This window comes from Mercenaria mercenaria, chromosome 2, assembly GCF_021730395.1.
Source record: "Mercenaria mercenaria strain notata chromosome 2, MADL_Memer_1, whole genome shotgun sequence".
Classification (NCBI taxonomy): domain Eukaryota; kingdom Metazoa; phylum Mollusca; class Bivalvia; order Venerida; family Veneridae; genus Mercenaria; species Mercenaria mercenaria.
Window position 1 is genome coordinate 46,210,507 of NC_069362.1, and position 144,179 is coordinate 46,354,685.

Genomic DNA, 144,179 nt, shown 5'->3' on the forward strand with positions numbered 1-144,179 from the left:
CCAAATGATTATATTGCAATTACGTCTGTTAAATTTGTTTTTTTCCCCTTTTTAAAAAATGTGAATTTAACATCTATTTGAACATTACAAGTTTGCCAAAAAATGGTCCAAAAAAAGGTCGCATTAAAAATTTAAAAATTAAATTAAAAATCAAAAATTTTTTTGCATCAAAACTGCCCTTGTTTATTTGCAAAACCAACTTTTTTTTAAATATAAGGAAAGGGGCCGATTTTTTTGCAAAAAATGTTGATTGTTTTTTTTTCCGGGAAAAAATCCTTAAAAAGCACTGTTTTCTGGAAATACCATAAAAAAAAGAAAGTGCTCGGCGTTTAGAATTCCGTCACATAACTTTTTGTCCCGACAAAAACCGTCAAACCCAAACGCCCCCACTTTCATAAAATAAATAAATTAAAAACAAAACCAAAACACAAACAATTGCATGACAGGCTACTTGCCATACTTATCTTTCCTTAAAAACTAGGACAAACTTTTACTCAAATCAATGAAAATACAATTAAACAACGGTCACAAAACGGGACATTTGTTTATCAGTACACGATTGAAAACATTTAAAAAAAATCCATTCAGTATTAAAAATCACTCAAGTTTTTTATCGAAAGCTGAAAAAAAATCACGTTAAATTTTACAGAAAATAAAAATAAAACTTTTGTTAAAAAGGGTTTTACCACTGACTATAAATGTAAAATTGGACGGAAATCCATTGGAAATGACCATTGCATTCTGTGACTTAAATGCAAGTATCAAAAAATTTTTCAAATTTTCCAATGAAAAAGTTCTCTTTCTACTGTGGAATTTGATTTTGGGGAAAACTAAAACAATTCCCTGAAAGCAAAAACAAAGACAAGAAAAGCAAATAAAAGAAACACCTTCTATTTGACTCGATAAAATACAGTGACATAATTTTTTTTTAGTTGTCATTAAATGACAGTCTTTCCTTTGGGACTATGGCAAAATTGCAGACCAGCCTTTTTTCTTCTTTTTTTTTAAAAAATATTTTTCCTTCTATGTGTTTTGGTTTTATCTCATGTACGGGCCAATTTTTTGTCATTTTTTTTATTCTTTTACTGATTTCATGTCGAAAAGGAAATATACCCCTTTAACATATTCCCCAGAATAAAACAAAAATTGAGGTTTTTAAGGGACACATTCGAGAACAAATCAGCAATTTTAAAAGTTTTAAATGGGAATGAACCGGACCAGACATGCTCCATGAAAATTACTTTGAACTTTTGTTTTTTTAAATTCACATAAAACCCCAAAACTGTTGCCTCAGTGGTCTAAGCATAACGCCCCTCTGCAAATTTTTTTTTAAAAAAACTTACTAATTTAAAGATGAATTAAACATTACACATCCATAAATTAATTTTTTATGTGTGCAAAGTGTCCATGCAAATGCATTGTAAGTAGCTGTTCAGAATTAAAAAGTATCACGGTTTCCCAAATAATTACTTTAAAAAGTGTTTGAATCAAATTTGCTAAATACGAGAAAACAAATAAATCGTTGTAAAAAAATGCTGTTATGTTTAAAATTTTCTGGTTTTTGTCCCAAATTAGGTGTAAACTTTATAATTGACTCAAATTTATAAATTTCAAGTCCTTTAAACCCCGAGGATCCACATTGATTCCAAGAAAGATCAATTTAAATTTATTTAGTAAAAATTTTTTATCGTAGTAATCAAAAAATTCGACGTTTTAAAATTTTTCAATCAACGCCCCCACATTACATGTTCATAAAACCCATTTCTCTAAAATTTTGAAAATATACCATTCCTTATTTTCAATTGAAATGTAGTCAAAATATTTTAATAAAGGGACCAAATTCAAAGAGATAAGGCGCTCAGGAATTTTGAATCTATCAGAAATAAAGTAAATATGTAATAAATTTCCCTGGTACCAAAGTTTATTTGTCTGTTATCTTGGGGCTAATCAAAAAACTTGTAATGATCATACATTTTTGATTTAATTCTTTTGGGGCTCTCATTTTGTATTCTTCAAAAAGTTTAGGTTAAATCAAAATTTTTAAAAAAATTTCCCACTACAAAAAGGGACTTTTCAAACAGATAAAAATTTCGTGGGGTAAAATCATTGTAATTAATAGGTTTACCTTTAAAGCCACACACCAAAACAAGAGCTTCTTTTTACACCGCATCGCTTTAAAAAATTGATGGAAGTATGGGTTAAAATTTTACCAGAGATTTTTCAGAAAAAAGTAAAACTAAAATTTGCCCAAAACCCCAGATGCCCCCGCACATGAGAAATTTAAACTTAGAAAAAAAATTAAATTTCGAATCCACACAAAAAGTAGAGTGGGCAAAATACACCAAATTGGATGAAAACTGCATGTTGTACTACAAAAAAGTGTTTTGATTTTTCCCTAGGACCATAGTGTTTCCTGCGGCCCTTTTTTTAAACATGGCGCACCCCTGCCCCTTTTGAGTGTCCCATGCTCCCCTTAAAACTCCCCGTTTGCCCCATCCCTTTTATTTTTCAGGCTTGTGTATTTATTTGAGTGCCCTTTAAAAAACCACCGGGCGGGCATGTTCCTGTATTTTTCAGTCGATAGCGGCTTTGATCACAGCCGTAGTGGGTGCATAAACCCGGGGAAATTACCCTGTTTAAGAACTGACGGATTATGCAATCAGTTACTGTTTTATGATTTTAAATTTGGGGAACTGATGAAAATTTGTTGTTTTTTACATGTCGACGGTGAAGCTAAAACCAAATACCTTTTTAGGGAAAGAGATGTTGAAAACGGTAAATTAAACGAAAATTTTTTTTAAAAAGTTTGTAATCTTTTTAAATTCAGTTGATTGCGCACATTTTCCATGCGCTCTTAGGCCTTTAGAAATTTAAAATTGAGTGTTTCCATTTGCCGATCACCAACCAAAACCTAAATTGTCCAACCAAAATATTTCATATCGTTTTATCTACAAGATTATTTTTTTCCTTTACGGATCCTTTTTTAAAAAAAAATTTGAAAAAGTTTAAGCTGGTCACATTTTAAAAAATTACAAAATAACTTTTAAGTAACAACAAGGGAAGTATTCTAAAATGGGGCCTGGGTTTTTGCGCATGACATTCTGTTCATATGGTGTACTTTAGCCAACTTACATCAAATCACTCCATCTAAGAAAAAATGCTCAGGACAAAGTAATTTTTATTGACCTTTGACCTCTAAGTGTGACCTTGACCTTGACCCGGAACCGGTTGTTTGTGCTTTCACATCGTTTTCCATGCAATTTTTTGTTTTAAATTTTTTTGAAAACTGCCATGCAGGTCAAAGTTTTGGGGCCGGGCACGAAAACCACATTTAGGGGTTTTGGGGGAAAAATTGGCTATGTTCACCAAGGACTGTAAAACCCTTGACCTTTGGTAGTAAAATGGGTTTTGCGCAGCACATCGGCATAAAAAGATAGACAAAAAACGTACCTGTATTTTTCGAATGCATTAAAATTTTCGAACCATAGTTTAGTTAAATCGGTTTTTTTAAAAATTTTTTTTTTCAAAACTTTTTTCCGTTTCGTTTTCTTTGGCAATCCTTTATTAAAATAATTTATCTCGCTTTTAGCATCTTTAGACAGGGTTTTTCCCAAAACTTAAAATTTTTGGTAGCCCATTTGGCTCCAATATTTTGTCTGGTAGCCCGACTCTAAAATTTTTTTTGCAAAGACCATTTCTTTTTTTTACTAACATCGGGATTTAGCTTAAATTAAAAAATAGGGTTTCATAGCTTTAGCCATAGCAATGTGGCTAAAAAATTCAGTTCAGAGATTTTAAAAATGCTGTTTGGTCTTATTCTGTTAAAGGATGCGACCAAAGTAAATAAACAAAATCCCAAAAGTCCAATATACGCCCCCACAGCAAATTAGCAAATAGCCCTGTATTTGCAAATGGAATTTTAATTTTTTGGGTTTTTTAGTAATTTTTGTAATTCTTTTGTTTTTTTTTAAATCCCAAGTACCTTTAAAAACACCTAAAATTTTAAAGTAACAATTTTGTACCACAGAAAATGGGCTTGGCTTTTTCCCCAGGCCCAAATTTTAAAAAGAGTTACAATTTAAAATTATTTATAGTAACACTAAGGGAAATTTTTAACAAAAAAAAAATCTCCCCCCCCACCCACCAAAATTGTAAGTCCACATAAAAATCCCTTTCCAGGGAGAGATGGTCAAAAAACACCCCAAAATTTTATGTAACATGATGTTGTACTAAGAAAAATGGGCTTGATTTTTCCCTAACAAGTAAAGAAAAATGACAAATTTTAGCTAATACAGTAACAACAAGGGAAGTAAATTTTAAAGGGACCTGCCAACACTCTTTTTCAGATGTTAAAAAAAAATTTTGCCAAATAACACAAAAAACCCCCCTGCGAAATAGAAAAGCTCCGGACAAAATCATTCTTGATCTGACCCTTTGGCCCCTAATGTGACTCTGACCTTGCCAGGACGGTTCTTGCGCATTACACCCTCTCATGGGGGTGAAAATTTTGCCCAAGGTTTTATAAAAATTTCCCCAGCATGAAAATGAAATGCTCCGGATAATGTTTTTATTCTTTATCCTTGACCTCTAAGTTGACCCCTTTACCTTAAACTAGGGACCGTTCTTGGCGTGAACCCCCTCTCATGATGGGGAACTTTTGCAAATTACAATCAAAAACCCTCCATCATGAAAAGATTGCTCCGGACAAAGGCATTCTTGAAGTGCCTTTGACCCTAAGTGAACCCTTTACCTTTAAACCTAGGGCTGGGGTTTTGCGCATGACATTCCTTCCCTTGGGGAACAAAAGTGCAGAGTTACATTAAAAAACCCCCCAGCTGAAGAATATCTCCGGGGCAAAGTTTTCTTCTGTATCCTTTTGACCCCTAAAGTGACCTTGACCCTTAAACCTAGGGGGCCGGTTTTTTGCACGACACCATCTCTGATGGTGAACAAATTTTGCAAAATTAAATAAAATCCCTCCATCATGAAAATATTGCTCCGGACAAAGTCATTTTGATTTGACTTTTTACCCTGTGACCTTGACCTTTGCCTAGGGGTCTGGTTCTTGCGAATAAACACTCCCTTTTATGATGGGAACAATTATGCCAAATTTGATCAAATCCCTCCATACATGAAGAGAATGCTCCGGGCAAATCTTGGACGCCCCCCACCCGTCACCAGGGGGGTTCCCCTAAAACGTCCCCTTTTTTTAAACGGTGTTAAAAAAAATCAAAGTTTGTCAGCCAAAACAATGCACATGTTTTTAGCTTCTGTTCTCTTAAATAGCAAAATTTTCATTTCTCATTTTTTTCCTTTTTTTCGTTTTTGGGGGAATTCTTTCCCTTAAATTTTTGCAACTGACAAATTTATAAAAGGGAAAATCAAACAATTTTTTATAAAATTGCAAATTTTCCCTGGCCCGTTGAATTGCAATTTATCTCATAAACTTATTTAAAGTTTAAAAAATAATTCCCCTCTGATTCTTTAAAATCTTTTAGTGCCTAGTTTAAAAAAAAACGGGCTAAACCGAGTTAAATAACATTCCCTTTTTTGGCACTGTGTTTCTCTTTTCCGAAAAGTTTTTCCGAAATTTTCTAATTTTTTCTGACATGAATTTACCAATTTTTGCTAAAAACGTGGTGTTTTTTTCTGTTTGCAATATTTAAAAAAGAAAAGCATAAAAATGGGGTAAAAAAAACTGCCTCAAATCAAAATTTCCTACTTGACGCTGTAAATATTGAGCCCACAAAAAGAAATACACTGGCAGGGGGCGGTAAAATACGAATTTTTTAAAACCCGGTTTGCATATTGTTTTAACACTACGACCCGCTTTGGGAAGTTTTGGACCGTCTAAAATCTCGCGTGCACAAAAACCTCTTTTTGAACATTTGCCTCGGGTACGTATAAATTTTTATTGTTCCCCCATTTGAAAAGCTAATATCAGTCGGCCAGATTATCTTGTTGGGGCCAATTAAAAAATTTCCAATGAAAATTTTTAGCGCCAAGATTTCATTTTGTCACTTTGGCGCATTGGGGGACCCCAGCGGAACCCCGGTAAGAGAAGAGGGCGGGCAAAAAATCGCGAAACCTGGAATATATTGATTCAACGCTGAATACAGCTCCATTGGCGACCAACCCAAAAGGGAAACCCCGGTAAGACAGCGGGCGAGACAAAAATCGCAAAAAACACTGGAAATTTTTTCAATGTGACTACGCTCCAAAGAAAGATCCCTTTTCTTAATGGCTTAAATTTGTGTACAAAACGCTCTGCAGCTTTTAAGTACCACAAAACATCTCATAAAATCCTCATGTTAATTAAGTGGAAAAAATCCCCAGTGGGAACATACCGTGAAAAAAATATAAGTGACAACTACCACAGTCCGGGGGACATCAAACCCAAACGGGTTTTATTGATCAATTTTTGACTCCTTTTACTCAGAAGCCGTTTTTCCCTTTTATGTTTCAATTTTAATTTTACCATTGCATCCCTTTCAATACTTACTCTTGCTTAAAATTTTTTTGCCTTCTCCCCCCAGAAACGATTCTTCTTGCGGATGAAAATTTCTTCGGGGCTGAATCCATTTTGTTAATGTTATCATCACAATAAACAAAAACCAAAAGAATCCCACAAACAAATACAGTGTTTTTATAAACTGTCTTCTTGTAGTAAATTTTTTTTTATATATGACAAAGTAATACACACAAAATTTCGTTAAAAAAAGGACGAAAAAATGCACTTTTTGATCGCAAAAAACCCCAAATTTAAGGGCTACATTCCATCATATTTTTTCATTTGTGTATGTAAATATTTTTTTCTGTAGAAAATTTTTACAAATAATTCTGTTTTAAAAATTCAAAATTTAGCTGATTTTCTGTGTGTCAAATTTTTCCCTCCCGGAAAACAAAAAAGGGGAATTGATCCATCACGCAGAGATTGAGCGAGTTTCAAGCTTTGAGAGTTACGCCCCTTTTTTTAAGTAAGGGCGACCAATCAAAAGGGAACCCCCTCAACTAGCAAAAGCTCTTTCATTTGTATATTGGCTTTTTTAAAACTTTTTTTTAGGAGTCTTTTTCGTACAAAGGTCATGCCAATTTTTTTTTTCTATTCGCACTCAAAAAGGGTCTTTTAGATCTATTTATGCTTAATTAAAGCAATATTTGGGCCCAAAATTCATCTTGGCTTTTGGGCCCAAAGCAAAGAGCTATAAAAATAATTTTTTTTTTAACTTTTTTGGGCCAGTCTCCTCACATTTGGGGCTAATGACTTCAAGTATATTCCATAAGACGAGTCTTTATTGCAAACCCTCAACTTAAACTGTATCAGTAAACAGAAACAAAAAGGTTTTATCTCTATATTATCAGGAAGGTCTAAAGGCCCACAACAAGTTACATTTTGTATTCCGAACTTTTTGATAAAACTGCAGAAAATCTCTAGTTTAACACGCATTTAAAAGGGGAAGAAAAGAGCATACATAAACAAATTTTTTAGGGAAAAGTTTCAGTTTTGACTTGCATTTTCATTAAAATATGTCCTAATTTTTTTTTTTTAAATACCGAACACAAGGCAAAAATCATGTAAAAAACGACTCTTTCTCTCTGGGTAAAAACAATTCTGATTTACCATTTTCACAGGGGGAAAGTAAAGTTAAAGTAGTATTTTCCATTTAAAACAGATGCGGCCAAAAATTTTTATGACAGAACATTTGTTTTCAACAAAAAATTCAAAAAATGCATTCCCAATTTTCACTGAAAGGGCGAGTTAAAATGTAAGGCGTAAGTGTTTTTAGTAAAAGCAAATAACCCACGGCATACGCTTTGATTGGGCGACAGTAGATAAGCTAAATGCCGGTTTCCAGTCCCCTATCGTTGTTCCCAATTTACGAAATTTTATTTGATAATTTTGTGATAAACCCTTTAAAAATACCTATATTATTTTTGGGCCCCTTTTTTGTTGTTCAGAAACAAAAAAGTCAGCTGAACAGCGTTCAAGAAGAAAATTTTGTAAAAATTTTCAAGTTTTTTTTCATTTTTAAATTAACAATTTTAAATTTTTTAAAAATAGGTTTTAAAAAAAATAAATCGTCTGACAACATTTTCGATTGTTTCACCAATTGTTGAACATTTTTTTGAAAAGGCACTGCTTTTTAAAATTTGGGTTTTTTTAAAAAATGTGAATTTACACATCTAAATTTTCATTTTCGTTTCTTTGGGGTAAGAACAAGTAAAAAAATTTAATTGTATTTCAACACAAGGTTTTTTTATTAGAAAAAAAGTTGAAAAAAAGACACATAATGCAAGTTTATATGACACGAAAATTCAGTGCAAATAAAACACAATAATTTCCACTAACAGTATTTCACGTTAAAGGGTAACTCATTTTAACTTTTTTGTATTATTGTTTATAAAAAAAAAAAGAAGATCGCCCCCCTGAGTGACAATTTCTTATCATACATTTTAGAACTGTTTGTCATTTTAAAAACCCTATTGTCGATTTTCACTATGACTGCCGGGTTTATCACTATTAAAAATAATACTGAAGTAATAAAACAAAAAGATTACAAATTTTAATGATTTCACTACTAAAATAGTATCAATTATATTTACTACATTTACAGAATGTTTTTTTTTAACCCTTGCACCATTTTCAGGGCTAGGGAGCCCATTGCCCCCCCTTTCTCCCCGCCGGTTTTTAAAGCGGTCTCGAAAGTCACAGGCATTGAAAGAACTTCATAAAATATTTGCCTTTTTTTCAGTGTCCCATTGAAGCCCGCGGGGGGGCCAAAAAAAAAAAAAAAAAAAAAAAAGGGACCCTTTGTGTTTGAAAAAAAGGACCTTCTTGGGGACGCCGAGTTAGACGGGGTGGAGAGAAGACCCCGGGTTCCCAAACCCCACCTCAATCCCATGTTGGGCGCCCTTTTAAACCTTTTGGATTTTGTTTCCCGCAATCAGCTCAGGTCTCTTTTGTTTATGGGCTCAATGGGCCCTGACGGCCCCTTTTGCTTCAAAATTATTTGGTTTTTTGGGTAATACTCTTTTGGATTGCGTAGAGGAAATTTTCTTTCCCCTTTGGGTTCAAAAAAAATCCTTAACGACACCGGGGGGGCTATACACTTAAAAACGTAATGCTTTACTGTGTCTGAAAAGGGGGGATGGTCCTTTAACATAAAAACTGACTGACGACGACGACCTTGCCCACCAAATTTAAATACTATTGCCCGACTGCTGATGCAGCAATCACGACTCATCCGTTTTTCCTTTCATTTGGGGAACAAAATTTTCAATTTGAAAAAATGCAAAAAAAACTGTAAATTACAAAAAATTTTACCGTATTTAATACACTTTAACCGTGTTGTAACTTTTATTTATGTTTTTTTTTTCAAAAATCGCACAAAGTTATTTAATTAAAAATAGTTTTTGGGCTCGTAAACCAAATGTCCGGGGGTTTTTCAGTTATCAAAAGGGTAGCATGCTACAAAGTCAAAAAATCAGTACTACTTTAATACTAGGCAAGCAGGGTCCTAAGCACGTGCCCTGCGGACTCCTGAGAAAAAGGTTAGTTGAATTAACTGTTCCGGATTTTAAAATTTAAGCTGGTTGTCATCCCAAACTCTTACTCCCCTTTAAGGGTTTGCCACACGTAACCGCATTTGCATTTTAAAAAACTACTCTTTATTTACTTTGTGAGATCTTTGCTAAACCTAATAATTCAATCAACCTTTTGTTTGTTTTACCTGATCTACGAGCATATTTTAGTTGGTTACCAATGAAACTATGTTGGAGATGTCAGAATGCTAAGGTTTTTTGGGCGTTTTATAATTTATGAGGACCTATATACTCCATGGGGTTTTCAAAAAGTAAATATGAAAAGGACAGGAGCTGTATTGGTGGGAAGGTATTAATCTATTATCATAATTTCTGAAGGGTAATTGCGATTGGTGACAGATCCATTGAAGTTTTATGTATGATTGCTTGATCTCGCCTTGCCCCCAGCCTTTTTGGGGGTTAGGTTTGATAGTAGCCTTCTTGTCATTGGGATTTTCATGGTATTTGGCATTCTGGCTTTTTGATGCTCTTCTCAGTGGAGAAAATTTTTTTTTGAACAGATATGTCTTGGGAATAGGGTACTAATTTAAAGAGAATTTTCGGCTAATAAAGAAAAATAATTGCTTGATTTGAAAGTTGCTTTTGAATTTTTTTAGGCGTCCCTTTTTTTTGAGTTTAAGGGGGGTAGGGAAGAGGGGTACATTTCCTGGTTTGGTTTTGATTTAGGGGCATCAGGCTGGTTTACCTTCAAACTTCTTTTAAAGTCATTTTTGATATACCCCATTTTTTTCTTTTAGGCTGGGTATTTTTGGGCAAAGAAAATTTCGATAACTTTTATTTGATTTCTTAATTTTTTTAAAGGCACTATCACACTTTTGATTATATTCTTTCAATTTTTGGGTTTTTTGAGGGGGGTTTTTTAATGAAAAAAAATTATTTACCCGGGAAAAATTCTTTAATTGGTTGTTTAAGTAAATAAATTTCTCCCATTAAAACTTGTTGTAGATGGAATATTTTTCCTGCTTTAATATTTCCGGTAAACTTTTTAGTGACTTTAAATCCTTCTCAGTTTTTTTTCTGTATAGTGGGGTTTTTCGAGGGGTTTTGGTTTTAAAGAAAAAAATTTTTGGCAGAAAATATTTATTTTGAGGCGCTGGCCCCAAAATTGTCAGCCTACAAAAAAGGGGGGTTGTTGTGAAAAAGAAACTAGGCTTGGTTTTTCTATGGTACGTTTCCTTTCAGGGGTTTTTTTTGCATCATTTTGAATCTCAAGGGGTTTCTCTTTAGAATGCCGAATGTTTTTCAGTATGAGATAGACACATTGATCCAAGTCATTTTTGGGGGGATTCAGATTCCCACCCTGCAACATTTTTTCTTTTTTTTTCTTTAAAACAGTGGGGGGTTTTTGTTTTACCATTATTAACTGTGTGCCCACCAGGGCAAACCCTTTAAAAAAAATATTCTCACAGTTAAACGAAGTTCGTTTTTTTTACATAATGAGTCCCTACCCCAGGAAAATCCGCACCGCCTGTTTGACCGGTCTCTCGAATTTTCTCAAACTGGTTCAAAGATCCCATTGTGTGTTTTTTTTAGATTCAGTGCATATTTTGATATCGCCCCCTTTTTTAGGAAGCTAGGGTTTCTATTTATATTTCTTTTTTAAAACTTAAACTTCACTTGATGGTAGTATTTTATGGGAAATTTTAAGTTTTTTATATTTTAATTTGGGTTTTTTGATTTTTGGGATAGTTGTTATTTTTCGGTCTCGAAGTCTAGCCAGGAAAGAAACCAACCTAAGTTTGATGGGATAAGGCCTTTAAAGGTTGGGTTTTAAAGGGTATAACTTGAAAAATTTAAAACAGCAATATCTAATTTTTTTTTAAAAAGTGCTTTGACAGTCGCCCCCGCTCTTGTAGATGTACCAGACCCACTCTAAATTATTCACCTAGTCTTACTCGTGCGTGAAATTTTGGTTTATTTTACCAAGATATTTTTTTTGTTTCCTACATTTTTTTAAAAAGTTTTTGCCCGTTCTAAATTGATTAAAAAAAAATTGGGTTTATCTTTTTGCAAGAAAAATTTTTTCCTGGGTGGGGAAACCCCAAAATTTAAAAATGATCCCAAAAAAAATTTGAAATGCGCTTTTGCTCATAAAAATTTCCCCAAAATGTCAAAACCAAAAAATTAAATTTTTTATTCAAAACATGACTAAACTTATATAAAAAACTACTGCGTTCAAGGGACTGGGAATTTTACTTAAAAAAATCTCTTGATTAGATACATGTTCGGTTTCAAAGCAATTCTTGTAATCAAAAATTTTTAAAAGTATTAATTACTTTCGATATCACGACAAATTGTATGTTACATTTTATTAAAATTTTTACTTATGATTACCCTGTCCGGGGGCGATTTCCCCCCCTTTTACACATTTTTCCTTAATTTCTTTGCTGAAATCACTTGGTCCCCATCATATAAGTCTGATTTAAATGGGGGTTTTTCGTACGTTTTTGTTTAAGAATTTCTAGGTCAGAATTTATCATGGGAAATTCTAGAATAATACAAATTGTCAATATAAAAAGAGTCTTATTATCTTGTGGGGTGATTTCTACAGTGAATTTTTTTTGACTGAAATATTGTAGTGTTTCACAGGAATTTGTTTACTGAAATATTGTGCTGATTTCTAGATTTTTTAAGCATACCCGGAGTGCCCAGGGGACGGTCCTATCTCTAGAATTTTTTTTAGACTCTGACTGCCTGTTTTGGGATTGTCTGGGGGACGGGCCTCCTTTTCCCCCCCTATTACTTAAAATTTTTTTTGAAATTTAACTAACAAACTTAAAACTAATTGTTCACAGATCCATCGCATTCGCCTGATTGTTAACATTTTCTTTCCAAATGTAAATAACCGAGGAACACCAAACTTTGATAAATCACGAGAAATCGAACTGGCACAAAATAGATTAGACAAAAGTTAGGTTTTGACAAACCATTCTTTTTTAAATAATAAGTATGGGATTTATTCATTCCGCACATTTGATAACCTATACAGGAAGATCGATGCATTGAAAATTTTCATTTTCTTGTGTTTCTTAATGGTCCATTGGAAGGCCTAACTGGAATATGAAACAAATTATTCCGTGCCGATTATTTATTGTTAAATAATAACATAGATAGGTGCATATGGTTTGTCATGTCATAAAGTTTGTTTTTAAACAATTTATTTTTTTTCTGCCGAATGCCCAATATAATATATATTATATATTATATTATCAACTTTTTATTTTGATATTTATACCCCTAGACACACTTCCTTTTTAATTTAATTTATGTATAGCACAGGCAGTTTTCTTCTATATAAAAATTGAGACATTTAAAAGTTTACTTATATAATATGAATAAAGAAGGATATCAGTTCAGTGGACGTATACCTAAAAGTAATTTGTGTTCGAGTGTTAGTAGGGACGAATTGCTTGGTACGAAAGTTTTAAATAACGAATCCAAGATGAGAGCGGAAGTTCATAAGGCTACAACTTCCCGCCAAGTTTAAGGAAATTAAACAAACAAAAGGTTTCATAGCGATTTTTTGTATATTTTATTCTGAAATCCCACATATCAATGTTTCTACCTTTCTCGAATGTTTGTGTGATGATAAAGTTGTAGGTAATATTGTTGAAAACTGTCCGGAGTACAGTGGTACTCGACATCACTTTTTTTTGGACGAAATTATATTTGCATTGTTATGTTTAGCGCTAGGTCATAGTAGAACATGACTTTTATTAGGAAAAAATACTACAGGCTGCTTCTTTTTAATTCATGATCGTGCCCAGTTAGAAAGTTGAAACTGTAAAATAGACCTGTTAAAAGAACCAGAATAATTTGTGACCGAGAGGTCAGAGTTTGATAATTTCCAGTAATTTGAGCACATGTTCAAAAAACAGCGTTATAATGCATATGTAAAAAATGCACATCATCTGTAGTGATAGAGGTCGAAACCAGACATTCTGGTACGGTACTAAGCCAGGTTATTTAGTACTCTTCAGCATGTTCATACTGGAGAAGTATTCAGCAAGGAAGTGTCTCTAGAGGGGTACGGATCCGTACCTCTAGAATCTGGTTCTAGAGGTACGGATCCGTACCTCTAGACAAGCCTGTTAGGGGTTTTTTAGGGGTACCAGGCCTTTTTTCCATCATTTTGGGATTGCCACCAACACCGGTGGAATTGGGAAAAATGCGTTGTGAATTGCTTAAATTGGGAATTTTTCAAAAGATTGAATACTCTATATATAATAAAAAAAAACACTTGTATGCAGCTACTGGTTTATTTTTAATTTAGTTAGACTTGTCGTGGGTTGAAAATTTCTGCTCAGGGTGGTCACTTAAACTCTTGCCATCAATAAATGCTTTATTAGTCACCCCAGGACTGAAAGAGCAGAACAGTTCACATACTTTACAGCAGTAGCCCCCTTTATTAGCACCGTAATACAACCAGTTGTACATTAGCTCATACTTGACGGATATTTTGTTTGGTGGCCTTCTGTCAGAAGTGCTTGCAGCATCCACAGACTGAGAAATAGGAGAGTCTCCTTCAGCATCCTTAGAAATAAGAGGGGCTTTTTCAGGTGTAACAGAGAAATCAACTGAAACTTCACTTTCATTTTTAGCTCGACTATTCGAAGAATAGTCTAGCTATTCTACTCACCCTGGCGTCGGCGTCACACCTTGGTTAAGTTTTTGCATGCAAGTACATACAGCTATCATTTAAAGGCATATAGCTTTGAAACTTATTTATTCTTTTTCTAGGTCAATTACCAACCTCACTGGGTCAAGTTCCATAACTCTAACATGTATTTTGAGCAAATTATGCCCCCTTTTGGACTTAGAAAATTCTGGTTAAAGTTTTACATGCAAGTTACTATCTCCAAAACTAATGCAGGTATTGAATTGAAACTTCACATGTGTCTTCGGGGTTATAAAACTAGTTGATAGCACCAAGTCCCATAACTCTGACCTTCATTTTGGCCAAATTATGCCCCCTTTTGTACTTAGAAAATTTTGGTTAAAGTTTTGCGTGCAAGTACATACAGCTATTACTAAAAGGCATATAGATTTGAAACTTATTTTTTCTTTTTCTAGATCAATTACCTACCTCACTGGGTCAAGTCCCATAACTCTGACATGTATTTTGGCCAAATTATGCCCCCTTTTGGACTTAGAAAATTCTGGTTAAAGTTTTGCGTGCAAGTACATACAGCTATTACTAAAAGGCATATTGATTTGAAACTTATTTTTTCTTTTTCTAGATCAATTACCTACCTCATTGGCTCAAGTCCCGTAACTCTGACATGTATTTTGAGCAAATTATGCCCCCTTTTGGACTTAGAAAATCCTGGTTAAGTTTTGCGTGCAAGTACATACAGCTATTACTAAAAGGCATATTGATTTGAAACTTATTTTTTCTTTTTCTAGATCAATTACCTACCTCACTGGGTCAAGTCCCATAACTCTGATATGTATTTTGAGCAAATTATGCCCCCTTTTGGACTTAGAAAATCCTGGTTAAAGTTTTACATGCAAGTAACTATCTCCAAAACTAATGCAGATATTAAATTGAAACTTCACATGTGTCTTCGGGGTTATAAAACTAGTTGATAGAATCAAGTCCCATAACTCTGACATGTATTTTGGGCACATTATGCCCCCTTTTGGACTTAGAAAATCCTGGTTAAAGTTTTGCGTGCAAGTACATACAGCTATTACCAAAAGGCATATAGCTTTGAAACTTATTTATTCTTTTTCTAGGTCAGTTACCAACCTCACTGGGTCAAGTTCCATAACTCTTAACATGTATTTTGAGCAAATTATGCCCCCTTTTGGACTTAGAAAATTCTGGTTAAAGTTTTGCGTGCAAGTTACTATCTCCGAAACTAATGCAGATATGGAATTGAATATCTTTCTTCGGGGTTATTAAACTGGTTGATAGCATCAAGTCCCATAACTCTGATATGCATTATGGTCAAATTATGTCGCGTTTCGAACTTAAAACTCTTTCGATATTTAACATTTTGGGTAATAATTTCCTGCTTCTGTGACAATATTTCGAATAGTCGAGCTTGGCTGTCTTACGGACAGCTCTTGTTTTGGGATGGGGTTGTCTCACCTTTGGTGTTTGAGGGTGGGGTATTCTGACCTAGCTTTGCTTGCTTAAATAAAATGTCTATCTTTTTACTTACATATGCTGTTCTTTTATTTATTTTCTTTGAATAGTATTTGAAATTGTGCGAAGGCATGTTTTGACTTATGCGGTATGAATACTATGACGATTGTTTACTTGACCTTGAACCGGAACCATGTGTTTATGTACAGATAATTATATTTGGTCATAATGGTCGGTCATTGGCGTGCGGTATAGCTTTACCGGTTACCAGGGGTCACACTGGGATTTTTTTTCTCTGAGCCACTGCTTTTTCCGAAGATAAAATTATGAGGCCAACAGCGGCGAAGTGCATAGCATTGACGTTCTTGTAGGACTACATTATATGTACCAAAGTACTCATACTACTCGAGAAATTAATGTAGTTATTAGATATTTCTTAGTAACCCTTTAAAAAGCTGTTTAGAAAATCAGTTTGTGTTAATTTCTAAAATTATCATTTTTATAAACATCTGTCATTTAATAAAACATTCTGAAAATCACAGTTAAAATAAAGATGTCAAAAAAGAAAAAAAAAATGTTTAAAAAAAAACAGTGTCTTATTTTGCACATTGCCTATAAGTGGGTGGGGTTCGATGCCTTCGCATGTTTTATTCTCGAAAATTACTTCAAAATAAGAGCTCCTTTTGCAACATTTGTCACATTTTTCTTAAATGTAGATTTTTTATTGGCTTTTTATTAAGATTGCACTAAAAAATCTCGTCAGAAATGACAGAAATATCCGAAAATCACGGTCGCGAAAACGGGTGACAAATTCGGAAAACGTAAGTTAGAATTAAATATTTGATCATCATAGCTATTCAATACTTACAATTTCTGCTTGTCTAAAGCATTTTTATTTGTGTTTGCCCAAACTAACCCTCGGCAATCATAGAAAATTTGTCTAACGGCCGACTGCTCATAAAATCGTATCAAATGCACAAAATGAAGATTATAATTATCCAGTTTGTTATTCAATAATCTAATTATCGCCAATTAACTGCCTGATCAAATAAAAGAATTGTAAATTGGCTCCCTCCCTTTCAATAACGGATGTTGTGTCTACACAGATTATCGATTTTTCACACCTTTTGGTTCGTAAAACTGGCAATATTCGTAGTTTTGCAGACAGACATAGCTTCGGGCCATTTTCGCCAATTAGAAAATTTCGGAGCCACATTTAATTTTTTGTCGCAAATGGCTCAAGTGGCGATCGACAGCGTGACCCCTGGGTTACTGTACGTCGTAAGTGATTAAAATGCTTTCGAACAATTCAAATATTATCCTTGGAAAAACAATAAACAAACATCGGATGGTAGCAAAAAGATTGACACGGCGCATTACATTAAGTCGAGTGTAAGGAATGACAACTCTGCGCGGAGGATGGCGTGCTCTATGCGATAATCGGATATGATGTCAGCGAGTTAAAAATAATAACACACGGAATCCCGGATATAAAATTTATAAACAGTATCGAAAATAAATATTTAAGAGTAAAGTAGAGCTCTAGCTTCCATTTGGGAATTTCTTACGTTTCAGTTGGGAAAAAAACATACTTTTTTGGATTGGGAATGCCTCCGTTTACCGGAGGTAACTTCATAGGGAAAAAAAGGCCTGGGTACGGACCTCCGATTTTCTAGAGATTAAGGGTCATTTACATTTCAAATTTTGTTAAAAATGAAATAACTAATAACAATTCATCAGAATTCACCTTAAACTTGGATCTAAATGGTTTACAGATTACAACGCAGGGGTTCCACTAGACCCGAAAACCCAAGAGTCCCAGGACCCTTGGACTCAAATTTTGAAGGGTCCTTTTCCAAAATACAGGAGTCCTGTCCCAACACGTCCATATAATTGACTATATTTTTTATTCAGTAATACGTAAATCTTTACCTAAGAAAACAATAAACCCAAGATCATGTTACAGCATAATAAAAATGTCAGTTTCAGGTCATATAGTCTCATATTGTAAACTAATATTTATCAAAATTCATGTTATTTTGATTAGGTTTTTCTTCAATATTTCATTTTTAATAACAGAACAGTGCTATAACACTCTATAAAAATGTATCCAAAATGTACTATCCGGATACTGGTACCCTTTCAAAATGTCATCGGAAAGTACTTTTGCTCAGTTTACTTGGCAAACTTAGCTAAATCATCGATAGTTCCCCAATTAATGTTGCTGCTTATCATTAAAAACTGCATTGAAAGTCAGTTTTTTTAAGGAATTTTGGAAATATGCATATGACATCGGGTGTAATTAGACCCGTGAACGGACATTCTAAACTTATTTTTGCTTTCGAAATTCATCAAAATTTGTGAAGTTTCTTGTTGAAATTACGATATGATCACTGAACAATGGTCTAATTTATTAAAGTTAGCATGAAAAAATCTTGCAGGGCACTTTTCACATGCTCGGTAATCAGCTGCTTACGATAATTTAATAATTGGCGCCTTTTTTGACAGTACACAGGATTCGCTTTATCAATTAATTTCAACACTTCAGTTATTCTTGTTACCTATGTGCACTCGCCGTGACGTAACTTGCTGATAAAAAAATCAGCGAGGCATGTCTACAGGAGAAAGGTCGGGATTTAGCAGAGATCAAAGGCAGAAAGGCAGGAGGGCATGACCGCGAGTGTTTATTTTGAATACACGTGGAAATAGTTTTACCGAAGGAAATTAATGATAAGAGAAAGGATTATCAAAGGAAAATGCCCCCGGGTCCCGAAGGACGCACAGGCAAGTATTCTGCCGGGTCCTTTGGGCGTCTTTTGAAAATCTCCCGGGTCCGGACCCGGGGTCCCGGGTCAAATGGAACCCCTGCAACGTTCACCCGATTTGTTACATTTTCTTTCGAAACGTAAATAACCGAGGAACACCGAATAAATCATAAGGATTCGAACTGGCAGAAAAAAAGATACTAAGATTAAACAAAAAAAGTTAAATATCTAGGGAAAAAACTAGTTTTAATGATAATTAACCCTTAGGGTATTTATGTTTTCCACACATTTGGTAGCCGTTACGAGATACAAGGGACGTTTTCACAAACAGTTTCTTTTACTTTATGTCAGTTCATTGATTATTAAACAATCAGTTCCATGCCGATTACATTATATCTTGTTAAATAACAAAATAAATAGGTGCATATTATTATGCTTAATTTATTCTGCTGAATTTCAAATAGAGTTCATTTAAGGGTTACAAGCACTCACTATCTGTTATCAACAGTTTATTTTACAACAAACTTATCGGCACGTAACAGTGTATTCATTTGGAGTTCCTCGGTTATTTAGGTTTTGAAAGAGAAGGTAAACAATCGGGTGAACGCTGGTATCTGTAAACCATTTAGATCCAAGTTTTCAGTGAACACTGGTTAAGTCTTATTTTTTTATGTCATTTTCAACAAAAATTAAGATATATATAACCGTACATATCTAGAAAAAGGAGGTCCGTACCGCTAGAAAAACCCGAACAGGCTTGTCTAGAGGTACGGATCAGTACCTCTAGAATCAGATTCTAGAGGTACGGATCCGTACCCCAAGACACTTCCATTCAGCAAACACTCTACGCTGAAACGCTTGCAATCACCGTAAAGTTGAAAGCATTGCTAGAATGGAGCATTTAGATGACCCTGACACTCTGCATCTATGTTAAAACTAACAACTGACGAGATGGCGCCAGCAAAGAAAGCCGCAGAGAAAAGACTTGTTTATAGCAAAAAAAAAATCACAGTTAATATAATTATGCTGCTTTCTCCTTGATCCGAGCCTCTTAAATCTTTTAGGGGTGTGCATATATTTGTAAACCTGTTCAGTTAAATAAGTTTTGTTTGTTGTTACAAAAATATTTGCATTTAACAATGGATGTTAAGAATTACAATGTTATCATCTTCTATATGTACTTTTTTTGCATGAGACTGAAGGAGGTCAAACTCCACGTCATTTTAAAACTTTCTCATCGATTCGAGCCCTTTGTTTGTAGGTCAATCAGTGTTAATGTTTGCACAGTCTATTTCCATATTAAAAGCAAATTTTTATCAAGATTGAATTCTTGTTCACTCGTTACAACAGTCTAAATATGCTCAGGATGCTTTTAATTTCAAACTTTGGGCTCACAGTATTACTCACTGTGTAATTTCCTTTTGAAATAAGCAATTTTCGATGCAAAATATTAAAACAGGTACCGTAATTAATGTTTCAGTGGATTCATGACTATATTTTCCAAGGCATTTTAAAATAAAATGTAAATGACACATGTTTCTAATGGAAGAACATGCTACACGAGCATGAATTTTACTCAAACACAAGGGCTCGAATCAATGAGAAAGCTCGAATCGACTAGAAACAGGCATATATATATATAGAATGCACTATTACAGGCTGAATAAAAATTTAATTTTGTCTGACATTTAGTGGGGAAGAAATGTTGATTCAGAGCTTAAGCTAGTAGGGTTAGATTTCTTGGAGAAGTCCAGTGGTCGGCCCAGGAATTAATGGAGGATTTCTAATTCAATGGGGCTTTTTAATTTTAATGAAAAATATAAAAAAGTGCATAATCTGATGCATCCAAAACGCATACTCTTTCTATCTCTACAGGGTTTTGTTTTACCAGGAGGGGAAGGGGCCCAGGCCTGTGATTTGGGGAAAAATAGCTCGATATTTAGGCAAAGGGGAATAAAGATCCTGATGTAAAGTCAATTTTTGGGGAAAACTGCATGATTTAAAAGAAATTTTCTTAGGGGAAGGGGCCTATTAATGGCCCCTACAGGGCTTGAGCTAGGGAGCGACTTGAGCGAAATAGTCGCTTTGTAGCTCCCCACTTCGCTCTAATCCAACATCAAAGCGATATTCAAGTCGCCCGATTTTATTATCCACACTCCTCCAGTTATCCGCTATCGGCCTGTTGACACTTGACTGGAATACACGATGGCATAATTTAAGCTCCGCCTACTTCAGATTACGGAGAAGTGCGAAGGTGCCACTTGTTTTGTAAACTGACTGTTGATAAACAAAGCAGTAGGGATTTATATTACATAAGCTTACACATTCTTTTTGACCTTTAGAAAGTATGATTGTATCTTACCGTGTCTGGCTCGAATAATTTCCTTAAATCCACTTAATTTTACTCGTATTTTTCAAAACCCAAACTTTAGAAACATAATATTATCACTGACACTTTCTGTGACTAAAATATTAACCTAACTGAAATTTACACAAATTTTTGACACCTGCCATCAGAAACTGGGTTAAACCTGTTTGACAACTGTTTCTTTTAATGTGTACCGACACCAGCTAGCCTATCAAAGAGACACCAGCAGATCAAAGAAGACGTGTATTCAGTGTGATGTCATAGTGATGTCACCGCTGTTGACATGTATTTAATTCACATACTTGTTACTTTGAGTGCATTAGCACTGGGAGCTTGATTTATTTTTTTTTTTGCGGATATGGATTAAAAAAAATTTTAATTGTATTCATATTTAAAGGGTTTTCTTGGTTTGGACAATCATTGCAAGAGTGAAAAAAAACTTGAATTTGCAGTTTATATAATCACATTAGATTCACAAGGTTAAAAATGATAAGAAAACACAATCACTGACATTTTCAGTGAATTTGTTATTTCCTTTAAATTAATAGACTTTGTAAAAAAGACAGGGAATAATAAAAATAGTAACGTTATATTAAGCATATTTAGTTCCTTTTTAAGCTTGCATGTCATGGTGTTAAAATCTTTCCACGTTTTCCCTAAAATCCCGCCACTTCTCCCTAAAATCTCTCCACTTCTCCCTAATCTTACCTGAGGGAGAAGTGACTTCTCCCTAAAATCTTAGCCTAGCTTAAGCCCTGCCCTATTATGACGGAAAAAAGACTGCTCTAGTTTCACTTTCAGTTATAAATTTTTACATTTTAACTTACCGTACAGGGCTTTTTTTCCCTATAAATCTACCTCCGGTAAAAGGAGGTAATCCCAATGCAAAAAAGCGTTTTTTTTTCTCAAAGTTGAATTTAAAATTCCCAAATGATTATACCTTTTAGGGTTTTTGCTGTTTTAAGATAGTTTTGCTAATTTGTATGTATATTTAGGTAAATTATAATACTGTTGAACAATTACTGAAATGCAATTCATTAATATTTCACACAAAAACACATTAATGTAGATTTTGGTAATTTGCAAATTGTCCCAATTAAGACAATTTCCGAGAGCATTTTCCCAATTCCACCGGTGTTGGTTGGATTCCCAAATTGATGAAAAAAAGGCCTGGACCTACTGATCTACTTTCTAATATTTTAGCATCAGTTTGCCAGTTGAAACATGTGGTTCAATATACTCAGATGAGCAATTCAGGGTCATCATGACCCTCTTGTTAAAAAAAATCTGTGAGGTATTGTTTTTACTTAATTCAACAGTGTTGTTAAAATTTTTGTTTTGATCCACCTTTTCTCAAAAACTATTAGAGCTACATCTTTGAAACTTTGTGCACTTGTTTATCATCATTAGGGCACTAGGTAGGCCAAGAACTATAGGTAACAGGTTTGCTTTTTGTCAGAATTATGACCCTTCTTGTACTTTTTGGATAATTTTTTTAAAATATCATTGTTAAAATTTTTGTTTAGGTCACCTTTTCTCAAAAACTATAGTGGTAAGAGCTACAGCTTTTATACTTTGCACACTTAAAGTCATTAGATATCAGTAAGTATACCAAGAACCATAATTCTAACCTGCAGTTTGTCAGATTTATGGCCCTTTTTGTCCTTTAATAGAAAATCTGAACTATATCTCTTTTCCTACATATTGTCCAGCACTTGCAGACAAGCGATGGTGCTCTTGTATTACTATATAACTACCTTTTAAAATCGAATATTTTCAATAAAAATAATCTTTCACCTACCTACCTACCCAACTCTTACTGGCATGGGTCGTGGGAGGGGAAACAAAGATATCTTTAAGTCTGGTCTAAAGGGCCACATAAAAGTTTACTAAAGTCTTGCATTGCTAACAGAGAACAAAGATGACCATCCAAACACACATCTAGTTGATGAGACTGCCCTTTGTATGTGATGTACATTTTGCGGCATTCCCTAGTGATTATTGGAAGAAATGTGGCATCCATTTACTGACAGACCTGTAGGTGTAAATATGTTTCTAGATAGACACAAGCTGTTAAAAGTGCTAATTAGGTCTTGGATATCAGGTTCAGAAAATATATGATATATTGATAATATATATATGTAGCTCTTTGTTTTTTAACGAATTGATGATATTTTAAATTGTATTGTATTTTCAGAATGTTGTTAAGAGGTCAGTGACAGTTACAACATGGAAATCCTAGAGACAGAGTCTTTGACAAAGGTAACCATTTGGATATTGTTTTATGGTATTAAGATTAAATGTGTTGAGTATTAATTCCATTAATTTAATAAAAAATTAACTTTTCTACATTTTAATTCTGCTTTTGGTATAGATTGAAAAAGTATGACCTAATTTTATGAAATATCTATTTTTGAAGAATTTCATTCATATTTGTAAATGGTAGTTTGATATTAAAAATCTTGTTTTTGGAAGAGCTTTAACAAACAGTTTTACGTTATTAGATTTTCTGCATTTGTGAAATCTTATCTTATTCAATAAATTTAAAAAATCTTAAAATGACTTAAAAGGTCTTTCAGAATTCCGTGTAACTTTACAAACTTTCTAAAAATAATAAAAAAATTAAATATTGTAAGATACTAACCTTTTAAATTTTTAGGTAATAAGATTTCATGGAAAATCTATAGCAGATTGAAGTACTTGTTCAGTCTTGGGTTGTTTTTATTGCTAATTAACATGTCATATTTGCATGCAGTGTGTTTTTGGGGCTGAAATCTCGCTCCAATCCTAATGGAAAAAGTAGACTATTATCCAATTTTAAAGTAAAAATTCCCTAAAAAACACATGAAAGAAAATTTTCACAACTTTACTGGGAAATGCTTGTCTGAAAATGCATTGACATTTTTTTTTTGTCATTTATAAGATCGTTAATAGGACTATCTTAAAGTTATGACTGTTATTCATTAATTTCAGTAAACTCTAATGTGTGTTGAATGAAGAAAAAAGACCCTATTTAGATGTTTTATAACACTTGTTTTCCAGTTGTATTTACGGCCCAGTCCCATTCCCAAATCAATTTTCAAAAAACACTGGACTTTCAGTTTTTTCAGGCTATACTAAATAGTAAATGAGAGGTTTATAAAGTATGTATAGTATTACATGTATTATTTCCTAGTCTGCCAAGAAGAAGAAAGATTTCTTAGATGAGCACGCAAGGAAGAACAACCGAAAGATTTCCGATTTCTTCAAAACTCCTGAGAAGCAAGTGGAAAAGCAGAGACAGAAAAGTCTGTTACAATTCTTTGGGAAGTCTGGCCAAGAAGATGAAGGGAGGTTAGAAGACAATGTAGTGGCAATTGTAGATGATGTAATTGTCAATGGCACTGAAGTAACTACCCCAACTAACAGCGACAAAGAAAATAATGAAGTGGTTGATGATAATGGAACCAAAACTGAAAAAGGGGAAAGTAAATCAAAGTCAAAGAAGAAACAAAGAGGTTCAGAAAGTAGTAATGATGACAGTAACACTGGACTACAACTCAAACACTCTCAAAATGACAGTGATGCTGTTGAAGCAAAAAAGGATAAGAAGCGCAAAAAGAATAGAAAATCAAAGGAAAAAAGGCCAGATGACAAGCTTTCTGATTCTGTAATACTTTTATCAGATTCTAGTTCAAGCAATCTACTAAGTATAGACAGCAAAGAAGTAGAAACTGAAAGCAATGACGTGCCTGGTGTTGAATCAGTGAAAGAAATTCCAAAAATTGGTGGTAGTGGTCAGGAAGGAAAAACAAATTGTGGCCAAGGTGTAAAAGCAACAGAAGAAAACGAAGAAGTTGAGAAAATAGAAAGTGGTGAAGAATGTGAAATGGATGTTGATGATGTTGAAGCACCTTGTAAAATAGGAATGGATGACTTCACTGATAAAAAGGAGGAAACTGGGCTGAAGGATAATGAAGATAAAGTTGCTAGTAAAATATCTTCAGGTAATGCTTGTAAAGCAGGAGAAATGATACTTACCAAAATTGAAAACAGTGATAAAATATCTGAAGCAACAAATAGTATGGAAGATACAAAAGAAAAATCTGTAGAAAAACATGGCACTAGTAAGCAAGAAAAGACAAAGAAAATAAAGAAAAGTGCTGAATATAAAAAGGTGAAAAATTTGAAATCTGAATCTTCAAATGCAGTTCATAAATTTTCGAAAGAGGCTGAAGAAGAATTAGTGGAAAAGGTTGAAAATACAGTACAGAAAGAAAAACAAGGGGAACAGATGAAAAGTGAGAAAAGAAAGTCCAAGAAAGGTGCATTGAAAGGAAAAGACATGCTTAACTTATTGAAAGAGATTCAGTCTGCTGAATCTGAAGACAAAAATAAAAAGAAACATAGAAAGAAGCATAAACATAACAAGACAAAAGGAAAACAGGAAAAGGAAGTTCTTGAAATTGCGGTGTCAGAAGATAATTCTGAAAAGGCAGAAATGAATATAGTAGAGAATGAAATTGTTGAAGAGAATGACAAACATTTGCTTTCTGCTGAATGTGAACAGGATAAAAGAAGTATAGAAACATGTAATGAAAATGGTAAGAAAGCGACAAGGAGAAGTATTGTTAAGGTAGTTAAAAAAGATGTAAACGATGGAAGTCAGAAAGAGAGCAACATTAAAGAGGATGCTAAACAGTTGAAAAATGATAGCATAAAATCTAAAAGAGGCAGACCAAAGAAAAAAGTAGTAGGAGTTTCTGTACCAGGGGATTCAAATCAGTTATCTTACAAACACTTTACAGAGACTTTGGATTGTAAGAATTCACAGATGCAGGAAAAGAAGGAAGATCATGCTGAGACGAAAGAAATGTCTTACACTGAATACCTGCAGTTAATGGAAAAAGCAAATGCTGGTGACAGTGTTGACTTGTGTGAATCTGACACTGAAAACGTGTCTGAGTCTAGTGCTGAAGAGGATGCAGTTCCTGAAGAAAACGTTAATAGCTCTGGGAAACCTGATGAAGATATTCCTGAACTTGACACGATCTCAGAAAAAAGTAATATTAAAAAATTCTTTACAGTAATGACTTCAACACCAGACAGAGAAAAGGTTAACAAAAAAACTGGAAAAGTACATTCGAAAAAGACTAGAAAGGCTAAAACTTCAAAATTAACAAAACCAACTAAAGTTACAAATGAAACTGAGCAAGATAAGGAATGTGAAATAATAGAAAGTAAAAAGGAAGTGGAAGTTGAATTGGATGTGGAAACAATTGATGTTGAAAAAACGGTACCAGAGTCACAATCAGAAGTTATCAAAACTGATGTGCCAAATAACAGCTTATTTTCTATAAAGAAAACTCAGGCTACTCTAAGTTTCGGTAAATCAGGTCTTACAGTTTCAAAGCCAGTTATAAATTCAGATGAAGAAGACTCAAAGGACAAAACAAATAAAAAATGTGCAACATCTGATCAAATTGAGAAACACAGAGAATGTGAGGTAGACATGAAAAAAGCAGAAAAACCAAAACGTGGGCGAAAGTCAAGAAAAGACACTATAGACCTAGATACAACCGACAATTCAGTCTTTGCTACACCAGAAAATGTTAAGAAAAGAAAAGCAAAGAGAAAACTTGAGGAACATGAGGAAGAGGGATCAGAATCGGCAGATAGCGGAGATAGACGAAGGTCACTTAGAAAGCGGTACAAAGTCGAGGCCTTCCAGATGGATGCAGATAAGAAGACTCCCATCAAAATTAAGCTTAAAAGGTGAGCATATATAAAGTACATTTTTAGCTGGCCTATTCAAAGAATAGTCCAAGCTATTCTACTCACTCTAGTGTCTGCATCGATGTCACTCCTTTGTAGAAGTTTTGCATAAAACTAGGTGATAGCATCAAGTCCTATAACTGTGACGTGTATTTTGGCTAAATTATGCCCCAGTTTGGACTTAGAAATCCTAGTTCAAGTTTCGCGTGCAAGTTACTATCACAAAAACTAATGCAGAAACTGGATTGAAACTCCATAGATATTTTAACATTTAGAGTAACATTCCTGCTTCTGGGAAAAAAAATTGAACAGTCAAGCTTTGGCTGTCTTACGGACAGCTCTTGTTCTGATTCCGACCAAATTTCATTTTTCTGATAAAATTTTGATGGCTTTGTAACCATTGCTGTTTGCAGTTCAGTCACATTCAGTGATATTTTCAGGTTAATATTTATGAACTCTAAAGTTGTTAAATCGCCTATCTCTGTGTGTTTGCTAGAATATTTTTAGTTATTTTTCACCTCTATGATTTTGTATAGACATTTTATTTGCATAAAAAGTGTGTTATTGTTTTCCAGGTATCCAAAGAGTAGCAGCAGTGGTGAAGATATTGAAAAGTCTAGTTTAAATGTTAGAAAACTCAAGGTAACAGTTAATTTGATATATCAGTTTTAGTGTACTGAAACAACAAGATTTACTTAGAATTTAACTTAAATTTATTGAATCTTGTTGCATTAATGTTTAGACTTGTGAAAACCAAATTTACCAAAAGCAAATTTTTTTATAGTCCATTAATAGATTGATTGCAAGTTATGGCTGCAGGCTTTTCATGTTTATTTGTATCTAAGAAAATACTGGTCTCAGCATAATACGGTTTTGACAAAGTTTTAAATGAAAGCCTTCTTAATTTGTAATTGTAATTGCATACTAATTGATATCAATAATGTGCTGTCATTGCATGATAGATTTGGTTAACCATGAATAAAAAAAAAAAAGGAAAGAAAATTTGAGCTGCTCCATGAGAAAACCAACATAGTGCATTTGCAACCAGCATGGATGCAGACCAGCCTGCGCATCCACGCAGATTCGTCAGGATCCATGCTGTTCGGTTTCAAAGCCTAGTGCAATTAGAGAAACTTGGCGAACAGCATGGATCCTGAACAGACTGCGCGGATGCGCAGGCTTGTCTGGATCCATGCTGGTCGCATATGCACTATGTTGGTTTTCTCAAGGTGCAGCTCATTTGTTTCCTTGTAGCCTACAGTGAAGCAAACTACGGCCCTTGCTCTATTGGAAAAAGCTAAAAGAGGAAAGCGTAAAAAGCATAAGATGAATAAAGACAAAGAAACATTTAGCCTGAAGAAACAGAAAGAATCGAAGAAGCAGAAAAAGGACCTAAAGAAGAGAAATGAATCTAATTCGTCTGAAGATTCGGTGACTCGCAGAAGTTCTAGACTAGAAGGCAGGGTTATGGCATCCATGGAAGAGGTTTCCCTGGAAAATATTGTAATTTCCTCTTCTGAGGATGAGGGAGATGGTGTAAAGAAAGTAAAGAAAAGGGGACGTCCAAAGGGGTCAAAGAAAGTAATAGGGGAGCTTCCAAAGAAAGCTGCAGATACGGATATTGCGGATAATAAAAGTACACCAAAGAAAGATGGTGTGAAGAAGAAGATTGGTAGCCCATGTAAAAGTAGAACACCTTCGAAGAAAACAGGTACTCTAGATGGTAACAACTGATTCTGTTTTTGGTATCATGACTGTGATGTCAAAACATTTTATCATTTGGGATACATGAATAAAAAAGATGTTTATTTCCTTTTATAATTTTGGCAAAAACTGTTCATGAAATTTCCGCTTTTCATTGATAGTAAAAAAAAAGTCAGTTAAAAATGTATCAACCTTAAAGCTTAGCATTGAGACAAGATTAGCATACCCTGGTTATTACTTGGAAAATTTTGCTGTTTAAAGAGTAAACATTGATGAACTTGAACAGTTCCATAGAGTCAGTACATGATACTTTGCTTAAAGTGTGACGAAAAGTAGCAATGGGTAACATCAGTAAAGTATTTACATATGTTTGTTACCTGCTGTTGTGAAGGAGTTGGAAATTATGGAGGGACTGGTTATAGTTTGATATGTAGGAAAGTTGGTTTAGTTACAGCTGTTAATTACCACTCTAACCCACCACATAACACAGAAAATAAAATGTTAGTACCACGGCTCACCTGTACACAGCTATTACGTTGATATAATTTCTGTTTCAGGTATGAAACTTGCCCCAATGTTTTTAATGGGAAAGAATAAACCCGCTGAGCCATCACCCAAGAAACCACCTCTAGATCCAGAGCTGGTGAAACAGAGACAGCAGTTCCTTATGAGCGGGGTACCAGAAGAGTTACAAAAACAGACCGCTACCAGGATTGCTTCACAAGTAGATGCTGATTATCCTCCAATACCAAAAACCAGTCATGTTCTACAGGTAAATTGTGCATTACAGTTTAATTGCCTTCTTTTTTGACTACTTAGACTTTGATAGATGTATATTAAACAGCTTGCCATTTTGAATAATGTTTAGTTATCAGATAAATACCAAACGTATCAGACATTGAAAATTCTTAGAAAGTCGTGATTCTTGTTTTAATCTAGATAAGAATATATTCAATGATAAATTCTTAAGTGTTTTAAAGGCAGAAAGTATTGTTTGCTGAAAATTTGCTGACTGTATAGGCAGAACCACATGCCCCCAGCAAAGGTTAAACACTGGGAGTGGAAGTGTGGGATATTCTGTGACAGGGTAAAATTCCTCAGTAAATAATAATAATAAATATCTATGATGCACAATGTTGGTCTAATGTCAGAAATCTGGCTAGTGATTTTGCAAAGAGAACTAGCCGGGCTAGTTAGTTTAAATACATTTGCTTGAAATTCCAAGATTTGTCGGACCAGTATTAAATCCATCATGTGTTGGTAAATGTGAAAGCCTAAATGGGCAAATAACTGAAAGAAAACACAGGCATCACAGATTAGAATGTGATATTTTTATTCTTACAGGCTCCTGCAGATCTTGTATCATCACAGACTGGAATGATTAATGTTTGGGATTTGAGCCCTGTTGAGCTGAAACTTCGCCATGTTATTATTCCCATCTCTATCCACCCACTAGCAAGATTTACAGGAAGTCTGATAAACGGAATTGAAAATAAATCTGTTGATTTTGACAGAATGAAGGTATGTCTTTCAATATTTATCTAAAACTTAAAATATGGATTGTGATGATAAATAACATAAATTCTATCTTTAAATAGGTAAATGGCATATAGTTTTAAGATGAATTTTGCTAATATCCTTTGTACCATCTCACATTTCCTAAATTAGTGTTTTGTCAGTTTGTGAGCAACATTGATTATGGTCAAACTGTCAAAAAGACCAAATATGAACAGCCACTATTTGGATTCTGAAGACCACTGGTTCCATTTCTGATTTGAAGTACAAAATGTAGTTTAATGATATAGAGTCAAAGCTGTGCAAAGTTCCTCCTGTGAACAGAAACCTCTTAGAATGTTTCAGTATCTTAATTCAAGCAGTTTGATTGTTTAGCCGAGATATGAGCCACACCATGAGAAAACCAACAAAGTGGCTTTGCGACCAGCATGGATCCAGACCAGCCTGCGCATCCATGCAGTCTGGTCAGGATCCATGCTGTTCGCTAACAGTTTCTCTAATTACAATAGGCTTTGAAAGCGAACAGTGTGGATCCTGACCAGACTGCGTGGATGCGCAGGCTGGTCTAGATCCATGCTGGTCGCAAAGCCACTATGTTGGTTTTCTCATGGCGTGGCTCATATTTACATCAATGAATCCCTTGTTTGTTAGCTCACCTGAGCTCAGGTGAGGTTTTCTGATCGCTCGATGTCCGGCGTCCGGCGTCTATCGTCCGTCGTCTGTCAACATTTAGCTTGTGTATGTGATAGAGGCTGTACTTTTCAATTAATCTTCATGAATATTGGTCAGAATGATAACTTTGATGAAATCTAGGCCGAGTTTGAAAATGGGTCATCTCGGGTGAAAAACTAGGTCACTAGGTCAAATCAAAGAAAAACCTTGTGTATGCGATAGAGGCTGTATTTTTAGCTCACCTGTCACAAAGTGACAAGGTGAGCTTTTGTGATCGCGCGGTGTCCGTCGTCCGTCCGTGCGTCCGTAAACTTTTGCTTGTGACCACTCTAGAGGTCACATTTTACATGGGATCTTTATGAAAGTTGGTCAGAATGTTCATCTTAATGATATCTAGGTCAAGTTCGAAACTGGGTCACGTGCCATCAAAAACTAGGTCAGTAGGTCTAAAAATAGAAAAACCTTGTGACCTCTCTAGAGGCCATATATTTCACAAGATCTTCATGAAAATTGGTCAGAATGTTCACCTTGATGATATCTAGGTCAAGTTCGAAACTGGGTCACGTGGGGTCAAAAACTAGGTCAGTAGGTCTAAAAGTAGAAAAACCTTGTGACCTCTCTATAGGCCATATTTTTCATGAGATCTTCATGAATATTGGTCAGAATGTTTATCTTGATGATATCTAGGTCAAGTTCGAAACTGGGTCACGTAGGGTCAAAAACTAGGTCATTAGGTCGAAAAATAGAAAAACCTTGTGACCTCTCTAGAGGCCATATTTCTCAATGTATCTTCATGCAAATTGGTCAGAATGTTCATTTTGATGATATCTAGGTCAAGTTCGAAACTGGGTCACGTGGGGTTAAAAACTAGGTCAGTAGATCTAAAAATAGAAAAACCTTGTGACCTCTCTAGAGGCCATATTTTTCATGAGATCTTCATGAATATTGGTCAGAATGTTCACCTTGATGATATCTAGGTCAAGTTCGAAACTGGGTCATGTGGGGTCAAAAACTAGGTCAGTAGATCTAAAAATAGATAAACCTTGTGACCTCTCTAGTGGCCATATTTCTCAATGGATCTTCATGAAAATTGGTCAGAATGTTCATCTTGATGATATCTAGGTCAAGTTCGAAACTGGGTCACGTGGGGTCAAAAACTAGGTCAGTAGGTCTAAAAATAGAAAAACCTTGTGACCTCTCTAGAGGCCATATTTTTCATGAGATCTTCATGAATATTGGTCAGAATGTTTATCTTGATGATATCTAGGTCAAGTTCGAAACTGGGTCACGTAGGGTCAAAAACTAGGTCATTAGGTCGAAAAATAGAAAAACCTTGTGACCTCTCTAGAGGCCATATTTCTCAATGCATCTTCATGCAAATTGGTCAGAATGTTCATTTTGATGATATCTAGGTCAAGTTCGAAACTGGGTCACGTGGGGTTAAAAACTAGGTCAGTAGATCTAAAAATAGAAAAACCTTGTGACCTCTCTAGAGGCCATATTTTTCATGAGATCTTCATGAATATTGGTCAGAATGTTCACCTTGATGATATCTAGGTCAAGTTCGAAACTGGGTCATGTGGGGTCAAAAACTAGGTCAGTAGATCTAAAAATAGAAAAACCTTGTGACCTCTCTAGTGGCCATATTTCTCAATGGATCTTCATGAAAATTGGTCAGAATGTTCATCTTGATGATATCTAGGTCAAGTTCGAAACTGGGTCATGTGCGGTCAAAAACTAGGTCAGTAGGTCTAAAAATAGGAACACCTTGTGACCTCTCTAGAGGCGATATTTTTCAATGGATCTTCATGAAAATTGGTCAGAATGTTTACCTTGAAGATATCTAGGTCAAGTTCGAAACTGGGTCACGTGGGGTTAAAAACTAGGTCAGTAGATCTAAAAATAGAAAAACCTTGTGACCTCTCTATAGGCCATATTTTTCATGAGATCTTCATGAATATTGGTCAGAATGTTCATCTTGATGATATCTAAGTCAGATTCGAAACTGGGTCACGTGGGGTCAAAAACTAGGTCAGTAGGTCTAAAAATAGAAAAAACCTTGTGACCTCTCTAGAGGCCATATTTCTCAATGGATCTTCATGAAAATTGGTGAGAATGTTCAGCTTGATGATATCTAGGTCAGGTTCGTAACTGGGTCATGTGCAGTCAAAAACTAGGTCAGTAGGTCTAAAAATAGAAAAACCTTGTGACCTCTCTAGAGGCCATATTTTTCACGAGATCTTCATGAAAATTGGTGAGAATGTTCACCTTGATGATATCTAGGTCAAGTTTAAAAGTGGGTCACGTGCCTTCAAAAACTAGGTCATTAGGTCAAATGATAGGAAAACCTTGTGACCTCTCTAGAGGCCATATTTTTCAATGGATCTTCATGAAAATTGGTCAGAATTTTTTATCTTGATGATATCTAGGTCACATGTGCTCAAAAACTCGGTCGCTATGTCAAATAATAGAAATAACGATGTCATACTCAGTTGAACACTGGGTCATGTGGAGATAGGTGAGCGATTCAGGACCATCATGGTCCTCTTGTTCATTTAATCTTCATGAATATTGGTCAGAATGATAACTTTGATGAAATCTAGGCCGAGTTCGAAAATGGGTCATCTCGGGTCAAAAACTAGGTCACTAGGTCAAATCAAAGAAAAACCTTGTGTATGCGATAGAGGCGGTATTTTTCAATTAATCTTCATGAATATTGGTCAGAATGATAACCTTGATGAAATCTAAGCCGAGTTCAAAAATGGGTCATCTCGGGTCAAAAACTAGGTCACTAGGTCAAATCAAAGAAAAACCTTGTGTATGCGATAAAGGCTGTATTTTTCAATTCTTCTTCATGAATATTGGTCAGAATGATAACCTTGATGAAATCTAGGCCGAGTTCGAAAATGGGTCATCTAGGGTCAAAAACTAGGTCACTAGGTCAAATCAAAGAAAAACCTTGTGTATGCAATAGAGGCTGTATTTTTCAATTGATCTTCATGAATTTTGGTCAGAATGATTGCCTTGATGAAATCTAGGCCGAGTTCGAAAATTGGTCATCTCGGGTCAAAAACTAGGTCACTAGGTCAAATCAAAGAAAAACCTTGTGTATGCGATAGAGGTGGTATTTTTCAATTGATCTTCATGAATTTTGGTCAGAATGATTACCTTGATGAAATCTAGGTCGAGTTTGAAAATGGGTCATCTAGGGTCAAAAACTAGGTCACTAGGTCATATCACGTAAAAACCTTGTGTATGCGATAGAGGCTGTATTTTTCAATTGATCTTCATGAATTTTGGTCAGAATGATTACCTTGATGAAATTTAGGCCAAGTTCGAAAATGGGTCATCTGGGGTCAAAAACTTGGTCACTAGGTCAAATCAAAGAAAAACCTTGTGTATGCAATAGAGGCTGTATTTTTCAACTGATCTTCATGAAATTTAGCCAGAATGATTACCTTGATAAAATCTAGGCCGAGTTCGAAAATGGGTCATTAGGGGTCAAAAACTTGGTCACTAGGTCAAATCGAAGAAAAACATTGTGTATGCAATAGAGGATGTATTTTTCAATTGATCTTCATGAAATTTGGTCAGAGTGATTGTCTTGATGAAATCTAGGTCGATTTTGAATATGGGTTATCTGAGATCAAAAACTAGGTCACTAGGTCAAATTAAAGAAAAATCTTGTGTATGCGATAGAGACTGTTTTTTTCAATTGATTTTTATGAAATTTGGTCAGGTTGATTGCCTTAATGAAATCTAGGTCGAATTTGAATATGGGTCATCTGAGGTCAAAAACTAGGTCACTTGGTCAAATCAAAGAAAAAACTTCTGTATGTGATAGAGGCTGTATTTTTCAGTTGATCTTCATGAATTTTGGTCAGAATGATTGCCTTGATAAAATCTAGGTCGAGTTTGAACATGGGTCATCTAGGGTCAAAAACTAAGTCATATCTAAGAAAATGCTTGTTTTATCGCAAGAGACCAATTTTTTGGTCCAATCTTAATGAAAATTGGTTAGAATATTTGTTTCCATGAAATCACTAGGTCAAACATGTTTTACACTGTTATGGAGTGTTTCTTAGGTGAGCGACCTAGGGCCATCTTGGCCCTCTTGTCATTTTTATATTCTTATGCGTGTTTCAGCCAGGGTTTTTTCTAGCTAATTTGGGAACATAGCCTATACCCCCAAAATTGGGAATTTTGACGCGTAAATGTTCCAAATTGGGAAATGTTTAGTCCCACAGGATATAGTAAAGATGTGTTTAAGTACTTTCTCATACACTTGTTTCACATTGTACAACCTCTTTAAACTTACTGCCATTACAAAATTGTCCATAATTTGGTCAATGTTTGTGCAATTTTGATGAAATTTTTTTCAAAATGTAGATTGGGAATTTTTGCACTAAATTTGGGAAAAATACATACTTTTTGGCATTGGGAATATAGCCGAATAACAGCTATAAAAACGGCCGAAAAAAACCCTGTCAGCACTGCTGAAGTGTGGTTTTATTATCATACAGACTTTCAGGATTTATAGTCAAGCTGCAGTTTATTTCATTGTTCTAGAATTTCAAGCTTCATGCACCAATACCAGATGATATGATTGAGTTGTGCCAGAAAGAAATTGCTTGTTTCAACTCCACATACCCTGTTACCTCAATGTATAAAGCTTTGAAGGAAATGAAGACTGAAACTGAAAAACCTCCCCCTAAGTCAGGTAAATATCAGAAACATTAACCTGTAGTAGGAAAGATCAGTATGTGGGTTAATATCGGAATGTTGACTCAAAATAAAAAACACTTAACCCAAGGGTGTAATGTCTACTCAGTTGAAGTTAAATTTTGGAAATGTCTGTCTCAGATGAACAAATACCAGAAATCTTCATATAAGCAGGTAAATACCAGATATGTCTTAAATCAAATAAATATCAGAAACCAACTAAATCGGGTAAATATCAGAAACATTCACCTTAATCATAAGAATATCGGACACCTTAACCCGAAATCAAGTAACTGTCAGAAACCACCCAAATCATGAAAATATTTGAATTTTTTTTTTTTGAATTCTTGCAAATCGGACGACAAGAGGATTGGCAAAATAAACATGAATCGCCAGCAGGATTCATAGATTTACCAATCCTATTTTGTCGTTCATTTCACATGAATACCATAAAAAATAAATTCATTTTTGTCGAGCCCGCTTGCGGAAGCGAAGACATAGTTGTCCAAATGGCTGTTCGGTGTATGTGCGTGGGTCCGTGCGTGCAACCATGCATCCGTCCGGATTTGTTTGACCATAACTTTGACATGCATGGAGCAATTTTGTTTATATTTGGCATGAATGTTAACCTCAGTGAGACTGAGTGTCATGTGCAAACCCCAGGTTCCTATCTCAAAGGTCAAGGTCACACTTACAGGTCAAAGGTCAAATTAAAAAATATCTTTTTCCGGAGCATTTCTTCTTCATGCATGGAGGGATTTTGATGTAACTTGGCACAATTGTTCACCATCATGAAACGGAATGTCATGCGCAAGATCCGGGTCCCTAGGTCTAAGGTCAAGGTCACACTTAGAGGTCAAAGGATACAAGAATGGCAACTTTGTCCGGAGCATTTCTTCTTCATGCGTGGAGGGATTTTGATGTTACTTGGCACAAATGTTCACCTTCATGAGACGGAGTGTTTTGCGCAAGAACCAGGTCCCTAGATCTAAGGTCAAGGTCACACATAGAGGTCAAAAGTCAGATACAAGAATGACTTTGTCTGGAGCATTTCTTTTTGATGCATAGAGGGATTTTGATGTAACTTGGCACAATTGTTCATCATCATGAGACGGAGTGTCCTGCCCAAGATCCTTGAATTACTTCCCTTTGTTGTAACTATAAATAGCTTATATTCGTAACTTTTTTATTACTGGTCATAGGGAAAAATCAAGACCACTTTTCTGTAGTACAACATGCATGTTACATCCAATTTTCAGGTGTATTTTGACCTATATTGGTAAGGATTTTTGTGTGGATTTTATTTTTTTTAAGACTTTCGTCCCTTTGTTATTACTTTAAATTACTTATATTGTAACTTTTTGCAATCTCTTTTTTATTTGGCATAAATGTTTGCCTCAATGAGACAAGGAGTGTCATGTGCAACTCTCAGTCCTTTTGACAGCTGGCGGGCTCGACATGTTGCCCGTGGGCATCTAGTTTAAATGAATGTAAAGATTCTGCAAAAGTTTCTGTCTTATTATTTCATTGAAATTATTTTTATATTGCTCTTCCATATGGGTGGTTTTCAAAATAATGAAGCAAAAGTGTGACATAGGGGTTAAAAATTCAAACTTATTTCTTAGGGTGGTCATCTATTTTTTATGATAGCAAATACTTCAAATTTGAAGGAAATAACTTTGGGAAAGTGTTGAGAAATGCCAAAAAGAAAATATTTCAGCCTTTAATTCGAAAGTTCAGTGAATTTTTCGTAAGATGCGTGATAAATGTTGCAGCGTTTTATGACAAGGAAATATGTATAACAGTAATTTTTTCAACATAAATGATAAGTAATGGGTGTATGTGTATGGTTTGAAACTTTTTTAATCATATGTTTGTGGACATTGGTTTTTAAAATCACCCTTTCTGCACAAATCTGACATGAAAATAAAACTTTACCTAGAAAAGTTGTTGCTGAATGCAAAATAACTAACATGTAATTTTAAAACCTATTTTTTTCTCTCACTTTGCATGTTTATAAACCACATGCCAAATTTCAAGAATGTCCAGTTATTCTAATTTATAGAATTGTCAACTCAAAATTGAGTTATTTTACAGATGCACAGGGGACACATACTGAAGATCAGTGTAATATTCATCCATTATTAGTTTTCTATTCATAAAAAGACTAATGGTAATCAACTTTAGACAAATACTATTAAAAAATTAGTTTATTCCACAAAATAAATACAAAATTGAAAATTTTCACTACAAAAAACATTCAAAATTCAACAATGTAATGCTTTAAATGAAAAAATAAGTGACTTTATACATAACTAACACATTGAAATCTTTTAGTTTACATGCAATGCTTATTCATGGTAGAAAAATGACAAAATACCATGCATGATAAAATGGAATAGTAATATTCATACATACTTTATAATGTTACTAAAAAGGGTGCACAGGGGACAAATTGTATCAAAATATTTATTCATAGAATATGTTCATGGTAAGTAAAATTCTTTTAACTACACAATATTTACTAGTGAACATTTACATATTTAGGTAAACTTAAGAGCTTAAGAAGCAACAAAATTGATGTTTCCACTTTTAAACTAGAAAATTGGCACATTCAGAAAAAAATGCAAACAATGAATTTTAAATTGTCCAGGGCTTCTTATATAATGCTAAATTATCAAGTAATGCCTAAATTTTGCACTCACATTGCTAAGAATATAGAACTGCCACCACAAATTACAGTAATGCTATGATAATTGATATATGTCAAAAAAAGGGTGCACAGGGGACATCACTTTTGGCCCTATGAATGTTTAACAGTCAGTAATATGTGAAGTAGAACATTGCTTATGTATCTGTTGTAACTCCCTTTCAAGGAAAATAAAGTAAAATCCCATTTTATTTAAAGAATAAAAGAAATCTGACACTTAACAACTGAAAAGGTGCACAGGGGACATTTTTAGGTGTATAGACATCCATCAAGTTTCTGAAAAAGTTGATTTATTAAAGAAAAAAATCATACTATGTCTTCACAGCTGAAAGGATAAAGATCTTAGAAAAACATTAAGACTTTAGAAAAGTAATAGGGTTATGAAATTGTAGTGTTCAACATTTAAATTTAGTATTTTTTTCACTATTTTTTGTGAAGGGGGTTCCATCACAAGATGTGAAATATTGGTAACAATAAGATGTAGGTAATGAAAAGAAGTATTTTATTTAAATGTGCAGAGATTAAGTTACACAAAAAAGCCAAAGCTGTACCAATAAAGCATGGTTTTAAAAAGTAAGCCGCAGTTGAAAACTATAGTTCATGTAAAATGTCACACTTTTTTGGGTGCACAGGGGACAAAATTAGCTATATAATTTAATATAACTTTAAAACTGTTTGAGTCATTAAGCTGAAATTGCACACATTTATTGACTACATTGATTTGGATATTATTTGCCCCAAAATACATTCTAAAACTAAACTGAATTAAAGTAAGGTGAGAGAGAAGAAAAAGCTTCATTATTTTGAAAACCACCCATATTCAGAATCAATGTTGAAGACGGACATGAAGGGTATACTGGATGGTTGTACAGATATGGTGGTCATTGACGAGGGGGATGAAGATCAAGGGAAGAAAAAGAAGAAGAAAAGCCTGAAATTACAGAAGAAAGAAAAGACAGAGGAAAAGGTTGAAGAACCCAAAGTAGAAGATAAACCTAAAGTGACAGGTAAATAAAATCTTTTTATTGTGTGACTGACATCAAAATTTGATAGTTTTAAATGTAAATGATGATACCGTGAAATTACTTCATTTTGTGGGCATAAAATTTCGAGGTTTTTGCCCAAACAACAATTTCATGGGGATACTAATTAATTTGTTGACTTCAACTTTTGAAGATAGAATGAATGAAAACACAGAATCAGTGAAAATCAGTTTCTCGTGAATATTATCATTTCGCAGTAATCTGTTTATACAATAGGATGAAAATGCCTATCTAGATGTCAGGGAGTTATGTCCCAGGCAAATATATTGTTTTCCATTAACCTAGAGAATTCTGTTTCAACAGAAGATTTCCTGTCAAGTTTTTACATTATTATGCAGAGTAGTTTTAAGGTGGTAAAATAAGAATGCACTTTTAAATTGCTAGTTAAAAGAAAACTGGGGAAAATTTTTAGATGTTTCCTTTAGATATGTTAAAAGACATAGTTGTGCAGTAGATGAGGTAAGGATGAGGCAAGAAGTCAGATTTTATTAACAGTATTTTCACAAGTTTCAGTTGTAATAATTTTGATATAGCTATCAAAAATCATTTAATTTCGTGGACATAAATTTCATGGTTTTGGTCAAACAGTGATTTCATGGTAATATGAATTCTTGGATCTAAACTCAATTTAAAATGAGAGGAGGGGCCTTCATGGCTGATTGATTAAGGTGGCTGGCTTCAAATCACCTGCCCGTCATTAAGCCTCACTTAGGCGGAAGAGGAAGCCTTCCAGCTGGCTTACGGAAGGTCTGATTTTCCACCATAATACCTGAAGGGGCACTTTGGATCTTCCTATACTATGAAAGACTGGAAAGTCGCCATATGGCCTATAATTGTGTCTGTGTTACTTTAAACCCAACAAGAAACAAAACAAATTGGAATTTTACTTTTTCAATGGGATTAAATTTTGTTGATTTTCTGAATCAAGAAATCCATGAAAATTAGTCCCTCCTATAAATTATTGATTTCACAGTAATTGTCTTGTTTTACTAGGTTCGAGTCTATTGTGGACAGAGAAGTATTGTCCTGCGAAGACATCTGAAGTGTTGGGTAACTCTGGCGTAATGAAGAAGTTGAAGACATGGTTGACTGAGTGGAAACATGTACTAGACAGGGAAGCCAGAAAAGCTAGAAAATTACTCATGAAGAAAAATAGAGGGAAACAATTGCCAAGTAAAAAAGGTATGTAAAGTGCATAAAAGATGTCTAAAAAATTATTAGTATTTCCATGACATTTAGATCATAACTTAATTGTTTTATGATCAGGGTTGGCCAGTATTACCAAAGGACAGGAATTCCCATTGGTATTTACCAGTACATCCCGTCCTGAACATTATTTAAGGCATTTTAACTAAGCAGGCTTTTTTCCCTCCTTTAACAGAGGTCTGTAACAGTCGAGAGGCCGGAATTTAGTGGCTCTCCAACTTGAAATTGAGTTGTGTATTTCCCAAATTACAAATAATAATTCTTTTTGTTTTGACAAATTTAGAAGTTTCTCTGCTACAGCTGGGATTTTTTGACATTTTTTTTAGCTCATCTGATTTTTGGGAAAAAATAGATGAGTTATTGTCATCATTTGATCGGCGTTGGCGTTGCCTGGTTAAGTTTTATGTTTAGGTCAGCTTTTCTCCTAAACTATCAAAGCAATTGCTTTAAAACTTGCAACACTTGTTCACCATCAATAGCTGACTCAGTACAGCAAGAAACATAACTCCAGCTTGCTTTTTGCTGGAATTATGGCCCCTTTCAGACTTAGAAAATATCAGATTTCTTGGTTAAGTTTTGCTTTTAGGTAAACTTTTCTCCTTAACGGTCAAAGCTATTGCTTTAAAAGTTGGAGCAGTTATTCGCCATTAAAAGCTGACTCTGCACAACAAGTACCTTAACTATACATTGCTTTTTGCAAGAATTATGGCCCCTTTTGGACATTGAAAATCAGATTTCTTGGTTAAGTTTTGTGTTTAGGTCAGCTTTTCTCCTAAACTATCAAAACTATTGCTTTAAAACTTGCAGCACTTGTTCACCAGCAAAAGCCGATTTTGTACAGCAAGAAACATAACTCTATCCTGCTTTTTGCCAGAATTATGGCCCCTTTTGGACTTAGAAAATATCGTAAAATCACACGGGTAGGACAATATTTCTATTATACAGAGACAAAAAATCAGATGAGTGTCTGCACCTGCAAGGTGGTGCTCTTGTTTTGTTTTGATAAAGTTTAAAGTTGGAAGTGGCTGAATAGTGGCCTCTGTTACATAAGGATGAAAAAGTCATATTACTAAATGAGATGGAATCATTTATGTAAAATTGATATATTTTTACTCAAAATGGACAAACATGACAGAATATTTGCCAGTAAGTCAGTATTACAGTCCTGACAGTACCTTAAAAGAGCTTTGTATTCTTTGATTGTCACCTTTGAAATATTGTATTCACAGATGCTGATGATTTATGGGATGATGACAGTGATTTCGACATGGACAGTGAGGATAGTGATGATGATGATTCTCTTTGTAACACTATGCTCTTGTCAGGGCCTCATGGATGCGGGAAGACCAGCTCTGTATATGCATTGGCCCTGGAATTAGGATTTAAGGTATTTATGTAACAGCTAAATGGGTCTTTCTCCAGCAGAAAGGCTAGAAATGTTTCACAAGGAAGAAAAATACTTTGTCTATTGTTGTTCTAACAGAAGATTGGCAACAGTTTTCCAGTCTGTGTTGCATGTTTGGTGGATTTCATAAGGGCTTACCTGAACATTTTCTGACTTCAAGATGGTACTAGACTAAATAAATGTAAACTGCTTAACTCTGGCTGAATTGAAAGTATTTATAAAGGAATGGTTCATTTGTGTGGTTTCTTGAAGTCATTTGCCTGTAGAATGATGAAGAAACTTTGTTGGAAAGAAAGAAAAAAATATGATAGGAGTATTTACTCCACAGGTACATGAGGTGAATGCCTCGTCGTGTAGAAGTGGGAAACAGATTCTGTCACAGCTACAAGAAGCTACACAGTCACACCAAGTATCTAGTCAAGGGAATCATACACCTAGGAAAAATACAGGTACTTAGATAATTCTTCGATTTTTCGAAAAATCATTTCAGTAGTTTTTGCAGCTTTTATATTTATAAAATATTGGATGATGTTCAAAAATGAATTAAGTTACACTATTAAAAAATATGAAAGAATCTGTTCATACATTCTCAACCAGTGAGTCTGTCTGCAGATGACTGAGAATGCTTGCCTGAAAGTAATTAAGATACAATGTTGTTGTTTTTAGCTTGACTATTTGGAGAATAGTCTAGCTATTCTACTCACCCTGGCGTCGGCGTCACACCTTGGTTAAGTTTTTGCATGCAAGTACATACAGCTATCATTTAAAGGCATATAGCTTTGAAACTTATTTATTCTTTTTCTAGGTCAATTACCAACCTCACTGGGTCAAGTTCCATAACTCTAACATGTATTTTGAGCAAATTATGCCCCCTTTTGGACTTAGAAAATTCTTGTTAAAGTTTTACATGCAAGTTACTATCTCCAAAACTAATGTAGATACTGAATTGAAACTTCACTTGTGTCTTCGGGGTTATAAAACTAGTTGATAGCAGGAAGTCCCATAATTCTGTCCTTCATTTTGGCCAAATTATGCCCCCTTTTTGACTTAGAAAATTCTGGTTAAAGTTTTGTGTGCAAGTACATACAGCTATTACCAAAAGGCATATAGATTTGAAACTTACTTTTTCTTTTTCTAGATCAATTACCTACCTCACTGGATCAAGTCCCATAACTCTGACATGTATTTTGGCCAAATTATGCCCCCTTTTGGACTTAGAAAATTCTTGTTAAAGTTTTGCGTGCAAGTACATACAGCTATTACTAAAAGGCATATGGATTTAAAACTTATTTTTTCTTTTTCTAGATCAGTTACCTACCTCACTGAGTCAAGTCCCATAACTCTGACATGTATTTTGGGCAAATGATGCCCTCGTTTGGACTTAGAAAATTCTGGTTAAAGTTTTACATGCAAGTTACTATCTCCAAAACTAATGCAGATATTGAATTAAAACTTCACGTGTCTTCGGGGTTATAAAACTAGTTGACAGAATCAAGTCCCATAACTCTGACATGTATTTTGGGCAAATTATGCCCCCTTTTGGACTTAGAAAATCCTGGTTAAAGTTTTGCATGCAGGTACATACAGCTATTACCAAAAGGCATATAGCTTTGAAACTTATTTATTCTTCTTCTAGGTCAATAACCAACCTCACTGGGTCAAGTTCCATAACTCTTAACATGTATTTTGAGCAAATTATGCCCTCTTTTGGACTTAGAAAATTCTTGTTAAAGTTTTACATGCAAGTTACTATTTCCGAAACTAATGCAGATATGGAATTGAAACTTAACATGTTTCTTCGGGGTTATAAAACTAGTTGATAGCATCAAGTCCCATAACTCTGATGTGCATTTTGGTCAAATTATGTCCCCTTTCGAACTTAAGACTCTTGATATTTAACATTTTGGGTAATAATTTCCTGTTTCTGTGACAATATTTCGAATAGTCGAGCTTGGCTGTCTTACGGACAGCTCTTGTTTTGCATAAAATCTATAGGGAGTTTACTAGCAGTAGCATCTTTTTTGTAGATTTGGAAAAAGACAGGTCCTGGCATATAGCATTATAGAATATGATATAAATTTTAGAAGTAGTGATTTACACAGCAGGGATATAAATTAACACTCAGACCCTATTAGCCAACTGGGCTCCTTACAGGCAAATTCTAGGGGCCCAGCCTAAAAGTTAGGGGCCCAGCTATTATTAGCGGGAAAATATACTAACAGTGGTTTAGATCGACATACTTAATAATAAGTCTTGTAATTTGCTTCCTGCCAAAATACATCAATTTCTTAAATGTAATTACAGAACACTCATCCAAACTCACACTGAAAAGGAAAGTTGTAATCAACCAGTGCATGACATGTTCTAAATATAGGACATAGCCTCTCAAACATAGACGCACTTAAGTTTGAATGATTTTTGCAGCACTAGAGGATTTGGGTTGTTTATGGGCATTTTGATAGAGGCTGCACGCTTATAGACATCTGAATTCTAGTATTTTGTTACATTGTCGAGTTACAGGTCTCGCAACCAGTCACGAAATTATTACTTGTACAAAAAGTACAAACCATGTTGCGGTCGGTGTTCTGTGCAGCCGCGGTCTGTTAACAGACCATTTTTCATTAAAAGTCCTCATTGGCCTTTAGGTCTTTTAATAATCCTGATAATATTTCCTCTTGTCGCCGCGACCGGCCGTTCTAAGCTCTTTAACAACCTTCAGTAAACCTCTACTTTCTAGTGCTGTATTTCTATGGACGCAGCCATTGTTAGTGACGGAGTAAATGATCCGCGGATTCCGATTGGCCGTAGTATATATCGGTAAGTTTGATTGGTCGATTAAAGGGACGTAGTGCATATTAATAAGACAGTCTCGGAAAAACCCAGAATATTGACATTAATAGGAGAATCCAAAGCCAGTCGCCGGCTGGGCAACTATTTTGGAAAATTGACTCAACCAGCTTCAAATCTGGTCGCACTGGGCGACTGGGCGAGTGTTAATTTATATCCCTGCACAGTATTAATGAACAGGTCTATTTATAAGTAAAAAATATCTCCACAAAAGAAGATCAGTTTAGGGCAAAGGGGTAGGGATGTACAGACTGTCTACACTGTATTAGAGGTTAAGACTACAGAGTTGAGATGAATCAAGATTCTGAATTATTTTTGGTCCATTAAAAAGCTATATAGTATTGCAGTTAACTATAAATTTCAGCTCTTGGTGACAAATCGAAGCCAGAAAACAAGATGCCAACTGCATTTACAAATCTTTTCAAGAAGGCAGCAGCACCAGCAGCAGAGAGTAAACAAGAGGAAAAGCAAGCAGGAAGGAAGAGAAAAAGGAACAAATCTGATAAAGGTACCAGGGGTGTAAAATTCTTTTTCACACCACTCGCCCTGCAGGACTAGTAGCTAGTAAAATCTACTCGCCCTTAGTGGACAGTCACTCGCCCTAATAATTGACATTTTTAAAACTCTCGTAGTAAGGAATGAGTATTATGTACAACAAGCAAATTTCAAACATAACACATAGCTCGTACACTATGTTTCCTTTTTGATTATTCATTTCTGTTACTCTTAAATTTCTTTTTCACACCAGACATTTTTCTTTCACTAATTTTGTGATCTCCACCATCAAGTTGCTCTCCATAATAACTGCATCGATAGTAAAAATAATCACAGTCTAACCCCTACAGTAGTTTCCCAAAGTGTCAGGAAAGTATTAAACATCAGTTATTTTCCTTTTCTCAAGACTTATTTCCCGAAAAATAATTATTTTAAAAAGTGTCCTAAAAATATGGACACAATATTCATCATCCACAGACCCGTCTTGAAAGCGAAAAAAAAAAGAGTTGACGATCATCGGTAATTATTCTGTTGATAAACTAAGTAATTGGCCTGTTTTCACCATCAATTAACATCCACTCAAAGAGCTAAAAGTGTGTCGGCATCATGACATCTGAAGTGGAGATCAAAGCGGTATTGTTGCACGAGATTGTCATGGCAAATACGTCATATTACAGTTTTTCGCGCCATGTGACCTATTTGCCCTCAAGGAATTTACATTATCGTTTGAGAAGAATATTTTAAAAAGAAAAAAAAAAAACATGTACAAAGATTCATTTAAAACTTATTAAAAACCGTAACAACATTATTTTGTTTTATTTTAAAACCACATTTCTATTTACGTCCACGAGGTCACGTAACCTATTCCGCCGCACTAACAGAAACCTTTTCACCAAAAAAATCGCTTTACTCAATTTATTTTAATTACTGCCGCTTTTTCATTATTTAAGATTTTTTAATTCTGTTTTTTGTTCTTTCTGGCCAAAAGTCCGAATTTTATGCCCATGGTATCTATCACTTATTTTCTCTTAGAAAGAAATCAGGAATAAAGATCGCGCTGTTTGAAATTTAACAAATGATTATATGAAAATTCGACCGTTTTCATACAAATTTGCTTACATTTCCGTCGATATTTTATTGAAATCTTAGTATAATTCAAATTGTATTACTTCTCAAGCGATGTTGAAAAACTGAAGCGATAATGTTAAAAAATGAATGCACTACGCGCATTTTTTTTGTGTACTGGTCGATAAACAAAAGTAACGGAGATGTAAATTTGATATTACGATAGGTCGCACGTGCTCTCGGAATGGAAAATTACCGGCATAATTGACATTTTGATATCTTTACGATTCGCGGGTAAATTCCAGTCAATCAAAGTAGCAACTGAACTATCTCAAAGTTTGTTGACGTTTTTCAAGATGTAATTTCTGAATTTCATTAAAGCTACGACGTAAAAACCACTCGCCCGATCGGTCGAGTATACAGCGAGATCCACTCGTCCTATCCAGACTTTAACTCGCCAATGCGAGCGGGCGAGTGGAATTTTACACCCCTGGGTACCATGAGAATCATTTCAGAATTCATTTGATTCCATAGGCATCAGGTTTCATGATTTTGGCCAAAAGGGCTATTTTGTGGGGAAATGAATTTGTGGATTTTGATTTGTGGACTTGAATTCTTCTGGTCCTTTGGGATTTAATTTTGTGGATGTAATTTAATAAAAAAATCTGAAAATGAGCCCCCAATGAATATTAATGATATCACAGTATGTTAAAAAAGGTGTGTTTTCATAATGACCCTGTAAATGATACATTCTAAGTCTATATTGTAAAGGCCTCTGGTCACAGTACAATAAATCAATGAAATCTTTGATTTAACACAGTCAGATGAAATAATTTCTTGCTGGAAAACAGTACACCTGACATTGGTATTTAAAGGACATGTTGCATGTGGTTGTAAAAAACAACACATCTTGATAATGAAAACGCTGACCTGCAATAACAAACATGCCAAAGATAATTTACTGTACAGGTAGTCTATTTTATGACATAAATAATCAAGTTTCAAATGGAAATATTACTATTTACAGAAGGAAACCCCGAAAATAAGCGAGAGAAGCGAGGAAATGAAATGAAACACAAGAGCTTGCAGCTGGTGATTGAGGACAGTAACTCCCAGAGTGCTGCCAAGAGTCTGAACCTGTCTAGTACAACACTGATACTGTTTGATGAGGTAAGTAATAGCTGTGATCTTGTAATGAATGAATTGGTTTAACCTTTACACTGCTAAATTTCTATAATGGACTGGTCCATCATTTAGTTTGAGCAATACTATTTATTTTTTGAAGCTCGTTGAAACTTTGCTGACTGAATAGCCAACAGTGCAGGTCATGATCAGTCTGCACAAGAAAATGTGTCTTCGGGGTTATAAAATTAGCTGATAGCATCAAGTCCCATAACTCTGACATGCATTTTGGCCAAATTATGTCCCCATTTGAACTTAAAACTGCTGGTTAAAGTTTTGCATGCTAGTTACTATCTCAAAAACAAATTGTGGGCTTAGCGCAAAACGGTTGTAACTTATATGAAATAAAGAAAGGAGTTACAACCTTTTTGCACTAAGCCCACGAAATGCAGATATTGAATTGAAACTCTATATAGATATTTTAACATTTAGGGTAATATTCCTGCTTCTGGGACAACAACAATCTGAATAGTTGAGCATTGGCTGTTTTACGGACAGGTCTTGTTTACATTTGAAGTAAATATCTAATGGTAAAATATTTCAATGAAAGATGGGTATTATATATTTCAACAGTTTACTTTTTGTTCATATCTATTGTTTCAATTCTAGGTTGATATAGTGTTTGATGAGGACAGGGGATTTTTGTCTGCGATACAGAATTTCATGTCCAACACAAAGATTCCCATTGTCCTGACTACAGCAGATCCAGGCTTCACAGATACATTTGATGGCAGATATGAACAAATGAACTTTAAAAGACCATCTGTGGTAAATTCCTGCTAAATGTAGCTAATTGATTAAGTATACTAATTGTTGTACCAGTCTTCTCATCAGAGTTTTAAAGCGTGTCATCAGCAGCATGCTTTCCTGCTGAAAATGGTATTGGATTGTGTCTTAATTTTTGAGAAAAAAATTCAAGTTACACTTTTGTGTCCCCTCCATATCTCCTAAACCCCTTGAAGGATTTTCATGAAACTTTGGTCAAATGATCACCTCATCAAGCCGATGTGCAGAACTCATGAGTCAGTTGTATTGGCTCAAGGTCAAGGTTACAGCTCTGGGTCAAAGGTTTTAGCCTTCCATTTCATGTCTGCTCTATATCTCCTAAACCCCTTGAAGGAATTTTATAAAACTTGGGTCAAATGATCACCTCATCAAGACGATTTGCAGAACTCATGGTTCAGCATGCCGGCTCAAGGTCAAGGTCACAACTTTGGGTCAAAGGTTTGAGCCTTCCATTTTCTGTCTGCTCTGTATCTCCTAACCCCTTGAAGGATTTTCATGAAACTTGGGTTAAATGATCACCTCATCAAGACGATATGCAGAACTTAGAGTCAGCCATGTTGGCTCAAGGTCAAGGCCACAACTCTGGGTCAAAGGTTTGAGCCTTCCATTTTGTGTCCACTCTGTATCTCCTAAACCCCTTGAAGGATTCATATAAAACCTGGGTCAAATGATCACCTCTTCAAGATGATGTGCAGAACTCATGAGTCAGCCATGCTGGCTCAAGGTCAAGGTCACAACTTGGGGTCAAAGGTTTGAGCCTTTCATTTTATGTCCACTCTGTATCTCCTAAACCAACAAGCTAAGCCTTTCTTCGCATTAACCACTAAAATGTAATGGATTTTTATCAAACTTGGTGTGTAACAATACCGTAAGGTCTCCTGCTATTTTGTTAGAAATGGGGATAGGGACCAATTCAAACTTTGGTCAAATGATCACCTCATCAAGATGATGTGCAGAACTCATGAGTCAGCCATGTCAACTCAAGGTCAAGGTCACAACTCAAGGTCAAAGGTTTGAGCTCTGTATCTCCTAAACCCCTTGAAGGATTTTCATGAAACTTTGGTCAAATGATCGCCTTGTCAAGACGATCTGCAGAATACATGAGTCGGCCATGTCAGTTCAAGGTCAAGGTCACAGTTCAAGGTCAAAGGTTTACCGTTTCACTATCTATAACAGTGGCGGGGAATTTAGCTGTCTTTCAGACTGCCTTGTTTAAGCTCCCATATATTGGCAGATGATACAAACAGCAATTAAATGATTTACAATGCTGCATAAGCATTTCAGAAATTCACCTAGTACATTTATTGACATGTTTTACAACATGCTTATATAAAGTGTTGAGGAAAACGTTTTTGTACCACGTCATGTTTGAAAACTTTGACTGCATAGACAATGTAAGAGTCACATTACATTACTTAGAGATAGACTGTAAAATTTCCAATGATAGAAATACATTAAATAAAGTCTAGAAATTGATTTCTAAGTCCTTGAAATAGGCAATGAATGATTTCACAAATGTGGAATTTATGATAGTTTTGTTAATATCAATAACAGAAGTTTTAATACTTGATTTAAAGTTGCAGGGCTCTCGTTTGCTTTTTGGGACTGAGGCCAGGGTCCATGCAAGGGGGGAATTTTGCATGATTTTTCAAAAAAATTCTTTTGACGGGGAATTTCAAACGTGAAAAGAAATGCAAACAAATATATACATTCTTTTCAACTTTACTGACCCAAACCTGAATCCTGTTAATTATAAATTCTGCTGTATGAACTCTTCCAACTATAAACAACCTTATTCAGGCATCACACTTTATATTTTTTCTCTGAGCAACTGAATTTTCGGAAAAAAGATTTTAAGGCCAACAGGTCAACTGCAAAGCGCTTAGCACTGATGTTCTTGGACTAGAGGGGGGAATGTTTTAGCTCACATGTCACAAAGTGACAAGGTGAGCTATTGTGCTCGCGCAGCGTCTGTCGTCCGTAAACTTTTGCTTGCGACCACTCTAGAGGTCACATTTTTCATGGGATCCTCATGAAAGTTAGTCAGAATGTTCACCTTGATGATATCTAGGTCAAGTTCGAAACTGGGTCATGTGTCTTCAAAAACTAGGTCAGTAGGTCAAATAATAAAAAAAACCTTGTGACCTCTCTAGAGGCCATATTTTTCATGGGATCTGTATGAAAGTTGGTCTGAATGTTCATCTTAATGATATCTAGGTTAGGTTTGAAACTGGGTCAACTGCGGTCAAAATCGAGGTCAGTAGGTCTAAAAATAGAAAAACGTTGTGACCTCTCTTGAGGCCATACTTTTGAATGGATCTTCATGAAAATTGGTCAGAATGTTCAACTTGATGATATCTAGGTCAAGTTTGAAATTGGGTCACGTGCCTTCTATAACTAGGTCAGTAGGTCAAACATTAAAAATAACTTTGTGACCTTTCTATAGGCCATACTTTTGAATGGATCTTTATGAAAATTGGTCAGAATGTTCATCTTGATAATATCTAGGTCAAGTTCAAATTGGGTCACGTGCCATCAATAACTAGTTCAGTAGGTCAAATAATAAAAAAACCTTGTGACCTCTCTAGAGGCCATATTTTTCATTGGATCTGTATGAAAGTTGGTCTGAATGTTCATCTTGATGATATCTAGGTCAAGTTCGAAACTGGGTCAACTGCGGTCAAAATCTAGGTCAGTAGGTCTAAAAATAGAAAAACCTTTTGACCTCTCTAGAGGCCATATTTTTCATGAGATCTTCATGAAAATTAGTGAGAATGTTCACCTTGATGATGTCTAGGTCAGGTTTAAAACTGGGTCACGTGCCTTCAAAAACTAGGTCATTAGGTCAAATAATAGAAAAACCTTGTGACCTCTCTAGAGGCCATATTTTTTTCAATGGATCTTCATGAAAATTGGTTAGAATTTTTATCTTGATGATATCTAGGTCAGGTTCAAAACTGGGTCACATGAGCTCCAAAACTAGATCACTATGTCAAAAAATAGAAAAAACAGTGTTATACACAGTTCAAAACTGGGTCATGTGGGGACAGGTGAGCGAATCAGGACCATCATAGTCCTCTTGTTTTGAATCAGGGGTAAAAAACCATATTATTTTGAGGGGGTTGAGGGGGAATGGGGCCCATATTCGGCCCTAAATTTTATCAAACGAGAGCCTTGAGTTGTGATCCACAAAGAATGACAACTCTTGCCTTGGGCTAGTACTTCTAAGCAGATACTTCCCTTGCAATTGAGTGGAAAATGAAAATGGTTTAAGACACAATATCATACTTTTTTGCACAACAAAAACATTTATGATTTATTAATTTGTAACAGGCCGATAAAATGAAATACTAGTCAGTATTTTATAGGGCAGATAATACAGTTTTGCTTGTATCAAAATGTCACAATAGAAGCACTTTTGTAACACAGAACAGGTATGATTAGTAAAGGTGCAATTATTTTGATGTCTATTTCCGATGCCTACATTACTGAGATTTTTGTGTGTGTCAGACTTGTACATATTTAATCCTCCTTTCACATGTTATGTCTTGCTAGCTCAATTTTCATGTCTGTTGAATTGAGCAAAGTTTTCCTCAACATTGTTACTGTAAAATCATTAACATAGACCGTGAACTAATTTTTGTGGATTTTTGGGTTTTGTCAAGTTGTAGGCCATTATACAGTTTGTCTTTGAAATCCACAAATTCTTAGCCATTTTGAGCAACATTTTATGTCAACAAAATGATTTAGCACTTGATTCTTATAAATTGTTTTTCATGCTTTTTCTTCCAGGCAAGCATTACAACTCATCTACAGACCATTTCATTGGTTGAGAACATGCGAACAGATCCCATCACGTTAGCGGAACTTGCTCAGTTCTACCACTGTGACATGAGAAGGTGCCTTGTAGCTCTTCAGTACCTTTTGGAATCTGGAGGAGGACACACGATCTCCCACAAAGTTATACAAGTTGTTAAAAATTCCCAGAAAACTGCAGATGCTCTAGGGTTAGAAATGGAGAATTCGCAAAGCAGTATACAAAGTGACAGTTACTTTACTCTCAAGACAGAAAAATTGAACATTGATCAGAAAAGTGAAATGAGTAGAGACGTTGATAATAGTGACGATGATTTTGTTTCAATTAAGCCGTTAAAGAAGAGGCGACGTGTGTTGGAAGATGATAATTCTAATTCGGTAGACACTTGTTCTCAAGTCACTTTAAATAGGCAGACAGAGGTTATAGCTGTAGATGATAATGAGGAAGTGAAGAATTATCCTCCAGTTCAAAGTATAGGGTTGGAGTCTCTCATAGGTGGCAGAGATATCTCCATAGCTGATTTTCTTACTCAGGGACTGAAGGTTCGTCTCTTATTATTTCTGGAAAACTAATAATTTATAATGACTTATATAAATTTTATAACGTTTTTTGGCACCTTACACAAGTTAAAAGTCCTTGTAAATATACCACCATCTGCTTCTCTCTTTTCAGTTAGTGAGTCGAGTGTAGCTGTATCAGCTAAACTGTTTTAGTGATAAAATTAATGGTGTACAATAGAGAAGTTTTTTGGTTGCCAGTTGTTTTTTCCCACATGTCCAGTTTTCCAGAGGGATTTTTTGTCTTTTCTGCACATGCTTTAGATTGACAACTACAAATCACATGCCCTTCACTGCTGCGGTATCAAAGCACAAGGGATGTAGAAATTTTTCATGTTAAGAAGCTGACTTACAGAAGGTGAATGGTTCTGCCCAGGTGGATGACTATGCCTGAAATGATGTCTACAGAACCTTTGAAAGCGTGAAAGTCACCATATAACTTAAAATCCAATTAAACAAACAAAAATTCATTTTCCAGTTGTGGATCCTTCAGGGCTCCAGATAATTTTTTTGGCCTTCGAGTATTTACTCATTATAACTTTTGTGAATGAGTAAAATGGTAAAATCTGAAATTTACTAGGAGTAATTTTGCTCCTGAAAATTTGTAAATGTGAAGAAAAAACAGAAATTGGTTTTATAACATATTTATTGGGTGTAACACCCATGAATTTGTTCGCAGTTCAGTTTCAAATCAGCATTAAAGTTTTTGCTTTTTTTCTCTCCCTTGGCTTGCCATGGCTTGTAACACTCGCTACTGAATCCAATAGAATATTCAATATACCTTTAGATATGTTTTGGGGATCATATTTGTTGGTTTAAAGAATGTGTAGAGTGCTTGTTCACTTTTTATATTCTTAGAAAGAGACATTTGGTTGTTTACTCCACACCGGAAGTTGATATTTTAAATCGACACAGCTTTAAATTTAAAATACACTACCATCAATATTGTTTCACAGCTATTTGATTTACGCACCCAATGAGTGTATGATATAGTTTAACTTAGGTTTATAGGGTACCATTCAATGCGTGTGTACGTTCTATGTGGGAGAATTAATGCCAACCATGCTCTGTTACATAAAGCATCCAGACAATTAAGATTTTGTTTACGCTAGTAAAAAGTCATTGCGGGCATTTCTGTAACTTCTTATACATTTTTATACGCTGAAAAAATTATCAGATATGCGTATATGCATTATTTCAAAGCATAATTTATGCTAATACACATCTTATCTGGAGCCCTGGATCCTTACTTGAATATAGTCTCATTAGGCCTCCTATACAAGTGTTTTAATAAATGAGCCGTGCCATGAGAAAACCAACATAGTGGCTTTGCGATCAGCATGGATCCAGACCAGCCTGCGCATCCGCACGGTCTGGTCAGGATCCATGCTGTTCACTAACGGTTTCTCGCAATAGGCTTTGAAAGCGAACAGCATGGATCCTGACCAGACTGCGCGAATGCACAGACTAGTCTGGATCCATGCTGGTCGCAAAGCCACTATGTTGGTTTTCTCATGGCGCGGCTCAAATGATCATTTAAAGACTTGTTCATTATCTAATGTAATGATGTTCTACATTATGGGCACTCCATTTCTGAGGACAACCTACTACTGTAGATACTGTTCAGAAGGTCATGCTGTCTTTTTACTAACTTTCCAACTCTACAATTAAGACTGGTCACCTCAGTTTAACCCTTACCATGCTGGACACGATTGGTTCTGCCTTTTCGACCAGTGTAGATTGTGATTAGCTTGCACATTCTGATCATGGTTTGCACTGTTCGCCATTCAGTCAGTATCTTTTTGTTAAGCACCCCTTTTAACAGTTAATGTTACTGTCCAAATGGAAAGATGGACAAGTTCATTATTAGAAATTTAGCAGGGTAAAGGTTAAGGTCGTTTGGATTCAGGACCATAACTGTCATTAGTAGAGGAATTTTACTGTATCATTATTCTATAAATTCCATTTCAGGCCAAGTCAGCTGCCACTCTTCAGGAAATGATTTGTACATGTTGTTGTATAAAACAGACTTCAGGGATGGATCCCTTCTACAACAATCTACACATAGTGTTACCATTTACTACAAAAGTAGTGGACTCTGTGTTCAAAGTGTCTCAGGACTCTAGTAATAGTAAGTCTAAAAAGAGAAAAAGAATACGAATAGAAAGTGATTTATATGATAGTGAAGCGTCAAATGATGCAAGTAATGTTGAACATTCTGATAATAAACTGGAAGAAGAGATTGAAAATGATCGGACAGAATCGGAAAAGTTGGCGAAAGGAAGCAGAGTGGAGAATTTATGTTTAGCGAAGAGTTTGTCACATTTTACAAGATTTTATGACACAATGTCATCGTTAGATGTGCTGGAATCTAACGATAGAATGAAAATTTGTGATAAAATGCAGAGTTTTAAGGGCAGGGATGTGAAAGGTACTCTTGTTGCAGGCGTGGGGAACGAGCTTGCCAGTTTCCCGACACAGTGTGAATTAGATCTAGACTCTCATAGAATGTATAGTTCAGAGATTGAAACAAGAAGTATATGTAAAATGTACAGGGAGTGCAGTGCAGTGAAGGAAGAGGCAGAAAAGTTGAATGGTGAAAATGAGACTTTTGCAGAAAACTTCACACTACTAGTCAGCAGGCAGAATGAACATTTTACCCTAGTCGATAACAGTAGTATAAGGTAAGATTAAAGCCCACGAACAAGTCTGCATGAAATGCCTTTTTACGTACAGGATATTCAGTATTACAGTTTAACCTGCCATAGCAGCCACCTGTATTAAACAGCCACTTGCTCTAAGCAGCCAGTCAGCTAACTTCCCAGACTGACTTTGTTCTAATTTCAACTTGTTTTAAGCAGCAAAATTGTGTCATCCCCTATGGTGGCTGCTTGATGACATTAACTTTATTTAGTACTAAGGGGTGGGGGGGGGGACGGGGGAGGGAACTTTTCATAATGGAGATTTTGAAAGTGATGACCTGTTTATACATTTAAATTTTACTTTTCATACAGATGATACATTTGTAGGACATGTCTCATCGAAAACTTCCTACTTGTATAGTGATTTGTAGTTGATTATTTTAGATTTCATAAAAGTCTTGAGGAAGTTGAAAAAAATTTAAGCATGTACCTTTATTCCCTAACAGTACTCTCAATTTACAGAGAGTAGAGGCAGTTGTCAGATTCTTTTCCTATCAGCATTTTCATCCATGTTAAGATTTTTGTGTTTACTCGTTCATCAGATTTATTCTTTAGTTTCTTAGGTACAATAGTGATATGTAATTTTCAGGTTACAACAATTTGATTAAGTAATTAGTTAAAAAAGTTGATAACGGTACTCTTTTGAAAAGTCAGCTTTTTGCAGAAATTTGATAAAAATTTGTAAAGAGACACGTGTAAAATAGAAAATGTAGGAACTCCACAGGACGCCCAACATGACATAAAAATAAAATGATCGAGCCTGTTATGAAGCATGCTTCCATCCACACCCTCTAGCCCAGGTTTGAGCAGTACTCAACATTTGCACATGTTTCAAGTACTAAAATACAATAAAGTCTTGCAATTAAACCGTTTCCTTTATGTTATACAGCATTCCTGCCGAGTACAGAAGAGCATGCGACAATTCTGTGGACAATCTACCTCTGGTTTCACATTCACACCTTAGAACAGTTCACCTAGACTACCTACCAACTCTCAGGGAAATCTGTAGAACAGAGCAGTGTAGACAGGTCACAAACACTAAAAGAAGGTAACATGATTGCTTTTAGATATACATGTACATTTAAAACTTTCGAACATGCTATATTTAGGTTGTTTGATCTTACACCTTAAACTTTATGGCAGTAAGGTTACAGTTAAATTGTTTGGGAAATAGATTTTAGTTTTATGTGCTTTGTTGGCAAATAAAACACAGTTTTTAGTTAAGATGAAACGTTTTTTTGCGAACAAAGCACACAAAACTAAAATCTATTTCCATTCTAACACGTTCGAATTACACCAGGAAGGGATACTGATCAGGAATCCTTTTTTAGGCAGAATAGCCAAAATTAGGTCATTTTGCGAAATGTGTTTTAATCGACAAGACAATACATGATAAAACCTTTCTTTGCTTATATAAAAGAAAATCTTAAGAGTGTTAGAATAAACTACTTTATAGTCTACAGGGAAATCTGTAATCCAAGAAAGAAGTTAAAGTATAAGTCACTCAGAGTTGTGCAGTAATGATTGTATATGGTTGCATGCAAACTTCAGTTGTTGTGAATACTTGTGACATTATTTGAATAGTGCATTACATGTGTTATAAGCCCTTCTTATTTGTATATAAAACTAAGTTTAGTTCAGACGCATCCAGAACTTTGTCTTTTGGAAAGTGTTAAGAAACTGATGTTTTAGAATTTTCAATTTGACTGATTTATGTTCCTTTTTTCAGGTTTCATCATTATTTGGACAGTATCACTCTTCCATTAAAGGATAGAACAATGTCTACCCTAGCAACAACATTTGTTTGACATTTTCCAAGTATTGGTGTCAGAGATTATGACATTCCTGTTTAGAAAACCTCAAATTCTGAGTGTAGACCAGTCTTGGGAATGCAGGCTTGCCACTTAAGCCGAAAATCAACCAATTGGATGCTGTGGTTTTAAACAGCTCCTTCATGACAGGGCCGTAAATGGCAGCACGTTTTACATACTGTTACCGAGAATTTCTTTTTTATTCAATAGCTCATTTGTATAGATGAATTTTGTATCAAAGAGCATTTTTGTAGAAAGACAAATGTATTTTTGTTATGTTTAATGTACAGTCTTGCGACAAATGAAGTGTACACATTTATAGAACTGCATGGCAAAGTTTATATCTTATTGTCCGAAAATAATGGTGAATGTACATGTTTGTGAGTTTTACACATTTATAGATGTTTTTATTGGAGATGTTTGGATAAGAGTTAATATTTTAAGGTTAGTGTCAAACATAAAATGATAAGTTGTTATTCTGTATGGATGTCACAGTGTTGGAGGATATAAGGCTGAAATACAGATGGTCATGTCACAAATTGTTTTATACTTGACACGGTTCAATTCTTTGGAATATATTGTTTTAGTTAGTTTGCTAGAGTACGGATGTATTAATAGAGTTTTCTGTGGCGGTTTGATAAAAGACATTATGTCTGAAATCATTCATCCTCCACCTCTGATAAATGTGGGGAAGTTGACAGTTACTTGAGGAGAAAAGGTATTACTGGTACAGTATCTGGGAACACTGGCTGGGTTATGTGCCTGCCATTACATAACTGAAATACTGTTGAAAAACTGCTTTAAAACCAAAATAAGCAAACTGTTATTAGAGAATAGTGAGATAAAAATATACATATTCATTCATTGGTTAAAGTATTACATTTTCTTATCACAAAGGGGACAGTTTTTATTTATTTTCCCAGCTGAAGTGCTTTGTGAGGTAATACTGATTAAAAGAACCTTAGATTAATAGATTCAAAATAAAAATGTTGTTACAGCCTTCGGAAAAAGATGCTTATTCAATTTGAAACATGAATTTCATTATTTACCTTCATTCAGTTTAGAGCTTGAAAGGATTTCAGTAAACATACTGATAGAAATTCCTGGACATTTCCAAAAGAGAAAAGTTAACAGATATGTTTTGTAAGTACTGTAAAATCAGCAATTAACCAGAGTGAATTCTTTTCTGGTATTCATAAAAGATAAATCTCAAGAAAGTGTTTGTACTGTTTAAAATGGCACTATATTCTCACAAGTTGGCCTTATATTCTCACAAGTTGGACCTATATTCTCACAAGTTGGCCCTATATTATCCCAAGTTAGCCATATATCATAAATATTCTGCTACAGGTAACCAGTTAGAATATCTTCTGATTTTACACTCCTACTCTAAATATATTATCTGATTTTACACTGTCTCCTACTCTATTCAGAAAGCATGTTTGAATTATGGTGCAGTTAATGTTATCTTGTTTGAATATGTTTTTCTTCTGTTTACATCTAAATAGAATTAAATGCTTTAAAGCAGGTCTGTGATCATACTTTAATCCAATTAATAGGTTAAGGTCATGCACCAAGGTAAAATTTATACAGTCCTACCTTAACTGCTACATAGAGGACTTTTGAGAATATTTTGAATAGCAAGATGAATTGTCCAGCACAGTACCCCAACTAAAGGTTTCAGCAAAAGTACAAGGTCCTTTATATAAAATCCACACCATATCTCTGTGTTTTAGCTATACTTTCGAGAAATTTATAACATGAGCATATTTCTGTGGTTGAAGGTGGGGATAGATATATGTGACTTGAGGGAAACTGTTTAGGCAATAATGAGACTTTGCCGAGTAATCACAAATCAGTTACTTGATAGTCAGATTTTTCCATCTGCACCTTCAACAAGTGATAGATTCTTTTACTTGCAAGCCATATTCTTTAATTGACAGAAGAAATAAAGTAAAACATACGATTTTCCTATGATAGTGTCTGAATTTATGCATTCATTCATAAATGGCAGCATGCCAGTCATCGTACAGCCCCAGGGTGTAAGACACGTTTTTCTAGCACTGTTTTTGCCCTGGGAAAATCATGTCTGGCATTCAAGAATAATTATTATTATATGATGACATTTTGCATATACATTTGGTTTAAGCTATGTGATTGGAGTACTCCAAATAAACTTTCAGTTTCAAATTTCAGTTCAGGGGTTTTGGTCAACCATAGAAGGATGTATTTTTTTTGTACAGATTCTTTTATTTATAATGAAAATTTTAGATATTGTATTCAGTTTAATATACCCATTGAATGAATTATTTATATTTATGTATATTTTATGAATTATTATTTGCATGAGACAGAACTCGTTTTAATCAAGTAGAATCAGTTAGAAGAAATGATATTGAATGGAAACTTAAAGTAACTTGACTAAAATTGAAATGTCATCTTTCTGCAGTTTTCCATTAATTCCTTGATATTTGTACTTTTGATGAACTATAATGCAATGTTATATATCTAATATTTATTTCTTGATTTTTGTGATTGCAAGTAAAACTTTAAACATGAAAAAGTCTTTGTTATTTATGACTGATATGTTGAGCATAGGTAGCGGTGTCATGGTGGTATTGTGTTAAATATATTGAGTTGGAAACAATACTGCCTATCACTGGACAATAGCCGGAATGGCAACGGCGGTTGAGAATCAAACCCAGATTGCTAGCACATTCCATCCAGTTGTTAGATTCATTTTGCATTTATCAGGTTTCACTGGACAGAACCATCTCCAGTGCAAGACATTATAACATCCGGTAGCTATTGGTCTTCACGAAGCAGATGTAATAACTGTTCACAGTAATGTACGTTCCATCAGCACTGAAAATCAGATTAAACCAGTGAATAATTTTACTGATCTTAGAGAACTTACTATCACAGCAGCAGTCTTCTATTGATATGTTACTGCTGTAAAAACTAATTCGAATCCATGTTATGATATTTTCTGAGCAGGGATAATCCAGTCCAAAGTTCATGGACAATAAGAGTTCCGTTTTAGCCGTTGCTAGCATGCTATTTGTGTGCTTTTTAAACACTAAAGGCTAGGGAGTATATGGAGAGCTGTCCTACTTGCCCAATGCGTCTGCCTCAGCCGCCACTAAAAGATTTATGGTTAAAGTTTTGATGCACTTTTATTTTTAATTATGTCTGCTATTACCAAAAGGATTTGCTTCAACTTAAAAAGTTTTTCTTTATTAACATCCGCATTATTTGGCATTAGGACCATATCGCTTGTACTAAAGTTTCATAAGTTATACTCCCCCCAACCCCCTTTATACTTTGACTTTCAGTGTACACTTTCACTCTGTACTTGTATTATAACTACATTTATTATTACCTGGATGGTGTCACCATCAACGACGTACCTTCCCGTATCCACAAATTGGATGTGCAGCGAACTTATTGGCACACAAATATGACAAAATTTCCCGAAATTTAAATGCTCCCCCACCCAACCAACTTCATACACTGCTAGAAGCCACTTCCCGGAACTGCAACAGAAATTCCTTAAACCACCAATTTTTCCTCATAAAAACAGGATGATACTAGCGAATCCTGACATCATTTCCAAACGTTTCACTGATACTAATGTATATGTGTACAAAAAGCTACTCCGTACAGTAGAGTCTGTGTTGAGAACAATTTTCAAAGTAAAATGGAGAGTGGATGAAATGAGGAAATATAATAAATAAAATAATGACTGTTGGACGAGTTGACCTGATGCATTGTCAGTTTACCATTACTGTTTATTTTGCTGTTGTCGGGCCTTGACTTTTATCGATAAACTTGAAGCATACAATCTCGGGACATCTCGCTGTTTTCCGACTATATTCGTATAAAATGTACGTTCATTTTACTTCCGTATATTTGGTTTCAGGATTAGGTTATCTGTCAAAAATCCCTCTGCAGACACTGGACTAATGTAAAATTTTCAGATTTCTCGCTAGTCGCGTATCGCAATGAGCATTTTAAGACTAAATTGTTTTTGAAGTTCAATACCTACCATGTAATACTTATGTTTTGAAAACGAAAGTTGTAAATAAGAAAAACATGGCGGAAGGAAGGAAGTTTACTGAAAGTGTGCTCGGTGCCTCTGATGAAATTTATGATTACAACTGTTCCTCTTGCGAAGAATCTGGAGTGTATAAGGAAGCACATAAATACTGTGATAGTTGTAAGTTGTATTATTGTAAGAAATGTCTCGGTGATCACAACAAGTTTCCGGCTTTAAGAGGACACCTAATAAAAGATGTGACCTCTCAACCGAAACAGACTGTTCAAACTGGGGCACCAAGCGAATCCACGCCAGGAACCCAAACTGAGCCATGTGAGAACCATCCTGAAGAAATGATCAAGATGTATTGTGGTGAACATGATATTGTCTGCTGCACTGTATGTATAGCACTCGAGCACAGGTATTTTAACTTTCTTTTAGATTCTATTTATTATATAGTAATATTACATTTGATTGTTCCTGTTATAAATGTTTCTTTAACAGTGGTTTAAATATAAATGACATGTACTCGATAACAAGATTTGGACAAATTCATGTATAAAGAACGGCGCCACATATTGATAAGTTGATTTAAAATTATTAACAGTTTATAATATTTAGGACCTAATTTTTTTCCATTAAAACACACACACAAACGCGCGCGCGCACACACACACACACGAGAGAGAAAAAGAATTGGAACTTTTGTAATCTCAGAGAAACACTCAGGACTTTTTCTTTTTGTTAAAATCATTTACCATGTCCCTACTGTGTAACTTCTTTTGGTGCCGTACTTTCTATAAAGATGAACCGCACACATATTTTTCTGACATGATTTACGATTTTGTATTCATTTGTAAACATTAGGGAAAAAACTACTTTCGATTTTAAAATGCAGTTTGAATTATCAGAATAAGCAGTAACAAAATGTGCTTTCTATGTTTATTTAGCTGATACACATACTATGTGGTCACGTATTTTTTGATAAACGAAGATTTTAAGGTTTTACTGTATGATTAACGAAGATACAGTTTAAAAAACTATCGATATCTTGGTAGTTTGGTTTGACGTTGATCGAGTTGACTGTCTTTAATAGTTAAAGACGGATTCATCAAAAGCACTAGATCCTTAATTTTATGAACATGGAATTAGTTGTCATGTTTAATTCAGCATATCATTCTTTGGTTAATGTTTCATTTAAATAAGCATGGAAATTTATAGATTTTAAATTAGCTTACATGGTATTACCCTTACTTTCCCGTAAATGTGATGCCCCTTTTATATTGGAATTTTAAGCAGGTAATTCCAAATATATACTGTCAGTCAAACTAATAACATGTATATTATGTGTTGGACCTTTCTTATATATAGAAAAAGCGGTAAATATTGAATCAATTTTAAAATTATTTCTCTGTTTGCAATGTGAAGCGTTATCAGCATTGATTTTTTTTTACTTTTACGTTTTTATTTTTAAAACATATCTCTTTTAGGTTTGTAGCGGAATCATGTTGATACTTTTCAAACGATTTCCTTTTGTCAACTTTGTCTGTAGACGGTCGCATCTTTATTTTGTATATTTGAATCAGCGTTAACACCGTCTTTGGGTCATCATGATACTTTCTCTGATTTGCTAGTCCAAATTTCAGAGAATGGCATAGACAAGAATTTTCTATCGACTATGGTGGCATATTTCTGCCTACCACATAGCCATTTATTTATGTAGACAGTTTTCTCTAAAAATGTCACATATCCAGTTATTATCTGGCAAGTGGCAAAATTGCGTGTTATCCAGATAATTAAGTTAACAGGACAAAACTGCCTGTTAGAGCCCACTTCTGCCGTCCACATTTTCACATAAGTAAGTGGTTATTGTGAAAGTTTTCATGATATCCAGTTAATATTTGTACCCAAATTGGCGTTTAACGGTGAGCCTTTTCGTCCCCTATACGGAATTGTCACGGTATTGAAACGAGCCTGAAATGTATAGGCGAGCGGGTAGCTCAGTCGGTAGAGGATTGGAACGGTATTCCGAGGCCCCTGGTTCGAGTCCCGGTCTGGCTGCACATTTTTCTCATACTGTGACATTTGACGCCCAACGTGGGGCCGTGACGGCATAACACTGGTTAGTCTCCGACGCCTGTAATTGCTTGATTTATAAAGTACCCGCTGAAATCATGACTTGAATATTGAAACGGGGAGAAAATGTGTAGGCGGTCGGGTAGCTCAGTCGGTAGGTTACCGGAACGGTATTCCGAGGCCCCGGGTTCGAGTCTCGGTCTGGCTTTACATTTTTCTCACCCTTAGACAGAATGAATAAGTGTATATCCGCCTTATCCCCTACCACCACCCCTAACTGAATAAGTGACATTTTTACGAAAAAAATCGAGATAAGTAAGTGGATATGTGGTTGGCAGAAATATGCCACCATAAGTGCCCACTTCTGCCATTCACATATTCACATAAAAGTGGTTATTGTGTAAGTTTTCATGATATCCAGTTAATATTTTAATATTCGTACCCAAATTGGCAATTAATGGTTATACCTTTCGTCCCCTATCCGGAATTGTCACGGTATAGAATATTGAAACGGGGAGAAAATGTATAGGCGGTCGGGTAGCTCTGTCGGTAGAGCATTGGAACGGTATTCCGAGGCCCCTGGTTTGAGTCACGACCTGGCTGCACATTACGTATTCTCATCCTGTGACATTTGGTGCCCAACGTGGGGCCATGACGGCATTACACTGGTTAGTCTCCTGATTGATTTATATAGTACCTGCTGAAATTCGAGGACGAATTTCAATTTGGTGGGGAATTATTTCACGGAATAGAACTTGAATATTGAAACGGGGAGAAAACGTCTAGGCGGTCGGGTAGCTCAGTTGGTAGATTACCGGAACGATATTCCGAGGCCACGGGTTCGAGTCTCGGTCTGGCTTCACATTTTTCTCATCCTGTGAGATCCCCTACCACCACCCCTAATGGTTTGTGCCTGTAGATAGGATTTGGAATTATAAATTTGCATAACGGTTATGCCACTTTATGTATTTTCATTTATTCCGTAATGATAGGGGACGATTACGGAATATTGCCAATTATAAAGATACCTAGTTAACGTAAGTGGATATGTGGATGGCAGTAGTGAGCACTAACAAGCAGTTTTGTCCTGTTAAGATACTTAAGTGGGTAACAAGCAGTTTTGTCACTTACCACATAACTGAATAAGTGACATTTTTTTACGAAAAAATTCGAGATAAATAAGTAGATATGTGGTTGGCAGAAATATGCCACCATAATTGACAAATATATATCTTCTATACTACATACCATGACAGTTTGTACTGTATTACTTTTAGAGAGTGCAAAGACGTTCACTACATTCTAAAGCTAGCTAAAGATATCAGAACAAGTCAAGAATACAACGACTATGTGGCAGAGGTGACAAGAATCAAAACCGTGTATGAAGACACTAAACAGTCCATCCAGGATGAAATGCAAACAATTAACAATGTTAAAACTGAAATTATCAATGAAATAAAAGAGTACAAAAGAGAGTTAGTTTCAAGAATAGAAGAGCTTGAGAGTAAGTCGATTGAAACTGTGAATGAAAGGCATAAGCAACTTAAAGAAAAAATGAATGATACTGCAAGCCATGTAGATAAATTATTAAACAAGGTAACAAAACTTGTGCGAGAGATCGATAATACTAGTGAGGCACAGCTGTTTGTCCAAATGCAAAAAATGAGAGAAATGAAAAACGAAAAGGATATGACTGACAAAGACGTTAAAACGTTTGAAGGACTGAGTTTTTCATTAGACGACAGTGTTAGAAATGCTCTTGGTGGCGTCGACGGACTTGCTATCGCAAACGTGCCATTAAGAATTCTTTCGAAGAAAGAGTATAAGATTTGCTTCAATGATGACGTAAACGACACGTACTATGTGTATGATACATGTAGCTTAGATGATGACACCTGGGTTTTGACATGTGACGACAAACTGAAACGATTTACCAGGTCATTTAGTAAACTGGCTAACATATCGGTCCCAGGGAAATTGTGCGGTATATGTAAAACTTCAAGACCAAAAGAATTAGCTATTTCAATACAAAACAAGCAAACAATACAGTTTGCTCAGTACAATGCAAAAACAATGTCACTGACACAATCATTCAAAGTAGATGTTTCATGCAAAGGTATTTGCTGTAGAGATGACTACCTGTTCGTCACTTGTGGCGGAGGCGACAAGGACAAAGTCCTAGGTCATTTACGACAATATGATATGAAAGGTAATCTTATATGCACAGTTGACACTGACAATACCGGTCAACGAATCTTCACATCGCCCCGTCTTATGACTCTTGAGTCTAGTACAAATAACATATATATAGCAGACAGAGACAACGGAATCATTGTTCTTGACAGGAATGGAAAGATAAAATGCCATTTGTATGATTCTTTTCTGAAAAATGGATGCGGTATTTGTCTTACAACTAGAAATAATATTCTTGTGTCCGGTTGTGATTCTAAAAGTATACATCAATATGATGAAAATTGTAGGTATGTAGGAACAATCTTGAAACTTACGGATAAAATGCATTATCCTTCATGCTTACGGTTCGATGAATCAAAGAAACAGTTAATTGTTGGCATGAATAAACACAATGAAATGTATGTTTATGATGTTGAAAGTTAAACGAGACTGTATATAGTTAAAAAATAGTCGCTATGCCGATACGTTGGTCAGATATTTGTTTTTTGTGTGTGTTCGATATGTTGCTGTCAGAAACATGTACATTGTACATTCATATCCAATTTTATGTATGTATATAATATTAGTATTTTGTTATTTTGTACGTTTTTTTCCTATCTTTTTAAATGTTTGATGCAGATAAATCCTGTTTTGACAATTTTGGAGGGTTATGTTTTAAAATATAGTATGCAAAGTTGTAAATTTGTAATTAGGCTTTGATATTCGACCATCTTATATCAAATTGTTTTAGTTTGTCCTGTTGGTAAGTTGATTGCACCGATGATCACATTTTAATTTTTACCTACTTGTATTTAGAAATGTAAAATATGAAATCATTTTTTCATGTGTTCTTGTTGTTTAAATGACATCCAATCGTTATATCTTTGTGTCAATCTTATATGATATTTGTAAGAAGGGCAAAAACATATTTGCTAAATGATTTGTATATTATGATAGCAGATGATATTCTTTGAGTAGTTATTCTAAGGAAAAATACCGTGTTACGTTAGGTCGAAGTAAATTGTATACATCAGTTGTACAGTTGTATGACTTTCTTACTGAGAGTAAATGGTTTCAATTAGTTGTATGACTAGTATTTTTGCTGAGAGTGATTTGATTCAAACAGTTGTGTGTCTTTTGTACTGAGTGTAAACTGATTGAATCAGTTGCATGACTTTCGTACTGAGAGAAAATTGACTCAATCACTTGTATGACTTTTGTACTGAGAGAAGTTGTATGACTTTCTATTTTAGAGTACATTGATTCATGCAGTTGTATGACTTTCTTAATGGTGAAAATTGATTAAATCAGTTGTATAACTTTCTAACTAAGAGAAAGGTTATTTAATACGTTGTATGACGTTATAACTGAGAGTAAATGGATTTATTTTAGCATTCGAAAAAATAATAAAACAAAACACTAAGCGATTTATCATTATTATTCAATATTAATTTATATAGTAAACATGACATCATACGATAATATTGTAAGGGGTAACAAGTAACGCTAACTTATTTGGAGATTTATGGCCACTTCAGGTTTGGACAGGGAGTGCTGGAGTAACTGTTCAAACTCAGTCAGCCGAGAGAAGAACCAGCGGGCCTAGTAGAACAGGGAGTGCCAATCGAAGCAACTGTCCATAAAAACGAGCAATAGTATGACAGGGAATGCCGAAGCCACGGTCCGAACCTGCAGTAGTCAAAATAAGCAAATGGCAAAACCTGTTGCGAATAAGGCAAACTATTATTGTAATCCACGGACAAACACGCAACTTGACTTGAAACCAGTCAAGTCAAAATCTTGGCAAGTGCAACAATAAACTACGCAAACTAGGCAAATATGGCAGCGCAACAGTAAACAAAGCAAGCTAGGATTGCCAGATCACTTGATCACTCGGGCAAAACAGAATTGCAGGCTTACGAATAAAACTATATCTTACGACGATTAAAGTTACGCTGTGTATAATTACTATAAATACACCAGTCGTAAATGCCATTAAACCGACGGGAATGAGGCCAGGGCCTCAACATCGGTATACAATACAAGACCAAATAATGAAATAATTTTGTTTATGAGCAGTTGCGTTTTATGGCCCGCGTGTTCAACCTTCGGCCGACAGAATTTTTCTTACTTCATAGATCTATATGTTTTAACATAGTTACTAAATGAACACAACCGTTTCAAATCAGCCAAGGTTTAGAAGGTTCAACAACATAGGGTGGGTGGGATGGGAAATTTAGTTTTCAGCAGAGCAGTTTTATCTCCGGTGTTGAATCGAGAAAGAGGAATTGGCACGGATTTATTGTGCTTGTATAGATGATTTTAAACAAATTATTGGTTGCTATGCTAATTCGCGGTTGTTTTGATTTTTACGCGCATGCGCTGTTAACGTGAGGCAAAAGAACTCTCAACCATAAGAACACCTATATAAAATTATCATTATATTATGAATTGTATTGCCATCATAAAGATAATTTCAGTCAAGTAATTTATTATACAGTATACTTTGATTAAAGACATGTATGTTAATTAAACATATCTTACCTGACAAGCCTGCTTTATTCTTAATTTCGTCAGAAAAGAACAAGCATTTCCAGTCTTTTCTACACATCATACAAATATAAAACTTATTCCTTACATTTAAAGGTTTCATATTTTTTTCATTATATCTATTATTCCCACAACTTCAAATAGTTGTTATATATATTTTTCTCCGCCTTGAATGACATCTACATATTTGGGGTCGCGGCCCCATGTCACTGAAGTTGCTGTTTTAAGTGATATACCGGAGATCATTGCGTAAATATTATGCAAATGACACCTGGGTAATCAAGACCGTAACTTAATTTCGAGATTGTCCCCTAATTAGAGCGGATCATAAAAGTTACTGAAGCAAATAAGATGGCTTTGATGTGATATACATAAATGCCTTCGGTCATCAATGCCATTAAAAGAACGCACTCGGATTAATATATCACGTGGCAGAGCTGTTTTGTGAATCAAAAAAAATATATAAATAAATAAACATTTCACGTGATATCTAGTATTTTAAAATCTATAAGAATATACTTTGGAACTTTAATGGACATTTCCTTTTAAAACGATGAAAGTGTAGTTACAAAAAATCTAAATATTTTATATATTAATCAAATCTAACTACTATACACACTGAAGGAAAATACCTGATATAAATTTATATTTTTTATTTCTTATGTTTACATGCTGGATCATTTTCATATCGAAAATGTATCGCGCACAGAAGTTATTATCCGTGATTTAATAGAATAATTATGATAAACTTGAATTCCGCAAAGAATAGAACAAATAAAGAATGTAAGTGTATAACACCCCTCCCCGCTACCCGCCCCCTCTCTATTAAATCTGACCGCCGCATTCACCATTCGAACCACTTTGATAATGTCAAATAAAAAAATTGTCAAATTCGAAGAAACAATAGAAATAAAAAATAACAATTTTAAGATGATTATTATTATTTTTGAATACTGATTGAATTGATCCCCATTTGAGTATAACTTGATGCAAAACCAAAGCCTGAACTTTGTTAATTGAACATTTTATTTTCAACTTCGACTTTTAATTATATTTCAAGTAGCATGTAAGCTAATTGCACCGCGTGGTAAGTTATATGAAATTACGTTAGGAAATAAAACAAAATCTTTCTATTACTATTAAGTAATGGAAAATATCATTTTTTTCAAATTTCTTAACCTATTTTGGCGAGTTCAAAAGTGCCCGATAAATAGTCCATTAACTAATCCAAAATCATCAATGATGATGTGCATTAGTTAAAGCTGTGGGTTTGCAAAGATCAACATATATTTTCCTTTGTCTTTCGGTGGATATTTACTATAAAAACAAACTAATTATTGATCGAATAGATTAAAATACAATATCAATCTAACGTAATTTATATTGTGCAGTCATGTCTTTTTGCCCTACATAGAGTGCGCATGCGCGAAAATTGTTTCCCGTTGCCAAGGAAGTAGCTCTCTGTAAAAAGGTCTATAGTATTACCGTTAATTGTACTGGTTCCTAGCTTAATGGTACGATCCAGACCAGAAACCATGCATAACGGATGCTTCAAGGTTGTCTGGCAGAACTTGTAGCAGCTGCAGTTTGTCGTCGTGCAGTGGCAATATATTCTGCAGACCAGAAATAAGTGACATGTCAGGAAATTCAGTGTTCACTGGATTATACAGAGTGCTACATACACATGATTCAGAGTTCTTGGCATTTGCCTTTGGTTTAACAAATTTTACATCTGTCAGGTCCCTAGGTTTAATTCCATGAGTTCTTGGAGGCACCTGCCATTGTTGGGGACAAGATGTCTTGGATATTATATCAGGCACTGCCTTCATCTTGAGTGTTTTGTAGTGGGCTAACTGGTAGACAAGTGCTGCAACATGAGCACAGGACCCTTTCCCTGCACCACAACCACACAGCTGGCTTCTAAGCTCCTTGGTATTCACAAGAGTGATCTATAAAAGAAGAGTTAAGGTTAAATATAACGCAAATATATCTAGGTTTACACAAACAGTGTAAATGATAAAATGGTCAATAGCTATACATAGCTAGTGTTATCTCTATTTACGACATGCATGTTTGTTCAAGCGCCTAATTTTCAGTTTTGATACACCAACACATTTGAACCAGTAATGTCCATGAAAGAGGTTATAACGGTAAAAAGTATTATTATGCGACTCTTTTACATAAATCACCAGTTCATATTTTGTGCTATTGACCGGTCAATAGTTCAATACTAGTTATGCTGGACAATTATTTTATCGCCCTTTTAATATTTATTTCTGAAGTCTTATTTACACTACAGGCAATAGTATCTATTAAATACACAAATGACTAGCAAGGCATTCAATAAGTGCACTTGTTTCATCTTAAAAATTATATAAGAAAAGTTTTTTTTTGAAACAACATGAAGTTATCAGTGTGTTATTTTATGTATCAGTGTGTGACTGAATAGATCTACTTATTTCCCTAAATTTTCTAAAAGTGTATGTAATCTTATATGAAATTTAACTTACTTGTATTGACCATGGAGTTTCATTCTTTTTCATGGACCTGAAGCATTTACATCTCACACTACACCCTTCTGCATTAACTTTAACTGAAAATATAAAAATAGACATATCTTAATACACAAATTTCAATACAAAGAATATAACACGGAACAACAATAACCTAAACAGAAATTACTGTCTCAATAGTGTGGGTGGGGTAATGTGTTAAGTGCTACATTTCGGTAAAGATATAGGTCGTAAAACATTAAATGAAACGAAATTTAATATTAAATTCGCGCGTTGTATGCTGAAAACAATAAAATGGAAGTAATAAACGAAAGAATTTGCGTTTTTTAATGTACAAATAACACACGGAGTGTGTTCAGAACTTCAGTCGTTTCCAACCGAATACATACCTGAAATATCGTGAATGTACGATCCATGGAAAAATTTGTAGCCCTTTGAAAGGTGTTTGTTCGGTACTTTAGAATGTTTTTGAATGATTGAAACCACGTCACTCATTGAAATATTTGGTATAGCTGCTAAATTATTTGTCCAACCTGGATCCCTGAGGCCTTTGTTGACAGTCGCCATTGTTTACATTACGCGATGCGTTAAGAGCCTCGTTTTCGATTTTTTCAGAACGAGGCGTGAATAAGGAGTGAGAAGGTCAGACACTAAATAGAAAAATGGCGCGAAAAAAATGGTAGTCGCATAATGGCGGATACAAATAGTCCTCAGTTTTTTTTCTGTAGAGCTATTTTCCTTATTTTCTTTGCAACAGATCTCTGCTTGACATGTAGGTATGATTCGCATAATGGCGGATACAAATAGTCCTCAGTTTTTTTTCTGTAGAGCTATTTTCCTTATTTTCTTTGCAACAGATCTCTGCTTGACATGTAGGTATGATTCGCATAATGGCGGATACAAATAGTCCTCAGTTTTTTTTCTGTAGAGCTATTTTCCTTATTTTCTTTGCAACAGATCTCTGCTTGACATGTAGGTATGATTCGCATAATGGCGGATACAAATAGTCCTCAGTTTTTTTTCTGTAGAGCTATTTTCCTTATTTTCTTTGCAACAGATCTCTGCTTGACATGTAGGTATGATTTTCATAATGAAATAACAACATGACAGAATGTTTCATGGAAACTTAGATCATACACTACAATTTGGGGTCTCAATTTTTAGCTGATTTTGCAGTTTGTGTGTTTGACTGAAACTATTTTTCTTGCATCAAACATGACCCCCACTTTTCTTTTGATTTTTATTCAGCACTGACAATATTCTTCAAGGAAATGTAAGCTACAGACATTTAAAATGGGTCCTGGTGTGTGCTGCGACCATTAGAAATATGTCAATTTTATATAGAATAAAGAAGAACAGCTATTTAGTGTGTTGTAACCTCAATTGCTTAGTGATGACAAGCAACGGTGTTTACAGTTTTTCCTTGTAAAATAAAGTAAACTATTTGCAGGAGAATATAATTTCTATTTTTCTGCTTTCGGAAAATAATTAAAAATATGATATCATTATTATTCAATATTAGTTATATAGGAAACATTATGTCATAGGATAATATTGTAAGGGGTAACAGGTAACGCTAACTTATAACGTTAACATGAATTTGGAGGATTATGGCCACTTCACAACTTAGCAAACCTCAGTAACTGAAAGTTTGATCCAGAGCGCTTAAAGCTTTAATGTGTATAAGTAATTATGTATGTATATGAATTAATCTGGTTAATTTAGTTACGAGTACAATTTTATATGACTTTGAAGACCAACATTCTAATGACCTTTAATACTTCTTCAGCCGAACGAGTCAGTTGTTATGCGTTAAAAGCTCATGTCCCCCTCCCCTACCCCTCATGAACTATGCTCACATGACTGTTCATTTTGTTCTGATGAATTTATATTGTATAGATATAAAAAGAGTCGTAATTATTCGTATTGATCGGTCAAAATTTCAAAGTCCCATGTTACATTTGCATACATCTGTGTTTCCGCCTAATGCAGTTCTTCACGTTTGAATCTATATTTTTTCTACAATGTAGGATTTGATTAAATTATAATTTTTCAAAACTTCAAAATATACTTAGAAAATTCAGCAAATAAAAAAGATAGGGTCATGTGCTTGCTTTTTTGTTAGACTGATTTGAAAAATTCGGACCTCATGCAATTTTTCAAAATGGGAGCCTATGGGAAAACCAGAACTTTTTTTCATAACGTTTTTCGCGAGTTTTTTAACGATGTAGATTTTGGTAAAACTTTCACAGTTGTATATAAACATACGGCCTATAACATTGTGAAATAACATGTATAGGTACGTGCGCTAATTTCTGAGATATTTGACCAAGAAATAGAACCGGACATTCCACGCCAACGTTAAGACAGTATAGCTATTTTGATTGATTTAACGCGTCATATGTTTATCAAACACGCGGAACAACTCAAGGCGGGAAAATGCACACATATCGTCTACTATTACACGCAAATCTGTTCGAAAATACATACGTAACGGAAGACGGAATAAATGAAAATTTAAATTTAGAGAATGTGTCCCACGCGCGACAAAATCTGCAACAAGTACTGCTTTTGACAACATATTTGACATCTAAAAGAATTGTCATTCGTTCAAACTTTTATACACATTTTGTGCTGTTTTGAAATATGGTATCTTTTTAAGAAACCTGTTTCGTTTTTATCTGTCATTCGTAGAATTAGGCTGTCCATTCAAAATTTATGTCCCCTAAAAGAAAACAGCGTCATATTTATCTATTCCGAAAAATTGCCATTGTTTTATTTAAAAAGAGTGAGTTATATTTAAGAAATATTTAGGTAAGAACAATGCATTTTTTCTTGCGATTATTTGATATATAGATCTAAATAATCATAACACGATCTAATTTTGATAACAATTTGTACCAAATATGAATAACCGAGACAGTGTCACTATTACAGACCCACTACAACATAATGACCTACTTCTTCCTCCCACATGAACATCGTGCAAATCAATCTGATAATTTATAAATACTGGTATAACAAGTGAATGAAGTATTGCCATGAAATACAAAGTCCCCTACTGGAAGGCATCTAATTTTTTCTACTGCAGTATAACATAATGAACTGATATCTGTAAATAATGTATAAACAATATTGTACTATAAATACAATATGTTATAACAAAACACTTGGATTAAAATTTGTATATATAAAAACCTACAGTTGTTTTCATATAGCATTTTTTGGCCGATTATCAAAAAGATATTATATATTAAGTTATTTATAGGAAGACAAAGGGAAATTGATAAAAAATTCTATATAATATAAGTCCCCACAAAACCGTTTACCAGGAAGAGATAGGTCAAAATACACCTAAAAATTGGATGTGACATTCATGATGTACCACAGAATACTGTTCTCGATTTTTCCCTACGGCCTGTAATAAATAAGTTACAATATAAGCTATTTATAGTAAAACAAAGGAACATAATTCTAAAAACAAGAGTGCCTCATTGTGGTGAACATTTGTGCGAAGTTACATCAAAATCCTTCAATGCATGAAGAAGAAATGCTCCGAACAAAGTGTGACCTTTACCTTAGACCTAGGGATCTGGTTCTTGCACACAACAATCCGTTTTATGGTAGTGCACATTTATGCCAAGTTACATCAAAACCCCTCCATACATGAAGAAGAAATGTTCCAGACAAAGTCATTCTTGTATCTGACCATTAGCCTCTATGTGTGACCTTGACCTTAGACCTAGGGACCAGGTTCTTGCGCATGACACTCAGTCTCATAGTGGTGAACATTTTTGCCAAGTAATATTAAAATCCCTTTAAGGATTGTCGAGTTACAGACTGAACAGGAAAAAAGCCCTTTTGGCCTTTGACTTCAAAGTGTGACCTTGACCTTGCAGCTAAGGGCCCGGGTTTCGCGCACGACATATTTTTTCATCCAGTGGAATATTTGTGCCAAGTAATAATAAAATTCTGTTTTGCATGACAAAGTTATACACCGGACAGGAAAAATGTCCCTTTGACCTTCGTTCTCCAAGTGTGATATGACCTTTGAGCTAGGGTTCTGTGTGTTGCGCATAACATGTCGTCTCATCATGGGGAACATTTATGCCAAGTAATATTGAAATCCCCTGATGAATGAAAGAGTTCTGGACCGAACAGGAAAAACCCTGTTGACCTTTAACCTCCAAATGTGGCCTTAACCTTTGAGCTAGGGGTCCGGGTTTTGAGCATGACAGGTCGTCTTATCATGGGGAACATTTGTACCAAGTAATATTAAAAACTCTTCATGGATGGCAGAGTTATGGACCAGACAGGAAAAAAGCCCTGTTGACCTTTGACCTCCAATTGTTACCTTGACCTTTAAGTTAGGGGTCTGAATTATGCGCATGACATATCGTCTTATAATGAGAAACATTTGTGCCAAGTAATATTAAAATCTCTCCATGGATGACAGCGTTATGGACCGGACTCGAAATTGCGGACGGACGGACGGAATGATGGACGGACGGAAAAGCGCATTCCTATAGTCCCCACCGGTAGGTGACTAATAAAGTTACAGATGGACAATTCAGTCCCTCTCTGAATTACTGTGTTTAAATTCGTCTGCAATTTTATTCATACCTTTTTCATCATAGTTTTAAAACAAAATAACCACTATTCTACACCGTAGAGATAAAGTGTGGTCTTAACCGAGTATTGTGCACACTACTATATTAATTTAGTAATATAATTAGATATTAACACATCACGTATTTTGCGGTGCGTCTTTAAACCATTTTTTTTCTTTTTAAAGTCAGCGCTCAAAATAATAAGGGAAATAACACAGAACCGTAATATCAGATGTTATGCTTACTGCATGCTTTGATTCCGGCTATTAGCATTACACCAGTTGCCGTGATGGTATATATATATCCAAAACTCCTTCTTGGCTCCAGTACTTTCTGTAACCAAATGAACGTCCTCATTTGTGACCCACAAGTGGTCTTGAAAAACGGAATCCCGTTATAATTTTGAAATTTCTCGTATACAAAGAAATGACTTAGCCAAACCAAAAGTAGAATTTTACAAGCGACGAATAAACGGTCTGCCAACTACGACAGCCCAGTCAAAAATATTCAAAGTGCCGATGAGGGATTGCATAGCTTTCAGCGTTGTTTTGGTTTTGATAGTAAATCTTTTTAAAATTGACAGAGGAATTTTAAGAATTCAGTTCTATGCCTTAAATATGAAAGCCTTGGTCGGGCCTACTGTTATGTCTGTGTCTCGTGAATCTTAAACTGAGACATTTATGACTGAAAAATATCTTAATGCTACGTGGCAAGTTTTTTTCTTCTTTTTTTAATTAATTGGTCTTTCCGCGTTTAGTCTCGATTTAGCCAAAAGTTCTTAAAAACTTAGAAATCTTTCAGTCGTGCATCTTACTGAATCTCTATAAGGAAATGTCTTACGAAAGTAAAATATATCTTAGTTTTGTTTTATTCATTCTTATTTGATCACACTGCGCTACGCTGCCCCGGCCGCCTCCATTCAAACCAAACACTCGCAGGCTCAGCGAAAGTCCTGGATGTGACCCGAATCGTAATTGTATTATAAGTAAAAATCAATTCAAAGCCCGGATGTTATTTTCAGAACATGTCTGGTATTAGTGGAGGTATGATTTTTGTTTTTGTAATGTTTTAACTGTTATTTTCCGATTAAATGTGTCAAAAAGTCCAAAAGGTTAAATAAGATAAAGTAGAATGTGTCTGTAGGACACAGGGTGTGGCCCCCACTGGTACACTTGTCACAAATAAGGGGAAATAATTCAAATGTTTGCAGTCTTAATGGGGTATAGCCTCAACAAACATTTTATGAAAAGGATTCATTATTCCAGGCCATATACTTTTTGAGGTATGAGCATCACAAACAAAAAATCCACTATTTTGGCTATTTCAAGGGCCATAACTTTGTAATAAATGCAAGATTCTCAGGAAGAATGCCAAGTGTGCAAGGACACATCATGATAAAGACCCAAGCAAGATTTCATAAATTTACATCAAATACTTTTTGAACTAGGCACATAATTAGGTGAAAATGTGCATTTTCTTACTATTTCAGGGGCCATAACTTTAAAAATAGGGGGTGGAGCCAGCCAAAAAATAAGAGATGTGTAAGTTTATATCATGATAAAGACTTATGCAAGTTTTCAATCATTTATATTAAATACTTTTTAACTAGGTGCATCACAAGGTGAAAATGTGCATTTTTGACTACTTCAGGGGCCATAACTCTGAAAATAGGGGGCGGACCAAAATGAAAAATAGGAGTGCCCAAGTTCATATCATGATTAAGACTCATGCAAGGTTTCATGAATCTATATCAAATACTTTTTGAGCTAGGCGTGTCACAAGGTGAAAATGTGCATTTTTGACTATTTCAGGGACCATAACTCTAAAAAAAAGGGGCGAAGCCAGACGAAAAATAGGAGGTGCGCAAGTTCATATCATGATTAAGACTCATGCAAGGTTTCATCAATTTATATCAAATACTTTTTGAGCTAAGCGCGTCACAAGGTGAAAATGTGCATTTTTTACTACTTCAGGGGCCATAACTCTGAAAATAGGGGGCGGACCAAAATGAAAAATAGGAGGTGCCCAAGTTCATATCATGATTAAGACTCATGCAAGGTTTCATGAATCTATATCAAACACTTTTTGAGCTAGGCTTGTCACAAGTTGAAAATGTGCATTTTTGACTATTTCAGGGGCCATTTCTCTAAAAATAGGGGGCGAAGACAGACGAAAAATAGGAGGTGCGCAAGTTCATATCATGATAAAGACTCATGCAAGGTTTCATCAATTTATGTCAAATACTTTTTGAGCTAAGCGCGCCACAAGGTGAAAATGTGCATTTTTTACTATTTGACTATTTCAGGGGCCATAACTCAGAAAATAGGGGGGAGCCAGACCAAAAATAGAAGGTGCGCAAGTTCATATCATGATAAAGACTCATGCAAAGTTTCATCAATTTATATCAAATACATTTTGAGCTAGGCGCGTCACAAGGTGAAAATGTGCATTTTTACTATTTCAGGGGCCATAACTCAGAAAATAGTGGGCGGAGCCAGACGAAAAGTAAGAGGTGCTCAAGTTCATATCATGATTAAGAATCATGCAAGGTTTCATGAATCTTTATCAAATACTTTTTGAGTTAGGCGTGTCACAAGGTGAAAATGTGCATTTTTGACTATTTCAGGGACCATAAATCTGAAAATAGGGGGCGGAGCCAAACGAAAAATAGGAGGTGCGCAAGTTCATATCATGATAAAGACTCATGCAAGGTTTCATCAATTTATATCAAATACTTTTTGAGCTAGGCGCGTCACGAACCTCAGACGGACGGACGTACGTACGAACGGACAGAGGAACGGACGGACATGTGTGCGTCCAGACGGATGGAAAGACAGACAGATGGATAGACGTTCTGAAGTTCGATAGCTGCTCTCCTTTCTTCTCTTTCTAACTCGAATCGTTGTTCTTGGAGACTTAGCTCCCTCTTTTTAAGTTCCATTTCCTTCTCTTTGATATCCTTTTCAGCTTCAGTCTTCATCTTCAAAAAGTCAAGCGGCGACATTCTTGGTGCCTTTCTGGTAGTTTCGTCTGAAATGATCGTCGAGTTTTTAAAATAATAGTTACATGTTATGAAAAATGTGCATGTAATGATCTAGTATGATACTCACTATAATATACTGTCGAGATAAAGTAATGCTTCAACCTGAATACTGCGAATTCACACACTAACAATTATTTTAAAAAGTTGTAAAGATTATGATCAAGAATCAGAGAAATTGGTTCTGTCCAAATTCAGTCACATGCTTAATCGTTAATCTAACATCAACATCACGATATTTAAGGAAAACAGAAACCCGTGTACGTAGGCAAATAACAATTCGGCTGAATTTCATAAAATTTGACAAAACGTGTGCGTTGTAACAGATTTGATTTTGTTACAACAATTGATCGAAGTGTACTTGATGAATGAGTCGCCAAAAGGATCAAGAGTTGTTTATTGAAAATCTTTTTCTCAATTGCAAATAATCATTCAACCCTAATTGTTAAAGAAGTATAGAATAGAAATAAATACTTTTCATTAGACCCCCAAGAGCTCTCTTTCGGATGTTTTTCCGGTCTCCTCGTCTGTACTCTTTTGATCTTCTTTGGCATCTCGTTCCTTCTGCAGGACGGCCTCTGCTTCCCTCTGAAAATCAAAACATTCTGGCAGAAGAACAGTTTTTTTTTTCTGTTAGGTCTTCTTCCTCTCCGGATCTATTTAAAATATCGTACACAAACAATTGTACAAATCATGGTGTCATTAGTAACATGTCGACAACTATACCTTGAATAATAACATAACTTAAGCGTTCGCAGTCAGACAAGTACGCTAGCATAGGTTGACTGCCAAAATCAGACCAAGTTTAATAACATAAGTTAAGTATCGAAGTGATACCCGGTACGCTAGCATAAGTTGACTGCCAAAATCAGAGCAAGTTTGATAACATACGTTTAAAGTGTCTCAGTCAGACTAGGTACGCTAGCATAAGTTGACTGCCTAAATCAGACCAGGTTTGATAACAAAATTTAAGTGTCGCAGTCAGACAAGTACGCTAGCATAAGTTGACTGCCAAAATCAGACAAAGTTTGATAACAAAATTTAAGTGTCGCAGTCAGACCAGGTATGCTAGCATATGTTGATTGCCAAAATCAGAACAAGTTTTATAACTACAGTTAAGTGTTCAAAGTCAGACCAGTACGCTAGCATAAGTTGACTGCCAAAATCAGACCAAGTTTGATAACAAAATTTAAGTGTCGCAGTCAGACCAGGTACGCTAGCATAAGTTGACTGCCAAAGTTATACCAAGTTTTATAACTACAGTTAAGTGTTCGAAGTCAGACCAGTACGCTAGCATAAGTTGACTGCCTAAATCAGACCAAGTTTGATAACAAAATTTAAGTGTCGCAGTCAGGCCAGGTACGCTAGCATAAGTTGACTGCCAAAATCAGACCAAGTTTGATAATAAAATTTAAGTGTCGCAGTCAGACCAGGTACGCTAGCATAAGTTGACTGCCAAAATCAGACCAAGTTTGATAACAAAATTTAAGTGTCGCAGTCAGACCAAGTACGCTAGCATAAGTTGACTGCCAAAATTAGACCAAGTTTTATAACTACAGTTAAGTGTTCGAAGTCAGACCAGTACGCTAGCATAAGTTGACTGCCTAAATCAGACCAAGTTTTATAACTACAGTTAAGTGTTCAAAGTCAGACAAGTACGCTAGCATAAGTTAACTGCCAAAATCAGACCAAGTTTGATAACAAAATTTAAGTGTCGCAGTCAGACCAGGTACGCTAGCATAAGTTGACTGCCAAAATCAGAGCAAGTTTGATAACAAAATTTAAGTGTCGCAGTCAGACCAGTACGCTAGCATAAGTTGACTGCCTAAATCAGACCAAGTTTGATAACAAAATTTAAGTGTCGCAGTCAGACCAGGTACGCTAGCATAAGTTGACTGCCAAAATCAGACCAAGTTTGATAACAAAATTTAGGTGTCGCAGTCAGACCAGTACGCTAGCTTAAGCTGACTGCCTAAGTTAGACCAAGTTTTATAACAACAGTTAATTGTTCAAAGTCAGACCAGTACGCTAACATAAGTTGACTGCCTAAATCAGACCAAGTTTGATAACAAAATTTAAGTGTCGCAGTCAGACCAGTACGCTAGCATAAGTTGACTGCCTAAATTAGACCAAGTTTTATAACTACAGTTAAGTGTTCAAAGTCAGACCAGTATGCTAGCATAAGTTGACTGCCTAAATCAGACCAGGTTTGATAACAAAATTTAAGTGTCGCAGTCAGACCAGTACGCTAGCATAAGTAGACTGCCAAAATCAGACCAAGTTTGATAACAAAATTTAAGTGTCGCAGTCAGACCAGTACGCTAGCATAAGTTGACTGCCTAAATTAGACCAAGTTTTATAACTACAGTTAAGTGTTCAAAGTCAGACCAGTACGCTAGCATAAGTTGACTGCCTAAATCAGACCAAGTTTGATAACAAAATTTAAGTGTCGCAGTCAGACCAGTACGCTAGCATAAGTTGACTGCCAAAATCAGACCAAGTTTGATAACAAAATTTAAGTGTCGCAGTCAGACCAGGTATGCTAGCATAAGTTGACTGCCAAAATCAGACCAAGTTTGATAACAAAATTTAAGTGTCGCAGTCAGACCAGTACGCTAGCATAAGTTGACTGCCTAAATCAGACCAGGTTTGATAACAAAATTTAAGTGTCGCAGTCAGACCAGTACGCTAGCATAAGTTGACTGCCAAAATCAGACCAAGTTTGATAACAAAATTTAAGTGTCGCAGTCAGACCAGGTACGCTAGCATAAGTTGACTGCCAAAATCAGACCAGGTTTGATAACAAAATTTAAGTGTCGCAGTCAGACCAGGTACGCTAGCATAAGTTGACTGCCAAAATCAGACTAAGTATGATTACATAAGTTGATTGTCTGCAAACAGACCAAGTATTATAATATAAGAAAGTCATACCATGAGGGTGACATACATGTAACCAAGTGATGCCGATATGTAGGAGCATTTTCGTATTCCCCATATCATAGATATGTTATTTTGAAATATAAAAAACAATTCAACATTATATTGGTGACTTACTTTCCTATGTTTTTAGCATCTTCCCTCTTGAATTTTGAAATTAGCAGTTGTGTCCTCTCTCGGACACGACGAGCGTCCACGACAAAACTATCCTCGGTCATAGCCTTGGCTATCTCAGCCCACCTCTTGGATTGCTCGAAAGGGTTTTCACCCAGCACATGCCGAAATAACGTAATGTCCTTTTCTTCTGAGAACTGGACAGGCTTCTTTCGGTTCATTGTTTGAAATAAGAAAAATTTCTTAATTGTCGATAGGCACGTGTCAAAAATATCGGTTTCAAATGGGATTCGTTTACTATTTGTTAATTTTTTCGAATAATAATCTAACTAGAAATGTCTCCAATCGATGCCTCTGATATAAATTGCGATATTATACAGGTTTTCAACAGAATAGACGGACGAGCAGATAGACGGACATGAAACACATGATACCCGGTGTCCATTTTTTAAATCATAAATGGATGCACATAACAGTTTCAGTTTCAGTTTCAGTTTATTGGCAATCAGCAATACATTTGCCTTTGGCCATTTACAAATTTAAAAAAAAACTTATGGCAAAGACAATCATACATGAGAAAGTGAACATATATACAGAAGACAAAGAACAAAACAGAATAATTGTATTCGATCAGGAGACAAGTAGATTTTCAAGAGTATTCTTTCTTACAGTTAATGCTTCTTTAATATATTTTGCAAGACTATATATAATACATCTTTTACTACTGGATGACATTAGTGTATTAAACTTCTGCACAGTAGGCCATGAGCATCGGCCCAGGTATTTGGATCTTATGCAACTATAACGTGGACAACATAATATGAAATGGTATTCTGACTCGATGACATTTTCATTGCATAATTTACATAATCTATTATTCCTTTCTACATTAACATATCTTCCTAGCTCTATCTCTAAATTATGTGAGCATAATCGTAAACTAGTCATTTGTTTCCTTAGGTTGTCATTTGATATGACATCTAAATACTTTTCAAAACAAAATGCAGCTTTATATTTACAATAACTATCTAATTTTGAAATGGCATTAACATTAACACTCCACTCTTGGACAAATTGGTCCCTTATTCTTGTTTTTAACAAATTATAATAATTTACACTGGTATCAAAGAAGTCTGATATTCGAATATCCGAGGTGATTTATGATAGAATTCATTCTGCTAGCCCAACAAGCAGTATTAACATTATTACATAAATCATTATACATGTGGTAAATAGGTAATTCGTTATTTTTCATAATTTTTAACCAGAACTTAACAGCTCTTTCCTTACAAATAACTGATAAAGGCACGCGTCCAAGTTCGCCATATACAGCATAGGTAGGGGTTTGCCTTTTAACACCCAGTATATATTTACAAAAACGAATGTGTAATTTATCTACCTCTTTGTAATTATAAACACCCCATTCTTCGCATCCATATGTTAAAATAGGAACAATCATAGAATCAAATAAAGATAACTTTGTTCTAATATCAAGACTAACATTATCAAAAACATTTAAGAGATTATTATATGCTCTAAGGGCTTAATCATGTAGTGCTTTAACAGCATTTACCATGCTACCGGTGTAGGTGAATTTAATTCCAAGATATACAAAATTATCAACAATTTCAATTCTTTCATTATCTATATAAAAGTCAGGATAAACATTTTGTTTCCTTTTCTCAAACACACATATTTTCGTTTTACTAACATTGATTTTTAAGCCCCATTTTACAGAGTAATGATGTATAGCATCTATTTGTGACTGAAGACTATTTTGATCAGTAGTGAACAATACTATGTCATCAGCAAATAAGATCATGTACATAGACAATAGTTCAAAATCTTTTTCAGTTAATGCATCAAAATTAATATTTTCAGCAATATCATTTATAAAGAGCAAGGGAGATAAGGGCTCACAAATAATCGAATGAAAAAAATGAAAAGTTATATAATTATATGACAAATAAGCAAACTTACGAGCTTAGTCTTATCCGGCTTCCTTGACCAGGTATGTCACTATGTACTGCTAAATTGGTGTAATTATCGGATTAGTGTCTGTTTATTCGTATCTCACATTGCGCGACAAACGTCTGTATTGACCATCTATTCATCAAGGCTGAACGATTATACATGTCCTAACTACCTTCCTTACAAACAAAAGACAAACTCCGTTTGCGATTTGCGAAACGACTATATTGTGACGACATTATTACAAGAGTTAAGAAGTCATTACAAGTATCATTGCGTACAATAACATGTAAAATCTAAGTCACTGTAATAGTGAACCAAACTCATATGCATGAAACAATGACATGTGTACTTATGCATGTAATATTCACTATGCATGTAATATTCACTATGTTACAATAATTTAAGATATCAGTGACATCAAATATTTTCATACTTTAACAGTGACAAAATTTCATGTTTATAATGTTAAAATATATATGTCTGATATGCCCATCGACGAGACCTCTAGCTGCACAGGTAAAACCAGAGATAAAACTCTTTGAGTAAAAAACCCTCTGGAACCCTGTACCCGCGGCTGGCTTGGACATCTCTCCGGACAAGAAACGGCGGGATATTCTCGTTTCATGACATTTTGATACATTTATGAATACATATTGTAATAGTGTGCCTACTCTATAAAATAACAGTATTACATGTTACGGTTTCAATTACATTAAGTATTTCCTAAATAAACCTTTGCGTGATACCATAAACTGCACACTGATATAAATTGGATATTTCCGAATACTCGGACAGTTTATACTTCTATACACTACAAAAACAATCTTTATTACAATTTCACATGTATGTTAAAGCTTTCAAAAAAGTAAACTATGATACTTTGAACACTGTACGTAAACATGCAGATAAATAGTCTTAAACACTTAAATAAGTATGATACTTTGAACATTCTATGTAAGCATGCAAATACTCATTATACATAACGCTTATTTGTGCGTTTTACTCCTGTAATAGAGCATTGAATTTGAAGCCACAATGAGAGTATCGCTAGAACTGATTTAAACATGTATCTAATCCTCTTACGTATCTCACTATACGCTCTAACAAACAATACCAGTCAAACCGGTTTGTAAATCAGTGTCCGTGAGGACAACGGTACTCTGCTACACGATGTGCCGCAGAGTACAAATAGTCCTAACTACCTTCCTTACAAACAAAAGACAAACTCCGTTTGCGATTTGCGAAACGACTATAGAACAAGCAAAGTATAGATTGGTAAATATCTTCAAATTCAATGCTCTTTATGTATGAACAATTGCTAACGCTATTATAAATCGAGCTTTTTTGAAACCGCGAGCCTTTTCTCAATTGAATCCTTAACATAACCATCTTTGGCAATGTCAGACTTCCACCTCCCATGTCTCTTTAGACATCTTTCAGAGATATCAGAACTTTTAGCTGCTTCAGTGATACCACTGGCTCTGAGAGAATGCGTACCAAGATTTCTATTTGGTGCAACTAATTTTAATTTACTTACAATACATTCCTTAGCTCTAGTATAACTAAGAGGCTTGTTAACCTTTACAAGAGATACAACATTTTTCGACCTTAAAGCTGGTTTAAATAAAAATTCGTCAGGCTTATCATTCAAATTTGCGGCGTTCATATATTTCTGTAACAAGACATATGGGCACGCCGAAGTGCTGCCCTTTGAAATAACTATATCTGAACCATTACGATAAATATCAGTTTTGCTCTTCGATACATATATTGTCACGTAATCTTCATTGAAACGCACATCTTTACATTTTAAGTTCAATACCTCACTAATTCGCATAAAACCTGCGTACGTAATCATAATCATAGACAAGTCCCTTAAAATACATATATCATCACTGTCAATGAACATGGAACACAAAGAATGCAGTTCATGAGTAGATACAACGTCCTTTTTACATACTGGTTTGGAGTGTGTACGCTTGGCTGCTTCTAGTAATTGTTTCACAACAGGACTTTCTGTCGGATCCTCCATATCATTAATGTTATGTACCCATTTAATACTGTAAAAAGCTGATGTCACAACGTGATTAGATTTTCCTTCGTCCATTAAACTGGTGAAATAAAGCCCAACCGTGAAGGGATGTGCCGGTTTGGAAACGAGTTTATTTTTGTGGCAGAATTTTTCAAATTGTGTAAACGAATTGAAATATTTATTTACAGTGTTATCTGCTTTGGATTGTAGTAAGTAACTAGCCATTTTTTCTGCCATATGAGTTGAGTTCTCTATAAATCCGGCTTCATCGGCTTTCCTTTTCAGCGTGGTAACTAAGTCAACACCTAATAAAGAAATAAATACATTAGTACTGCATGATATCTTATTATACCGTATGCTATATATTATGGTACAAATTTGAATGCTACCATATCAAATGGTAAGACACTTTTTCCAAAAATGCCGTTATTGCCATTGCCTGAAATAATGCAATTTTTGCCAATAACTCGAACCTCGTGTATGTATGGTTTGAATCCTCTCTGCTCTTCAAACAACCACGGCCAATAAGGCGCACTGACCCACTTTGGTACAGTCAATGTACTAACAGCTTTTTCTTTCAGACATTTTCTTATACATGCTAATGCAAGTCTAGGTGGTGGAACTAACCAGTTCACTTCAAGTTCGGAGCCCCAGGACTGCATTAGAGCATCAACCGCTTCTGTCCCGGGTACCCACCAACGGGAATTAAATCGACTGCATTTGTTATTTAAATGTGACGCAAATCTGTCGATTGTATGAGGACCCCATTTACGATCTAATTCCTTAAATATACTCGGACATATTGACCAGTCATCTGAATCAGAGCATCTGCTTAAATAGTCACTCTCTGTGTTAAGCTCCCGTGGAATCCACTCTGGACAAAGTACAATACAATTTTGATCACAAAATTTATTCAGATCTACAGCTATTTTATGTATATTGTTTTTATTACTACCGTTTAAAAGCACTGAAGAGACATTTTTGTTGTCTGAGTATACTTTCACATAAGAACCTTTAAGCGCCTCTTCGTGTGAGCGCAGTACTCTACTTACGGCTTCGGCCTCACGCCAAGTCGAACTATGGCCCTGTTCCATTTTTGACCATGATCCGATTACTTCTGAATTTGTAAATGTGGACTTACCACTACCAGTTGAAATACCAACTACTTCCGGTTTGGTATTAAATGACTCACGTTGATGTAAATGTTTGTAATCAACCTTTTCCGAGGTTATCATAATAGAAATTTTGTCCACTTCCGGGAACGTGCATCTGTTTGGTACTATACCACTATCCACTTCCGGGGATTCTAATATCGTATTCACTTCCGGGAATACGTGATCGGCATTTACGCCTCCAAATACTCCAGAATTACTTATAATGTCCGCTTCCGGGGACAAGCTATCATCTTTGTATTCAATTTCTGAGAATACGTTACCTGCTTGTGCATCATGCTTACAGTAAACATCTGACTGGTTATCAAAACCTTGACTTTTGCGACGCCCCATGACGTCATCACCTAGTGTTGTTCAATTCTACGTACCCTCCGTAGCCTAACTGACTTGCATCTGCAAACACGTTATACATGCATATTTCTTTCTTATCAATGTTTTTACCATTTTTGTTTAAAGAACGTACGTTTTGTCTCCAGTATTGTAATTCGTCAATTGCGTTTTCTGTGATCATTACTGGAGCATTCCAGCTGGCTCTAGAATTAATACAATTAAATAAATATCTGGTTAAAAGCCGTACTTTGTTACCTATGACACTTTGTACAGAAGTGATCTGTCCTACGACACTTGCGAGATATCTAACAGGTACTAATTTATGTTTTGATATACTGACCTGATATATAAGAGATTCTATGGAAGACTCTAATCCCCGTATTCTATTTTCAGTAATGAACAATAGATTATGTTCCATATCTAACACATGACCAAGCCACGTTACCTTTTGTTTCGGTACCCATTCGCATTTCTCGTGTGCTAGTAAAAACCCAAAATCAATGAGAGTTTGTTTTGTATAATCACTGGAAGTGATTGCATTCATAAGAGAGTTATGACCGCCTATACCATCATCCAAAAACATAATGATTTTGTGTCCTTTGCATCTCAAATATGAAACAACTATTCTCAACAGTTTTGTGAATATGTGCCCAGCTGTTTTTATTCCGAATGGTAAAGAATTAAACACGTAATATTTTTTGGACCCGTTCTCAGGGAACGAAAACCCTAGATAAGTTCTGTGCTCATCAAAAATGTCAATATGATGATACGCTCCTTTTAAGTCGTATGTAAATAAAAAGGAGTTCTTTTCGAATAATTTCTCTGCTATTTTTATATCCTCAAATTTAATTTTGAATTGGTGTAAATGGGGATTTATATATCTGCAATCTAAAACTAATCTCTTTTTCCCTTTTTTATTTATAGCTACAGTGAGGGGGTTGACTACCTTTGGTGTTTTTTCTGATTTTGATATTATACCTTTATCTAATAAATCTTGAATTTCTTGCTCTACAAACGAAACATTTTCTCTCGCTGAACGATTATTTTTAAGTATTGCTCCTTCCGGAATTGTTTTAAAGGGTAATTTATATCCTTTATCAATAACATTCAATATGTAATCACTTCCAGTTGCCTCTTTCCATTTATGATACTTTTCTTTCAACCTACCTACAGGAGATAAGGTTTCAGTGGGCTCTTCCGGACCCATAAATTTAGACTGCCCGTCATTTTTCTGATCTAATGTACATAACAAATTTATACTCATCTTGTTATTGGAAGTCTTTGCTGCGCCTTCCGGCGCTCCTTTCCAATGTCCGGGCTTGCCACAATCAAAACAAAGCCCGGGACGTCTAGGTTGCGTGGGCGTGATCGATGCTTCTGTCGCCTGTGGAGCCGTGACGGTAGACGTGGGTCTCCTGTATGGCCAAGATCGGCGTGTCGAACGCTTCTTCTCTGCCTTGAACTTTCGATTGGCCCTTGATTCGGCCTGCATCATACGCTTTTCGTCATCCGAGTTGTCGGCAAGAGGATTACATTCGTACTCGTGTACGACTCTCCATCCCAATTCCGAATTGTCAGCCAGTCGTATTAACTTTTGCCGGTGTAAAACCAGGTCTTTTGCTGAAATATATAATTATATATTGTGTCACAAAGATATAATTGTTATATTCAACGCGTGTTACTTTCATAAATTTAACACACTTCCCGTTAAAAAGTCAAACATTTAATTGCTTGATTACCTGCCTGGTAGATATACACCTGTCAATCAAATTTCGTGTAATTTATCGATCGACAGTACGGTTGAACAGTAAAATGTATGACATATTTATAAAAATTAAATAACTAACCTTCTGCTATTTTCCTACTATATTCGTCCGTTTTTTCGTCAGATAACAATGACTCAGCTTCATCCAAAGCTACGCCTACTTTGCTATTGTACTTGTACTGTTCTTCGTTTGACTTTCTCTTAAATTTTGGAATTCCAGCATTTAATAAATTTGAAAATTTTTGAGCATTATTATCACTTATCTTAGTTATTATTTTCTCCATGTCCGTCAACAAAGACGATCTGTGCTCTCGTAACTTCTGCTCAACGCGTTCATCGATGTTTGCATCCATTTCTTACTGGTGAGAGTATAACGATGTCGCCACAATGAGAGTATCGCTAGAACTGATTTAAACATGTATCTAATCCTCTTACGTATCTCACTATACGCTCTAACAAACAATACCAGTCAAACCGGTTTGTAAATCAGTGTCCGTGAGGACAACGGTACTCTGCTACACGATGTGCCACAGAGTACAAATAGTATTTTCGGCCATTCCGCATAAAATGAGGTAGGCTGATAGATGAAACATTTAAATGAAATAATTATAATAATCAAGCATGCGCAAATGTAGGAATATCGGTCAGGGGGATACAAACTTTAAAAAGAGGGGGTAAGGCATTTCGGGGGGGGGGGGGGGGGGGGGGAAAGGAGGTCACACCGGGTTTTAAGAACGATTTCCTATGTAAATATAAGAAAAACAGTTTGGTAATCTGAGGGGGGCATGACCAGTCTTTATGATCATTCCCCCCTACTCCCTCCTCTGGATCCGCGCATGTTAAGAATTGAATTATCCCCTTCAGCAAACAATAAAACTTCTTGCATCATGATCTATCATCTGAAATGATCTGTAGAAGTCACTGAGAATGCAATCAATGAATTTATGCTCCACTGAATTGTAACCACGCCCCCACCCCCTGGCCCGAAATGATTGTGACCTGAATTCCTCATTCATTATTTCATATAATTTATTCAAACTTTCAGCAATGATCAATATTGATACCTTAATGTGCATAAAGGTTTTTATGTTAATTGCTCTTCAATTTCCTAGATTAGGCCTAAAAAAATCTTTGTTTCCGTTAACATGCTTAAAAAAATTAGGGTAGGTAGGTCGGAATTTTTATTTTTTTTTTGGAATTTCTTTTTATTAAGGGAGACTTTTCGGAAATTATTTTTGTGTCAAAAAATGACTAATAAGGAGGTTGTGCCTTTAGAGCATCAGTAAGTTGATTTCTAATATCACTCACCGTGTTTAAAGCATAAAAAGTGCAGTTTTGCAACTTTTTGTTAAAAAGTTTAAAAAAATATTCTCCAAGGCCATAAAAAGATTTAGGGTCGGGCCAAAAATTTAGGGTAGGTCGGGATACCGGAAACGAACAATTTTTTTACGCCTTATGGTCCTGTGTTGTCAAGCAAGTCAAGCTGAGACATGAATCACATTTGTGAAAGCTCTAGTAAAGTATTTCAATAGTCAAGGAATGCGACCAGTTGAGCTAAAAGCTGTACATGAAAGGGAAATATAGTTGTTTTTGCTCAAAACAATAACTTTCAGAATTAAGAAATACATAGTTCATATATCTACTTGTAAATCATGTAGAATGGAGTAATATTTCTTACATTAAAGCGTAATGGTATAATTAAAAACAAAACAAGTACATTATTCATCCATAAGTTACTATCAACAATTTCTGGTCTGTATAACTTCTGGCCGCAGGAAACCTTTCGACTTGTCTTTATCTAAAATGCAACAGTTACTGTCATTATTGTAAGGAATTTCCGGGGAGGATAACTAAACCCCACCACTGCGTACTATGAAAAAATCCTAGCAAAAAGTCTCTTTAAAATATTAATTTTAATGTCGAATGTTATCAAATAAACTTGACTAAATATATTAAATAACTGTGTTTGTAGAGTTACATTCACAATTAGATATCATGTATAATAATTTTCAGTCAGTTGTCCATAAGCATTTATCTGGCACTCATTAATCTTCGCCAATATTTTCGGGCGTTTACGTTATCTTACGAAAGAATCGTATCCTGAAAATAATTACATATGTAGAAAACACATTACACGATGGCGTAGTGGTGGGTCAGTATTACGCAATGTTATTGGCATTGATTTTATTCTTATATTATTTCACGCGCATGTAACATATTTTACAAATTTTAATTGTTTTCATTTGTAGATTTGAGCCGCAACATCAGAAAACAAACATGCAGTGGCTTTGCGACAAGCATGGATACAGACAGACGCGCATTCTGGTCAGGATCCATGCTATTCGCTTATGGTTTCTCTAATTGCAATAGGCTTTGAAAGCGAACAGCATGGATCCTGACCAGACTGCGCGGATATGCAAGCTGGTCTGGATCCATGCTGAAAGCCAATATGTTGGTTTTCTCATAGCGTGGCTCATTTTTACTTTCTGGAATCACTTAGAACAGGAAATATGTCTTTCTTTCTTCTTAGATACTTTAAAAGAAAAATCGACAATTTCTTCCACGGTTATCTTGGAAACAAGTGTTTTTCATTCAGGAAATGAACAAGAAATGATGATTATTAGTTTGATCAGATAAGTAGGGGAGAACGCTGTTGAATGTGCCACGGGTTGGCTGTGCCACACGTGACTTATAATATTTATTGAAGAGCTTAGACGTCATTTGCAAATATTTTTTCAAATACTCTTCTTGGAATTTCAAATTTTTAAGCACAAGCATTGTAAACAAAAGGACAACGAAACTGTGTTCGAAATACCGATTTTGACCGCTATAAGTAATTTTTGACGTATTACACATTTGTGTTCTGACAGTTCGTTATCATGTAGATATATCGACATAAGATATATTATGAAATTCAGCATTTCCCTAAGGTTAAATGCCATGTACTTTCATACTGCTATACCATACTGAAAGGTAAGGGTGTACCCCGCACATTGCACCCCGCTTACTGTCACAACCTACCCCAGACGCGGGGCAGGTTGTGACCCAGCACGCAAGCCTATATGGGGCCCATATGGGCTATATCTGGGCAAATGTACAATATGGGTCCCACATGGGACCCTTATTGTAAGTACTGGCCCATATTGGACCCATATACAATGTCTCAACGATGTGAATTACAAATGTATTCATTTTAAGTTTATAAGTGGTGTCACCAGTATAGATATTCATATTTTAAGTTTTCTTCGAATATTTTTAAAGTTTTTAGGTATCAATGTTTCCAAGAAGGGTCCCATCTGGGTCCCATATTGTAAGTATTTGCCCACATTGGACCCAAATGGGACTCATATACAATAACTCAGCGATGTGATATACCAATTCATTCATTTTATGTTTATAAGTGGTGTCACAAGCATAGAAACTCATTTTTTATGTTTTCTTCGAATCTTTCTTCGTTCTCTTTGGTCTCAAAAGAAACACTTTTCCCAGAATGGTCCCATCTGGGTCCCATATTGTGAGTATTTGCCCACATCGGACCCATATGGGACCCATGTACAATGTCTCAGTGAAGTGATACATCAACTTCTTGATTTTATGACTATAAGTGTTGTCACTAGTATAACAATCCTTTCTTCTATGTTTTCTTTGAATTCTAATACATTTCTCTGGTCTCAAAAATATGTTTCCGGGAAGGGTCCCATATGGGTCCTATCCCAGCGACATCTGTGACCAGAAAAAGACGTCTTTTTATGTTGTTTTACCTACAAAATTGAAGCCGAGATAAAAACGTCTCTGTCTGTGGGAAAGGCAAGTGTTCGTTCTTAGCTGCAATATAACATTTATACAACATATACTGTTAGGAAAAAAAACCTATGATTTTAGACATACCGGTAACGGACGGGCATAGCATTTTTATTGTATTTTCAAAATAAAATATATTTACTAGGGTTACAAAATCATGAAAATGGACTAAAACGAGTAAATGAATTATTTGCACTTTTGGAAATATTCCTAATTGTTATTAAAATTGGACTGTCAAGCTATTTTCAAAATTGTGTAATTACTTAAAGTAATAACATTCATTCATTTAAAAATATTAAGGAAAGCGATACTGGAATTCATTGGGAACATTTATAATACATGTTTGTAACCATGGTAACTAAGGGTCCGTCTCTCTCTACACATGTTATCTATTAGTCACGCCAATGGTTTACACACTATTCAGTTCATTTGATAGAGGTTTAAACTGCAATACAGAACAAGTTTATTCATTATGTACAGAAGGATGATGCAGAAGAAGTGAGTATAATACTTTAAACATTATTATAACATAATAATTATATAATTATTCGTCACTGACATATTCATAAAATACCTATTTTAACATCATTAGCTTTTTTAAATCTGCATTTCTCTTAAAAAATATCATACTTCAAAGTCAGAGAGGATATCTCAGAAAATGTTGATAATAGTTTAAATCCGTGTAAATGCTTCCATTAACTGTTTTATCAGTACTTTATTTATCAAAACTGTTTTTGCATTTTTATTTAATTTACGGGAAAATGATGAATGATTTATATAATTATAAAACACTCGAATTTGATATATTTCAGGTGATACCAGGTCCAGTGGTTTTGCCGTGATGAAATTTTGAGAAGTAAGCTATCAAAGCTATTAAGGTACTTCCGCCAACTTGAATTTAGGGTGACCTTCATTTGAGGTGTGAAAATATAGTGAACCAAAGCTTTCAAATGCAGCTGTTCCGTAGCACAAAAACAGCTCAGTTTGCAAGACCTGAACTAAAAGTAGCTGTATAAAAAGTGATACTAAAATTTGGAAATAAACAAAGCAGATATTTTACCTGTATTTTTCCAAATTTTTGGTTAGATTTATAAATCCTTTCAAAATACTTTATTAAAAATTCATGAATGGCAAAAGTTAGTTCAAAGTTTCAATTAGTGCATAGGAGAATTGTCTTACTGAATAGAACTTAACTTATTACAAAATCTGTTTTCAAATCTGACCACTTCATGTATTAAAACGAAAATACATGTGTACATATTGCTATTTTCAACATACATAAAAGTAGTGCAATGTGCGGACAATGATTTTTCTATGTATGGTGTACCAAACTGCCTAAAATTGTAAGAAAAGTCTCCGACTTAATGCGACCAAGATTTGGCATGATCAAAAATTCGTTTCAAGAAAGATTTAATTTATTACAGTGGAATTTATGTACTTACACGCTGCTTATCTCACGGAAAATTTGGAGCAAATGGAATTTTCGAAACTTCCTGCGGTAACTACCGAAATTACTGAACGTAACTTTCTCACACATACGTGATTTTATATTTATTAATTATAAAAACAATCGAAATATTTGCTTTATCACGATATATGCAAACATTTTAGACAATCTTTAAATATTGGGCCACAGTATTTCCGCATACTGGTCCGGGACAAGTTCGATGTGTATAGTGATTCCTTATTAGATGTTTCATGCATCGTAAACTAACCAGTTTTGATCTATCGACTTTTTATACACTATGAGAATTTATGCAGCATGTTTTTAAAAACGCAGTGAGAATAAATCGCAGACAAAAATGTACAGCCAAATATGTTAGGAGGTAATACAATTTGTATAGAATTGTAGATAACTACAAAACAAACAAAATGCAATCAGTTGAACTTTTCACGCGAAAACCTGATGATTAAAATCAGAAATATCTCAAAAGTTACTGTTCTTCGTTAAACAATAATATTTTTTCACACTTTCATAGATATAAACTGATAATAAATGTGTATTGAAATTCCAGCATAGAAATGGACACTGACTTTATATTACTGCGGTGTTGACAGCGGAAGTAGCGGTCCAGTACTAAGACTGTCTACGAAACCAAGGATAACGAGTACAAACATTAGGATCAGTGTTCAGTATACACCTGAAAATAATAGACTTGCTATTTGCCGAGTGCACACTTGTTTTCTATAGTCGTTAATATAAAGTTGACTTTGAAATATGCGCACACATGCATAATCTCATAAGCACTTCTTTAATGTATGAACCGCCTCGGTAGCCTAGTGGTAGAGCGTCCGCTTCGAGAGCGGGAGGTCGTGGGTTCGATCCCCGGCCGCGTCATACCAAAGACGTAAAAAATGGTACTAGTAGCTTCCTCGCTTGGCGCTCAGCATTAAGAGGATAGTGCTAGGACTGGTCAGTCTGGTGTCAGTATAATGTGACTAGGTAGGGTATCATGCCACTTGTCTACGGCGTGATATTCCAGTGAGGCAGCACTATAAAGTTGGGCATTGTGCTCACTGCTACAAGTAGACACCGTCGTTTATATGACTGAAAAATTGTTGAAAAAGACGTTAAACCCGAACACACACACACGCACGCACGCACACACACGCACACACACACAACACACACACGCACATACACACATACTCTTTAATGTATGTTCTCTGAAATTAACAAATAACTGGCTCAACTGAGACACCATACTTTAAAGTAAATTCAGTTTATTCACCACGAGGTTCAAAATGCACGGGAGTCTCGTGATAGTATAGTAGTCGCAACTTGACCGCGATGGTTGACCTTAGGCTGATTATTCATATCGATTATTTCATTGTAAAAATAAGGGGTGCTTATCTACGTCTATTTTAAGTTTATGAATGCAAAGAGATGAAGCCGTTTACATACACTCCTTTTCAATAATAGATTATACCTCCTTATGTATTATAATATAAAAGGTCAACCATCGGGGTCAAGTTGCGTCCACTATACATGCCTTTAATTTCACATGGTTGAAGTGTAAATAAATAGTTAAATTTGCTTCGTTTTATTTCTCACGGAAAAGATCGGACGGTTTTTGATATTGGAATAATTTTAGAACATATATGCATTTAAAGTTGAAAGTTGATCGTTTTCTACAGGACGTAAAACTGAAACAAGTAAGCACTTTTACTTTTTCAGCAATGTCCCTCAGGTGAACTTTGACACTGTTTACAAAGAGAAACCAGTTTTGTGTCATCATGAAATGCGTTGTTCGGCTGAAACTTATAGTTCCCGGAAAAGTTCTAAAATGGTTTATTTTGGGGATTTTTGTTTTATTTATGTATTCAACATAATGTGCAATATTTCCAGTTTTTGAAAATGATTGAAATTGAACTTTATTTTAGAAAAAGTTCCGATCTTTCAATAATATTTTGCCAGCGGATGCTTACAAATTTTAAGTGAAACGCTTTTCTTGTCCAAAGATGGTGTGTAAATCGAAAACCTGTCATTACACATTGCGTTTATTCTTTAAATGTGAAGGATCGGTAACAGAAAAGGAGATCGGGCAGTGCTAAACTAAACTAAATGGATATCTCTAACCATGAATAAGGAGACATACATATTTCAGTAAGGAAATCTGAGGTAAAAGAACAATCATATATTTAATTCCTTAAAATAAACATGGCGGCGAAATATTTTAGAAAAACTGTGCACGTGTTTTGCGCATTTGAATGTTTAACGACATTTTCTTGAAAAAGTTACGCTCGTGCGCACTATTTTGGCATTTCTTAGATTTGAAAATAAATATTTTATAGCAATTTAGGTTGCATACGATACCGTAATTTTGCACCAAAAATGTTCACTCATTTTCTTCCAAAGCACTATGGAGATAGGGTTCAGCGTAGCTTTCATGCTCGCAAGTTTACCTGCAGATATATCTTTTCAACTTTTATCATATATTTTTTGTGTCCTTGCATTTCGAAAGCTGTTTCAAGGATTCTGATTTTTCACATGAATTTCTAATTTCAATTTGCGGAAGTACCTTAAATTAGGACTCACTTATTGGATTACTTATTGGACTTACTATATTTTACTTAGATAAAGTACGATCACAGATCTATGTTCAAAATCTAAAAGCTATTTCTTTATACTTTCATGATATGATAATACCCTTTTTCTTGTTCTGTACAAATCTGTCTTCTAGATGCCTGCTTGGTTATAGCTGTATTTGTCAAACATGTAAAATGCTTACAAATATGTCATGATATTTTGCAAATAGTTATGACTTTTATGGACATGTGCTCAGACTGACATTATTTTTTCTACTTTACAGAATGCCTTTGCAAAGAATCTGTGATTAAATGACTTGGAAATGCAATAGAACAAGAGAAGAAAAAAAGCAGTCCATAGTGATCCGGAAACAACTACATGGGCAGCTACAATGTTTCATACAGTTGACAATATCAATAAATCAATAAGTCCAATACAATTCCAGAACGCCCCTAAACGGCCCATACTATATATACGATATGGGACCCAGAAAGGTCCCACATGGGTTATAAGATCTGGGACCCATAAGGGACCCACACTGGTCCCATATAGTATATCCCATATGGGACCTATGCCAAAATGGTTTGCAAAACCCATCTGGGTCCCATGTGGGTAGCCCATATAGGTCCCACATGGGAAACAATATGGGTCCCATATGGGTCCCATGTATGCTTGCGTGCTGGGGAAGTTACAGGCCATGTTCACACTAGCAGTATTCGTTTTGTCCGCACTCTACCTGAAAATACGACATTATGTTACTTGTGAAATACATTTTCAGTTTTTAATTTGTTTTAGGTTCCGACACCGAAGATTACTTTACGAAAATATATGGAATGTTCATGATTCCCAAGTAAAAACTTTAACGGGCAATTTTATACCGGACTGTTTATACAAAACAAGCATGTTTATTTTATTTTTCAAATAATTAATATACTGTTTTTACATTATGTAATTCCAAAACCGTTTATAATTGTTAAAAAGTGTAAATAAAATGAAAGAATAGATGCGAGTGAAGACATACGTAATCAGTTGCTATAAATATAATGGCCCTTATATGTGGCGTACTTCTGTAGACGCGCCGTTTTATGGGGCGTACATCGCTAATTTTGGCATAAAGCTCCCCTAAAACATGAATTTACGCCATGATATATATTTTTATTTGTAACTTGTTATACTGTTCCCGCGTTAAACAGATGAAAAATCAACAGAATGATTTTAAGAGACAGAAAATGAACCTGAAAGTGAACATCTGAGTTCGAAACCGACTTCACACGTCGGTTTACTCGAATGTTTGATGAAACTAGAGAATTACTGACCAAAATCACATTACCATGGAGAGCTGGAATGATATGCAGCTCGTACTGAACATATCGCTTCTTTGAACACGTTGAACTTCGATGAAAATGAGTAGTTTTTCTTACCGCACCACATAGGATGTTGACAAAATCAACAGGAAATGCCGGTAATGGAACGTACAATATACCATGTATGTAGCGTACTCGCCGTAAATGCAACGTATACGTTGGACACGGTGAAATATAATAGATAGAACAGGCTTGCGAACCAACCGATAGTCTTTAAGTTATTTAAGGTATAGGTCCATGTTTCGGAGAAAAAAGTTCGAACGTCTTCAAATCATAGAAAGAAAGCATTGTTTTACATGAAAATATAACAGCATATAAAACATTTATATTATTGTACAAAACCATTGTCAATTTATTCATATATTTATTGAATTCCGGAAAGGGACTACATGAAGGGGCCACACTTGTGGACAGTCCAGCGCCTTTAAAAACACCATTTTTAAAAAGCTGTTACATGTCTTCGTTTTGATGCATTTGCAACATCGTGCGAGTGTTTAAACTTTACATAACTAGGTAAAACATCGTTTTGACAATTGTTTACATCTATTTCTTTACAAATGGCATTCTTATTTAAAGGGGGAAAACTCATTTAGAATATTTTAAGTATCCAACTCCGTCGGACAGAACAGTAAAACATGTATTGGACAGATAAGTTGTGTGTCAAGATGCTATTCATTCGCTAAAAAAATCTGTTGTTTTGTGATATACGGCTAAACCTTAAGACCAACCACGACCTAATGACCTACTTTTTTCACCCACAAAAACTTCATGAAAATCATTCTTGTAATACAGGTAATATACAGTCGGTATGTTTTTATCTAATTTCTCGAATAATTTATATAAAAAGCTTGAAAGCTTGTCACTACGTTCGTACTTATCCGTACTCGAAATGTGTCCGTACTCAAAATAACTCGAATGTAAAGTTGTTATTCTTGAAATTGTGCTCCTGTTTACCAAATTGTTAAGTTATATAAAACATTATTGGTAATTCCATGTTTGTAATAACGAGAAATAAAAAGAATCGTTTAAAAACCTTCAGCATGTGCTTTTGGTAGTGTTTTTGATTTCTGGGCCCTGATTATGGATATTTATAACATGTTTACCGTTTCCAAGAACAGCAGAATGGTAATTAAAAAATGTACCGGAATCGTAAAGTCATCACATATGAAAACAATACATTTAGTCGTCGTGTAATGGTGTTTATGCAAGAATAGCGACAATACACGTTTGTTTTGTGTATTAACGTCTGCAGAAGCCTTTGGGATATGTTTGTGACCACGACTTTCGGTCTCGATCACAAACATTCCTGCGGGCTTCTGCCGACGTTATTACACAAAAAACGTGTATTATCCCTACATTCTAACATGCCTCGAATTGATTTCCAGTTAAACAAAGAAGAACATCAAGCTCTGTATATTCTGTGATAAACAACGGTTGACGCGCGAGAGCATTATGACGTCAATTATGACGTCAAATTGCCGCATGACGTCCAATACATTACTCCTCGCGTAAATGAAGCCCCGCATGATATTTATTAAAATATATCAATGAGCCTGTCAGAATGAAAACAATCAAGGACTTCTTGTGATTTATCGTCTAATTTACCACGGTTCATCATTCAGATGCTTCAGTATTTAACCACTCGGGCTAACGCCCTCGTGGTTCAATTCCTACGCATCTGAACTCTGAACCGTGGTAAATCAGACGATAAACCACTCGAAGGCCTTGATTATTCAGTCCTATGCACAAGGTACAATGTTCCTGAAAATATCCCTTTTCCAGCATTAAATCAGGATTTCATGGTACTGAGAAGATTATGATAATTCTAATTAATAAGGGCCATCCGTTAATTGGTACCACATGGTCCGTACAGTAGACTATAAGACATCAGTTTGTTATTGCTGACCAGTCACATATCTAATTTCATATCTATATAGCATATTGCCATGCAGTTTTGATACTGGAGAAATAGTATACCTGTGGGACATGTTAGAAAATTATTTACATTATATGATAAGTTCAAAGAGTTTGAATAATATGTAACGAAGAAAAAGTATAATAATGATTGATATTTTTGCAATAAAATCAAATGCCACATATTTTCGCGACCCGATTTTTTCACTCGAACACTGACACACTCTATTTTAAGAAAATGCAGTTGTTATTGTGGTGAAAACTTACTGAGTGCAAACAAAAGTTTAAACATGACAAATAAGAAGTAATTCTTTTTTTGCAAAGTCTGTATAGAATCAGCAACTTAGAAAAAATCCCGAAAAATGAATTCTCTAAATTTCACTAGAGGATACTTTAAATTTGTATTTCATTTGAATGCCTATTATAAACCTTGAAAATAAAGTTTTAAAGTAATATAATTGAATGTTAAAAACTCACATTTACTTGATACTTTTTTCCCAATTTTGAAAATTCACCGCGTAAATAATTTCTAATTTGACCAAGGGCCTTTTCCCCAAAAATCCCTAGAAAAAGCCCTGGCTATGCCGTCGAATTATTCCACAGGCGTATAACCTTTTCGTCAAGTTTAAAGATATTAAAAATGGTTCTGTTAAATATCATTTCATAAATAACACTTATTTATACATTTCATTTGATATTAAGATGATTAGGCATTTTCTTATTTCATAACAAATACTGAATTGTGTCTTGGACATTCTGAGGAAGGTGAAAAGCAAATGTGCAACAGATAAATTATTCTTTTACTTTGTGGCTCAAATAACTTGTACAATATTAATTATAAATTATACAGAATATTTCCTTGTTTCATTGTAAGATTGAACTAAATAAAGTGTATGCTCTGTTCTGTTCAGCCAGATGCAATATTTTAAAATTATATAATATAACCAGTGAATGCTATTTTGATCATACAATTATGGGTAAAAGTTATAATATAAAGTTTTACTGTAAAAATACCTGATATATTCACAGTAAGAACTGAAAACATACAAATTAACATAGATGTGGCAGTTAATTAAAAACAGTAGGGTAAACAGTCTCACAACTTTCCACAGTCTACCCAGTGGGAGATCATTGATCTGCAAGTGTTTTATTGCCTGTTAATTATTAATCCCTTATTATCAGTTATTATGCACATTAGTTACACTTGCTATTTTTTAGCAAGGCAGTGTACCTTGTAAGGGGTATATTTGTTAATTAAACATTAAATCTTCCATAGCGTTATTGGTAACGACAGCGGAAAACTTCTTTATTGCCGCGGTGGTCATCTTTTTTCTTGATATTTCATTTTTAAATAGTTTAGAAACGAAAATTCATATTCAAATGTTCATAATATGACCAAACTTCAATTTGAAAAAAAAAGATCGTTTTTATCCAAAATCTGGAGGTCACACTTACTCCGAGTTGGACAAGGTCAAGGGAAACAATTCATAAGACAACAAGGTCTCTTAATGTAAAAGTTATTGATCTTTATACATATATATTTTTTTTATTCTACGTGAATGTACTTAACTCTTTTGCATTACCCCATATTATGTGTATGTTTATTTGGTTGCTTTAAGTGTCAGATTAAGAGCACAGTGTGCAACATTTTCACGAGTTGGCATAACCACGAGTGAAAATGTAAGATTTGTGTTACTGAGTGAAAGATATTTTGATCTTTTCTTGCGGGACAGGCAACTTTCTAACTTTCTTTTTCTTTGTTTTGACTAAATTTACATATTTTATAGTTATTTTATAATTTCATACCTTTGAAAAGTACTTTTGATATTTTTCACTGTAAAAAAAATAATCAAATATATTTTCACCCTAATATTTCAATAGTTCGCTGAAATAATATTATAATACGCTATGTATCAACGCCTGTATGTCCGTCCGCATACTTACGTCTGTCTGTATTCCTGTCGATCATGTAAATACAGGGTGTTTCATAATAGCTGTCCCTATTCTAAAACGCTGTAATTTCTGCCAACATCAGTATATAAATAAGCTGAAGACATATTCACATAGGAGACAAAACAAACTTTCATTTAATAAATAATTTTAATGCAATACCTTTGAAAGTGTCAATACTACTGGGAGTCTGTCTTATAAGAGATGTTCCACATGACGTCCATTTTGAGCAATTACGACGTCAATCTTTGTTTGAAATTATTGATTACGTTTATGCATGTTTCTCGGCCAATGGAGCGGGTCTATCTCTTGGATGCACGCTTCAGTTCATTGGCATTGGCTGAAAGTAGGTTTATATACCCTTTATTTCAAATAACCCCACAAAAAGAAGTCAAGGGGCTCAAATCAGGCGAGTGAGGAGGCCATTCTTGGTCAGTCCTGAGTAAAATGAAATTTCATCCAAATGTTCTTGCTAGCCATTCTATCACGTCCCCAGCCATGTGTGGAGTAGCCTCATCTTGCTGAACATTCTGTAGACACTGGTAGGACTAGCAGAGTTTGTTTTGTCACCTAATATTCTCCACACTGACTTTTGAGAGGTTTCACTAATGGCAGTTTTCACCTCTTCGATATTTTCTGTTGTTCTGGCCGTTCTTGGACGCCCAAGATTTCTATGCCTTCTGTCTTTAATTGATGCAGATTATTTAAAACGTTTAACAGTTCTCTGAATCTGCTTTTTGCAGAGCTGTCCGAGGCTAGGGTGATTCTTTTTCATTGTTTCCACTACCGTTTTCAATGATTTAGTTAACTTTCATAATACAGTTTTATAACATCTCTACACCGTTCTGTTGTAGGAGACATCTTGAAAACAAGTCCGCAGGAAATGACGTCATCGATGACGTCATGACGTCAACGTTTTCCAATATTTTACGTTGATAAAAAATGATGATTTATACACTTCGAACTGATGGTCTGAAATTTTTTTATACAGAGAAAATTGATGATTCTACAGCAATTTCTTTCGGGGACAGATATTATGAAACACCCTGTATTTATGTTTTTCAGCTATAATATAAATATTGTTTTTTTGTTTGTTTGTTTGTTTATTTGTTTTTTTGTTTTTTTGTTTTTTGTTTTTTTTTTGTCGATGTAAATATTTGTTCTTTCAGTTGTAATATTAATGTCGGCTTTGTCAACGTAAAATCACAATGCCTAGTACTATTATCGATTATCTTTTTTCACATTATTACCTTCTGTTTGTACAAGGGTAACAATTCCTACGATAACAATTCTTCTTTTATGTAAGAGTTATTGATCCATAACCATAAATTGTGGCATTTGAATGTGCTGCATGAATATCTTGCCTGTACGTCCGTACGTATTAAGTCCGTCCGTACGACTGTCCGTCTACATATATAACAACTATTTAACATATAACTGACTTAATATATCTGTATTCCTATTAGTCAAAAGTTTGATAATGTAAATATTTTGTCATGTTGCTGTGTGTATGCATAAATGTCCGTCTGTGGACAAGTCTACACATCCGAATAAGACTGTATTCCTATCAGATAAATTTTTGATCATGTAAATATAAATCATGTCTTCTAGTTAGCATATTAATATTGTTTTGGGTTTTTTTTTTTGTCAGCGTCAAGTCACAATGTTAAAAACCTTTCTATAGTAATAGTATAATTCACTTATATGTATCAAATTATTCAATTAAGTTATGTCATAAAATCAGTGCATCATTGAAAAGTATTCCAGAAAATAGCCCCTTTTGTATTTTTGTCGTAGTTCACACTGCAATAGTGTTGTGATGTTGCTTTTTTTCCATTTATTTGAGTATTTGGTTCGCCTCTCCACCCATTCGTGTTTGTGACTCATGTTTTCCATACTCTTTTTCCATTTTTGTGACTTTGGTCCATTGGTCGGTCTGTCGAACTACAATTGTTATACTATATCCGTATAGGTGAATGATTTGATATCATACAGATCGACCACTGGACTTTTCAATATACGAACACAGCGCATAGGTATAAAGTTCAGAATAGAGTTTGGAGTTTGCCAAGCATCTATTACCTTTAAAACTTGTTACACTGATCTTACGTTATTATTATATCGTTATGACAGTTTTGTATCAAATTGTTGTTAGTTACCATTTTTCTCTATCAGCCGCGCTAGTAGTGTGCAGTGTCCAACAAAGAGACACAGCCGTAGGATTTTCGGTGGTTGTTGACATAATAATTGTTTCATATTTCTTATTAATTGTTAGACTATTACTGATCTTATCCGGCGATATCGAAGAAAATCCGGGGCCAATTACTACTGACGCATGCTTATCTGTCTTTCACCAGAACATCCGAAGCATAAGAAATAAATTTGAATACATTAAAACAAATTTTCTCGATTATGATACTCTCTGTTTTACAGAAAGTAAACTGTCTCTTGATATTCAGAACGAATTATTACTTCTAGAGGGATTCGATAAAATTCATCGTAAAGACAATACCTCGCATTCTAGAGGTCTTCCAGTTTACGTATCGTCTAGTATTCATTTAAAAAGAATGCTTGAACTTGAAGTTATCTTACCTGAATTAATCTGGCTTGAAATTAAAAATGAAACTAAGACGTATTTACTTTGTAATGTTTACATACCACCGAACTCATCTGTTGAAATTTGGGACCAGATAAATATTTGTATAGATAAAGCACTCCAAAAATGTAATAATATTATATTAGTAGGAGACATTAATGAAGACCAATTGAATCCAAACAAGAACAAGTTACGTAATATATTACTACTGAATAATATGAATAATGTAATAACTGAAACTACTAGAGTTAGCCCTTACTCACAGTCTCTATTAGATCCGATTTGAATATCATCATCTCTGGAATGTTTACACGCTGGTGTTTTTAATACTAATAAGTCAATAAGTGACCATTTTGGAACATTTGTATGTATCAAAATCAAGAAACAACTCAATGTCCCGTTTAAAAGACGAGTCTGGAATTACAAACGAGCTAACTCTGACTTACTTAACGAGAAAATTCACAACACTGATTGGTCATTTTTATCCCTTTCTGATATTAATACGGCAACTATGAATTTTACTGATAAATTTTTAGAACTTGCAAAGTCATGTATACCCACCACCATAGTAACCATTCGTCCGAAAGATAAACCGTGGTATAATACAGAAATTCGGAAAATAAGTCGTAAACGCGACAGACAAAAAACGCAAAGCTATATCCTCTGGTAAACTTGAAGATTGGACTACATACAAATTGTTGAGAAATAAAGTTAATAATATGATTAAGCATGCTAAAGAAGATTTCTTTAACAATATAGAATTTACGTTAAGCGACTGTAATTCATCGAATCCGCGAGAATATTGAAAACTAGTGAAATTATTAGTTAAGGAAAATTCACCAAATTGTAAATATTTACCTCCTTTAATAAAAGATGATGACTCCCTTGCGTTCTCTGATAAAGACAAAGCCGATGTTCTAAATGTTTTTTCGTTACTATTTCAACCATTGATGGCACACAAGCTTCTTTACCTCCATTTTACAGTAAAACCAATAAACAGCTTGGTAGCTTCAATATTCCTAAACAAGATGAACTTGATATTCTTTCCAACCTTGTTGTTAACAAGGCAAGCGGACCTGATGAAATAAGTCACCGTATGTTAAAAGAGACACGTTTTACTATTTGTGAACCACTGAAAATTTTAATTAACAGGTCTCTAGATCTTAATATATAGCCAGAATGTTGGAAAAACGCAAATGTCAAGCCCTTGTTTAAAAAGGGTGACAAGTCCATACCTTCCAATTACCGACCAGTTTCTCTTATTAGCTGTTTAGGGAAAGTTATGAAACGTGTAATGTTTAAGAATATATATAACTATTTTTATGCAAATAAATTTATGTATAAAAATCAGTCAGGATTCATTCCTGGACATTCTACAGTGTATTAATAGATATTTATAACCAAATTTGTAAAGCATTTGATGATAAGAAATCTACTTGTATTGTTTTTTTGCGATATTAGCAAAGCCCTCGACCGTGTTTGGCATAAGGGACTAATTTTCAAACTAAACAATACGGACTTACTGGAAATATTATTAATTGGATCTCTAGTTATCTTACATGACGTAAACAGAAAGTTTTCGTTGGATCTACCTATTTTGAAGAAAGAATTATCAATATCGGCGTGCCACATGGCTCGGTACTTGGGCCTTTATTGTTTCTCATTTACGTAAATGATATTGCAGATTCCTTATCTAGGGTAACACGTTTATTTGCTGACGACAGTTCGTTATCTGTTAATTCTAATGATATCAATCATATAGAGAGAATGATGACTTAAATATCGTATCACGTTGGGCTAAACAATGGCTTGTTAAATTTAATCCAGCCAAAACCGATGTATTATTTCTTTCACTTGCGAAACAGAATCTGAATTTGCCTACACTTTATTTTGAAAACACTCATTTAACTTATGTTGACAGTCACAAACATCTAGGGGTTACATTTAGTAAGGATGGCTCATGGCACGAACATATTTCTAATATCACTTTATCAGCATCAAAAGTTTTAGGAACAATGAGAATGTTAAAGTTTAAACTTAAAAGAAAATCTTTGAACCAGATATACATTTCTTATTTTCGATCAATAATTGAATATGCATCTATTGTCTGGGATAGCTGTATGGTTTATAAAAAGGAATTACTTGACAAAATTCAGTATGACGCGGCACGTATACTAACAGGTTTAACGAGATCTGTATCAATAGAAAGACTGCTTCGAGAAATAGGATGGGTTTCATTATCCAACAGAAGACATATGCAAAAATTAATTTTGATTTATAAACATAGCCGAGGCGATTTACCTAGTTATCTATTTCAGCAATTCCCCAATGCTGTATTTGAAACCAATACCTATACATTGAGAAACAATGTAGATTATGCTACTATGGCACACCGGCTTGAAATTTATGCTAAATCTGTAATACCGTCATTTATCAAACATTGGAATGAACTAGACATAGGTTTCCGAAATGCAGATTCAAACCGCCCAAAGTTCCTTCTTTTTACCTATCTGGTGACAGATTTTCTCAGGTCCATCATATAAGAATACCTAACAAATGTAGCAATCTTAAATCAGACTTATTTTACAATCATTTACGTGAGGATCAAATGTGTAACTGTGGATATATCACAGAAGACGCAGAACACTTCTTTTTTAAATGTCCACTTTTTTCCCAACAACGTTGACAGTTATTCATTGATACTCGCCAGTACCATCCTTAAAGTGTCAAAAAATTACTTTTTGCATTCGACAACAAATGACATCATTTTTGGTCATGTACAAGATTATATAAAGAAAACTAAACGTTTTAATTGAATCGAAATTTACTGAATTAACTCTTCGCAGTCGCTGTGATTGTATCCTGAGTTTTGGGAAAATGAACCTTCAGACAATGTGGGGTGAGGAACGGCGAGCAAATACCTCTTTTTCTGCTTTTCAGGTTTTTTTTTCTTTTTGTGTCTTTATCTGTTTTTTTTTTTTGGTTGTATTGTTTAAAAATATTTACACTCATTAAGTTCTTACTTCTTTTTTAATCGCTCGCTTTACTTAATTCTTTTTTTCTTGTTTTTTTTTCTCTTACTCATTTGGTTTAAATATTACACATAGATTACGAACTATGAACTAAACATTTTGTTACTAAACTTTGTTATGGAAGGGCCTTCATTAATGTTGGTAAAACTTGTGGTCCGACCCATTTGCTTTAAACAAATTACATGTTCCTGCTTCCATATTTATTCTATTGTGTACTAATTATGTTACATGTTTTAAAAAGCAATAATAAAATATGATTAAATCAACACGCGTTTATAATTCTTATGACGACCGCATTGAAAGTTAAGTGACACAGTCTTTCCCGTTCAGTAGAGGAGTTTTAGATTTCAACCTCCGCCTTCCCCTTCAACGTCTCTCATACATATTTGGGGTAACACGTCACCGATATGCGTGTATTTTATTTATATCAGACGTTGCTACTAAAGTTTTCCATGTAATATCAAGTAAGCCTAAGACTTCTCTTTATTACTATGTGAAATAAAAAGCTTTGTTTCAGGATTTCTGCTTATTAAGTTATTCGATTATCCATATGTATAATTAGACTAAATTTGATGCGAAACACTATCAATAAGTATTTGAATAATGAAGTTTTGTATGGCTAATAATTTTAACTAAATACATTGAATTGAACCTGGAAGTATGAAGCTATCAACTGATTTTGAGAAGCATTGAGATTTTGTTCAAACTTTAACTTCTACGGCATAATTGTGTCCCCAGGCGGTATCGATTATACTAGATGGGCCTTTTTGTCGTATGAAGTGAAGTTTTGAACGTCCGAAGATGTGATATCACGAAAGTCAAAACTTCAGTCTTTTTTCATCTACTCTGTCCACATACTCGGCATCAAAGACTGAAATCTGGATGGAGGCACATGGCAGGATAGTCATTTTACTTGAAAAATAAATAATTACGCGCAATTATTATTTGGTGGAACATTTTATTTTCACTTCCTGATAACACCGTGTCCAACGTATACGTTGCATTTACGGCGAGTACGCTACATACATGGTATATTGTACGTTCCATTACCGGCATTTCCTGTTGATTTTGTCAACATCCTATGTGGTGCGGTAAGAAAAACTACTCATTTTCATCGAAGTTCAACGTGTTCAAAGAAGCGATATATTCAGTACGAGCTGCATATCATTCCAGCTCTCCATGGTAATGTGATTTTGGTCAGTAATTCTCTAGTTTCATCAAACATTCGAGTAAACCGACGTGTGAAGTCGGTTTCGAACTCGGATGTTCACTTTCAGGTTCATTTTCTGTCTCTTAAAATCATTCTGTTGATTTTTCATCTGTTTAACGCGGGAATAGTATAACAAGTTACAAATAAAAATATATATCATGGCGTAAATTCATGTTTTAGGGGAGCTTTATGCCAAAATTAGCGATGTACGCCCCATAAAACGGCGCGTCTACAGAAGTACGCCACATATAAGGGCCATTATATTTATAGCAACTGATTACGTATGTCTTCACTCGCATCTATTCTTTCATTTTATTTACACTTTTTAACAATTATAAACGGTTTTGGAATTACCTAATGTAAAAACAGTATATTAATTATTTGAAAGATAAAATAAACATGCTTGTTTTGTATAAACCGTCCGGTATAAAATTGCCCGTTAAAGTTTTTACTTGGGAATCATGAAGATTCCATATAATTTCGTAAAGTAATCTTCGGTGTCGGAACCTAAAACAAATTAAAAACTGAAAAAGTATTTCACAAGTAACATAATGTCGTATTTTCAGGTAGAGTGCGGACAAAACGAATACTGCTAGTGTGAACATGGCCTGTAACTTTGAATCACAACCTGCCCCGCGTCTGGGGTAGGTTGTGACAGTAAGCGGGTTGCAATGTGCGGGGTACACCCTTACCTTTCAGTATGGTATAGCAGTATGAAAGTACATGGCATTTAACCTTAGGGAAATGCTGAATTTCATAATATATCTTATGTCGATATATCTACATGATAACGAACTGTCAGATCACAAATGTGTAATACGTCAAAAATTACTTATAGCGGTCAAAATCGGTATTTCGAACACAGTTTCGTTGTCCTTTTGTTTACAATGCTTGTGCTTTGAAATTCCAAGAAGAGTATTTGAAAAAATATTTGCAAATGACGTCTAAGCTCTTCAATAAATATTATAAGTCACGTGTGGCACAGCCAACACGTGGCACATTCAACAGCGTTCTCCCCTACTTATCTGATCAAACTAATAATCATCATTTCTTGTTCATTTCCTGAAAGAAAAACACTTGTTTCCAAGATAACCGTGGAAGAAATTGTCGATTTTTCTTTTAAAGTATCTAAGAAGAAAGAAAGACATATTTCCAGTTCTAAGCGATTCCAGAAAGTTACAAGAGGACCATGATGGTCCTGAATCGCTCACCTCTTCCCACATGACCAAGTTTTGAGTATGACGTCGTTTTTTCTATTATTTGACATAGTGACCTAGTTTTTGAGCTCATGTGACCCAGTTTTGAACTTGACCTAGATATTATCAAGATAAAAATGCTGACCAATTTTCATGAAGATCCATTGAAAAATATGGTCTCTAGAGAGGTCACAAGGTTTTTCTATTATTTGACCTATTGACCTAGTTTCCGAAGGTACGTGACCCTGTTTTGAACTTTAACTAGATATCATCAAGATGAACATTCTCACTAATTTTCATGAAGATCTCATGAAAAATATGGCCTCTAGAGAGGTCACAATGTTTTTCTATTTTTATACCTACTGGCCTAGTTTTTGACTGCACGTGACCCAGTTTCTAAACTGACCTAGATATCATCAAGGTGAACATTCAAATAAATTTTTATGAAGATCCATTGAAAAATATGGCCTCTAGAGAGGTCAAAAGATTTTTCTAATTTTAGACCTACTGATCTAGTTTTTGACCGCAGTTGACCCAATTTCAAACTTGACCAAGATATCATCAAGATGAACATTCGGACCAACTTTCATACAGATCCCATGAAAAGTATGGCCTCTAGAGAGGTCACAAGGTTTTTTTATTATTTGACCTACTGACCTAGTTTTTTAAGGCACGTGACCCATTTCAAACTTGACCTAGATGTCATCAAGGTGAACATTCTGACCAATTTTCATGAAGATCCATTCAAGGGTATGGCCTCTAGAGAGGTCACAAGGTTTTCCTATTCAAGACCTACTGACCTAGTTTTTGATCGCAGTTGACCCAGTTTCAAACTTGAACTATATATCATCAAGATCAACATTCAGACCGACTTTCATACAGATCCCATGAAAAATATGGCCTCTAGAAAGGTCACAACGTTTTTTCATTATTTGACCTACTGACCTATTTTTTGAAAGCACGTGACCCACTTTCAAACTTGACCTAGATATCATCAAGATGAACATTCTGACCAAATTTATGGAGATCCATTCACAAGTATGGCCTCTAGAGAGGTCACAAAGTTTTTCTATTTTTAGACCTACTGACCTAGTTTTTGTTCGCACATGACCCTATTTCGAACTTGACCTAGATATCATCAAGATGAACATTCAGACCAACTTTCATACAGATCCCATGAAAATATGGCCTTTAGAGAGGTCATAAGGTTTTTCTATAATTTGACCTACTGACCTAGTTTTTGACGGCACGTGACCCACTTTCGAACCTGACCTAGATGTCATCAAGATGAACATTCAGACCAACTTTCATACAGATCTCATGAAAAATATGGCCTCTAGAGAGGTCACAAGGTTTTTCTATTATTTGACCTACTGACCTAGTTTTTGACGGCACGTGACCCACTTTCAAACTTGACCTAGATATCATCAAGGTGAACATTCTGACCAATTTTCATGAAGATCTCATGAAATATATGGCCTCTAGAGAGGTCACAATGTTTTTCTATTTTTAGACCTACTGACCTAGTTTTTGACCGCACGTAACCCAGTTTCGAACTTGACCTAGATATCATCAAGGTAAACGTTCTGACTAATTTTCATGAAGATCTCATGAAATATATGGCCTCTAGAGAGGTCACAAGGTTTTTCTATTATTTGACCTACTGACCTAGTTTTTGATGGCACGTAACCCAGTTTCAAAGTTGACCTAGATATCATCAAGGTGAACATTCTGACCAATTTTCATGAAGATCTCATGAAATATGTGGCCTCTAGAGAGGTCACAATGTTTTTCTATTTTTAGACCTACTGACCTAGTTTTTGACCGCACGTAACCCAGTTTCGAACTTGACCTAGATGTCATCAAGGTAAACGTTCTGACCAATACTCATGAAGATCTTGTGAAATATATGGCCTCTAGAGAGGTCACAAGGTTTTTCTATTTTTAGACCTACTGACCTAGTTTTTAAAGGCACGTGACCCAGTTTCAAACTTGACCTAGATATCATCAGGATGAACATTCTGACCAACTTTCATAAAGATCCCACAAAAAATGTGACCTCTAGAGTGGTCACAAGCAGAAGTTTACGGACGGACGGACGGACGCACGGACGGACGGACGACGGACTCCGCGCGATCACAAAAGCTCACCTTGTCACTTTGTGACAGGTGAGCTAAAAATGAGCCACGCTATGAGAAAACCAACTTATTGGCTTTCAGCATGGATCCAGACCAGCTTGCATATCCGCGCAGTCTGGTCAGGATCCATGCTGTTCGCTTTCAAAGCCTATTGCAATTAGAGAAACCATAAGCGAATAGCATGGATCCTGACCAGAATGCGCGTCTGTCTGTATCCATGCTTGTCGCAAAGCCACTGCATGTTTGTTTTCTGATGTTGCGGCTCAAATCTACAAATGAAAACAATTAAAATTCGTAAAATATGTTACATGCACGTGAAATAATATAAGAATAAAATCAATGCCAATAACTATGGAATGATATTTAGGTAAATATTACACAATGACTGCTGACTGTTACAATTTACTCACTGACACTCCCATTGTGCTTACTGGTATAGTAAGCATGCATGCTTGCACCTTTAACACGCTTGTTGACAATGATACCACGCTTGTTGACAATGATACCATGCTTGCTGACAATGATACCATGCGTGCTGGAAGTTACAACTTCTTTGCTGCTTAGACCCTGATGGCTATATCATAATTTCATTTGGCAAAATGACAGTGCCGTGTACCGTATTGGAATATTTCAACATGCTATGGTTATACTGGTCAATCTGTAATGCATCCAAGAACAAAATTCAGGAAGTGATCAACCAGTAAGGAAAATGTAATCAGGCACTAGGCAAAATAGGAATAAGCATAATGTCATTTCAAAAGTTTATGTCACATTTTGATAACAGGGGGCGCTATGTTCAAGTGGTCGTGTTTTTCCGTATTTTGAATAATTATTTGCCGGAAAGATTATCGAGGATATCCGAATATGTATAGATATCTAACAATAGTTACTTCCCATTTTTGCAAATCGCCATTTGTCTTAACTTTATTTATTTTTAGCTCACCTGTCACAAAGTGACAAGGTGAGCTTTTGTGACCGCTTGATGTCCGTCGTGCGTCATCCGTCGTGCGTCAACAATTTCTAAAAAAATCTTCTTCTTGAAAACCAATGGGCAGAATTACACCAAACTTCACAGGAATGATCCTTGGTGGCCCCTTTCAAAACTGTTCAAAAAATTGAATTCCATGCAGAACTCTGGTTGCCATGGCAACCGAAAGGAAAAACTTAAAAATCTTCTTCTCAAAAACCAGAAGCCCTAGAGCTTAGATATTTGGTGTGAAGCATTGCTTAGTGGACCTCTACCAAGTTTGTTCAAATCATGACCCTGGGGTCAAAATTAACCCCGCCCCAGGGATCACTTGATTTTACATAGGAAAATCTTCTTCTCAGAAACCGGAAGCCCCAGAGCTTAGATATTTGACATATAGCATTGCCTAGTAGACCTCTACTAAAGTTGTTCAAATCATGACCCCGGGGTCAAAATTGACCCCGCCCCAGGGGTCACTTGATTTTACATAGCAAAATCTTCAAATTTTTTCTAAATATAAACCAGAAGGCCTAGAGCTTAGATATTTCACATGTAGCATTGCCTAGTAGACCTCTACAATATTTGTTCAAATCCTGACCCCTGAGGTCAAAATTGACCCAGCCCAAGGGGTCACTTTATTTTACATAGGAAAATCTTTAAAACTCTTCTTCTCAAAAACCAGAAGCCCTAGAGCTCACATGTAGCATTGCCTAGTGGACCTCTACAATATTTGTTCAAATCATGACCCCTGGGGTCAAAATTGACCCCGCCACAGGGGTCAATTGATTTTACATAGGAAAATCTTCAATTTTTTTTTAATAAACCAGAAGGCCTAGATCTTAGATATTTGACATGTAGCATTGCCTAGTAGATTTCTACAAAATTTGTTCAAATCATGACCCCCGGCGTCAGATTGACCCCCGACCCATAGGGTTACTTGATTGTACATAGAAAAATCTTCAAAATTTTCTAAAAATAAACCAGAAGGCCTGGAGCTCAGATATTTGACATGAAACATTGCCTAGTAGACCTCTACAAAATTTGTTCAAATCTTGAGCCCCCAGGGTCAAATTGACCCAGCCCCAGGGGTTACTTGATTGTACATAGGGAAATCTTCATAAATTTGCTAAAAATAAACCAGAAGGCTTAGATCTTAGATATTTGATATGTAACATTGCCTAGTAGACTTCTAAAAACTTTGTTCAAATCATGACCCCCGGGGTAAAATTGGCCCCGCCCCAGGGGTTACTTGATTGTACATCGGAAAATCTTCCAAAAAATTTCTAAAAATCATCAGTTTGACATTTGAAACATATAGCTCATATTACTCAGGTGAGCGATCCAGGGTCATCATGACCTTCTTGTTAATGTTGCATTTATTTACAAGTGACGTGTTATATAAATGGAAGACTTACAGTTTGAAATTCCTGAGATTTCACAAATTAAACTGGCTGTTAAGGACAGAATTTTGCAGATTGCTAATAATGTGTCAAACTGTCATTTTGAACATGTAGAATATGAACTTGAGTCAGTGATGACTGTTTTGACACTTAGCCAAGAGCTAATTAAAATCCGTTATAGGCCGGATATTCCCGTTACCTTTCGTGAAAACTACGAACTTGCGCCCCCTGGTATCAAAATGTGACGTGCAATGTTGCACTTTGCATTATGCTTACTTTCAACTTGCTTAGTGGCTGATTGCATCTTTCATATTGTGTGGTCACATCGTGTATTTTCTTCTGTGAGCATTGTAACTATGCAATGTTGCTTATATACAGTCCCGGCATGTTGAAATATTCCAATACGGTACACGGCACTGTCATTTTGCCAAATGAAATTATGATATAGACATCAGGGTCTAAGCAGCAAAGAAGTTGTAACTTCCAGCACGCATGGTATCATTGTCAGCAAGCATGGTATCATTGTCAACAAGCGTGGTATCATTGTCAACAAGCGTGTTAAAGGTGCCAGCATGCATGATTACTATACCAGTAAGCACAATGGGAGTGTCAGTGAGTAAATTGTAACAGTCAGCAGGCATTGTGTAATATTTACCTAAATATCATTCCATAAATAACATTGCGTAATACTGACCCACCACTACGCCATCGTGTAATGTGTTTTCTACATATGTAATTATTTTCAGGATACGATTCTGTCGTAAGATAACGTAAACGCCCGAAAATATTGGCGAAGATTAATGAGTGCCAGGTAAATGCTTATGGACAACTGACTGAAAATTATTATACATGATATCTAATTGTGAATGTAACTCTACAAACACAGTTATTTAATATATTTAGTCAAGTTTATTTGATAACATTCGACATTAAAATTAATATTTTATTAATATTTTAAAGAGACTTTTTGCTAGGATTTTTTCATAGTACGCAGTGGTGGGGTTTAGTTATCCTCCCAAGTCGGAAGATTTCCTGCGGCCAGAATTTATACAGACCAGATATTGTTATGGATGTATGTATGACCACTCAGCCTAAAAAGTAACTTATGGTGAATAGCGTGCTTGTTTTTAGGCTGGCGATATTCGCCAGACTATTATAACCATATATCGAGTTTCTGTAAAGTTCAACAGGTGCTGAGACTGACAACACAAAATATAATTTCATGCGTAATTCAAATAGTCCGCCACGTTAATCAGTTTTGCCATAGAGTTGTATAAAGATTGTTAAACTTACCTGTTTCAATAGATCTACTTGCGCAAACATGTTATAATAATGTTTTATTTTTCTAACGGTAAATACTTGAAAGATAACATTAGAAAATATTACATAATGATGGTAAATTAATTCGCCTCCATGAATGAAATGTCCGTATGAATGGAACTAACTCAACGTTGACCGCTTCGTTATAGATTATGACCTCGGTCAATAAGGAGCTAAGTAAACAAACGCTGGTTCCGAGAAACAACCGTCAATATGAATTATACTGCGCATTATTCGACGACCTGACATAACGTGGAAAATAAGAAATATGAAATATCAATTGAAATGAACTTATAGTGATATGAGTTATATCAGGTTTTATATTTAGGGCTTAAGTTTTAAGAAACTATTCTCTAAGATCATTTGCTATAGGTACTAAGGGACGTAATCGCTGCGTGATTGTCACAGTAACGTGATAAGAAACAAATGACCACATTATACCTGTTTTTAGGCTATTTTTATACTAAATTCGTTTTAAACATTCTGACGAATACTGAAAGATATAATGTAAAAAGCGCTTTGTCACCAATTTGCTTTAAGGGTGGGGTGTAGATGTAGTGAGTTTTGTTTAAACACACGTTTTCAACTTTTTTCAGGTTATATTAAGATAGTGGACCCGTATTGGTAATGTTTAACAATTGCACTAACTTGATACAGTTCTGAAGTTAACATATTTCGCACTGTGATTCATCTTTAAATGACTTTTACCGTGTCGTTGTTGTTTGTTTGTTTGTTTTTTATTTGTTAATTTTGTATAAGTTATGTCTTTTTTTTCCTCCAGCTGAAACAGAGACAAATTTCAAAGTGATAGCCATTGTGCAAAACGATCACAGAGAATTCATTTTACCAAATATTTTTCTAAATGAAACCTCAAAATATTGCGTAACAATTATAAAACACAAAATAAAATTGGCGATAACAATTTTTCTGGGGAGCCTCGAGTAAAAAGATTTAATCGGAAAGAAATTAAGCTCCAACTTTTGAAAAGTATGGCCTTGCTCTATGCATTCATAAAGAACCATAGGGAAGAAGTAAAACCTACCTACCTACATTTATTCAAAACTTTGTAAAAATAAATGCAAAATTAAGAACTTTTACAAATGTAATTAAGTATTTTTCAAAGATGTCTAAACATTCACCCTTCAGGTCAAATTCATTTGAAACAGCAAGAAATGACTAAGAAATGGCTAATCAAATAAAACATTTCCGCTTTTGTACGACAGATCAAATGATAATATGTCTTTAAAAAAAACAACAGTTTATCTTACTCGAAAAAAGAAAAATAATGAACAAAGTTTGGTCCTAGTAGGGTTTAAACCTACGCCCTCCTGAAAAATTAGTTAAAGTAATCTCATGGTAGGAATTGAATACTCTTCAAAAAAATTATTACGGGTACGTCAATTTTCCTAACCATCGTATTAAGGAAACAACATGACTAGACAATAATCATTAACAGTCCGGTTCATAGCGGGGTTCGAGCCCAAAATTTCCCTCATACCGACAAGAAAATCGCCCCCATTTGATCAATGTTCATACATTCACACATAATGTGTGTGTTGGGTGGGGGATTGCATATCGAAATATAGATGTTGTGTTTGTTACCTTTATATTTTATCTGATATTATGTCCCTCAATGTTTATTATCGCTTCGTAAGAAACATATATAAACGGTTATGGCACGCCAATTGTCCAATAATAACGTTAACCCAGGTTTACGGTAAAAAAAGGTAGAATTAACAATTACAGATAAACAAGGGTTTTCGAACGTAATGCAGGTTTTTCTAATACTTACCCATATTTTCGGGCGAAAACACGCCAGTGAACCCAGGTTTCAACTAGGTTTTTTCAATTGAACTTTGAATTTCGGCCGTTATTTTAAGTTCACGAGCGTGAACCTATGTTTACGGAAGTAAGCCAGGGTTCTCGGGTGTAAACCATAGCTTACGAACGTGAACATGTGTTAACGATCGAGAATTTAGGTTTACGGCCGTGAACATGGGTTTACAACCGTATACATAGGTTAACGCTGGTGAACATAGGATAATGACCAAAAATTATAGTTTTGTTCGAGAAACCAAGTTTTTCGAACTTAAACCTACGTTCACGTTCATAAACTATGGTTCACGCTCGTAAACCCAAGTTCATGGTCGTAAACATAGGTTCACGTCCATATACAATGGTTCTCGGCAATCAAATTATCCAACAATTACATTCTTTGTCGAAAAACTACGATTATCGAATACTAACATAAATTTTCGAGCGAACACACAGTATAACGGGCTTAAACTATAGTTTACTCTCTTGGACCCATGTTTACGTCCGATAAACTAGGTTTCTCGATTGAACTTTAACTTGGATGCACAAGTTAATCAAGATCTTAATTACTACGGGAATTTGAAAGGGCCATCACGCCGTATGAGGGAACCCTCTTTACCTTTCCCAAAAGGGTCTTTTACAGATTTATTTTTACATCTGAATTTCCCAAAGGTACACAGAGTTTAGGGAGATTACGATTGATAACTTTTACGCGCATAGTTTCCCCAGGCCTTTGAAACAGTGGGGTTTTACCAAGTTAGATTCTAAAGCGCACAAAAGTCATCCGCCCAATGTACTTGAAATTGTTCAGAAAAATTAACATTTATTGAAAAAGGGGAAAGAAAGGTTTGGGACTTCACAAATTATAACCCAAATTTAAAAGGAACATGCCAACAGTTTTATTTACTTATAAAATGTAAACTTATTATTATTATATATGACTCGTTCTTAAATAAATTGCCGAATCAACGTCCGTAAAATGAATAGTAGAGGGAATAGATGCTCAACTAGATATTTTGTTTTTAAGGTACCGTATGACCCACCTCAATGAATATTTTAAATGTTAAAAACCCAAGTTTTAGCAATATACTGTACCTTAGAGACTTGTATGAAAAAATTTAAATAACTTTAGCGGCCCTTTTTTATATAAATTTTGTTAATTCTGATATTTCTCAACCCAAGTACAACAAATTTCAAAAAAACCACTGTCCAAAACGTTTTTCAGAGAATTATTTACCATTAATTTTAAAAAAAGAAACCCAACTATTTTTTTAACAATTATAAAACACAAATAAAACTGTGAAAAAAATTTTTTTTTTATGGTGCCCTTTTAAAAGGATTTTAAAGAGCAGAATTTTTACTCTACATTAAAAATTAAGGTCTCCGTTCAAGTTTTAAAAAATTTTTCCCCCTTCATTAAAAAAAAAAACCTTGGGGGAAAGAAAATCTACCACTTCTTCCAAATATTAAACTTAAGGTTTAAAGGGGAAAAAAGAGAAATTTTAAAAGGCAGTAACTAATATTTTTTAAAAAAGTCTAACACCCCTCTTTTGTTTTTAGAAGTAAATTCACTTCGAACAGCAAGAAATCACTTATCAAATGAAAACTTTTCACTTTTGTACAATAAATCAATATTAAGTCTTGAAAAAAGTAAAAACTTACCAGAAAAAAGGAATATAAGGAAAAAAATATTTGGTCCCAGTGGGGCCCTGAAAAATTGAAGTCAAAGTAGGTTTATTGTAGGAATTGAATACTCATCAAAAGGAGTACACTATTACATGGGTCATACCCTAATACCATTCTAATAGAAAAAACCGGCTAATGTTTGATCAGTCTTAATATATTTCGATTTACAATGTGGATTGTCGTTGTCATTGATTTCCTACGGATCTGTCTCTACGTTTGCAGTATTTACTCTCTAAAGTAGATATCTTTTCGGTTTGTTGCGGAAACAAGGAGATATTTCATGGTAATACTCTTTAAACGATTCCTTTTTCTCAACTCTGTCTTAAGCATATCTTCATTTTGTATAAACTTTAACCACGGCTATGTACAATCATAGCCCTTTTACTAATTTGCCTATCATAGAGTTATTTATATTACGTGATAGGGCAATTCAAATGTCGGACACTGACTGATACATGACCTATTACAGTCCATCTAATGTATTGCTTTCAGAGAGTGCAAGGACGTTCACTGAATAAAGTGAATGTTGTGCTCAATATGTGACATTCGAATTTAGTCTTTTTACTAAAAAAAATAGATGTCGAGCACCACCACATTCAGAATTTTGCCAAAAAAAAATGTCGCGATGTAAAACATTTTCAAAAATGAAAAAAAAGACTAATTATATAAAATATTGTTCTACACTATGAGATTTGAGAACGAGTTCCTCAACAAGTACAGTATCAAAATCGGCTCTTAAATCAAACGCGTAGCCATTTTGAGTATGATTTTCTAGGGGTTAAAAATAAAAATACAGTTGCTTTACATGTATTAAGACCGGAAGAGATTCGTGTAAAATATCATATTGTTTCCATACTTGTATGATAATTGTATAGAAGAACAATTTGCAGTAACTGGAACGACATATGTTTTGAAACCAATGCAAAGTTCAGAAAGCCTTAAGTAAATAAACGTATGTCTCGAGGCTGATAGGCTGGTCATTTTAACTTTTGGGGTTGAACTAATTCCAACATACAGTTTTTGGTATGGAATAAGTGGTATGTAAGAAAATGAAACGTAGAAAAAAAAAGTCCTCAAAAATATCATGGCACATTTGATACGTATTGTGGACGTTACTGTGGACCATAATGCTGTATTGTTCTACTACTGGTATATTATGGCATAAATGTTTTCTTTGAATATAAGAAAAAAAGATATTTTAAGATTTCTAGCAAGTACTGGTAGGCTACGTTTAGTATTCTACCATCTTTGTTAAAAAGCATTGGGGTGTCAAACTTCAGAACATAGGTTTCAAAATTCAGAACGTAGAATGCTGTCCAAATCTACATATTTCTGAAACAAACTCTCCGGCATTGAAATTAAAAGGGTTTCAACACCAAACATGTGTATCTCAAAGTCAGAAACAAGACAAAAAACATTCATAAGGGATTCATAAAACAAAAATGTATTACAATGTTATTGCAGATGGGTGGAGTGCTTGATAACATCAATACTTTCTCAAAATTCATAAACAGTTACGGCAATTATTTATACTTTTTGAACTGCTTTTTATGTAATGTATGCATGTGAATAAAGAAATGACAGTAATATTTCATTTAATTGATTTTATTTTAGAAAGATTTGCAATATTTTTTAAAATTAAAAACTAAAGGCAGCTGCCTCGATAGCCTAGTGGTAGAGCGTCCGCTTCGAGTGCGGGAGGTCGTGGGTTCGATCCCCGGCCGCGTCATAACAAAGACGTAAAAAATGGTACCAGTAGCTCCCTTGCTTGGCGCTCAGCATTCAAAGGGAAACTGGCCTCTTCTCTTATACACTCGTGGCGATGGATTCCATCAGGAATGAGGTGTCGAGAGTGATTAATATAAGTTGAGAACTTCCTTCACAATCGAACTAAAATAAATTTTGTATAAACTAAAGGAAGCTGCCCTTATATATCACCTAATTTTTAGAGTTTGGTTTTGATTTCTTCTGAGGATTCTAAAGATTATAAATCACCAATAAAACTTCATGTTGGAATTAGTTTAAGGTTCTGACATTATTGCTGGTAATATAACCGGCCTATGGATATTGTATGTTCAGCTTTTATGATATTATGTTAGAACATGTAAGATTGTACACTGTCATATGTTATTGCTCTTTATATTGTAAAAATGTTCTGTTAAATATGCAATAAAAATTATCCATCCGCTACATTATTACCTGTTTTCTGTTATTGACATTTTCAAGGTCGCATGAGATCAGAAGGACAAGTATTTGCTCTACTAAAATAGCATGCCTTCGAATTTGACTACCGAGAAGAGTTACCTCTTTAGAAACATAAAATATACCCACCATAAAAATGCCTTTTTTCGCGATATCATGTGTTCAACGGTTTATAGACAGAACAATTTACTTTAAAAATCTTTTTGCTGGAATGAATGAACAGTAAACGTATGGAATAAAATTCAGTTGATTGGAATGACCATTCTTCATTACACACGATACCCAAGTGGTATGTTTCGTTCACCTTTTAATTTTTCAATTTCTTTTGAAAATAAAGCGTACTATATAGGAATGTTTAAAAAAATCCACCGAGATTTTCCACCTTAAGTACAAGAGAATAATATTGTACTGTGTATGAATATGCATTGCTTCACTTTCCGCCAAGATCATACTGGCTTTGTAAAAGTAATTGCCATATTTATTTTCTGACAAAATGTAATCACTTATGTCATCTAAAGCTAGTAAAAGTGAATAGTCTGTTTATTTGATCTTCTCATGTACTGACGGCTTTTCATAAAATGACAAAGCAACATTGATAGAAATACTACAAACGATCCTATTGTAATGATGGAACATTGCCATCATCCACTCACCATACCGTATTATACTTACGTTGTCTCATTCAAAAAACATAAAGTTTTTGTTATCGTTCTCATCACTGTTGGCGATGATAACATCCATATATATTTTATATTCAAGAACAATGAAAAAGGTATACCATGATAATTTTTCTGACGAAAAGTTTTGCGAAAATCAAAAGTATAATTAAATTTACTGTCTGATGTCAATGTGCCGAAATTTTGTATTTGGATAAATCGAAAAAGAAAGAAACAATTCAAATTACTTACTTAAAACCATGTACAAATTTTGTGAAAGTCTCTTATCCTCAAGACCACAAAAACAGGACCTTTAACTAGGGTGGATTAAATCAAGATTAAATACGTCATGTAATCATCTCCAAATATTGATTTTCAACACTAAACCGAAAGTAGGAACTCAATCAACAGTATCGGAGTATTGGACTGTACATGCACCAGAAAACGATTTAAATGTCATTTTAACTGTTCCTTTTGCATCTATTTATAGTTGAGTGGTTTGAAAATAATCACGCGTGACCTCGTGTATCAACAGTTCAGTTAAAATTTTCACTATTCCTGAACTGGCGCAATCCCAGGTATGAAACTGGGAAAATGTTGTGAACAAAGCCATTTTCATTTGTTTCCAGATCGGCAAGAATGCGCCAAAATTGTAATTACGTATAAATACGTTATAGATGTTTAAAGAATATATTCTAATTACCCCGGTATTTTATTTCTTACAGACTAAATAGTGAACGTGGTATCCTAAATACAATGTTTGATTGGAAATGTCACAAACTGAAAAAGAAATCATCTACATTAAAATCAGAATACTTGTAGTAGTACGAATTACCCTGCCCTCATGTCCACAGTGGGTTCAGAACTGGTATTTAGAACCACTAAATAACAATATCTATAAGAAGATCCTTTCAAAACACAGAACGCGACCAAGCAAAGTTATAACAAATACGGTTTAATTAAACTATCCAGGAGAAGTAATAAAATGTGCAACGCTCACGCCTCCTGGAAGGAGGCTTCAAGCGAAATATAAGATGAATACCGTCAGATAGTTCTTGAGAAGAGGTCTTTTGAAGGAAAATTCTTATTACCCCTAAGCTGCCCCGCCCTGGCACCAAAGGGTGCCAGTGCAATCATTTGTACACGTTTGTATCCCTACTAAACGAGGAAGCTTTTACTCAAATTTTGTTATATTCCATTTATAACTGCTCGAAAATAAGTCGTTTGAACAAAATGACTACCAGTATACATGGTACAGACACCTAAAGGTTCCCATCTCTTTGTCGCCATAGTGGTAAGGACCATAAATTGTACATGTTTTAATACCTACCAAATTTGGTTGAATTCTATCCAGTATTTCTAGAGAAATTATTTCGTATGAACGTGCATGCAAACGGACGACAGAAGCTCTCGCTTTAGACCCAGGTGAACTAATTGAGTTTCTATTAAATTCAGATGTCTATTTAATTCTTTTATATGTTATGATTGTGTCCAGTACTAATAGAAGACTCCAAACGTTAATAATTCTGAGGAGATTTATTTGCAAAGCATTCTCTTTTTTCAATTCTGCATAATTAATTGACAGCTGCTAATATTCTTTAAGTAGTAATCTAAAGGAAATATGTTAAGTTTCCTAGAGTTGCTATACATTGCCTTAGTTTTCTTATAACTATATTAAAACATCATTGGGTAATTTGTCTTTATGTTTTTAATACTTTTCTTACTTTGAGGAAGATTATTAAAAATATCAAAATTTGTTTTGCATTCTCTTTTTGTATATAATACTTGATATGTTTATAAAGAAATAATACACTTTTTATAATTAATATTTATTGCTAATTGTTAGTCACAACTATTTTTTTGCATCTTGAATGATTCAAGCAATATGGTTACACATATTTATATCTATATTTCCAACAAAAACAAACACACTGAGAAAAATGTGTTTTCATTTCTGCGCAGTAATTTCAACTAAACAAGAGATATTTCTGTGAAACATGGCACGTATATGTATTACAATGAAAGAAAGGCTGGGTTGCTCTATGGCTCTCTTTTATCAACTTTAGTAAAATAGAATTTTCATTTTAACACAGTAACGCAAGTAGCAATATTGTCATGTGAAGTTTCACTAAAATATCAATTATGTAGTTGAAGTCGCCGAGCAGAAATGGAAATACATTTTTCTCGACCTGTTTGTTTTTGTTGGAATATTTTAATTACACACATATGTAGACATATACACATATGTAGACATATCGCTTGAATCGTTCGAGTTGAGCCGTTTCATTTTACATTGCTAGAGGATAGTGAAGGTCAAGCAAAAAGCATCCCTTGCTATGTGCGGCCAATAACGTTAAAGTTGAGTTGCTTTGTGTCTTGTACAAATGATCAATGACAGCTGATTCCAGCTATGCACGAGACCAAGGTATTTACCATCCATAGGTGTGGCCATTATTGAAATATTTTAGTATGTAGAATATATCCTACATCTGCATGGCAATATTTGTTACAAACTGTGCATTGTTTTTATTTCGGTGACGTTGACATGAATCAATGTCAAAAAGACATGTGTAGACAAAACTTACACAAGTAATCTTTATAATTAAAGCTGTTCAGAAAAAGAATAATTTTGACATTTTGCACAAACATTTAAAACTTTAGTTGCCAGCTGAATTATTGTAATCAAAATACGCCGAATAAACGAATTGATAATATTATCTCTCACTATTTACCTTAAACTGTCTGTTAATTCATGGCTATAGAGATCAACTTTTTGATAATCAACAAGATAAACCAGCACCCGGACAAAAGGACATGGCGGAAGTTGGACACTTCTCTCAAACAGTGCTCGAATCCTCTGAGAAAATTTGCGATTATAACTGTTTACCGTGCGAAGAAGCTGGAGTATATAAAGAAGCGCATAAATACTGTGATAGTTGTATGTTGTGTTATTGTAAGAAATGTCTCGGGGAACACAATTAATTTCCGGCTTTAAGGGGTCACCTGATAAAAGAGGTGACCTCTCAACCGAAACCTGCTGTACAAACTGGGGCACCAAGCGTATCCGTTCCGGCACCACCAAGTGAGCCGAGTGAGAACTATCCTGCAGAAATGATAAAGATGTATTGTGGTGAACATGATGTTGACTGCTTGCACTGTTCGTATAGCACTTGATCGCCTAAATTTTACATCCGATTTTACTATTTTTCCTTATAATTCATTGCCCAAATACATATTGGCTATCTTTCATATATAAAATTCTTTTGCAAATCTGATAATTAGATTTTGACAAATACCCGATGAAAGACGCTGCCAACTTGGATTTCGTATTTATCAATTGACCGTCTCCCTGTAATCATATTAATATGTTGATTTAAAATAATTAACACTGTGTGACAGTTGTATCATTTTCGATCTAAACTTTTAATACTAAATCATCATTCTATATATAGTCATTTCAATTGGTTTAAACACAGCCACATAATTACTGATCATTTCAAAAAAGTCGTATTGACATAAGGGCGGAACCAAAACTTCGTATTGACCTACACCAGTAAATTCATAACGTTGTGACGTCATTAATGTGACGTCGCACACAATTTAAGACCATAGCTCAAGAAAACACACCAACCGCTGGAAATGTTTGTAACCCTTTCCACAAATAACCTTCCTATTTATATTGGCATTTTAGCATAATCATATCCTTTAACGTTAGGAGCTTCTTGTTACATAACATTTTAATTGAAAAAGCGCGTAGCACTGGTTCTCGATTTCCGTTGTAAACTGTTGTTGGTAATTATTGGAAACAAAGGGACATTTCATGATAATACTCTTACAGTTGTTTATATTATGAAGTAGGTCAGTCCAGATGTCGGAGGCTGGCTTGAATAAGACTTTTCTATTGACAAACAGGTACATGCTCTATTACACATTATGTACTGCTTTCCCCTGCATACATACTATTAGATGAACCAAACAAACAGTTAATTGTTAGCTTGGACGATAATGCTAAAGTCTACGTATATGACTTCAAATTTCAAATTGTGTTTAACAAATTCGTTCATACTTTCATGAACGGAAAAATGACGGTCCTCTGACAAAACTTCAATTCATTTCGTGCGTGGAGCATCGATGTTTATTGTGTATTTGAGATGACAGAGAGTATTTAAATCTATTCAGCTTGCGTACAAGTGTTTGAGTGTTTTTCAATTTTGTTTTATTCTTGTAAGTGAAACAAGTTACAAGACTAATAGATTTCAGCTATTTTGCTATTACACGAAAAGTAGTCCTTCACGAAAATTACAACGATTTTACATTATGTGTATGTTTGAAGATAATACAGTCCTATTTCGTTATATCGGATTTACATGTTTTGTGTTTTGAAATATGATTTGATGCAGAAGCATACTTTGTATTAATGTTGGTATTCGACCACCATAAAATTTCTGTTTGGTATTGTAACAGCACTCTTACTTTTTAATTACTTACACACGTAAATAAAACATTATGTCATTTTGGAGTTCTTATTGTAGTATTCAGACTTGATATTCAGTCACTTCAACAATAAGAGACAAATCTGGAATGTCAACTACAATGTGCTGTTTTACTATCCGGTGTATATCGTGCAGTTCTTCTAGTTTGCGTCATTGTCAGGGGTTTTTCTGTAATTTTTATGAGACTTAAAGAGTATATAATGACCTTCATTAGACGCAGAGTTTAGAAAGAATTATGAAGTATTCCTATAAATTATATTAGAAAAAAATGCTGCCAGTAATTTTACGGAATTTAATGTGTTTAATGGTAAAGAAAGAGAAGAAAAAGCTTCTTAGAAAAAAACATGCTAAGCTAAAACTTTTTGCAGAAAATTAAAGGCAGAAAGATACAGTTTTAAAATTGAAATTATGTGACTAAAATACAAGTGCGGCACCAAAAACTGCAAGGAATGCGTTGTTTTTCAATCAATAACATATCCCTGCTTTCGTGAAAAAAGAAACGGATTCTTATGTATATTATTGTTGTGTCGATGTGGTTAAATTTTAACGCAGTTAGTCTAGTAAAACTGAAAAGACTTTTTGCAGTTCATATTCTATTATTTTCATTATTTAGTCTTTTGTTTTGTATGGGTTTTATTATAAGTGAAACAATGTATTTAAACATTTGGTAACAGTTTTAAGTGCTGATATAAAATATAACTTGCATTTCTTTTTTTTGTACGAGTAGATAGTATGCTTCTTTTTGTGTTTTCATACGATTTCATGATTTTTTTCCAGTGTTTATGCATAAATGGTTATAGTCAGCGTGTGCGCTGAAAGGCAGGGCTCACATATATGGGCACCTGAAAAAATAAACTTAATCTTTATAATTCCAAATAAACTTATTTCCGCACCGATTTTTCATTTTAGAAGATTTTGCTCTCGGCTCCAAATATTTTGAAAATTCATCAAATTTTGAATCGAAACCGTGATCATTTGATAGGAAATAATCGAACTAAGAAAACAAGTGCTTAACGCTTACACGTTTCTTTCAGGAATAAGAAACTTTTCACAATTTATTTCGAATTTACAGCGGTCTTATTCGGTCAAGATGAAACGCTGACGAAATAAAAATGATAAACAAGGGGTTAGTCAAAGTAAGAACGGCCCAGCTTCCTGAAATTCATAGATATTGGAATTATTAAGATATAGTATATCTTTCATACATGTATAATAATGTTTCTTGCTCATTGTTGGTTATTATTATTTTCTTGTAAAATAAACTAAGTAGCAAACCGCATAGTTCGAATGATTTAAGCAATCTGGCTGTGTTAGAACAAATCTTAAATTCATGACACATTCGAAAGTTCAAATTAACTTACATTAAGTCAAAAAGATAGTAATTGCTGTACATTTTACGAATCGAGATGTTCTAAACATTTACGTTTCGTTACAGAACAGATAGAACTATAAAATGTCCTAAATGTTGCATAAAACTGAATAACATAAAACCAAAGAAATGTCTACTTGTATCTGCCATTTTTTCCTCTTAAGACCCACTATTGTATGGTTATTATTAGAGTATTGTTCGATAATATTGTGTATAAAATCACACAGTCATGTATTTTCGATAAAATATTGCTGACTTCCAATAAAATATCAACACTGACATTTTGATAAGAATAAGGTTGAAGACTACATATATTCAAAACCTATTACAGGCATTATTATTTGTTGGTAGAAACTGGCATTGCTCTCATAAAATGCACGCACGGTTTTCTATTAAACACAGATCTATATTTTCTATACTAATTATATTAACCCTTCTCAATACACAAAACGTTCAAATAAAAATTAAAGAACGGTAATATGATATTGCTAACAGAGTATTACATTTCAGTTAAGAAAACATCAGATTGTAGACCTGTCTTGGGAATGCAGGCTTGCCATTGGTCGGACTTCAACCAATCGGATGCTTAGTCTCCAAATTCTGCGGCATGACATAGGGCCCTAAATGGCAGCACGTTTGTATAGTTGAATTTGTATCAAAGAGCATTTTTGTAGGTAGACAAATGTATTTTGTTCTGTGAATGTACAGCCTTGCAACAAATGAATTGTACAGTTATAGAACTGCATGGGAATGGTTATTATAAATTATACTCCGAAAATAATGGTGAATCTACATGTTTGTGAGTTTTACACATTTATAGATATTTAATGTATGGATAAGTTTTAGTGTTCAGTGTTGTTATATTTCCTGTTCCTTTGTGATCGTGGAGTTCATTCAACATATGTGTAATAGAGTTAATTGTTGGCACGCATAAACACAATAAAATATATGTTTATGAAGTTGAATGTTAAAAGAGACTTATATAGTTAAAAATAGGCGATATGCCGATACTTTGGTCAGATATTTGTCTATGTTTTCGATAGGATGGTGTCAGAAATGTCTGATACAGATAAAATCCTGTTTTGACAAATTTGGGCGAGTTATGTTTTGAAATATAATATGCAAAGTCGCAAATTTGTAATTAGACTTTTATATTCGACCATCTTAGATTGAATTATTTTAGTTTGTTCTGTTGGTAGGTTAACCTCACCGATGATCACATTTTAATTTTTACGTACTTGTTCAAATGTAAGATGTGAAATCATTGTCTGGTGTTCTTGTTGTTTAAATGGCATAAAATCATTATATCTTTGTGTCAAGCTTTTATGTTATTTGTAAGAAGAGCAAAATCTAGTTTGCTAAATTATTTGTATGTTATGATAGCTCATTATATTCTCTGATTAGTTATATTACGGAAATAGACCGTGTTACGTTAAATAGCCGAAGCAAATTGAATAAACCAGTTGTACGGTTGTATGATTTTCTTAATAAGCGTAAATAGTTAGTTCTGCGACATTTTTACTGAGAGTAAACTGATTCAATCAGTTGTATGACGTTCTTACTGAGAATAAATTGATTCAGTCTGTTGATACTCTCAGCAGTATCACGAAGGAAGTTGTACGACTTTCGTACTGAGAGTAAATTGATTAATTGTGTTGTATGACTTTCTTACTGAGTGTAAATTGACTGAATCAACGATATGACTTTCTTACTGATAGTAAATTGATTCAAGCAGTTGTATGACTTTCCTAATGGAGTAAATTGATTAAATCAGTCGTATGACTTTCTAACTGAGAGTATAATTATCGAATAATGACGATATTACTGAGAGTAAATTGCTTAAATTATCTGTATGACTTTCTTACTTAATACTGCTGAGAGTAAATTTATTAAATAAGTCGATGACGTTCTTAGTACAGCTAGTAAATTGATTCAATCAGTTGATACTCTCAACAGTATTACTAAGAAAGTTGTATGACTTTCGTATCGTACTGTGGGTAAATTAATTCATTCAGTTGTGTGACGGATTAAATTGGGTAAATTGATCAAATCATTTATATGACTTTCTAACTGAGAGTAAATTTATTGAATAAATTGTATGACGTTCTTACTGAGATTAATTTGATTAAATTATTTGTATAACTTTCTCAGTAATACTGCTGGAAATTTGTTAAATCATTTCTATGACGTTCTTAGTACTGCGAGTAACTTGATTCAATCAGTTGTATGACTTTCTTACTGAGAGAAAATTGATTTAGTCAATTGTATGACTTTCATAACGAAAATTTGAGACAAAAAATAGTGTGCATAAGTTCTCATTATTGTTCAATTTTGACGCGTAACCCATTGATCTATCATTATTTTGTTATTGGTGAAAAACGTAGAGAATTTTGAGAATAACGGCTTATACAATTGGAGCACAGTTTTGTGCATTGTGAAGGATAAAACTAGTTTTTCTTACTTTTAATGTTATTTAATCCCAATTTCTATTTCATGTCATTAGGAAAGAATGTGAAATAGCTATGCCGTTTTGAGATAACTTAATTTTGACTTAGTTTATCATAGCATCCGCATTATTTGGCATAAGGGCCATATCTCCTCCATACTTAGACTTTAAAGACACTTTCACACTGTTTTATTACTAGATGGATTAAATAGGTGTTTCATATCACTACCAATATCATATGTCGCAAGGGTTGTAACTCTTGCACCAATATATCATAAATGTTGTCACCCTTCACATTGAATTTCAGGTAAAAGTCTTGCTGCACTATAGCTCTGTTATAATAGCTGTATGGATTTGATTCGAACTTGCCACAGTTGTTTCTGTCACATAACCAGCAACATCTTATTCCAAAAGTGCCATAATTTTGCACCAATATTGTATTAATCATGCCCACATTTTACTTAGAATTTCAGGCACTTTCACTCTATCTCTGTAATTGTTAAATGGATTTGATTCAAACTTGAAAACAGTTGTTTCAAACCATAATCCATCATTTTGGTAGCTATATTTTATAAATTATACCTCCTTATTAGTCCGCTGCTGGTTGAAATTAAGTTTTATGGACGATGGGATTGCACTTTTTCGTCCGTCATTCAGTTCCTCTACACTTTCGTGTTTGGTCCATAACTCTGCCATGCTTCAAGGGATGTTCCTAATAATTAGACTTGTCATGAGCAAAACCCAGACTGCATAAGGATCATAGTAAGGGGCAGACACTTGCGAACTGCTCTGTGCAAAACTATCCCTACTTTATTTTGTCGACCGTGAGTCGGTTGATTTTCTCTGAATGACTTACTAGTACATTGCATGGAGGATATTCGTTTGTTCCAGTGTGTAAGATCGAAATATCTGTCACAAAGAGTGAATACCATATATAATATTTTCACGCTTTCTTATGTTTACGAATGAAAGATATTTTGAATGTACAGGTTTTTCTTTAATTTGTTGGATTTTCAATATTATTGATCAATTTTTACATAGTTGTAGTGTTATATTAGAGAATAATATACCTTTATATATTCAGTGTTTCAGCAATTCACCGAAAAAGATGTAGTAAATCAAGTTATCTCTCTATTCCATTTGTCCTCGCAGTCATTAAATGTTTCTGCCATGAAATACCCATGACTTACATCATTTTATGAAATAAACACTAAACGGCTTCCAGTATTCACATGTTTTTACCCCATACAGATAAGTGGTAAGGTACTATACTTGCAATTGAAGCAACTAATGAAAATAAAGATAGCGACCTATGTTATGTATTGATTTTTAGGCTTTGTTTTTTTGCCTGAAAAACCAACTTCCATCTATCTCAATGGTCTTCCTTAGGATCTCTTTTTTCTGAATTCCAATAAAGGGGATTAAAACGCTTACAGCGCATATCTTCAGGAACATTCCAACTGACCTTGGGAAGGTCGGTGGTTCTACCCAGGTTCTGCATGAGTTCACACAGGGTCATCCAGCACCAATACATCATTCTGCATCATGGCTGTGTAACATTACCTTGATGCGTCCCTTCTATAGCATCAACGACGCACCTCCCCGTATCGACAAAATAGATGTGCAGCGAACTTATTGGCGCACACCCCTCCATACTTCATACACTCCAAGTGGTCACTTCCCGGAACCGCCAAAATCCCTTAAACCATCCATTTTTCCTCAAAAACCCGGATGATACTACCGAATCATGACGTTCACTGATACTAATTTATATGTGCACAAAAAGCGACCCCGTTATCACTATAATACCGAGTCTGTGTAAAGAACAATTTTCAAAGTAAAAGGAGTGAGGATGAAATGACAAAAATGAAAATATATACAGGGGAAAGGGGATGGGGGACGAAATGACCAAAACGGGGACGAGCTTTTGCAATATATAGGAGGACGAAATGACTGTTGGACGAGTTGACCTGATACCAGTCCATGTCAATTTACCATTCTTATTATTTTGTTGCTGTTTATTTCCTAATTCGCTACGCTCAAACGTAAATAAATTATTTATCCCATAATCAAAGTAAATCGAGGGAAGAAAGAAGAACAAATACATAAATGCATATTTAGGATTATCTGCATTGTCATGTATCGACATTATTAACACATTTTCTAGCTTTAACATCAACACAGCATGCACGTACTTTAACACTATTTTTGTTTTAAACTAAGCGAAAACTGCACATATTTATATACATAATACATACAAAAAACTGCAAAAACTTCTTTATAAATATATCCTGTTCAAATGAACTTCAATCATATAAAATATCAATTTTCTTTAATTCCTACACGGAAAACTTACATATATGAATATACTTTCCCAGTCAGTGTGCTGCGAGGTGGCTACTCAACCCTAACTCCGTCGTGGGAGGGGGAAGTAGAAAGATACCAAGTCTCAAGACCAGCTACCATCTTCTGGTGGCCTAACACCCCCACCCCACAATTTATTGCCGAAAAATATTATCCTCAGTGAAGATAATGTAATCCATAGAAGTTCAATTGCTAGCCAGAAACATGTACATTCATTAAATGCATGTCTTCCAAACATATAATTTCATTAAACTTACGTGTACATATAAATTCATTTGAATTCTTACAATGCATTTGTATCTTAATGAGACTAAAATAAGAATCGGTTTTGCACTTTTGGTAAAATACTGTCTTCTATCTTTCTATCTTACAAGAAAAAGTAACTTTCTATTTTTAAAAAAATCTTTAAACGAGGCAAATGTATCGTTCGTGGTACGTCACACCAATATATAACAGTTCTCTATATGCATCAATCTAAAACGCATATCCATTCCGAGAAATCTAGGCGACAATGTATCCAGAAGAACTCCTCAATTCTTGGAATAATCTGTAAAATATAAACTAAACTGTATTATTATCAACATCGTGTTGAAACTGTCAACAAGTTAAGTACTGATTATACCTAAATCAGCTCTTACAATTAAGCCGATCAAGCGAGTTAAGCAAACATATCATAAAATACATGGGGGGAATTTCCATGCCATGCTATGTACTGTTAATATTCGAAATAACTCGTGGCTGTCACACTTTTAATAAATATATAATTTATTTTTAGTTCTTAATCTCTTTCTTTGATAATTGTTTTCTCCAATATTTGAATATTTGTCAGGAGTTTGATGATTGATTGATATACACGTTCAATTGAAAGTTTTATTGAATTTTCTAGTTCTGATTACCTCCCTTTATGGCTATTGTATAATTTCGTTTTAAATATTGAAATAAATGCAACTCCAACCATGTACAAAATGCACAACATGTATATCGACCATATTTTTAAAAAAAAATTATTTGTTTTAACTTTTATATCTTTTCAAGACTTTAATATTTTGTTGAAATTTAAAAAAGATGTTATATGAGATAGATGTTTAGACTTTCAATGGATGGGCGGAATGGGATCCAGTTTGTATACATGTAAGTAGTGTGTGTTGTGTCAAGCAATGCAGACAACCTCGAATGACTTAACTGACTATTCAACTCAGCTTTATACCAACTGAAATTGGCACGAAATAATCGTGCAACAAACACTTCAATAACTTTTCAGTACAGTAAAATCTCGATTTCTTTAAACCTAGAATAAATACATTTATTTTCCAATTCGCTACGCTCAAACGTAAATAAATAATTATCCCATAATCAAAGTAAATCGAGGGACGAAAGAAGAACAAATACATAAATGCATATTTAGGATTTGTTATCTGCATTGTCATGTATCGAACAGCAAAGAAGGAATATATATAATTTTAATGTAAGATGCAACTATTGTTACACTTCTGATAACTTTTAATCGTTTCTTAACCTAAATCGACCTCTTCACTATCACTGAATAATTGACATTCTATTCAGTACGAACCGACTTCATAGCCGTCATTATATTCATAAAAGATATCAGAATGTTTTAAAAGCATTAATTTCGACAAAACTGAAAATTTCTCCTGTCGAACACAAAATATATATACTTCCTGATGTTAGTAAAACTGAGATGTTCAAGAAACACTTAAGCTGTTGAAATGTATTATTGATACACATGCAAATGATGTTAAGAACGGTCAATGTCAGAAACTGTATACTGACATAACATTTTGAATGACTTTTGCTCTTTGCATGTCTGACTGCCTTTGAACACTGAACAAAGATTTAACAAATAGCCAATTAAGTGTAGAACAAATACCCTTATGCATCTTCATGAAATGATACAAGTGTTATTTTGTGTTCAATCATCATACATAACAAGAAAAATAGATAGTATATGCACGGCCTTTTAGAACATAGCGTGATTATAAGAAACCATTGTGCAAATCAAGTATTCAATATTCAAAATATACCCAGATAAATGATATTATGTTGAAAATACTGACACAACTGAAAATATAAATAATACGTGGGTGAAAATATCTGAACAAGGGAGATAACCTCACTATCATACAGACTATGACATTGTCTGAAACGTTGAAAATAATATGACTTAGAAATAAATGTGTTTGCATAAACACGTATTTCTTTGCTATATCATAATCTTATAAATATGGATAGTGCAATTGCGATAAAAATTGACAAAATAACTATAGAACCATAAATATCGCCCTTGCCTATCGGCTTGGCGTAAACACAACTATAAATCTCGCCCATTGGCGCTTACCCTTGCCCATCGGCTTGGCGTTATACAACTATATATTTGCTAAATTATAATCTTATAAATAGGATAGTGCAATTGCGATAAACAAAATAACTATAGAACCATAATTCTCACCCTTGCCCATCAGCTTGACGCAATACAACTATACATCTCGGCCATTGCCGCTTGCCAATGCCCTCGGCTTGGCGTAATACAACTATATACATGTATTTGCTAATCACAATCTTATAAATATTGATATATATAGTGCAACTGCGATAAATATTGGCAAAATAACTATAGAACCACAAATCTCGCCCTTGCCCATAGGCTTGGCGTAATACAACAATAAATCCCGGCCATTGGCGCTTGCCCTTGCCCAACGGCTCAAAAGTGGCGTAATACAACTATATATTTGCTAAATCATAATCTTATAAATATTGGTGGTGCAACTGCGATAAAAATGACAAAATAACTATAGAACCATAAATCTCGCCCTTGCCCATCGGCTTGGCGTAATACAACTATAAATCTCTGCCATTGGCGCATACCCTTGCCCATCGGCTTGGCGTAATATTATTAGGTTATTTAACATTGTTCTGTACAATACGGAGATATATTTGGACTTGTACCCAGCTGAGAAAACCATATTGGACGAGCCGCTAGACCAAATATATCTCGTATTGTACAGTACAATGTTAAATAACCTTTTTATTCTATATCTATTTTATCTTACTATAATAATAGTTTAAATTAAAAATGTTTCACTGAATATTGTATACCTGCCTTTTCTAGTTTTTCCCAGCTTGGTATGAGTGCAAATATATATTATACAGAACAATGTTAGACCTTAAATAACCTTTTTATTCTATATTTATTTCACTTAATACGTAATATACGTAATTCATTGAATGTTGTTTTTTCTGCGTATCATCATTAAAAAAGTATATGGTGCAACCTCCCTACAATAGCCATTTGGCGATTTGGGTGGTAATAATACTTGGCTGAGATATTATGCCCACCGACATTGTCAGCAAGTTTGGTGAAGATCGGATGAAACCTGTTCGACTTAAAAGAGCGGACAAGGCTAAATTCCCCGTTTTTCGAGTAATTCAAGGACTATAATCATAGAGTGCCTGGTACAATTTGGCTGGTTATCGAAATTGGCCGAGATGTAATGCCCACAAACATTGTCAGCAAGTTTGGTGAAGATCCGACGAAAACTGAATTATAGAGCAGACATGTTTTGGATGCTGACCGCCCGTCCGTTGCCATTCATAATCTTCTCCATTTTGTTTCTTAACCGTTAAATAAAAACTGCTGAGGTAGCTATTCAGACAGTCTGGGCTGATACCAATTTCTAGGTTTCGTCCGGAACGGCTTCTTTTAGCGACTTTTCAAATATTCCAACATCTGATGATCCTTTTTACTGTATTTTTAAGTTAAATCCAGATTTCAAGACGCATAATCAAACTCTGTACATAGAGCGCCTACTTCATCCGATTTACATTCGGAACATTTTCACGCGTTTCGGGCTTTATCGTATGTTTAACATGGGACTGTTGAACCGTCCAAATACAGAAAATACAGGATTTTGTGTACGCGCGTGCGTCCAAATACAGAAAATACTTGATTTTTGTACGCACGTGCATCCAAATACTGTAATATATTGTACGGTCACGTGTTGCAAATGAACGTTCGCGATTAGATAGATAAAATAGGTATAGAATAAATTGCATTTAACGTCATTTTTCACTTCTTTTCATTTTTGCCTTCAAAGTGTTAAAACAAATTTTACCGTTATTCACATGTGACAAACTCTTCAAACAATTATTTAGGCTTGTTTTATGTTTTTATCTTCATCTATGTCTCATCATTGTACAACAAATATGTAACAAATTAACTAAAATATGCAGTTAAAGTACAAAGCCGTTCAACTTTTGAATTATAGCAGCCAATAATCACAGATAATTTATACATCAACTCATATTTACTTAGGAGCAGTCGCTAATTGAAATCTAAAATGTCTTAAAACCAAACAAAAGGTATGAAGAATCTGAAAAGTAATACGGGCAATTAAATCAAAGCGCTCAAAGTAGTGATAGTAGCTGCAATTGCTGCTAATCAAATTGTAAAATACTGGCAAGAAATCGAAATCTTGGGAGTTCTTATTATAAAACATTTATCTTTTGAATTTCCTTTCAAAAGTAATGCATTTTCTCTGTCTATCATTGTTTACATGCACACCGGTTTAGTCTTTAATGGATTGTTTTGGTCTTTTTTGATTATTTGTGATGAAAACTACAAAAACATACTCCCGAGTGTTTTTTTTTAACTATAAACAAAAAGATTTTTCTCCAAACCATTCAACTTTTTAGATTTCTTTCAATGCTTTTGAGCAGTGCCTGTCGTTGATTACACTGGTTTATTCCTTACCAGATAGCTTTGTATTTCATGAGATTATTGTGAAAGAAAACAAAGACACAAACATGCATCACTAATATACCTCGGAATGTCAGTCCTGCTGTCAGTATATAAAATAAAACAATTGGATATGCAAACATGTTAAAACCGAACATCTGTTATGTATAAATGTAGCAAAAGTGCTTGACAGACTTCGTCAGTCAAACTTACAACTTTTGTTAGACCGAGAAAAAAATCCAAAAAGAAATGTGTAACTGGCAAAACGAACCCGTTTTAATTTTGATAAATACATTTGTACCAAATCTGACAGATTTTTCTTCAAAAGAATTTAGCTGAAGTGAAAGAGCAGAAAACATTTTTAAAGCAGTATGATTTTTTTTTTCAATATTCCTAGTAATAAAAATATACCGGTGGTGTTTAAGGTGGAATGCGCCCCAATTTTTTTTTCCGAATTTCGTCCTGAAATTTATACTATATAAAATTCAGGATTATATGCGATTAGGTTCCGACTTTACTTTCTCGCCATATTGTTCGAGTTTTTTGCTATTGTGTCACAAACATGGCCCCTGACGTCACTTTTCGTGCAACGCCCAGTTCTGAATGCTCTCAGCATTTTTCCTTTCCTGCGCTCTGAATGTCATAAAAATGAAAAATACAAAATAATTGTCACTTTGCATTTAGAAAATGCTACTCAATGGTACAAAAATCAGCGAAATAAGATTGACGCTTAAGACGTCAGAGACGATATTGTGACGTCAAAACGGAAAAACTCACATCAAGTTTTGCTATAAATTTTGCCTTAAAATCCAGTTTATAAAAAATCGGCTCGATAAAAACATGTATAACTTTGGTATGTTGTTTCACAGTATGTGTACGTCTAGCAGACATATAAATACTTAGGGGTCACCGACTTTTATTTTTCAATATTTGACGATATTTTACCCCTACCTAATTAAGAAATTTCACTCTAAATCGTGTTTTCACGCTAAATCGTGTTTTATTTAACAAAATAATCTAAATAGTATGCGAAGTTGCATGTATCAACGGTAAATCGGAAAGTATTGTGAGACATAAGGGGAGATTCGCTAAGAAAGTGTTAAAGAAAAAGTCAGATATTTTAAAACATGTAATAAATTGAAACATTCAGTGATTACGGACATGTTCCGGAAAGAAGAATTGTAGATATGAAATATCTTGGTGAGATATTTGATAAAGGGTGTAAATCATGTTAACGACATGTCGTATCTAAGGATATTATCGAAAAAAAAAACTTGTTGACTTTGTTCATTGGTTAAATTTAAGTGTTCAGAATGTGAACACGAAACTATAATTTCTACATCCAGAACATTCGGAGAAACAGATAGGACTTTTACTAAATCTCCGCACTCCGTAAATCTGAACACTGCAATTGGTGAGGGTTTTATAACATCTTTTCTAGTATTTATTACTTTATTAAGAGTTTGTTACTGCATTTGATTAAAAGGTTTCCGCCAAGAAATGAATTCTTTGCATCGGACCTGCAGCTGTGCTTAATTGTAATAAAAAGACACTCAAGAATAAATTCTCTGCGTCGGACCAGCTGCAATACTTTATCGTCATCTGAAGATATGTCTTTCAGAAATAAAGTCTCTTCACTGGACTAGCTACTCTGCCTAACTGTGACCTCTCTGTCACTTTGTCTGTCTGTCTGTCTCTCTCTCTCTCTCTGTCTCTCCGGTGGGGCTCAAACTCCGAAACTCGCGATCCAGAGGTGAACGCTCTTCCACTGAGCTATAATTGCACACGATTCCACTTTCAGTGAAGTCATCTTGTCTGGAGCGTCCGCCTCCGGTGCGAAATATCATGAACTCGATCGCCAGTCGTTTACCAAGAATGTGAAAAATGATATCATTTGCTCAGCTTTATGCGGATAGAATAGACTCTTTTCTCAACTCGTAATCTCGCATGAATGAGATGTGGAGATTGATGTCTAAATTAGTAGAATTTATTTCATGATTCACCATAAATTAATTAGTGTAAAAAATAATAATTTCTTATCAGATATAGGATCCGATATACTATTTTCGTGCTGATTATACATGTAAAGTGGAGCAACCGTCTGCCATGCGTCGATAAATATTTCTGGTAAAATCAGACAAATGCTCATTTCATAAAATTACATTTGAACGAACTTTCTAAATGTTAAAAACATGTTAAAGTACCTATTTTCACGATATTAAATCGACAACGGACCACATACAAGCTTTTTTACAAAGCTAAGTTAGCTTTTGCAAGAGACTGTGTGAACGTTAAACTATTCTTCAACCTTTGAATTTGCATTTTGAAAACATCAATAGGAAATAAACAATGGATAGTAAATAGTGGATATTGTCCGTAAGTATTGACTCATATATATTCCGTACATTTCCGTAATTTAATTCTCCGTGCCCGGACCTAAATAGCTTAAATATTTCTTGATGATAAACAAAATATCGCATGTTCAAGTTGCTGCGGGGACAAACCGATTATCCATCAATCTCGGGGTTGTGGGTCCGACTCCTCTGTCTGATAATCTATTTTTCAAATTTCATCTCCAAATTTTACAGGCCGGAAAATTAAAACTTATCTGATCAAATTTTATGGTTCATTTATTGAAAGAAATACACTTGTATTCAAGTTATTTTGTAGAATGTGTCGAGTAAAGGTATCTTAGATAAAAAGACAAATTACTCCCGAAAATTGATACTACAAGTGAAAACAAATTAAAATGCGTGAATATTGTCGCAAAGAAATGTAAGAATACAAGCAATAACTACATTACATTTTGTACATTGAATATACAAAAATGGTCTGAGGTAATTTTGAACCCGCGGTAACGTGCATGGAAGTCAGACAGTTAGTCATAAAGGTTATTTGTGTAATAATAGATCTTTTCAGGATACAATATTGCGTAAAGTAACGAAAACGCCCGAAAATATCAGCGAAGATTAATGAGTGCCCGGTCAATACTTACGGACAAAAGTAAAAGTATATACATTTTTTTTCAAAGTTGTTTCCTTTTCTTCTGCAGTTCAGATCGAATATATCGTGAACATTTCTTATAATAAATACATCTCGTTTTTAACACGAACGTAAGTTGTGCAAGTTGAAAACGCATTCTTTTTTTAACTCTAACGTGATATAGCCGAAAACCATGTGGGGGTGGGGGTAAAGTTATATTATATTGCGAAAAATAGAAGTCGGTGACCCCTAAGTATTTATGTGTCTGTTAGACGACCACATACTGTGAAACAACATACCAAAGTTATACATTTTTTTATTGAGCCGATTTTTTTGTAAACTGGATTTTAAGGCAAAATTTATAGCAAAACTTGATATGAGTTTTTCCGTTATGACGTCACAATATCGTCTCTGACGTTTTAAGCATCAATCTTATTTCGCTGATTTTTGTACCATTGAGTAGCATTTTCTGTATGCAAAGTGATAATTAGTTTGTATTTTGCATTTTTATGACATTCAGAGCGCAGGAAAGGAAAAATGCCGAGAGCATTCGGAACTGGGCGTTGCACGAAAAGTGACGTCAGGGGCCATGTTTGTGACACAATAACAAAAAACTCGAACAATATGGCGACAAAGTAAAATCGGAACCTAATCGCATATATCCTGAATTTTGTACAGTATAAATTTCAGGACGAAATTCGGAAAAAAAATTTAATGATATGATAAAACACTTTTCATGATATCTAAAATTATCAAATCAACTTTGAACAAGGGTATATCCGTGGCCAACTGGTTAATGTCGCTGATTTCAAATTACTTGCCCCTCACCGATACAGATTCGAGCCTTGCTCGGGGAATAGAATTCTTGGGGAAGCCACCCAGCTTGCTTACGGAAGGTCGATGGTGATAAATTAATGTCCGGAGGGGAACCTGGGGTCTTCCTCTACCATGATCAGCTGGAAAGTCGCCATGTCATCTATATTTGTGTCGGCTTGACGTCAAACCCAAAATTCTAATACGACTACATTTGCTTTCCTATTAAATAAAGAAGGATAAAAATTGTTTCTAGTATACAAAAATTATTTTTTCTGACGTCACATTTATAACGTCATAGCATCAAATGGCATAGCAGCACGCTGGAAAAGAAACCAACAGAAAACAGGCAACTATAATGGACATCGTCAAAGATGTACATAAAAAACCCTCGATAACGTGTTAGAATCGAAATAATATATTTCACACAGTGATATGCTTTTCGTTTAGATGTGTATTATTATATCACTCAGGCTACGCCCTTGTGATATAAATTCTTCGTATCTAAACTCCAAACAATGATTTTATTCAACGACAAATCAAATTTTGGGATATATTAGTTCTAAAGCAACAAAAACAACAACACAACAACAACAACATACGCCACAAAAAGCAAACAAACTTTAAACAAACATCATTGGTCACTGAATATTTAACAAAGTGTGGCCCGAAGAAGAAAAAGTGAATAATTCTAATCTGGCATTCTGTTGACCCATAAATGGTTTGTTTCGTTAAAATGCCGTTTACTTGACTTTAGTCATATCCGGCGGTCAGATAACACACATTTCTAACCGTAAAGTCTCATTTAAAAAACTCTTGATGACTTCACAAGTAAATGCTTAGATCTAGTAAAATAAAATAATAATACAGAGCTGAGCTGTTCATTGGATTTAAACCTTTCAAATAGTTTCATTGATTTAAGGAATGTATGACGATGCGTCTGTTTCTACTTTCACATTTACTTCTTACTTCTTCTTTGAGTTATCATTGTCAGTAAAGTGGTCAAAAAGCATTTTTATACGCTCGTTTAGGAAAATCGGGACGTATTATGTGATGGCGCGTGCGTCTGTCCGTCATACTAGTAATTCGTTTCCGGAGCATAACTTTATAACTATTGAAGATATTGACATTTAACTAGACATATAGTTAGATGGCGATGAGACAATGTGCAGATAATTTAAACCGGTTTTGTAAGTCAAAGGTCAAGGTCACAAATTGAGCTCAATGTCTGTCATATTCCGTGTCCGGGCTATAACTCATTAGTCATTCAAGTTATTGACTTAAGACTTGGCATGCAGGTGGGAAGTGATGAACATGTTAAAATCATAGACACTCTGGCTACTCTGGCCAGCCAGAGTAACCACAGCAAATGAAATCCTGGTTATTAGTAGCCAGACTATGTTAAAATCCTAGAAACTCTGGCTACTCTGGCCAGCCGGAGTAACCACAGCAAATGAAATCCTGGTTACTAGTAGCCAGAACATGTTAGAATCATAGAAACTCTGGCCAGCCAGAGTAACCACAGCAAATGAAATCCTAGTTATTCTGGCTACTCTGGCTGACCAGAGTAGCCAGAACATGTTATAATCCTAGAATCTCTGGCTACTATGGCTACTCTGGCTACACTGGCTGCTCTGGCATATAAAGATATTTGGCGTTTGTGGGATTCAATGTAATGAAACTGCTGGATTGCAGTATAGATAAAGAACAGTCTATCGCGCGTTGTTTAGAAAAGAAATGAATTTCTTCTTGCCAAAATTATGACGCCGTACAAATGTGTTCGAATATTTATGTGCAATTTTAAATCAATTCTGCATTTCTGACACTTTTCGGTTGATATATCAGCAAATAGAAAATAGACAGAATTCGGTAATTCAGAGTCATATCAAAGTCTTGCATTCATTGCTGTTAATTTAATCAAGCGGTGAAAATTAATCCGCAGATACATAACAGAGTTTACGGAGATAGCCGAGCTAACCACGACCGTCATATACACTATATATAAATAGTTTGGAGTTCCAAGATTTGTGTACTAAAAACGAATCATTACTAACTTAAAGGTAAAACTCAAAAAGTACGTGTATAAATACCTCCTTTTGTGCATCTTTGATGATTGTCATTAGAGACAGTATCTACTATATCTATGTAATACACTGCTGATGTAACGAAACTTTCTGTGAGAGTTTATTATTTTTAGCCAATTAAAAGTATGCATGTATATATTTCTGTCCAGTCCCGCTGTATTTGTTTAGGTTGAAGAATTATAAATTCACAACTATTATTGGTCCTTTAAGTAGGTCAAAAGATGGCTTAGACAGCTACGCCGAAAAAATAAAATAAAGGCAAAGACAAAGATATTTGATCTTTTTTTTCAACGGTAATGTGACTTTTACGGCAGCGATTAATGTAGCGCTAGGTGAGTTAAGGTGATAGTGTTTCTACTTGTAAATTTCTGTGCATATAATTTTTTGGTTGCACCAATACAGTTATAGGTCGCATGGCAATATTCAAGCTTTTCATGTTTGAGAAAAACCCCAGGTGCCCTTCCGTGTATTATTTCATCATGGTCGAACACCTGTGTAGATCCACCGGCCTTCCGTAAGCCAGCCGGATGGCTTCCTCAGAATTCAACGCCCCGAGTTATCGGGGTTCGAACCCACATCGGCGAGAGGCAAGTAATTCTAAGTCAGAGACATTAACCACTCGACCACTGAGGTTCCCATCTGTGCAGAATCAACAGATGAGAAACGTCAAGTCATCAACCAAAAATAACCCCCAAACAACAACAACAACCCCCACCCCTCTAAAAAATGAAGAAAAGAATTATCAAATTATTAATCTTACCGTGGAGCCTGAAACTTTGTGACAATCTATTGAATGGAGTCAATGATTTGAGTACCTGTGACAATTATTTTGTAAATATATTTCACTGCGATACTTGTACAATCTTTAAATTGATATTCTAAAAGGTCTAAGCAAATGATCTGTACCATTATGCAACACTCATGATTATAACATTGTATTTAGTCATCTGAAAATTTAGCTTACTCGGTCACTCTTGTTTCATATAAAGGATTTGTACAAAGAGTTTAATATACCGTTTAAAACTGCCTGATCATATTTCATTTTGAAGATCTTATTTAAGATCTTAAGTAAATACTCTTTTACCTTTATTTATTTTTGTTATTTCAAATGTTGAAAGATCAATAATAGTTATTTAACACCTATGTATATGGAAAATAAAGGAAGTGTTTGCTTTTGAAAGCGTAAACATGGCGGAAGGAGGACATTTGTCACAAACTGTGTTCAGCGCTTCAGAGGAAATATATGATTACAAATGTTCACCGTGCGAAGAAGCTGGAGTATATAAAGAAGCACATAAATACTGTGATAGTTGTAAACTATATTACTGTAAGAAATGTCTCGGCGAACACAACAAATTTCCGGCTTTAAGAGGACATCTGATTAAAGATGTGACCTCTCAACCGAAACAGACTGTTCAAACTGGGCCATCAGGTGCATCCATACCAGCACT

General features: G+C 34.7%; 6 protein-coding genes across 6 annotated transcripts in view; 3 read left to right on the forward strand and 3 right to left on the reverse strand.

Moving 5' to 3' along the window:
* Window positions 1–13,020: 13,020 nt before the first annotated feature.
* Window positions 13,021–59,400, forward strand: LOC128555093 (ATPase family AAA domain-containing protein 5-like). The gene is made up of 19 exons (XM_053536501.1): window positions 13,021–13,110; window positions 23,028–23,092; window positions 24,006–26,584; window positions 27,160–27,226; window positions 27,839–28,295; window positions 28,846–29,060; window positions 29,633–29,809; window positions 35,045–35,195; window positions 38,732–38,914; window positions 39,944–40,132; window positions 41,386–41,543; window positions 41,890–42,010; window positions 44,773–44,916; window positions 46,996–47,138; window positions 47,760–47,918; window positions 51,729–52,295; window positions 54,282–54,994; window positions 55,902–56,060; window positions 56,742–59,400. The coding sequence occupies exons 2-19, from the start codon at window positions 23,060–23,062 to the stop codon at window positions 56,818–56,820; spliced, it is 6,294 nt and encodes a 2,097-aa protein (XP_053392476.1). The 5' UTR covers window positions 13,021–13,110; window positions 23,028–23,059; the 3' UTR covers window positions 56,821–59,400.
* A 1,272-nt stretch (window positions 59,401–60,672) lies between these two features.
* LOC123562724 (uncharacterized) lies at window positions 60,673–66,534 on the forward strand. Its single transcript, XM_053536502.1, has 2 exons — window positions 60,673–61,283; window positions 64,216–66,534. The coding sequence occupies exons 1-2, from the start codon at window positions 60,919–60,921 to the stop codon at window positions 65,552–65,554; spliced, it is 1,704 nt and encodes a 567-aa protein (XP_053392477.1). The 5' UTR covers window positions 60,673–60,918; the 3' UTR covers window positions 65,555–66,534.
* A 2,634-nt stretch (window positions 66,535–69,168) lies between these two features.
* Window positions 69,169–70,803, reverse strand: LOC128549168 (uncharacterized). The gene is made up of 3 exons (XM_053525606.1): window positions 70,563–70,803; window positions 70,171–70,253; window positions 69,169–69,609 (listed from the first exon to the last, which is right to left on the reverse strand). The coding sequence occupies exons 1-3, from the start codon at window positions 70,738–70,740 to the stop codon at window positions 69,169–69,171; spliced, it is 702 nt and encodes a 233-aa protein (XP_053381581.1). The 5' UTR covers window positions 70,741–70,803.
* Window positions 70,804–84,175: 13,372 nt separating this feature from the next.
* On the reverse strand, window positions 84,176–85,105 carry LOC123551441 (uncharacterized). Its single transcript, XM_053525612.1, has one exon. The coding sequence runs from the start codon at window positions 85,103–85,105 to the stop codon at window positions 84,176–84,178; it is 930 nt and encodes a 309-aa protein (XP_053381587.1).
* A 1,287-nt stretch (window positions 85,106–86,392) lies between these two features.
* On the reverse strand, window positions 86,393–88,500 carry LOC128549172 (uncharacterized). The gene is made up of 2 exons (XM_053525622.1): window positions 88,230–88,500; window positions 86,393–88,002 (listed from the first exon to the last, which is right to left on the reverse strand). Exons 1-2 carry the CDS (start codon window positions 88,498–88,500, stop codon window positions 86,393–86,395), a joined length of 1,881 nt encoding a protein of 626 aa, XP_053381597.1.
* Window positions 88,501–143,916: 55,416 nt separating this feature from the next.
* Window positions 143,917–144,179, forward strand: part of LOC128549173 (uncharacterized) — a 4,054-nt gene continuing 3,791 nt past the window's right edge. The window contains exon 1 of the mRNA XM_053525625.1: window positions 143,917–144,179. This exon is cut by the window's right edge and continues 102 nt beyond it. Coding sequence (XP_053381600.1) covers window positions 143,917–144,179 — 263 coding nt within the window.

Bases quoted from the DNA above. Each gene is read 5' to 3' on its own strand.
- LOC128555093 (XM_053536501.1), top strand. From the start codon at position 23,060: ATGGAAATCCTAGAGACAGAGTCTTTGACAAAG. The intron at 27,227-27,838 runs GTAACAGTTAAT...GTTTCCTTGTAG, and splicing joins TAAATGTTAGAAAACTCAAG to CCTACAGTGAAGCAAACTAC. The intron at 42,011-44,772 runs GTACTTAGATAA...TATAAATTTCAG, and splicing joins TACACCTAGGAAAAATACAG to CTCTTGGTGACAAATCGAAG.
- LOC123562724 (XM_053536502.1), top strand. From the start codon at position 60,919: ATGGCGGAAGGAAGGAAGTTTACTGAAAGTGTGCTCGGTGCCTCTGAT. The intron at 61,284-64,215 runs GTATTTTAACTT...TATTACTTTTAG, and splicing joins TGTATAGCACTCGAGCACAG to AGAGTGCAAAGACGTTCACT.
- LOC128549168 (XM_053525606.1), bottom strand. From the start codon at position 70,740: ATGGCGACTGTCAACAAAGGCCTCAGGGATCCAGGTTGGACAAATAAT. The intron at 70,254-70,562 runs GTATGTATTCGG...TTATATTTTCAG, and splicing joins GTACATTCACGATATTTCAG to TTAAAGTTAATGCAGAAGGG. The intron at 69,610-70,170 runs GTAAGTTAAATT...CTTCTTTTATAG, and splicing joins AAACTCCATGGTCAATACAA to ATCACTCTTGTGAATACCAA.
- LOC123551441 (XM_053525612.1), bottom strand. From the start codon at position 85,105: ATGGCTAGTTACTTACTACAATCCAAAGCAGATAACACTGTAAATAAA.
- LOC128549172 (XM_053525622.1), bottom strand. From the start codon at position 88,500: ATGGATGCAAACATCGATGAACGCGTTGAGCAGAAGTTACGAGAGCAC. The intron at 88,003-88,229 runs GTTAGTTATTTA...TATATATTTCAG, and splicing joins TAGTAGGAAAATAGCAGAAG to CAAAAGACCTGGTTTTACAC.